Source organism: Taudactylus pleione, unplaced genomic scaffold, assembly GCF_031769625.1.
Source record: "Taudactylus pleione unplaced genomic scaffold, aTauple2 ptg000642l, whole genome shotgun sequence".
NCBI classification, from domain to species: Eukaryota; Metazoa; Chordata; class Amphibia; order Anura; family Myobatrachidae; genus Taudactylus; species Taudactylus pleione.
The window spans coordinates 2724267-2868445 of record NW_028285044.1 but is presented as its reverse complement, the minus strand read 5'-3'; the positions used below and the strand labels follow the sequence as shown (position 1 = coordinate 2868445).

Genomic DNA, 144179 nt, shown 5'->3' with positions numbered 1-144179 from the left:
ATAAAATGTTTAAGAATGTATGAGCCAGGAAAAGCAGGTCCTGAGCTGCAGTGCTGCAGCATGTAAAGCCTGATGCTGTGCACAGGCACTGTGTATATAAGTATGTCCACCTTTAACGAAATTGGTTTAAATGTGTTTTAAGTGTATAATTAAAATTGCACTTACCTTTGTTTCCAGGGAAGTCTCATGGGATCCAAGGCTCTGTGGTGGTTGCCCTCCCATGCAGCCTCATGCCTGAAAGTGGTATGAGGAGGTGCATGGGGAGCTGGCCAATGCAGCCTGATAATTATTTTCAGGGAGCTCCAAAGAGCTTCCTCTCCGTGGCCAAGAAACCTTGCCTGGGGACCTTGGTTGCCCATCTCTGGAGCTCGGATTCAGAATAGAGGTAGCAGGCTTGGTCCCTTAGCAAATTTTTGGAAGTTCATTTTAGAGGGAAGATTACAACAACTGCATTTGAATCCTGCAACAACCGAATTGCGCCAAACGCTATTCTGTTCTCCGGCTGTTCTGGATTGAGCCCAGTGTGTCCAAGCGCAAGCCCTCTGTCAGCTTCCATACAAAGCCTGGTCATTGCAAAGGTTCAGTGGGTATCGTCCGACACCAGTCTGGTGTCTACGCATTTGCAGCAGAGGCAGAAAGACTACGCAAGACATTGGTTCAGTGGGCCGACTTCTGGTTTGCCATATATGATGAGGTCCATAATACGCAGAAATTAATTCTTCATGATTACTGCTGGCCCACAGGATGTGAAGCAGTTTGCTCCAAATCTGCTCAGCTTAAAGTTTCCAGGCAATCTCCTGCAGGACAACATCTTGGGCTGCCAATTCTCCAAGTACCCCATGGACCAATATCTGAATGGTTTTCGTGACCAATCTACCTGCTTTCAACAAGTTTGCAGCCATCTGGGATGCCCACTTTGTCCCTTTTCACGGTTTTCCGTCAGCTCCAGTATTGACCCAACTATTCAACTCTATGGGTGCCCAGTCGAGATAGTGTCCAACTGTGGAGTCAAGTTCATGGCCAATTTCTTGTGCTCCCTCTGTAAAACACTCCAAGATAAGCTTTTCTGCATAGCGGCATACCATCCGCAGTCCAATGGCCAGATCGAGTGAGTTAATCAGGACTTGGAAACTTTCCTATGGTTATACATCTCATGTTCTCAGGATGACTGGTTAGACATGCTTCCAGCCGTCCGTCGGGGAGAGAGGAGAGAGCCCCGGACTGGGAATACACATGGGCCCCCTAATCTCTTAATACGCCTCTTCCCACCGGACTTCACCAGGATTCCCCACAAGAGGATATGGACTTTACTCAGTGAGTACCCAGGCCACGACCCGGTGCAGCTGGTTCCCACCGTGAAAGCAACAGAGTACTTAGCTGGTATGAGGACTCTGCCTGGATACACTGCCGATGAAAATGCAGGTATGTACGTTCTGCTTCCGAGGAGACCAAACACCAGAGTTGAAGCAACACTGGAAGCAAACTATACAGGAAAGTATAGTTTTGAAGTAGGAGCATCTATGAAAACACAATTGATACTCAGGCACTCGACAAATGCACTGAGCAGGCTTTTATAGTGATTTGGCTGATAGGTGATTCTCTGCAGGAGTCATCAGTGCTGGAGGTTAGTGGTAACACTAGAGCAGGGGTAGCCAACCTCAGTCCTTGAGAGCTACTAACAGTTCACATTTTCCAGACCACCTAGCTTGTGATTCATTACTCACTAACACATTTGAAAAGATCCACAGGTGGAGCTAATTATTACACTTGTGAGGAGACCTGGAAAACATGCACTGTTAGCAGCTCTCGAGGACCAGGGTTGGCTACCCCTGCACTAGAGAGAGGTATCATGTTAGTTATAGCCTGAAACTGAGCCAAGCTGGGTTCTGTTGAGGATTCTGATTGGGAAGGCCAGCAATCAGTGACCTGCTGAGTGTTTTGAAGCAGGTCAATCATATCCATGTATTTGCTTCTTGAGCACTCTGCCTTAGGGCCTGATTCAGAGGCGCTCGCTGTTTGCGTGCGCTCGCTCTGAATCAGGGTGTTTTTTTTTTTATTTCCGCCTCCAGGTCAATCGCATAGCTGTGGGTGACCACCCACAGCTTGTGCGAGCGGCCTGGCGATGGTCGTGATTATCGCGACCATTGGGCTTGCGACGAGACCCTGTGGTAGGGCCTCGGCTCTCAAAACCCCGTGTGGACTTCCTGCTCCAACAGAGCAGGAAGTCCACTACTGATATCACGAGTGATGTCAGTAGGGCAGTCCACAAACGCCAGGCGTTCCTAAGGGAACGCCTGCGTTTGAGCAGCCGACCCCCCCTCCTGCCTACAAAACGGGGTGAGCTGTCACTCACCATCGAGGCGGCGCATTTGCAGGGGCCAAACATCGACCCGCTTGCGAGAGGGTCTGAATCAGGCCCTTAGTGCGTTCCAGAACACCTGCTCTAGTAGTTGTTTCACAGCTTTCACCTACTGTGCTATACAGAAAACCTGTAACAACAATGCTTCTCAGCATTCTGTTCAAAGCTATCCCTGCGTATTGCGTCACAACATATTTCATTGCAGCCTCCTACTGTGCACAGAACTCAGCTCCAACATCACTTGCAGCCGGATTCCAATTGTGCAAAGTAATCAGTTCCAGCATCACCTGCAGCCTACTTCCGGCGCTTAGAGCAATAATTCCTGGAGAGGTGGGTATCCTCTCAATCTTCCTCTTGAAAAAGACGATTTAACCCAGAAAAAAGCATAAACATGAAAACCTCACATAGGGTAATATTGGTTAGGAAATGGATCAACTTTAGGGTAAGTTTATATTCCTACCAGAATGGTCTATTTTTGGAGTAGACATGGGTGCGTTTGGAGGTATTTGAGCCTGCCAATCTCAGATTGCAACGTGTGGTTCTTCCTCTGCTATCCAATGTAACTCTGCACATATAAATGGAAAGGAAACTCCATATAGTGTAATACAGTATTTATTATTAAAACATAAATCCACATTAAAAATAAAAGGAAATATCTTGGCCTCTCACCAGATCTTATAGTTCACTTAACCAAAAGCAAACATACGGGCATTAGTAGTAGTCCATCAGGCGTCCCTGGATACCACTTCCAATGTTCTTGGTTAGACAGCCAGCTTCTTCCCTTAAAATCCTCTGAGCCAACACGTTTCGATATAGTATTTATCTTTGTCAAGGCATAGTGATTTGGTGATATGTTCTTTTATGTGTTTGTTGTAAGCATTGTTTAAGGTGACACAACCAGCATCATAGGATCTCTGGGCTGCTATACTGCGCACCAGTCCCTGTCCAAAAATTTTTTGTGCTGATTGCAGCCTACTTCCATTTATGCACAGCAGCTAGTTCTAACATCGTCACCAGAAGCCTGCCTGCGCTATGCTACAGCATCTAAGTCCAGCAATCCTACAGCCTGACTTAGTCGAACACCCAACTCCAATGTATATTTAGGGCCTGATTCATTAGCAATTGCAACTGCGATTATGCACACAATCGTCCGATTGTAGCGTAATGCACATGCATCGCAGTGCGTGTGCCCGAGTCGGCCACTGTGATCGGGACTGCAGTGTCCATGCAGACCCATCGCAGAGTGATTGACAGCAAGTGCCATTTGTGGGTGGTCACGGGGGTGGTCGGAGAAATGCAGGCGTGCCAGTGCGTTTGAATGCTGTTGCAGGGGCGTGCATAAATTAACCACTGTGATGCCCTACACAGCCTGAAGACTCATAGCATGCAATGAAGTTAGCAATTTCTGAGTATGGTCAGGGCTTGTGCAAGTGGGCGTGAGGCTGTGATGGTACGCAGTTGTACCGATGGTTTCGCAGTCTTGCTAAACATTACAGATGTGTATAAGGCAAAGTGGGTGTCTTTATGTAGTGCATCGGCAGCATAGCGATCGTAATGGATTAGCATACTGTCGCAGTTGAACTGCGTGCGTAATCGCTTTTGCATTCGCAGTTGTGATCGGTAGTGAATCAGGCCCTTAGTTCATTCCAAATTCCCTATTGCTATCTCAGGATATTCTGATACCTGCATCAATCCTGTATTCAGTTGCCTTAAGTTTCTACCTATAGCAGTGGTCTGTATAAGGAGAAGCATTATCAGGGCATTTAGCTTTGTTTACTCTCCTGCAGTTGCAGCTAGGGCAGCGTTTTTCAACCACTGTGCCATGGCACACTAGTGTGCCGCGAGCGGTTGTCAAGTGTGCCGCGAGGACAGCAAAGTCAGAGCTGACTTTACTTGTATTGCTGGCCCGGGCAGTTCTGGGGTCTTCTGGGAGGCTCGGGCACGCCCAGGCCATGACCTATGGAGATGCAATGGCATGACATAGGTCACGCATGCTGCATTGCATGCCCACCTGTACACTGCTCCCAGCTCTGCGTGCTCCATCACTGAGTGTGACTGAGCAACCCCAGCTGATGACGGACAGGACAGGGATGACAGTGACCGTTCTCAGCTGGTTATTTAATTTTTTTATGTGGGGGCAAATGTAATTGTTTTTTTCTGTGAGGGCCAATGTGTGTGTTTGTTTTTCTTTCTTTCTGTGGGAACCATTTTGTTTTATATTTTTTTCTGTGGGGCCCAATGAGTTTGTTTTTGTTCTGTGGGGGGCCATTGTATTTTATTTTTTTCTGTAGGGGGCAATGTGAGTGTTTGTTTTTCTGGCCGGCGGTTCAAATCCCAACAGCGGCAACCCGACGGGTGAAAATCCCGATCGTCGGAAGGTAAGTATTGACTAACCTATTCTACCCCCTAACCCTCTGTCGAAGCTGGATAATTGGCTGAGACAGAATCAGTTTAAAATTAGATTGGAACGATGCCATCTTGCGAATGGCCACAAGACACCATCTTAGAAAATGAGATCTGCACGACGCCATTTTGCGAATGGCCGCCCAGCGCCATTTTAGGGAAACTCACACTTAAGTACATATGGCGATGCTATTATTAGCATCATGCAATTGCATATTTCACTATACCCCATACACACCTTAAAAATACGCACATTAGCGAATGCATAATACCCTGCGTACGAACGCTGTTTATTAGCTTACTGCGTACGCATCTTCCCTAAGTTAAAAGTCCTCGCTACATAAATCTAACTAGCGTCTTTTCCCAAAACCCATACACTTACACACTGCACACTCACATAAAAGGTTCCATAGCTTCAAAGTGTAATATTCAAGGTTTATTCATTTCTTACTAATGTTGTGAAATAAAGACTATTTTGATATCTAAGGTTTAGTACATGATAAGCAAACTGTGTTTGGTGTTGTACTGATCTACTCTGTCTCAACAGCTTTCCGATGTCATCGGTGAGAAGATCGCAACATGCATTCACAACTTATGGACTGTATAGAGTTAAAACACTAAAATGTACTGTGTAATGTTAGCAGCTTAGATTTGCATGCGGCGGGAAAAAGGAGACAAAAGGCTGTTGGAGGCTGACCTGTGTCCATTTGAATCGACCTGTTAAATGCCCTGTAACAGAAGCACTGTGACGGAGAACCAATGGAATCATGCCACATTTGCCTATTGTATTGCTTATCCCTGTAAGGGTGTAAATGTGTGTACAGACTCCAATCTGGAGTCTTCTTGCTGATGCTGTTGATGAAGGTTTCTTGTAGATGCCGGTAACTGGTCCCAGAGCACGTGCATATGTATAACTGTATCTTGGGTCTGTATGATTTCTTTGCGCTAAATTGTCTTTAGATCACAGCGTGTAACCTACTGTTTTTATGTTGAATAATAACCTTTGTGCGTTGGAAACACATTTCAAGGTCTGAAGGCATTTATTTACTGTATGACTGCGTACGCAAATAGCGACAATTCTAGAAGGTATAGGCTGGATTTAGAAGGTATAGGCAGGAGCGTATAGAGGTTTAAATTAAGTATCGTTAACTCCCTTAGGCATGCCTAACCCTAACCTCCCCCTCAAGTGCCTAACCCTAATCCCCCAAGTGCCTAAAGCTAACCCCCCCCTTCCCCGCAGCCTAAACCTAAGTCCCCAGGGGGGCTGCCTAACCCTAACCTTCCCCCAGGGGTGCCTAACCCCCCCTTCCCCTAGCCTAACCTTAACCTCCCAGGGGGGTGCCTCACCCTCAGTCCCCCCCTGGAACCCCAACCTTACCCTCCCCCCCTGGGTGTCAGGCTTCCGGCGTAGGTCTAATGATAGGCATCGGGAATTCGACGCCTGTCATTAGACACTTGCCGGGATTAGACAGTCGGGAAGCCGGCGGTCGGGATTACGTCCGTCGGCTTCCCGACTGCTTCCATTTTTTCTGTGGGGGCCAATGTCTGTTCTTTTTCGTGTGTGGTGCCAATTTGTGAGTGTTTTTTCCCATTTGGGACTGATGGTGTGCCTTAGCAATTTTACAATCTTGTTCGGTGTGCCGCAGACTTAATAAGGTTGAAAATCACTGTCCTAGGGGTTCCAAACCGAATCTACAAAAAAACCACAGTAATATGCCAGAGCGCTGCAAATAAAATTGGTGATCAAACAAAAAATAATTTAGTTAAAATAAAGTGAATTTCTGATAAATTTAAATCATGCTGCTCCCACAAAATTCCATCATAATTTCGTAGGTAGAGCTCTACCACCCTAATCTCATTCTCATGGGGTATATTTGCATGTCAAAAATTTACAGATGATAATTCAGTTAGCTCCGATTACTTAACGGGGGTGAAAAAGGGAGGTAGACTCCTATTCAATTAAGCTCCCTTTTTCACTCTATACCTTTGTCAACACCTATTAAATTGATATGTAATTGGGCGTTAACACGGGATAACGGACATTAACACACAGAATCTGTGAAAAGATTTGTGCGTTAACAGGCACCCGTTCGTTAACCACTTAATTATCGGGGATCAATTAGCCCGTGGTAAATTACCACAGCTAATTGAATTCCCCTCATAGTGGGGTAACCATTTAATCATAGACATCGAATGTAAATAATTGGTAGTGTCTTTAAAAAGCGATTTCAGGGAGTCAGCGTGAGGTTGTAAAAGATTGGCTGTGAGACTCAACACCTGAACTTATGGATGATAATGGATGATGCAGTGTTTTGTGAATCTTAAGAAGGTAATAGTAGCACCATCCACTGGCTCGTGACAGTATGTGTGGGAACAAAAATCTAATTCCTTCTTTGAAATCATTCTGACTACTATTTGATGACTATGTCCACCATGAATATTTAATATTGCCTATTGTGCTATTTGTAATTATTGGAGGTTATTTGGCTGTTGTGCAATTAATGGACTGCAGTTCAGTTTTTATTTATTGATATAATTTTATATATTGATATATTTTAATAAATTGTTACACTAACAGTCTTGGTGTTTTTTTGTGTTAATACAAGCGCAGACATCTATTACTCTTTTTACTTTGACCCTTGTAGGGACAAAGGAAATAAGCGCACTAATTTGTCTTTTTGGGTTGAATATAAGCACACCAATTTGTCTTTTTGGGTATTCTCATTTCTCATTTGTTTGCATTCCTTGTGTTTTAGTCTTGTGTATCTGACATTCTGATACTGAACAAATGTGTCCCTGACTGATTATTTGCTTGTGACACTGAGCCCAGTCTGTTAAATGGTTTTGAATTTGTTCTGATGTTTTGATCTTGAGCAGTAATATTGACCAAGATTTCTGTTTTATTTCTGCTATGTAGTTAGCTGCAGGGCCGGATTTATCATTGGGGCAGCCCAGGCGCCCGCCTAGGGCCCACCGGGCCCTAAGGGGCCCGTGGCTGGGCCCCACGCCCCGCCCAGCCCCCCTGGTTCCTGCCCAGGAGATAACCTGCTGCTCTGTGCACTGGCCGAGGAGAGATCACATCACAAAGGCAGCAGCAGCATGTAACTCCGCCTCCGACCATGCTGCTGCCTTTGTGATGAGCTCACTCCTCGGCCAGTGCACAGAGCAGCAGGTTACTGCAGCGTGTACCCTCCGGTCAACACTGAGATGTGCCGTGTGAGGCTGCTGCTGTCACACGACTGACTTCAACGTGGGGGTAGGGGGCAGAGGAGAACTTACTGTTCTCCTCTGCCCCCTACCCCCCATGTTGAAGTCAGCCCACACTCCAAACTCTCTCCCCGCAGCCTGCATTGCCCCCTACTCTCCGCAGAGTAGCTAGCCCCCTCTCTGCAGCATGAGCTGATCTAGTCAGCTGATTCTAATCAACCCCCCCATGCCTACGCAGTCACAGTGAGTGCTGCGAATCCCCTCCATTGCAGCGCCTCTCTCCTCCCCCCGCGGTGTAGTCAGTCTCCTCTAACAACCCCCTCCCGACAGTGTGCTTTCACTCCCCCAACTAATACCACAACTCCGGCTGAGGTCAATGGATCAGACTGGACTTCTGCTTTATGACATGAGATGGCAGTCTGAGTAAGTCAAACTGAAATAAAAAAATTATCTTACTGTTAAATAACGCTCTCTCTACCTATATGTATGTAACTATATATATATATATATATATACATATATATATACATATATATATATATATATATACATATATATATATATATATATATATTGTACACACACACATTGGTCACCTTAAAATATATATGTATTTGCAGAGTCCCTAGCTATTGTGTAGGTGTTTATTTTCATTTTTGTTTTCCCATCTTCTCTCGTCTTCCTCTGTATGTCCCCTTTTCCTCCCGTCTCCCTCTGTATGTTGCCCATTCCTCCCGTCTCCCTCTGTATGTCTCCCATTACTCCCGTCTCTCTCTGTATGTCCCCTTTTCCTCTCGTCTCTCTGTATTTCCCCCTTTCCTCCCGTCTCTCTCTGTATGTCCCCCATTCCTCCTGTCTCCCTCTGTATGTCCCCTTTTCCTCCTGTCTCTCTCTGTATGTCCCCTTTTCCTCCCGTCTCCCTCTGTATGTCCCCTTTTCCTCCCGTCTCCCTCTATGTCCCCCATTCCTCCCGTCTCCCTCTGTATGTCCCCCATTCCTCCCGTCTCTCTCTGTATGTCCCCCATTCCTCCCGTCTCCCTCTGTATGTCCCCCATTCCTCCCGTCTCCCTCTGTATGTCCCCTTTTCCTCCCGTCTCCCTCTGTATGTCCCCCATTCCTCCCGTCTCCCTCTGTATGTCCCCTATTCCTCCCGTCTCCCTCTGTATGTCCCCCATTCCTCCCGTCTCCCTCTGTATGTCCCCCATTCCTCCCGTCTCTCTCTGTATGTCCCCCATTCCTCCCGTCTCCCTCTGTATGTCCCCTTTTCCTCCCGTCTCCCTCTGTAGGTCCCCCTTTCCTCCCGTCTCCCTCTGTATGTCCCCCTTACCTCCCGTCTCCCTCTGTACCTCCCCTTTTCCTACTGTCCACCTCTGTTTGTTCGTCCCCCTTTCCTCCTTTCTCACCTATTATATATATATATAATATACACACACGCACATCTTATATATACACATACATAAACACTTCGTTCATACAGCACATATGTGTACACACACATATATATATATATATATATATATATATATTATTACAGAATTTTATATATATATATATACATATATAGGTGATCTAGTAACACTACTAACTACATATATTGGAGAAGGTGTCACTGGAGCAAGATACACACATCACACACACATATATATATATACAGTATATATAATGTGTGTGCGTGTATATATACACACACGTATATATTTATATAAATATATATATTATGACGCCTCTATATAACATGATTTGTGTAGCTTGATCCAGCGACACCAACTGTAATATATGCACAGGATTGTTTGAGGTAGGGGGGCCCCAAACTGGTATCTTGCCTAGGGCCCCATGAGATCTAAATCCGGCTCTGGTTAGCTGCAATTTAGTAATAGGCTATTTTGGAGGTCATCTCTCCCTTGCAGGTGACCTGGTGAAAATTGGGGTACCTATTAGACTTGCAGCTTAATGGGTAGATACACTGAACCCACACGAAATTACATATATATTTAATACAAAAGATATATATATATATATATACACACACACTGTACGTATGCAAAGTAGTCAATTCTATAAACATATAGTCAGGTGCATAAATATTGGGACATTGACAGAATTTTCATATTTTGGCCTCTATTCACCACCACAATGGCTTTGAAATTAAACAAACAAGATGTGCTTTAACTGCAGACTTTCAGATTTAATTTGAGGGTAATTACATCCAAATCAGGTCAACGGTGTAGGAATTACAATGGTTTCTATATGTGCCTCCCACTTTTTAAGGGGCCAAAAGTAATGGGACAAACTAAACAATCTTTCTCTTTTTAATACTTTGTTGCAAATCCTTTGCAGGCAATTACAGCCTGAAGTCTGGAATGCATAGACATCACCAGACGCTGGGTTTCATCCCTGGTGATGCTCTGCCAGGCCTCTACTGCAAATGTCTTCAGTTCCTGCTTGCTCTTGGGGCATTTTCCCTTCAGCTTTGTCTTCATCAAGTGAAATGCATGCTCAATCGGATTCAGGTCAGGGGATTGACTTGGCCATTGCATAACATTCCACTTTTTAGCCTTAAAAAACTCTTTGGTTGCTTTTGCAGTATCCTTCGGGTCATTGTCCATCTGCACTGTGAAGCGCTGTCCAATGAGTTCTGAAGCATTTGACTGAATATGAGCATATAATATTGCCCGAAACACTTCAGAATTCATTCTGCTGCTTTTGTCAGCAGTCACATCATCAATAAATACAAGGGGACCAGTTCCATTGGCAGCCATACATGCCCACGCCATGACACTACCATCACCATGCTTCACTGATGAGGTGGTATGTTTTGGATCATGAGCAGTTCCTTTCCTTCTCCATACTCTTCTCTTCCCATTACTCTGGTACAAGTTGATCTTTGTCTCATCTGTCCATAGGATGCTGTTCCAGAACTGTAATGGCTTTTTTAGATGTTGTTTGGCAAACTCTAATCTGGTCTTTCTGTTTTTGAGGCTCACCAATGGTTTACATCTTGTGGTAAACCCTCTATATTCATGCTTGTGAAGTCTTCTCTTGATTGTTGACTTTGAGACATATACAACTACCTCCTGGAGAGTGTTCTTGATTTGGCCAACTGTTGTGAAGGGGTTTTCTTCACCAGGGAAATAATTCTTCTGTCATCCACCACAGTTGTTTTCCGTGGTCTTCCGGGTCTTTTGGTGTTGCTGAGCTCTCCGGTGCATTCTTTCTTTTTAAGAATGTTCCATACAGTTGATTTGGCCACACCTAATGTTTTTGCTATCTCTCTGATGGGTTTGTTTTGATTTTTCAGCCTAATGTTGGCTTGCTTCACTGATAGTGACAGCTCTTTGGATCTCATATTGAGAGTCGACAGCAACTGATTCCAAATGCAAATGTCACACCTAGAATCAACTCCAGACCTTTTATCTGCTTAATTGATAATTAAATAACGAGGGAATAGCCCACACCTGTCCATGTTGAGCTTTTGAGTTGATTGTCCCATTACTTTTGGCCCCTTAAAAAGTGGGAGGCACTTATAGAAACCGTTGTAATTCCTACACCGTTCACCTGATTTGGATGTAATTACCCTCAAATTAAATTTGAAAGTCTGCAGTTAAAGCACATCTTGTTTGTTTCATTTCAAAGCCATTGTGGTGGTGAATAGAGGCCACAATATGACAATTCTGTCAATGTCCCAATATTTATGCACCTGACTGCAAATGTACAATATAACTCATAATGGACATGTTACTAAAAAAATCCCTACCACTATTATAGACAATAAGAGAAACTATCTACAAAGACAGTTAATATAGAAAGTAAATTCAATGGGGTTTGGGTTTTCGGGTGGATTAAGCATGTGGGTAATGTTCTAGGTGACTATAAATTGTTTCTAATGTGCTTCATAAAAGCATTGCTAAACTGGATATCCAAATAAATTTCACAATTAATTTTAATAAACAAACAGAAAATACCTTGCATTTCACCCTCTATGAGGCTTTAAAGCACCCTAGATTGTGAAATGTGTAAGAAGCACAGACTGAACCTGATCAGCAGTCTGTCTACATCCCGGAAGTCAAAGGAAAATTAAGAGTTTAAAACAGGTTCCGCTAACACAAAACCGCATGCTACAAGAGAGCCCCAGCCTCCACATGGTGTCTTGCCTGCACAAGATTACACAACCCAAGCTTTGGCCAGTTTGGCTCTGCATATTCCCTTTCTCACAGTTGGGTCTCCCTGTTCCCCACACGCCAGAGCTCTCCATGATCTGCTAGCCTGTCAACCTGGAAGTTCTCTACTCCCTAAATTAAGCTTTTCTCAGCCCCTGGATCTCAAAGGTGGTCTCTCAATCCCATGCTCAGCTGCACTGGACCTTCAGCTCCTTAAAAGGATCTTGCATGACCCGCCTCCCATTGAGTCCAGGGGATGTCCGATCTCATGGTCCTCCTATGCAGATTTCTTCCATCCACTATCTGAGAATTAATGGGGAGACCCCATCTGTTTTGCTTCAGCTGATGCTCCTTCACCTGCATCTGCCCTTGAATCGTTCAGGAAGTCCCATTCACCTGTAATATTTGAATCTGGCACACCTTGTTGGCGATCTCTTAGAATCATGTGAGTACCAAATGACCTTTCCCTCTTATTCCATTGTTCCCAGGAGAAACATAATAGAATACCTTGCATATTTGAAGCATCTGTCCTCATCCATAGCCTCACATATTTAAGGTAGGTGGATACAGGCTGAGGTCAAGCAAGCTACTCAGGTTCAAAATCAGAATCCAAGGTCAGATCATGTAGTACAGATGTAAAATAGAATAACAAGGCAGAAGAACAAAAACTTAAGGTCTGGTCACATTAATCAGAAGAAGGTAAAGGAGTTTTCCAGGAGTGGCAAGGCCAGGGACCAACTGGCTAGGGCAGTCGACCGACTCAGTTTCCTGACCTCGCAAGCCGGCCAGCCTGAGTAAGCTGAGGCTTACTCAGCTGGCCCGTGGCCCAGTGCCATCCACCATCGCAACCATCAACCACCGATGATCGTGATGGTAATCCCAGCTGGCGACCTCGGTCGCAGTGCTAGGATTGCAAATACAGCAGGGGGTGTCATATACCTCCTGCAGCATTTGCATATTTACAATGACGAAATTGCAAAGCTGCCTGCGTGCAGCTTTGCAATTCCATTCCAACCTAAATCAGCCCAATAATAAACATACTTATCTGTTTAGTGGATATGACGAACCTGTGTAACTAACCAGTAAAACTTTTTTATAGTGATATATTTTAGAGAAAATGAATATCGCTGCATCTGGATTGCATCACATAAGATTTTTTTTTTTTTTTTGCTGTGTCTCTACAATTGCTCATCAGAGCACAACTGTTAATTACAGGATTAGGAGCTGATGCAGAGTTGCAAGTAAAATGGTAAATTAGATAAAAATACTCAAAACAAACATGCTCAGATAAATAGCTAATTTCTTTACTTATGCAGAGCTGTACATATCTTGAGATGCATACTTTATAATTATTATTATCCTTTATTTATATGGTGCCACAAGGGGACCGCGGCGCCTTACAAAGAACAAAAACATAAACAGTATGAACAAAAACACAAATTAAAGTGACATACAATACAGAACATTGCAGAACATGGAATTTGTTTATAAACATTGCTGCATCAGCATCATCATAATACTCAAATAAGCAGCAGGTCGGCAGAACCCAAGAGTTGGGTGTCGTTGTAGGCCGTGGTCAGGAGATGATGGTATAAGTAAGGGACAGAAATGCAGATGAGGGAAGAGAACCTTGCTTGTGAGAGCTTACAGTCTAAAGGGGAGGGGCAGACAGACAAGGGTGACACAGAGGGGAGAGACAGTGAGCAAGAAGCATGGAGCAGTGGGTTAGGATTAGAGCTTTTTACTTACCGGCCCTTGCCGGGATCTCCACCATCGGGATACTGCTGACAGTCTTCTGACTGCCGGCATCTCGTCCACCAGTATATCATACCGATTCCCATTCATTACATCAGCGCCTAAAGCAAAGTATAGTCAGAGCCAGCCCTAGGCATAGGCATCCTAAGCAAATGCCTAGGGCGACTGGGATGCCTAGGGGCATTCTACGGTTCTGCACAGTGCAGGTCAGAGACTCAGAATGAGCTTCTGCATAGAAGCTCATTCTGGCGTCTACAGGAGGACTCAGAAACAAGGAAGATGGCCACGGGAGGGCATACTGTGCACGCCTAGCCGCGGCCATTCCTCCCATGGTCCTTTACGGAGCAGAGCTGTGAGGGACAAATCACGGCTCCACCTCAGCCTCCACATTAGTCACCGTCGGTCGTCGCCGAGCCCAGCGCCCATCGGACCACCAGGCATCTGCAGCAGCATCAAGCAGGCACTGACTGCAGACTGTCCCGGTGACTCCCACTGAGTCCAACCTCTAGGTAAGTCAACTAGCTCAGGCTGGAAGACAGGAGGTGAGGGGCGGCGGGGTGGGCACCCGCACTGGGCAGATAGAGGTGCTGATCCATGCTGCTGCTGAGTCTGACTCAGTGGAGTTGGGGCTGTGTGTATAATATATCTATCTATATATCTATATATGGTCTTAAACTCAAATAAATATATATAAAATAATGTATATATCATATATACAGTGCATCCGGAAAGTATTCACAACGCTTCACTTTTTCCACATATTGTTATGTTACAGCCTTATTCCAAAATGGAATAAATTCATTTTTGTCCTCAAAATTCTACACACAATACCCCATAATGACAGCGTGTAAAAAGTTTTTTTGAGATTTTTGCAAATTTAATTAAAAAAACAAAACTAAGAAATCACATGTACATAAGTATTCACAATCTTTGCTCAATACTTTGTTGATGCACCTTTGGCAGCAATTACAGCCTCAAGTCTTTTTGAATATGATGCCACAAGCTTTGCACACCTATCTTTGGGCAGTTTCGCCCATTCCTCTTTGCTGCACCTCTCAAGCTCCATCAGGTTGGATGGGAAGCATCGGTGCACAGCCATTTTCAGATCTCTCCAGAGATGTTCAATTGGATTCAAGTCTGGGCTCCTGCTGGGCCACTCAAAGACATTCACAGAGTTGTCCTGAAGCCATACCTTTGATATCTTGGCTGTGTGCTTAGGGTCATTGTCCTGCTGAAAGATGAACCATCGCCCCAGTCTGAGGTCAAGAGCGCTCTGGAGCAGGTTTTCATCCAGGATGTCTCTGTACATTGCTGCATTCATCTTTCCCGCTGTACTGACTAGTCTCCCAGTTCCTGCCGCTGAAAAACATCCCCACAGCATGATGCCGCCACCACCATGCTTCACTGTAGGGATGGTATTGGCCTGGTGGTGAGCGGTGCCTGGTGTCCTCCAAACATAACGCCTGGCATTCACGACAAAGAGTTTAATCTTTGTCTCTCATGGTCTGAGAGTCCTTCAGGTGCTTTTTACTAAAGAGTGGCTTCTGTCTGGCCACTCTACCATACAGGCCTGGTTAGTGGATTGCTGCAGATATGGTTGTCCTTCTGGAAGGTTCTCCTCTCTACCCCGATCGCTCAGTTTAGAAGGCCGGCCAACTCTAGGAAGAGTCCTGGTGGTTCCGAACTTCTTCCATTTACAGATGATGGAGGCCACTATGCTCATTGGGACCTTCAAAGCAGCAGATATTTTTCTGTACCCTTCCCAAGATTTGTGCCTCGAGACATTCCCGTCTCAGAGACCTACAGACAGTTCCTTGGACTTCATGTTTGGTTTGTGCTCTGACATGCACTGTCATGTGTGGGACCTTATATAGACAGGTGTATGCCTTTCAAAATCATGTCCAATTAACTGAATTTACCACAGGTGGACTCAAATTAAGCTGTAGGAACTTCTCAATGATGATCAGTGGAAACAGGATGCACCTGAGCTAAATTTTGAGCTTCATGGCAAAGGCCACGAATACTTATGTACATGTGATTTCTTAGTGGGGTTTTTTTAAATTAAATTTGCAAAAATCTCAAAAAAACTTTTTACACGTTGTCATTATGGGGTATTGCGTTTAGAATTTTGAGGACAAAAATGAATTTATTCAATCTTGGAATAAGGCTGTAACATAACAAAATGTGGAAAAAGTGAAGCGCTGTGAATACTTTCCGGATGCACTGTAATGTAAATATATATATATATATATATATATATAAAACAATAACATTAGTAAGGGGTACTCCACAATCCAAAGAAAACGGAAGTGTATATACTTTACGTAAGCCTATGCCCTCCATAAGCCACTTTAATATGTGATGCTGTATGCAGAGATTCCATGATGGCGACACTCTGATTAAATACACAGGCAGGCTGGATTAACAACGTTTCAATGCTTTATGTGTCGCATTTTCACCAAGGAAAATGCAACACATAAAGCATTGATTTGTTGGTAATCCAGCCTGCCTGTGTATTTATTCAGAGTGTTGCCATCATGGAATCTCTCTCTCTTTCTCTCTATACACACAGTAGGGGGCACCAGCCAAAATTTTGCCTAGGGCACTGAATTGGCTAGGGCCGGCTCTGAGTAAAGTGATATAATAATTTTAATCTTTTGTTTAGACACTGCCTGCAAGTATACCAGACCCTTGGACTATGCTTAGACCACGCTTATACTACTCTCTTGTGGGCTCATTGCATGCCTGCTGGTACATGCTGCTTGTTTATACCTCTGATCTCTATATTAAACATTGTCTGCAGGAATATCTATGGTCTATGCTATTGCTTATGTGGGGGTAGGGGCACTTTGGACATCACAATCTATTTCTTTTTTTTTTTTTTACGCATTAAATTTTTCAAATTATATAAAAAGGTACATTAAATAGAAAAAGGGGGAAAACTCAAAAAGTAGAGATGTGTGTACAAATGTATACAGGACTAAAATCCTATACACAACATATACAGTATTACAATTTAATACAGCATAAAATGGAGTTTATAATAGGAATAAAATAAGACTAAATGGAATAATAAGTGATCAGCAGTGAGACTGCTGGCCACACCTGGCACTTAATTAAATGAAGGTAAATGTTGCAGTAATTTGCAGCAAGTATTTGAGGGTTTAGTTAGAACCATGGAGACCGCAGTCTCTATATAGTGAAACAGAAAAAATTATACTGCGCAAAACACTGTATTTTATAAATGAATTCACAATTTAGATATTTAAATATAAATTGGTTTGCTATCTGATTGAACAGGAGGCTTGATATAAATAAAACTATTTTAATATATATACCACATATAAACAATAAACACACAACAAATAACATATAACATTTGATAGTCAAGTGTAACCACTATAATGTAAAAATCTCTATCAAGGGGTCTAATAGCAATGATGCATGCTACTGTTTGTAACTAGACCCCAGTTGGATTTATATTAGACAGTAAAGAACCAAAAGGATAAAAACACAGTTAATAAATTCACAGTTGCAAATTCCCACTCCCAAGTGGAGAAAATCTGTGTTCCTAACTCCTTGGATGCTGGTTGTTACAGGTGAATATAGATGTATCTTTGAACTAGTAATTGAAAGCAAATGTATTGCGATAGTAGTGTTCTCATACAGACAGCCTAAAAAAAATATGCACTCCGCAGTGGTGAGTAATGTACTGGCGTCCCAGTAATAATCACAGTATCTTGCGGTTCGAATAAAAGTAATATGTTACCTCGATCCAAATGGGCAGGTGTATTTCCAATTAATGGAAAGCCCCAAATCACTGCAGTGAATTTCGGCCCCACATAGATGTCCAAATCCGGGTACCTTCCTCTGTGTAAGGTAGGAGGTCTCAATAGACCGTGCTGGAGGTTGTATATGGTTTGAGAGCCACTGCCGCTGGTGTTCCCAGTGACCAGATAATGGCGTCCACACGGGGACAGGTGGCCGCCAAAATGAAGTGTACAGTGGATGCGGCAATAGTGTACAGCCGCTGCTGCTGGTGTTCCTGTAGATTGTATGTCTATACAGGAACAGATGACTGGCAGCAGTAGTCAGGAGCGGTGAAAAGAGAAGCCCTTGCTGCTGATAATCCTACGGTGTCAGGTAGCCGGCAGCAGTGAAGGGAGTGGTGGATTCTGCAGTGGTGGTGATATCCTGTGGGTCAGGAGCAGGATCGGGTAGCTGGCAATAGGCTTGTCTGGAGTACGAGCGTGGTAGAAGGGTGTAGGTCAACGCGTTTCGTCCCGTATAACACAGGGACTTTCTCAAGACTAAGTACAGTAGCATTTGGTACTTCCTTAAATCCTTCCAGGCATCATGATATTTACATAGTAAATTGGTAACACCCAAATGACTTCATAATAGAATCTCTTATCTTAATTTATTACAATCTCCTTAGAGCTTTTGTTTCTTTAGTCAATCAATTTCAACAATTCAAGTAGTATTCACTTACTCTGTATTCATGTAAAAAATTCTAAATACATTATATAGTGGTATATATCAAATAAATATAAAAATATATACTTTCAATATTCCAGAAAACATATAAATTATTAATGACCATAATAGACATAAATGAATTATAAAAATCAATTATAGAAAATAAATACAATAGATCATAACATATAAATATAATTAATATAATTAGTATAATTAATGTACACATGTATCTTGGCATATCTGCATACATATATGTCATAGCCTCCCGTCTAAAAAACAATTGTTCTAATGACACTATAGTTTCATAACAATCAGATTTATATATCATATCCCTATAACAAATATTTTAAAATGAATCATTATTGTAGCATATATACAGAATATTTATTAGTATAACATGTATGTATATAATAAATAGGTGGTTAAGAGGAGATAAGAAAGGGAGAGGGGGGGAGGTTTTGAGGATTTTTAATGTTATATAAGATATTTTAAAAGAGCCTAATCTATTTATTCCTACAAACTGAATTGTGTATCCTTGTTTCCACCATTTGTTGGTGTACGTTTTCTATGGGTATATAAATACACACACTCACATGTGTGCACATGCACTCACCTATGTATATCTACACCATATAGAAACATGTCTGTATCTGTACATACACATGCCTATAAATTCCACAAACCCACAACAGTTCTGCAGGAGAGATGATAGTGCATATAGATATACCCACAGTGATCTATAATAATGCATCTACTATATGCTTGTGAATGAGGTTTCCAAGAATAAGTGTATATATGTATACAACATACATATCCATACATACTTACATAACATACACAAAAACATACATACATGTGTGCATACACACATCCTATTGGACACTGATATAATGATCCATTTCTGACTCAGATTCAGGAGTCAGAAATGGATCATTATATCAGTGTCCATCAGGATGTGTGTATGCACACATGCACACGTGTATGTATGTTTTTGTGTATGTTATGTATGTATGACAACCTCCAGCACGGTCTATTGAGACCTCCTACCTTACACAAAGGGAGGTACCCGGATTTGGACATCTATGTGGGGCCGAAATTCACTGCAGTGATTTGGGGCTTTCCATTAATTGGAAATACACCTGCCCATTTGGATCGAGGTAACATATTACTTTTATTCGAACCGCAAGATACTGTGATTTTAACTGGGACGCCAGTACATTACTCACCACTGCGGAGTGCATATATTTTTTAGGATGTTTGTATGAGATCACTACTATCGCAATACATTTGCTTCCAATTACTAGTTCAAAGATACATCTATATTCACCTGTAAAAACCAGCATCTAAGGAGTTAGGAACACAGATTTTCTCCACTTGGGAGTGGGAATTTGCAACTGTGAATATATTAACTGTGTTTTTATCCTTTTGGTTCTTTACTGTCTAATATAAATCCAACTGGGGTCTTGTTACAAACAGTAACATGCATCATTGCTATTAGTCCCCTTGATAGAGATTTTTACATTATAGTGGTTACACTTGACTATCAAATGTTATATGTTATTTGTTGTGTGTTTATTGTTTATATGTGGTATATATATTAAAATATTTTTATTCACAATAAGACTAAATGTCAGAAGTAGGGGATTGACGGATAATAAAGTCAATATCAATATTCCTGCTCTGGAAGGAGGAGCGACCCTGCTCTTCCCTATACTCATTCCACTTGATCCACTTCATATGACATAGGCAAACGCAGGGGGGGTTTCCGTCTGCCTGGAAGCCCCTCTCCCTGGCCCACACCATTACCACAATATAAATATAATAGAATTTTACTAGTGCTGCATGTTCTTGGAATGGTGCCCACATCTAAAATAAAAATATTCAGCTCAGGCAGGATGGACCTACTGCCGCCCTAATAGCTTACTGTGACCACTGGTCCTGTATCTGCTGGAATTATTACACACAATACACTTTGTATGATGCGTATTAAAGCTGGTTAAGTGCTAATTATGGCCTCTTCATGGACTGGCCACACTCACTCTAAAACCAGGCATTTGGAAACCCCCCTCTAGAAATCCTGCGTTTGCCACTGTATGAGGAGACGAAGCAGAAGTGGAATATTTTCAATCCGCAGTCTCAAAATCACAGTGCTTTTGAACCTTATGCTCAATAGCAGACAGACTAGGTACTGTGGCAGATCTCCAAAGGATGTGACCCATAACATATCTATCTCCCAGTGCTTTCCAATATCAAAGTGACAATCTAGCCCACTTTGCAAAAAAAGGATTTTAGAATGTTTTAACCCATATGCAATTCATTTTATGCTATTTTAATTTTTATTAAAACTTGTGTACCATTTTATATAGTTTTCACCCTCTTCCTTCCAAACATTTGCATGGTACACCACCTGCAACAACCATTACATAATTATATATTAGGACAATTTTTAAACGGATCCTTAGTACTTCACAGTGCTCAATAATATTGAAAACCCGACGGGTGTTATTTAGTGCCTGGCGACCCATGACAAACCCTACCTGATCTGGATTAATTAGAGAAGGTAGTAATGGACAGAGCCTAAGGGCAATTAATTTAGCAAAAAGCTTGACGTCCATATTCAGCAAAGCAATAGGCTGGTCATTTTGTACCTCAGTAGGGGATTTGCCTGGTTTGGAAAGGGCAACAATCTGTGCCACCAACATTTCTTTAGGAAATAGCCCCCTCTCAGTAGCTTTGCTAAATACCGACGCCAAGACTGGAGCAAGATCAGCTTTGAAAGTTTTATAAAAGTTGGATGGGTAGACATCAGGCCCAGGAGCCTTGTCTATAGGCATAGCATCAATAGCTTTTTCAGCCTCTTCAACTGACCATGGAGCTCCCAGGGCCAGACAAGTATCTGAGTCCAGGGAAGGCAAATTAATATCCTTCAATAATCCTTCAATACTCTCAACTGTAGGCTGAGAAGTGTGTGGGTCTGCCCCCAGGTTATACAGTCTTGAATAATAACTCGTATTAGCTATATCATATGGGTCTGAAGTTTTAATCCTTCTGGTGTTATAAACATTCTATACCTGATCCTGTGCCCTCCACCATCGCAATTTCTGAGCTAATAATCTAGAAGCACAATTCCCAAAAATGTAAAACTTTTGATTAAGGCGGGCTAAATTTCTCTGGACTTCCTGCAGAGAGAGTGTATTTACTTTTTCACAAGCTAAAAGTAGTTCTTTAAATAGAGCTTTATTATTTGGATCAGATTTGTGAGCTGTTTCTAATTTTTTTCGCAGCATCTTCTAATTCTGCCCACCGTAGTCTATATGCCCCTTTAAGTCTAGCAGCCACCTATATAGCTGATCCACGGATCACCGCTTTCAGAGAGCACCAGAAATTAAATACAGAAGTATTTTCAGCTTTATTACCATTTAAAAAACCTGTGATAGACTGCTGAATATGCTGCCAAGCCTCCAGCTGAGAAAACATGTATTGTCTGAGTCTCCAGGGGCCAGGAGCAACCCGCCTATCTGCCATATTCCATGTAACGAAAATAGGGAAGTGATCAGACCAAGACATGGGCAGAATATCGATTTTACTTATGGACGATAAAGTGAACTTATCAGATAAAGCTAAATCGATTCTAGAATATGAGTTATGCAGGTGTGAGAAGAAGGAATAATCTCTTTCATTTGGATGTTTAACTCTCCAGATGTCATATAATTTGTATTCTGCGAGTAGTTGGCGAAAGCCCTTAGCGAACTCAGCAGGTTGACGCAAATGAGGAGGGGCAACTCGAGACCTCTCTAGTAATGGGTCGGGGACCAAATTGAAATCGCCCAGAATCATCACAGCACCCTTTTTGTGTTTCTGGAGAGATTAACAAAATTTCCTACAAAATAACAGCTGTCGGGAATTGGGGGCGTATAGAGAAACTATAGTTACTTCAACCCCTTCTAAACGACCTACTAATATCAAGTACCTGCCACTGGCATCAGAATGTTGCTCTGAAAGTACAAAGGGGCACTGTCTAGATAAAAGAATAGCAACTCCAGCTTTTTTAATGGGTCCACTGGCAGTATAACAATGAGGGAATATATCATTAGAAAAGGCAGGGGAGGTGGAATGTTGAAAGTGCTTTTCCTGAACTGTAACAATGTGGGCCTCTAAGCTATGAAAATAATTCAAAGTGTTTCCTCTTCTGGGGGGGTTAAGACCCTTGGCATTAATGGAGGCTATATTTACCATATTAATATAAAATAAATATGCATTCCCCGACACTGAATATGCTGCACAACATATACAAAAAGTAAATGACTATAGTAATATATGTTCGACACCCAAATATCGAAAAAGAAAAAGGTCAAAAAGAAATAAACACAGAGGAGAACTGAAATGACCTCACTTGAGGCCAGAAGGGGCTGCCTAGCCATGGCAGCACAATGTGGGGACACGGAATGGAGGGACATTTCCTACCGCCCTCAAACTATGGCCTAAAAAGGGACCAGACTGTCAGTCCATCTGACTCATAGACATAATGACATTCCTAAGCATTAGGCATTAACAACTCCACCTTCCAAAAAAAAAACGAACCTTATAAAAAAGAAAGGAACGATGACATACCTGTAAACTAGTTTGTTAATCATTCCTGAACTATTAGCATTAGTGCTCGTATATTATAAAAATATCTGGTAATAATGAAAGGAACAATAAAGACACATGTGAGCTAGCTCTATAGACAGACCAGAAGACAGTCAAAATGATAGAACAAATAATTACTATCCAATCGTGGATCAGTCCTGCTAAATTCTACGATCAGGGGAAGATCTCGGAGAAGTCCCGATAACATTCCACTCAGAGAGGATCTTCTCACTCTCATCCAGATTGGAGAGATAGTAACCATGGAGCCGTGATATAAGTAATTTTGTGGGGAAACCCCAACGGTATAAAATGTTAGCTTTCCTCAATGCAGAAGTGGAGAGAATGCTGGGCTGTACGTTGGAGAGAACGCCTTTTCGCTAAGGTAGCTTGAGATAGGTCTTCAAATAGTTGAAGTGAACCTAATATCTCTGCTGACTCTTCGTTTGGACGAGCAGCTTTTAACAGAGCTTCCTTTATATGAATATAATGCATCCTCATTAACACATCTCTAGGTACGCACTCTGGAGCCCTCTTAGCTTTGGGAAGCCTGTGAATACGATCAATGAGAATGTCCGAAGACTGTGCTGAAGGAAGGAGTTTCTTAAAAAGAGTCACCGCAAAGGCATTGAGACTTAGATTGTTTCTGCGGGATCTATCCTCCAAATCGCTGATTTTATCCCTAAGAGCTGACACCTCACTCTGCAGAGTATCATGCATAGTTATAAGGTCATTATGTGAACTCACCACCTCGCCCATTTTAGTCTCCAGATGATCAGTTCGACCCCCTAGGTCGTCTATAGATTGCTGATAAACCTGAAGTGTAACGTGGAACTCAGCTGCAACTTCTTCCTTGAATTGAGATAAAAGCATTTTCATGGTGCCTACCATCAAAGCTTCATTGTCTTTAACAAGCTGCCGTGAGGATCCAGTAGAGGGGGATGGAGCATCTGTCGTAGTTGGAGATACAAAGGAACTCTTCTCGGTGATGGCTACTTCCGTGCTCTTGACAGCCTGCAGTGACGGATTAAAAAAAGTGACATGGGAAATAGATTTAGCTATTTTCCCGCTTTTTAGGCGCCATAAACAAAATGAAGGAATATTTTAAAGCTAAGGTAGCAGAAAGGTCACACAATAAACACGCAAGGGCTTCAAATTTCTTCCAATGAATTAGGCCATTAAATGGGCGGCAAGAGGCATAAATGTAGCAATCAGCTACATGTCACAAAACTGGTAGTGACACTAAATAAAGTTAACACTTGAGCACTGGAGAAGTCACTTAGTAAAGGAACTCTTCTTTAAGGCCCCTCCAGGGTAGTGCACTCCCAAGATGGCCGCCGCTGCAGCATACAGCCCAGCAGTTTAGCAGCTAAAGAATCCCAGCTCCTCTCCTCTCACTCCACTCTGTCCACGGTGGCCCTGCACCTACTTCTCTGATGTTAATCAGGCAGGGGCTCCCTTCTGGGGATGCACAGGCTTGCTGTTCCCGCCTGGCACCATCCACCTAATCCAGATTGCGGCTTCAAACAGCGGGCTAGGCCCCGGCTGCGATCACCTGATGCCGGCTACCGCTAGGCTCACAAGGGGACTCGGAGGCTGTATTATGGTGTCCCTACCTTTTGGGACGTACTTATTAGGGCCAGCTGGGCTGGCAGAAAGACACGCCTTCCCGGGAAATCCTCAGAGCTCACACAGGACCAGCTGTACTAAGCTCTGAAAAGGCATAAACAGGAGAGTGAGAGTTTTCATGGCTGAAAACCCCACAACCACTTTCTTTTTATTGGATACCGTGGGTATCGGGAGCGCACATACCCGCGGTATTCCAAAATTGGGCGCAAGGTATTTTACCTTACTAAACCTCGCGCACAATTGAATATGTCCCATAATGAGACTTGTTACCATGCTGAGACTTGTAGTGCCACACTGAAAAGAGGAAAATGCTGGTTCACACTCTAAGCACTAAGAATACTGATAATCAAAACAATTATAATAAACTCTTCAATTTAACATGGAATACAAATTAGGTTCTTAGCACGTTTGGCCAAAAATGCAAGCTCACCTACCATATCACTGTGACCTCATCAGGTAAGTCCCTACCATTCCTAAGGTTCAAGTCCAGAACATGGACACCCTGGGCCACATTTTTGGCCAAATATGTGCTAAGAACCTCATTTGTACTCCATGTTAAATTGAAGAGTTTATTATAATTGTTTTGATTATCAGTATTCTTAGTGCTTAGAGTGTGAACCTGCATATTACTTTTTCCTATGCTATTTGCTTGCAAGTACACTTGTTGGCTTTAACTCCACCTATGACTATTCTTTCAAGCGCATCAGCAACATGTGTTACTCCCTAAATACATAGGTAACTTATCTAACATATTAACATGATAAAATAACCTATCCACAGGGTATGCAGTCACTATGTATTTCAACATAATATCCGTGCTAACATGGTCAATGAACATGTCCACTGTCAACATTCCAACAATGTTGACATTCTTATGAATATTGACTTTGTGACTATCGAACATACGTCCTGAACACATCCAATGTGTACTACGATGGGGCTTCAGCTCAATCTACTGAGGCAGCTCTGGTTCAAGCTGTTCATACGCTCTAGGACAGTGGTTCCCAAACTGTGTGCCATGGCACCCTGGGGTGCCTCGGGACACTTGCAGGGGTACCTCAGGTTGGTGGTCCAGCACCAAATCAAATTAGTTATGGTCAATGTAATGTAAATATGTGAACAAACAGAATTGCAAACCAGTCCACTACCACATAACTGAACCTGAGGATGACAGGTAAGCACAAAATGACTGCACTTTACTATATTACTACATGTTTGAATTTCTCAATAACAAACTTAAACTTAGGGGTGCCGAGAAAACAAAGCTGATACTCTACGGCGCCGTGATTCAAAAAAGTTTGGGAACCACTGCGCTAGGACCTGCTTTACCTGCTATCAAGAACTCTGGGCCTGATTCAGACCCGTTCACAAGGCTGCGTTCGCACACAGCTGTCCGCATCCAAAGTATGCATATCCCACGATCGCTAGCAAGACATTAGCTAGCCCACTATGTTTTTGCGGTGCAATCGCGGTTTGTATATAGATGCCCACCAGCCTAACACAAGATGCCCACTTTCCCTTAGTAACATACGTCATATCCAGGAAGAGTATTAAACAATTGGTAACACTAGGCAGCCAGGACACCGCGTCTTCCCGGCCTCAAGGGCAGAAGGTCCTGCTGGTTACTGGCCAATCAGGAGACGCCTACGGCTGCGGGGTATTGTGGTCCCACCCGAGTATGCATGCAGCTCGTCAGCTGCACAAATTAATTAATCTAGGGGGCTGGATCTCTGGTTGCCTGAAATAGGTGTAGGGTATTAATAAAAGGCAGCCAGCCCTGCACACCATGCCAGTTATAGCTTATGCTCCTGTGAGGGCTGTATCCTGTGTCCTGGAGTTTCTCATGCGTGTGCTTTGCCTGGTCTGGAGACCCCCAGTCTGATAAGAAGCTGAATCTTGTCTCTACAAACCGTGAGCCATTACATATTAAGAGCCACAGCACTCTTTAGTGAAAGTTACCATCTGCAAGCTGTTATATCCTGCTCCTGCTTCAAGTGTTGTATATGTTTACAAGCTGCATCTGCTATTCACAGTGATTGTATCTCTGCTGTTGTATATATTTGCAAGCTGCATCTGCCATTCACTGTGATTGTTCACCTCTGCTATTTAACTAATTGCATACAATATATAACCAGCCCTGCTCTGTGGTTACCCTATAGGTGCTTTCATCACTTGTTTCTTGTTGTGCCTGAATTTTGCCTTGGTACTACTATTCCAGTCAAATATCCTGTGATCACCAGAGTATTGTATAAGTTCCTATTGTACTGAGTTTTAAGACATGTCGGCATCCTAAGTACTGGTGAGTGTCCTGTACTCTAAGGGAACAACGGGCGGCTGTTATAGACAGAAGACCTCTGTATTGTGGCTCTAGGGGTCTTATACAAATACTCTGGTGTTTTCATAACACTCCCAAGTCCCGGCTCGTGCCTGCTGCATTTCTGCTGGTCCTTTGTGCCCAACTCCACTCATGCAAGCAGGGTTCCCCCATTTAAAGTCTGGTGGGTGAGTCCCTGTCTTGAGACTCCACCAGACTTACATAGGCTGGGCTTTTGGGAAGGTGCCACAATGTCCTTGCTGGAGGGGGTAATAGGCAGAGTCATTGGCATGGGAAATGAGTGCCATAAACATAATATAAATATATTTGGCATAACAAAATGAGGTATAACTGCAGTAAATGTCTTCAGAAGGGTTAACCCAGGTTTGGGTACTAAGTGTAATAAAGGACAGTATAGATATTCACAACAGAAAACAATCAACATACATTGAACTTTTTTAGTACTATTCACCTATATACACAAGTAGGGCAAGTGGCACTCTAACACATATGGTACTCCCAGGTTCTGGGGTACCACAAATCTTGATCTTTCTTGGTTGTCTAAGCATAGCTTTCATATACTGGTAAATATATATCATACTGTCTTCAGTTTTGTTTAAATTGAATGATTTGTGTTGCTTCTATTTTTCCTCAAAGAATACCCTTATGCCAGTGTTTCCCAAACTGAATGCTGTGACACCCTGAGGTGCCACAGCACATTTGCAGGAGTAATGCGAGCTGATGGTCTACTCTAGTCCCAACTCAAATTATTTGGACTGGCAAAAGTTTAGACCGTGCAGTGCACTGCCAGTAACATAGCAGTGTGCGCCCATTTACCCAGTTAGAGACTGCAAGTGGCCATCTACACAGTCACAGGCTGCATGCTGCCTGTGACTCTCCAGGCTCTAACCCCTTCATTCTTCAACACCACATAATTGAACTGAAGAAGTTTTACTGAATATCTCAATTGGAAATTTTAGGGAGAGATTCAATTAAGTGTCAGTTATGGCTGTATACATAGCAGGTTACTGTAAGCCTCACCTGACAGAACCTTGCCACTAATTGAAGAAGATGCCTGGAGATGTTGCATCATATGGGAGTGTCACAGACATGGCGCTGAAAACAGATGTGCACAGAGATGCTCAACCACTCACATAGGAGATCAGACTCAGATAGAAAAAACAGCTGCCATAGGGCGGGTGCAAGGCTATATGGTGTGACCGATGGTGCTTCTTAAGTGGTATTTCAGCATCTACAGATACTGACAGTAGGCATCTCAGTTCTTACACATTCGGATGCAAGGATATATACCAGGCAGGGTTGTAGCGTGTAGCCATGGTGCCCGAAGCATGTGTGTGCTACCGTGCCCCCACCACCCCAAGTGTGCCAGGTGCCAGATAGGGGGCATGTCCGGCATGTGCCTCCTCACAAAGATCTCCCCTCCTCTCACATATCCCCCACAGCTCTTCCCTCTCACTCAGCTCTCCTCCCCTCAAAAACACACTATGCTCCCCCTCACTCAGACCCCCCCCACAGCATTCCCCCTCACTCAGATCATCTCCCCCACACTTGGAACCCCCCGTCACAGCTCTCCCCCTCCCTCAGCTCCCCTCCCCTCACACAGCTGTCATCCCTCACTAAGCCTCCCCTCACACACACAGCTCCTCCCTCAGCTCTTCTCCCTTCACACAGCTATCACCCCTCAATCTTCTGCGCCACACAGCTTTCCCCACTCACTCAGCCACCCCCTCACACACAGCTTTTCCCACTCACTCAGCCACCCCCTCACACACACAGCTTTTCACACTCACTCAGCAACCCCCTCACACACACAGCTATTCACACTCACTCAGCCACCCACCTCACACACACAGCTATTCACACTCACTCAGCCACCCCCTCACACACACAGCTATTCACACTCACTCAGCCACCCCATCACACACACAGCTTTCCCCACTCACTCAGCCACCCCCTAATACACGCAGCTTTTCCCACTCAGCTAGCCCCTCACACACACAGCTTTCAACCACTCACTCAGCCACCCCCTCACACACACAACTTTCCCCACTCACTCAGCCACCCCTTCACACACACAGCTTTCCCCACTCACTCAGCCACCCCCTCACACACACAGCTTTTCACACTCACCCAGCCACCCCTTCACACACACAGCTTTCCCCACTCACTCAGCCACCCCCTCACACACACAGCTTTTCACACTCACTCAGCCACCCCCTCACACACAGCTTTCCCCACACACACAGCTTTCCCCACTCACTCAGCCACCCCCTCACACACACAGCTTTCCCCACTCACTCAGCCACCCTCTCACACACACAGCTTTCCCCACTCACTCAGCCACCCCCTCACACACACAGCTTTTCACACTCACTCAGCCACCCCTTCACACACACAGCTTTCCCTACTCACTCAGCCACCCCCTCACACACACAGCTTTCCACACTCACTCAGCCACCCCCTCACACACACAGCTTTCCCCACTCACTCAGCCACCCCCTCACACACACAGCTTTCCACACTCACTCAGCCACCCCCTCACACACACATCTTTCCCCACTCACTCAGCCACCCCCTCACACACACAGCTTTCCCCACTCACTCAGCCACCCCCTCACACACACAGCTTTTCACACTCACTCAGCCACCCCCTCACACACACAGCTTTTCTCACTCAGCTACCCCCTCGCTCACACAGCTTTTCCCACTCACTCAGCCACCCCCTCACACACACAGCTTTCCCCACTCACTCAGATCCCTCCACACAGCTCCCTTCCCTCTCACTCAGATCCCCCCTACACACAAACAGATCTCCGCCTCACAAAGATCTACCCTCCTCACACACTCATACACACGCAGCTCTTCCCCTTAACATAGCTCCCGACCCCTCCCTTCACACACACAGATATCCCACCTTACTGAGATCTCCTCCCCCTCTCACTGTTGCAGAGCGCCGGAGATCAGCCATCTGACAGGGGGCGGATCACCTGCTGCTGAGCTGAGCCTGAAGCACATAAAGAGATCAGTGCCTCCATACTGGGGGTGTGGTGTGGGCGGAGCCACAAGCGCCGCTGTGATCAACACAATCTTCTTCTTTATACTTATAATAAAGTTGTAATAGTTGGGTCTGTACATAGAATTAGAATGTGCTACTTGGCACTGTGTATGAACTATGGAGATAAAAAAAAATCTGAATTTTTGTTTGTCTGTCAGTTCATTTCAGCATCACGCAAAAACTACGGGATGAATTTGGATTGTATTTTCAATATTGTATAGCTTAGTCACCTAGAAAGAAACTGAGGTATGTTTATCTCAATGTGAAATCAGGGAGAAGAGCAATAAAGGAAAAACTAAATACTTGACACTCGGTGCGTTCAGTGTGCAGGCTCCTCCAGTCAAACATGACTAGATGTATAAAAATATATTTTTATGTGGACAAATATACTTTTAGGGACTGATTATGAACTATGGAGACAAAGAAATTTTTTATCGCACAGGCTCCTCAAGTCCAAAATTAATATATATATATATATATACACAATATATACATGTATTGCACTCTCCGAAAGTAATCAGTTATGTATGTATACATAGATGTATATATATATCTCAAGAACGTTTTCGCAGAAAAATCCACCTATATTTTAAGCACTGATCAGGCAGCTTATCTTGACTCATGAAGTTGCAGTATAAATGTCAATCCAGTAGATGGCACACCAAGACAAATACTACATAACATAGAGCCGCTGCTCATGTTACTTGCAACCTTTTAGTGTTACTGTAGGTTAAGCGATTTGCTCACGAGTTAGTAGCCCCAAGCATGTTTTGTGTTAATCCCTGTTGTTAAAACTGCAACTATTGTTTGCAAACACATTTTGTGATCAATGTCTACAATATAAAATATACATCACAACATTAGATGCCACTACTGTCTTAAAATTCGTTCAGCTGAGCAATAGCAGACATCCACGCGAGTGAAGCTGCAGGCAAATGCTAGTTATTATTATTATCTTTTATTTATAGGAAAGATTTTGCACAAATCTAAAAGCAAGACAATTTAGAAATATACAGAGGATAATTAGAAATGTTGTATTATTCACCTTTCTTATGCTCCAATAGGAGCAGCTAAAAGGGTGGGATTTTCTGCCCCTGACTACAGAAGTCTGAACAAAAACACTGTTATGAATAAGTATCCTACCTACATTGTTACATTAATTTGTAGAATTTAAAGAGAAACTATTAGTATAAAAAAAAGATTAAATCATTATTAGCCAACTTACTGTGATTTCAACTGGAGGACATTGAGACAAGCTGGTACTGAATATTTCAGACACATGCTTACAGTATATGATGTCCTTGTTTACTTTCTAATAAAGCGCTATACAAAATGCAAGCTGCTCTATCAATTTATTAGCTTTCAACAGGGAGGTGTAAATCTAGACAAAAAAAGTCAAACAGTATTTCCCCCAGCACAATGCAATAAGCCAGCAAAAAAGACCTGCACTGTACAAGAGAATAAAATGCAGAAGACTCAGGGCCTGATTCAGATATGTACGCAATGCCGATATTTACGCAGTTGAGAAATTATTGGCCAGCAAACAGGGCTTTTCACTACTTCATGAATAGAACCTAGGGACTCACCTACCAGACGAGCCTTCATGTTAGCAGGTTAGTCATACTTACCAACTGTCCCATAACTGTCCCATAATGTCCAAGAGAGTCCTGAGTTTCAGGGGGGCTCTCCCAGACTCCCGACAATGTTAAATAATGAAAATGTGAAACTCTCTTCACAAGCCCCCCTGCCCACCAGCTTTTCCTACACATGCTCTCCTGACTGCATCTTTCCTCATATGTCCCTTTTCCCACTAACTCATCCTTTCATGCACATCTGTCCACCAGCTTTTCTATACTATATCCCCTGTTGCCATTCAGCATTTATCTCACATGCCCCATGCTGCCCACTAGACTTTTTCTCACATGCGTCTCTGCCAAAAGCTTTTGCCTCATGTATGCCTTTGCCAACCAGCTTTACCACCACATACTATCATGCTTAGCAGCTTTTACCTTAGATGCCTCTCTGCCCACCAAATTTCTCCCACATGCCCCTCTGCCAACAGTTTTCCCTAACATGCTCTTCTGCCACCAGTTTTCCCTAACATGCCCTCCTGCCCACCAGCTTTTCCTCAACATGCCCTCCAGACCACCATCTTTTCCCTAACATGCCCCCCTGCTTACCAGATTATCCCTCACATGCCACCCCATGCTCACTTATGTACCCAAAATTGTTCTTCTACTTACCCCCACCATAGCTGTACAGGATCCATCTGCCTGCACACTGTGTGATGTACTGCTATCTTCTGTTGTGGCTGCTGTCTCATGATATCAATGAGTGAGTCCAAGACAGAGCAAAAGGAAGGACCGTCCCTGTTGCCCGGTCATCATCATTGTTGCTCTGTGATGGTAATTGTAAACATAGGCATGCACAGGGCCAAGAAAAGGGATTTGAGAAACCCCCCAACCCACAAACAGCCTAACTCAGCCGAGTATCAACCATGAAATAGGGTTAGTCTCTAACTCTCCCTACCCCCTGAGACATAGGCTAAAGAGCAACCAACCTGTCCTCCCACACCCCGGGGCATAAACTGACCTGCCCTACTACCCCCCCCTCCCTTCATGGTGCATACACTACCGACTCCCACTCTCAGAACATACCCCCCCCTTCACGGTACATACACTACCAACCTCCACTCCCATGACATAGACCAACTTGCCCCAACACACACGCCGGGGCATAGACAGACTTGCCCTTCTCCCCCCCATCCTTCACGGGACATACACTACCGACCCTATCTGGCCCCTGGGCCATACACTACCCATCCTACAAAAATCTCTGTGACATACATTAGCACCACTGAACTTGTTCAGTCTCCTCCACACTGTTGTCAGCTCCCAGGAAGTAGGCAGCCTCATTTTCGATTCAAAATGGCTGATGTGAAATAGCTCTATTCGGATACAGCAGTTTCACATCGGCAGTCTTGGATTCAAAAAGAGGCTGTATCTTCCCTGGGAACCAGCTGAGGTGCCTGGAGGAGATGCTTTAGGTCAGGGTTGAGGCTGTCTATGACTGTTAAGCTGGCCATACACCAGACCAACTTTCCTCCAACCATCCAACTAGTTCGCTGGTTGGAATGAAAATCCGGTAATGGATTGGAACAAATAACAATTAGCCATTGGCTCCCAAAAAGAGGAAAACAGACAAAAAATTGTTGTTCAGACAAGTTAGTTACATGCTTGCTATATACTGTATTTGTTATATATATGTATATATATATATATATATATGGACAAAGTGTAAATTGACAATAGAGCGACCAGTTTGCTATTAAAAAATAAATAAACGTGACTGTAGTGTGATAAGATACTCATACATGGACATAACTTGTATCCAGTGAATACCACATATTAATGCATCAGCTTAATCAAAAAAGATTTTACGCAAAAACCAATACTTATTCAAAATAGTGCAATCCTTATTAAGCAAGTGCTAAATATAGGTTGAGACCAAAAAGTGCTAATGCAATAAATAACAATGTAAAGAATAAATATATATAAAAATATCAATTTATTGTGAACAATTATAGGATTTCCTGAGAAAATCCCTTAAAATACATATAATGATAAAAAAGTGAGAACAAAATTTTTTTTAAAAAATTTAGAAAATAGCAGCTTATCTGAATGAGAAAGAGAAGTAGTAGTCCAAAGTGCATGAAGTAGCAAACACCCCCAACGCGTTTTGTCTATGACTTCATCAAGGGGATGGTGTGTATGTGTAAAGGTTCGCTTTTTATAGCCCGCTATGGGTTCAAAAGGTCAAGAGTCTGCGTCACATCCTGTGTGGTCCAGGATCCCTATATCAAATAAATTTCATATTTATATTGGTTCATCAGTTCCTAAAAGGTAAGTTCAGTCGTATCTTAAAGAATACATTAATAACAAGATGTTCTTTAGTGTTCTATCGTTGCGGCAAACCTTTGCCCTTACTATCCTTACTTCCGCCCTTACTCTGGCGCGACACATCAATGGTGAAAGAACCTGTCTATCAGAGGTGCGCGGCGTCCTTGCGTCCACGTCATCTCCGTTGGTATGCACGTGTTCCGTGACGAATCACGTCTCCTCCGCATCGCCATGCGTTGACGCCTGCTTCTTCCTAAACCTCCGATCATGGCTGCTCACATCTTGGGCTGGATATTACTTCCGCCCTGACTATGCATGTGACAATGCATGTGACCGCATTATTTTTGGTACATCATTTCCGCCCTTCTGTTATACATGGTGGGGATAACTTCCGCCAATCTTTATAGCGCAGTATAGAATTGGAAAAGTCTCCAGTTTTTTCTAAAATAGAAAATTGACATTAGAGTTGGTATCAAAGATGTATATTTAAGATTAGAAATATATTAAATGGCTCATTTTAATTGCTTTGACAAAGATATGACGCCATTGGAGAAAAATAAATAAAGAATGTGTATAAAAACAGCTCGCTAATGCATATTGGGGCAAGAATAAGGTGTAAAATAAGATTTTACCTCCGAGACCTCAAATTGTCTATAGAAAATCAAGGAATTTGAAAGACATATTAGCACCAAGTATGCTAAGGGATAAGGATAAACGAACCACGAACACTTTGCAATGTAAGGGAAGCTATAAGTGCGGCCGTTGCAATATTTACAAATACCTCCAACCCAAAAGAAAAACCTTTACTAATTCAGATGGATCTAAAGAATACACTATAAAGAATTTTATGAATTGCAACTCGACATCAATAATTTATCTGTTAGAATGTACATGCGGACTTAAATATGTGGGCAAAACCAAAGGATCCAGGAGCACATCCGGAATATTAAAAACCAAGTAGAGGGACATGCAGTCTCCAAACATTTTCTAACAGAACATAATTCTAATGCTGAGGAGATCACTTTTAAAACTATTGAGCATGTGACGTTAGGAGAGAGAGGAGGCGATCTGGGCAACCTATTATCAAGAAGAGAGATGTTCTGGCTGTTTGAATTGGACACACTGGCACCAAAAGGCTTCAACGAGTACTACGAAATTGCTCCCTTTTTATGATACATTCAATTCTCACCTACTATTATACCTCCCCATTATATGGATGGGTCTGACCAGTACCTCTAGGGATGAACCTATTGGGAATATCAGGTATAGTAGGAATAATTTGGTAGTATTTACACCTCCCACTTCCCCCCCTTTTTTGCAGATTATATTTGCTGCCATACCATCATGTATGAGCCCAATCTCGTCTGATCTTGGAAGCAAAGCATGATTGGGCCAGGTCAGTACTAAGAAGGGCAACCTCTTAGGAATACCCGTTGCTGCAAATATAGGAGGAACCTGCAAAGAACATAAGGTGTACAGGTGCACAACTCCAAATTAACTAATTATATATAAATAAATACATTTTGCAGTAAATACAATAGAGGTATTTGGCATAATCTTGGCCAAGCTTATGGGCCTGCCCACCATATCCGGGTAACCTCTTGTCGGGCAGGTCCCTAACATACTAAGGCTCAAATCCAGAGCGCAGGACACCCCCAAACTAGCCCAGCCAATCCACCCCAAAGCACCGCTCTAATAGGAAAAGTGAAGTGTTAAGAGCAGCCGCTGGCCGCATATAAAGCATAAAAATAAAAAAGTGAAATACATATATATAAAGGAAACAGACAGTGAAGTATTAAAATGTGTTAAAGGAAAATGTGTTATACTGCGGTGCCCTGAAGCAGATCAGCAAAGCAATCTAGGGGGACCCACACCCCAAAAATGAACCAAAGCTGCACTACACAGTATAAATATTAGCAGGACTTACCTATATTGTGCCTTGACTGGTGTGCATATTTACTTCACTGTCTGTTTCCTTTATATATATGTATTTCACTTTTTTATTTTTATGCTTTATATGCGGCCAGCGGCTGCTCTTAACACTTCACTTTTCCTATTAGAGCGGTGCTTTGGGGTGGATTGGCTGGGCTAGTTTGGGGGTGTCCTGCGCTCTGGATTTGAGCCTTAGTATGTTAGGGACCTGCCCGACAAGAGGTTACCCGGATATGGTGGGCAGGCCCATAAGCTTGGCCAAGATTATGCCAAATACCTCTATTGTATTTACTGCAAAATGTATTTATTTATATATAATTAGTTAATTTGGAGTTGTGCACCTGTATTTCTTCTTTGTGTATATATCAATGGTCTCCACAGGTAGCACCTCCAATTATATATATATATGTCCAGAATGTGCAGTCTGAGATCTATTTTCTTTGTAAAGAACATAAGGTGGCATGACCTAAAAGGGAATTTGAATGTACACACATCGGTTTGAAATCCATATACAACTATACCAATTCACATAAGCTCCAATCCTGGATTCGGGAGCTTGGTATCATTGGGCCTGATTAGTACTAAGATTAGTGACATCTTAGGAATTCCAGGTGTTGTATGGCTCTACATGTTAAGAAAAAGAAGAACCAGTGTCCAAGGAATATCAAAGAAAATTAGGAGCACCATCAAAGAAATAATTTTGACCCTATGGACTTTATCAAGAACTATGGCTATTTTTGAATCTATGGACTTAATTATTAATTTTGAACTATGGTTAACATCTAGAATATTATATATACAAATTTATCTCTCTTGATTTTGTAGCAACGGACCCTATATATATATATATATATATATATATATATATATATATATATTTTATATATTTTTTATATTTTTTATTTATTTTTTATATATATAATTAAACATCCTCTTATTTTACACCTTATTCTTGCCCCAATAAGCATTAGCGAGCTGTTTTTATACACATTCTTTATTTATTTTTCTCCAATGGCGTCATATCTTTGTCAAAGCAATTAAAATGAGCCATTTAATATATTTCTAATCTTAAATATACATCTTTGATACCAACTCTAATGTCAATTTTCTATTTTAGAAAAAACTGGAGACTTTTCCAATTCTATACTGCGCTATAAAGATGGGCGGAAGTTATCCCCACCATGTATAACAGAAGGGCGGAAATGATGTACCAAAAATAATGCGGTCACATGCATTGTCACATGCATAGTCAGGGCGGAAGTAATACCCAGCCCAAGATGTGAGCAGCCATGATCGGAGGTTTAGGAAGAAGCAGGCGTCAACGCATGGCGATGCGGAGGAGACGTTATTCGTCACGGAACACGTGCATACCAATGGAGATGACGTGGACGCAAGGACGCCGCGCACCTCTGATAGACAGGTTCTTTCACCATTGATGTGTCGCGCCAGAGTAAGGGCGGAAGTAAGGATAGTAAGGGCAAAGGTTGGCCGCAACGATAGAACACTAAAGAACATCTCGTTATTAATGTATTCTTTAAGATACAACTGGAACTTACCTTTTAGGAACTGATGAACCAATATAAATATGAAATTTATTTGATATAGGGATCCGGGACCACACAGGATGTGACGCAGACTCTTGACCTTTTGAACCCATAGCGGGCTATAAAAAGCGAACCTTTACACATACACACCATCCCCTTGATGAAGTCATAGACAAAACGCGTTGAGAGTGTTTGCTACTTCATGCACTTTGGACTACTACTTCTCTTTCTCATTCAGATAAGCTGCTATTTTCTAAATTTTTTAAAAAAAAATTTGTTCTTCACTTTTTTATCATTATATGTATTTTAAGGGATTTTCTCAGGAAATCCTATAATTGTTCGCAATAAATTGTTATTTTTATATATATTCATTCTTTACATTGTTATTTATTGCATTAGCACTTTTTGGTCTCAACCTATATTTAGCACTTGCTTAATAAGGATTGCACTATTTTGAATAAGTATTGGTTTTTGCGTAAAATCTTTTTTGATTAAGCTGATGCATTAATATGTGGTATTCACTGGATACAAGTTATGTCCATATATGAGTATCTTATCACACTACAGTCACGTTTATTTATTTTTTAATAGCAAACTGGTCGCTCTATTGTCAATTTACACTTTGTCCATGGTTTCTCAAATACTCACACTAGTATTATATTATTGACTCAGAGCTGACGCCTACAAATCGGAGGCTTAGTTGCTATATTTATACACCACACACAATTCTTCTTTTGTCCTAACTTATTTACTTACAAGTTCTGGCGCTTTATCTACCATTTTTCTCCATATATATATATATATATATATATATATATATATATATATATATATGCAACAACTGCTTGGCACTCTTCCTCTTATGTATAAATGGGTGCCCTCTGCAGATAACCACAAACAGTGGCAGAGGCAAAAAACAGGCACCAAAGAAAAAGAAATAATTTATAACCTCTCCAGTAGGACTTTGAGTACAGATGAAATGAGTGTACTACAAAAAGGATTAAGTTTTGTTCCCACAGTACTACATGATGAACTGACAAGTAAAATTGATCTACATAGGCTGAACAGACAACTTCGTTTAAAAGAGTTCTATGATGACAAAATTGATACAACAGTGAATCCCTCTAGGTTCCAACCTAGCAAATCCAGTTCCACCTTTGAACCAGCATCCACCAATATAGCTATCAAGGGTTTTACTAATTTGATGGAATCCAGCATCACTGAATACAGCAAAAGGGACAATAAGATACATCACAATTTATCCAAAAATGAATTGACAGCCCTTAAACAACTTGGTAGTGACAAAAGTATTACTATCCGCCCCGCTGATAAAGGGGGCGGGATTGTAATACAAGATATCTCCAGCTACCGTAATGAAGCTCTTAAACAATTAAGTGATGCCAAAGTTTACTGCACATTGGCAGGAGACCCAACTGCCAAATATCAGCAGGAACTTCAGGAGATACTAGAATTGGCTGTGGAAGAACACAATATAAATAAAACCACCAAGGACATGCTTCTACCCACGGCACCAAAGATACCAGTCTTCTACACATTACCTAAGCTTCACAAGGATCCCCTTAATCCACCGGGGAGGCCTATTATATCGGCCAGGGACTCACTATATTACGAAACTTCAAGATTTATTGATTACCATCTACAGCCGGTGATACAAGCTGAAAAATCATATTTAAGGGACACGACTGCTTTTTTATGCAAACTTACCACGTTGCGGGATTTACCACAAGACTGTTGGCTCTGTACTATAGATGTAATAAGCCTTTATACGAGCATACCTAATGCTAGAGGCCTGATTGCCATAGAACATTTACTTACCAACAACACCAATTATGATGGTCCAGCTTTACCCTTCTTTATTGAATTATTACGCCTTACTCTTACCAGAAATTACTTTTTGTTTGATGGTAATTTTTACCTACAGACCCACGGTTGCGCCATGGGTTCATGTGCAGCTCCGGCGTATGCCAATGGCTTTATGTACCGTGTGGAACAGGACCTATTCTTCAGCAACACCATCTATGCTGAAAGGATAAGGTTCTTCACACGGTACATAGATGATATATTCATAATTTGGCTTGGCAGTAAGGAAGATTTTATACAAATGATGACAAACATCAATACACTAGACAGTGATATTAAGTTTACATACGACATACATGCCAATGAGGTTCATTTCCTGGATGTTTTAGTCAGACTTAAGGACGGGGCACTCCAGACGACTATCTATAGAAAACCTACTGACAGGAATACCTTGTTATTATCCACAAGTTTTCATCCAGGTAACCTCAAAAAGGGACTGCCTTATTCGCAGTTTTTGAGGATACATAGGATATGCAGTGACCCTGATGATGAGTCAAGGGAACTTGACATCATGACTAAGAAATTTGAGGATAGGGGTTACTCCAGACAATTGTTAACTAAAGCCAGAACAAGAGCGTTGGCTACTCCAAAGGAGATTTTGCCTAATGTTCAAAAGAATGGTAGCGATCACAAATTGGTGTGGGTTAACAGCTTTAATACGGCAAGTGAACATATAATCAGTACAGCGAAACGGTTCTGGCCAATGATCAACAAAGACCAGAATCTTAAAAGTTTGAAAAACACTTCGTTGTTGCCCTGCTATAAAAGGGGTAAAAGCATTCGTGACTGGTTGGTACACAATGACATCACCAGTTTCGGTGATACCCCCGTTACACATTTCTTGACCAAAAAACCGGGCAATTATAAATGTCTGGGCTGCACGACCTGTGGATACCTGGAAACTGGAAACAGTTTTGTCCATCCACACACGGGACATAGATACAAGATTAATAATGTACTGACTTGTACTAGCCAGTATGTAGTCTACTTTGTTCGTTGTCCCTGCGGCTTATTATACATCGGCAAAACAACTAGACAGTTCCGTGAGAGAATGGCCCTTCATAGGTCTGCCATTAGACTAGCCCTCAGTGGTAAGGACAATGATCAGCCGGTGGCTCGCCACTTTCGTCTGTACAGACACAATCTATCTACGTTAAGATATAAAATGATTGACCAGGTCCCTGACAATCATAGAGGAGGTAACAGGGCCCGTAAGCTTTTGCAAAGAGAAGCATTCTGGATACATCGTCTCAATACCATACAGCCGAATGGTTTGAATGAGACCTTATCCTTATCTTGCTTTAATTAACCATGTTCTCTGTTACCCACTCGGATACTCATATTCGTTTATTTCCCTTATAGTATTATACGCTGCACATACAGTCTCTATTAGACAGCTTTTTGTTGCCTCTTCTTCTTTTTTATTCTTGGAATTATACCCAGTCTTTATCAGTTAGGTCACTGTTATTGTTTTCTGATTCCCTTAAGTTATACTGCTGCTATGATCTTATGTTGTTATTGGTGCCGGTATCGTTATGTCACAATTGTTGTCTTGGTTTCCTTGGTAACGGGTTTGCTGACGCCGCGCTAGCTGCGTAGTGCTATGCGATGACGTCAGATGCCCCCAGTGGACGGATGGAACCAGCCGCACTCGTGGTGTTTTCTTAGATGTTATTTAGGTAAGTGTCTTATTGTTTAGTATTGTCTTCCTGATGAAAATCATTATTGTGATTGAAACGTTGAAGAAGTAAATTAGGTTCTTTGTAACCAGTCTTATATTCTTTACTGAGGAGTGCCGCTGCCACTGCTGCCTATATATATATATATATATATATATAGTGACACAGTAGGGATAGGGGTCTTTACACACAGCAGCCGTACAAACAGGAGACAAGTCTGGGAATCTCGTACAAACTGGTCGGCGCCAGTCTTCATTGTACCACGTACAAAAATATAAGTAAAAGCATAAACATAAGTCCTAGCCCGGCTGGGCACTAACTACACAGCAGATTCCCTTGCTAGAACAATGGTAGAGTCTATTGCCCTTACCATCAACAAAACATGTGCACAGTACTTACAGGGTTTTAACCAAGTGTCTCTGAACAGGCTAGACTGCCAGCTCCCCCAGGTATGAGACACTCAGCCACAAACAAACCCTGCTTAAATCAGCCAGTTCCAGATGGAAGCCCTAATGAGCCTGCTACCAGGCTGAAAGGCCCAAAACCTGGAGTGGCCTGTGGATGGAGCCCTCCCTCTCCTCACATCCACACCCCCAGGACCCATTCCAGTTTTTCACAGAAGCTGACACTACTAGTCTGCTTTTCTAACAGACTTCTCCTGGGGGTTTTAAAAGACATAAGACAGGAATCTGGGACAAATATAGAAGCCATTCCACACTTCTCCAGTGCTTCTATCACATATCCCCCCCTTTGTTTCGACCAGTGGGGCGGAACAACTGCAGCCCCCAGACAATGGACACGTGACAAAGTGTCTGCATTGGCCAGTGGCTTCCTGGCCTATGTTCTACCATCTACTTAAAGGTCTGTAATGCCAAGAACCACCTCGTTATTCTTGCATTACTGTCTTTGTTCTCTGACATCCACTTCAAAGGGGCATGGTCAGTGATCAATCTGAACTTCCTTCCCACCAAATAGTACCTGAGAGTTTCTAAAGGTCCATTTTATGGCCAAAGCTTTCTTCTCAACTGTAGCGTGGTTTCTCTCATGTACATTTAATTTCCTGCTTAGGTAAAAAATAGGGTGTTCCTCACCGTCCTTGCTCTGGGCAGGACCGCTCCTATACCTACTTGTGATGCATCAGTTTGCACCACAAACTTCCTGTCAAAATTAGGAGTCACCAGAATGGGTTGGGTACACAACGCTGCTTTTAAGGCCTGAAAAGCCTTCTCTGCTTCAGGACTCCATTCCACCATGACTTTCTGTTTGCCCTTGGTAAGGTCAGTCAGTGGGACTGCCATGGTGGCAAAATTGGGTATAAACCTCCTATAATACCCAGTAATCCCTAAGAAGGCTCTCACCTGCTTCTTATTCTAGGGTCTTGGCCAGTTTTGTATTGCTTCAACTTTATTAAGCTGTGGCTTTATCAAACCCCTGCCAATGGAGCACCCAAGATACTTTACTTCTTCCATCAATAGACAACACTTTTTTGGGTTGGCTGTCAAACTTGCCCTATAAATGGAGTCCAACACTGCTTGTACTCTAGGCAAGTGAGCCTGCTAATCAGGGCTATGAATGACTACATCATCCAGATAAGCAGCAGCATACTGTCTATGGGGCCTTAGAATCCTATCCATCATTCTTTGAAAGGTCGCAGGGGCCCCATGTAACCCAAAGGGAAACATCTTGTATTGAAACAACCCTTCTGGTGCTGAAAAAGCTGTATTTTCTTTGGAATTCTCAGTTAACAGGACTTGCCAATGCCCTTTGGTTAAGTCAAGTGTGGTTAAATATCTGGCTGTTCCTAGCCTTTCAATTAATTCATCCACCCTAGGCATTGGGTAGGCGTCGAATTTTGACACACTGTTCAATTTCCGGAAGTCATTGCAGAAATGCACACTCCCATCGGGTGTAGGTATAAGCACAATGGGGCTTGACCACTCACTATGCGATTCTTCAATGACACCCAATTCTAAAAATTTTTAAATTTCTTTAGACACTGACTCCCTTTGGGCTTCTAGTAACCTATAGGGCTATAGGTTAACCTTGACCCCTGGGTCAGTTATTATATCATGTTTAATGACCGTGGTTTTCCCTGGTATGTCTGAAAACAAGACCCTATTTCTAATAAGAAATTCTTTAACTTCCTGCTGTTGAATGGCTGACAGGGTTTTTGCTACTGTCACTTTGGGAACCAAGGGCCCTGGGTTTACTGGAGGGGCTCGGACGGCTGACAGAGCTGCTCTATCCTTCCAGGGTTTTATAAGATTTACATGGTATATCTGTTCTGGCTTTCTTTTCCCAGGCTGGTAAACTTTGTAATTAACTTCCCCCACTTTTTCTAGAATTTCAAAGGATCCTTGCCACTTAGCTAAAAGTTTACTTTCTACTGTGGGAACAATACCAACACTCTGTCCCCAGGAGTAAAGTTGCATAAGCGAGCATTGCGGTTGTACACCCTCTGCTGTGCCTGTTGGACCTGTTCCAAGTGCTCTCTTACTATCGGCCCCACAGCAGCAATTCTTTCTTGCATTTGGGAAACATGCTCAATAACTTTTATACGGACTGGACTGCCTCTCCCGTGTCTCTTTGGCAATGTCCAGTAATCTCCTTGCATGTCTCCCGTACAATAAATCAAAAGGGAAAACCCTGTGGAGGATTGGGGAACCTCTCTTATGGCCAACAGCAAATAAGGTAACAAGTAATCCCAATCTCTACCATCTTTTTCCACTACATTTCTTAGCATGTGCTTTAAAGTTTTATTAAACCTCTCCACTAACTCATCGGTCTGGGGATGGTACACAGAGGTTCTTAATTGATCAAGTTTAAACAGGCAGCACAACTCTTTCAATATTTTTGACATAAATGGGGTACCTTGGTCAGTCAGGATTTCCTTAGGTATCCCCACCTGCTAAAGACATGGACTAATTTCCTAGCAGTGGTCTTTGTTGACGTATTGCGCAATGGCATCACTTCCGGGTATCGGGTAGCGTAATCCATTATCACTAGAATATGTTGATGGCCCCGGGCAGACTTCATTAATGGTCCAACCAAGTCCATAGCTATTCTTTCGAAGGGAACCTCAATAATAGGCAACGGGACAAGTGGACTTTTAAAATGCGGTCTCGGAACATGATATTGACATTCAGGACAGGACGCACAATAGTCAGACACCTCTTTATGGACCCCGGGCCAGAAAAACCTCTGCAAGATCCGCTCAGTGGTTTTTCTACCCCTAGGTGACTTGCCGTTATATGACTATGAGCCAGGTCTAACACTGTTCTTCTGTATGCCTTGGGAACTATTAATTGTTCCACAATGTCTTCCCCTTTTTTAGTCACTTGTTACAAAAAATCCTGGCACACCGCCATGTGAGGATACGACAACGGGCTATCAGGGTCTATGGGTTTGCCATCAATTACGTTTACATTTTCCCTGGCTTTTACTAGAGTAGGGCCATTCAACTGCTCCACGGCAAAGACCTCTCTCCTGATCTCAAGATCAGGCAGGCGATCCACGGGCTCAACAACACTCCCCATCTCAGTGGGAGGCACACCGCCTGGTGAGCCACCATCACTCTCAGGTTCGCCAACCATGTTAGAAAAAGGGAACATCACAGACTCTGAAGAAACTCCCCCTTCTACTGCATCAGTAACCCTCTCAAATGGGTCTGGGTTGTTTACTTCTGGAGCAAATTGGCTTTCCCACAACTTCCAGAAGTGAGCAAAGTCTCTCCCCAATATCGCATCATACATTAAGCCATGTACCAAACCCACAGAGACTATCGTGGAACCACATGGTGTCTCGATGTTCACTTCTGCAGTAATATAATACCTAGTATCCCCATGTATGCAGGTCACACCAACAGTTTTCCCCTTACGCTTCAAGGGGTTCACCAGTTCAGCTTTCATAAGTGTAACCAGGCTACCAGAATCTAACAGAGCCTCTACTCGGTTGCCTTCTACAGTGAGCACACACATGTGCTTATCTGTCTCAGCCTGCCGGTCAGCAGTACAGGCTGGCTGTGCAAAGAAAGACATCCTGCGGCTAATATGAGCAGTATCACATTGCAGAGGTAAGTGAACAATTAGCCGCAATATGGCTGAAGCCATCACATCAGAAACACTGAATCACGTTATAATCTAGTCTTTTACGGGGTAGGAACCTTCCTGGCCTGGTTGGCCTGTCTCCAGGTTCCTCACCCTCAGTCTTAGTTACATTCCATCGCCCAGCACCCTTCTCCCCTGGAACAGTCTTACCAGTCTCGATGGGAGTTCGCCGCTACGTCATTGGGGCTCGGTGGGGCAGACTCAACAGCTCCTCAGCCCCCACGTACCAGTTTGACTAACTGGTTTGCGGATTTAGGGTCTGCATGGCTCACCCACTTGCGCAGAGATGCAGGTAGCGATCGTAGATACTGGTCCATCACAACTCTTTCCACAATCTGTGGTCCTGTTAGCGTCTCGGGCTGCAGCCATTTTGTGGTAAGATGGACAAGATCATGCATCTGTGAGCGTGGAGGCTTTTCCATTTTGGAGGCTTTTCCATTTGTACTCGGTGGGCGCGAACAAATAGGGTGACTCCTAAACGAGTTAGGATCTCTCGTTTCAATTTCTCATAGACTTTGGCATCAGCTAGGCATAAGTCATAGTAGGCCTTTTGTGGCTCTCCAGACAGGAAAGGTGCCACCAGACTTGCCCATTGTTCCTTGGGCCAACTCTCCCTCTCTGCTGTTTTTCAAATGCGGTGAGATATGCTTCCACATCATCACCCGAAGTCATCTTCTGTAGGAATGACTAGCATGTATGGAGCGAGCGTTGGTGGGAGAACCAGTGGTAGCATCACCAGACTGGGCTACTAGGTGTTGTACCATCTCCTTTAAGGCCTGGCTGTTTTCCGCTAAGGCCTGGCGGGTTTCCTCAATGGTAACCTGTTGCTGCCTCTGGGCCACCTCCAAGGCCAACAGTTGCACCTGGGTGGATTCCTGTTGAGCTCTGGTAGCTTCCTGCTGAGCCGCCGTAGCTTGGAGCAAGGCTATTACAACGTCCTCCATGCTGCTTCAACATTATATCCACCATAAAAAATGGGTGTCTGTCACTTTAAATTTTAAACTAAGAAATTTTGTCCTGGCTATAACTTCAGTGTGTTTGCCTGCATTCTCCACCAAATGTGACACAGTAGGGATAGGGGTCCCTCTCCGGGGGTAGATGAACTCCCTCTTTACACACAGCAGCCGTACAAACAGGAGACAAGTCTGGGAATCTCATACAAACTGGTCGGCGCCAGTCTTTATTGTGCCACACACAAAAATATAAACAAAAGCATAAACATAAGTCCTAGCCCAGCTGGGCACTAACTACACAGCAGATTCCCTTGCTACAACAATGGTAGAGCCTATTGCCCTTACCATCAACAAAACACGTGCACAGTACTTACAGGGTTTTAACCAAGTGTCTCTGAACAGGCTAGACTGCCCGCTCCCCCAGGTATGAGACACTCAGCCACAAACGAACCAGGCTTAAATCAGCCAGTTCCAGGTGGAAGCCCTAATGAGCCTTCTACCAGGCTGAAAGGCCCAAAACCTAGAGTGGCCTCTGGATGGAGCCCTCCCTCTCCTCACATCCACACCCCCAGGATCCATTCCGGCTTTTCACAGAAGCTGACACTACTAGTCTGCTTTTCTAACAGACTTCTCCTGGGGGTTTTAAAATACATAAGACAGGAATCTGGGACAAATATAGAAGCCATTCCACACTTCTCCAGTGCTTCTATCACTATATATATATATATATATATAAAAAATAATAATAAAGACGCGCCATTATTGTGTATTATTTCAAACAACTGAACTTGTGCCCAAAAGGTAAATAATTGTGCGTACCAAAAAATAAATAAATGAGAGCTTATCTGATGTCCAGGTATCACTGCGGAAGCACATACGACAATGAATTCAGGAATTTTCAAGGACACAACTGATGAACAGACCTTAAAATTGTGCTCAAATCAGGCCCATAGAAAATAATAAAGTGTAGTACTTCATGCAAATGTTTTTAACAGTAGACAAACAAACATATATCTGCATACCAGACAATGCATATAGTAATGCATATAGGGGTATCACTCTTCCGTGTTCCTGATGGTAAAAAAACAAACGTCCGGCTTCATGCACCACAAATGGTAGACCGGTCCGTGTTGCCATCCTCCTGGCTGAGCCACTGCTGTGCTCTGGGCTGTGTCAGCGCTGTGCTCTCGCCGTGTCTGTGAGAGTAGGAGTGGGAGGAGAGACGGCGGAGAGAAGGGTGTTGAGCGGCGGCTGTCACCATGACATCACCCCTGGCCGGAGGAACCCAAGGTAACCTTTAAGCAACTGAGGGCTTTTCTCACACTAGCTAATGTTAATGTTCATGAGTCCACCATCAGGGGGACAGTGAACAATTATAGTGTGCTTGGCAGGATTGCAAGGAGAAATCACTGCTCTCCAAAAAAAACATTGTTGTCCATCTGCAGTTTGCTAAAGATCACCTGGACAAGCCAGATGTTTTGTGGACAGATGAGTCCAAAATAGAGCTTTTTGGTTTAAATGAGAAGCGTTATGTTTGGAGAAAGAACACTACATTCCAGCATAAAAAGTAAACCTCATACCATCTGTGAAACATGGTGGTGGCGGTATCATGGTTTGGGCCTGTCTAGCTGCATTTGGCCAAGCACGACTTGCCATCATTGATGAGGCAATGAATTCTGAATTATACCAGAATATTTTAAAGGAAAATGTCAGGACATCTGTTACTGAGCAGGCAAGTCATTCGACCAAAGAATGGTTAAAGAAGAATAAATTTAAAGTTTTGGAATGGCCAAGTCAAAGTCCTGACCTTAATCCAATCGAAATGTTATGGAAGGACCTGAAGCAAGCAGTTCATGGGAGGAAACCCTCTAACATAACAGAGTTGAAGCTGTTTTGTATGGAGGAATGGGGTAAAATTTCTCCAAGCCGATGTTCCGGACTAATCAACAATTAACGGAAATGTTTATAAGCAGTTATTGCTGCACAAGGGGGTCATACCGGATGCTGAAAACAAAGGTTCACATACTTTTGCCACTCACAGATATATGCTATTGGATAATTTTCCTCAATAAAAAAATGAGCACGTCTAATTTTTTGTCTCAGTCGTTTGATTTGGTTCTCTCTATCTACTTTTCGGACTTGTGTGAAAATCTGATGTAGTTTTAGGCCAAATTTCAGAATATAGAAAATTCTGAATGGTTCAAAAACTTTCAAGCACCACTAATTTTATATGTATATATATATATATATATATATATATATATATATAGTATATGGACAAAGGTATTTGTCCACACCTGTTAATTATTGAATTGAGGTGTTTCAATCAGGTCCATTGCCACAGGTGTGTAAAATCAAGCACCTAGCCATGCAGTCTCCATTTGCAAACATTAGTGAATAAAAATGGGTTCTTCTGAAGAGCTCAGTGACTTCAAGCGTAGTACTGTGATAGGATGCCACCTTTGCAATAAGACGGTTAGTGAAGTTTCATCCCTGCAGGATATTCCATGATCAACTGTGAAAGTATTAAAAAGTTGAAGCGTTTAGGAACAGCAACTCTGCCTCGAAGCGGAAGACCACGTAAAATCACAGAGCGGGGTCAACGACTGCTAATTTGCATGGTGCGTAAAATATATATTTTAGAAACCCCCCAATCCCCCCCAGAAAATCCTGCGTTTGCCCCTGCCCTTGTTCAATAATAAAAAAAATTCCCTTTGGAGTCGGCGTGCGTGACTTCATGATGCCACGCCGCTAGAAGGAAGAGGACAGAGGAGCCGCGGTGCGTGAGGAGCAGCGCCAGCCAGTCCTGGAGGAGTAGAAGCCAGAAGAAAGGAGCATTCTTCAAGGCGATAAGTTAAGTCATGATTTATGAGACTTAGTGGTAGCGGGGGAAGGAGGAGCGGGGGTCCCTGCATATTTTGTCAGTCCCAGGCCCCACAATTTCTTATTGCAGCCCTGCAAACAAACATCATGCAGAGTTCGATGCTTCTTTGCATTATCCATATGCAATTTCGGTTGCATCTTACACTAACATCTCCCAAGCTTAGAGAGGCAGAATAGGGGAGGGAAGAGGCGTGCAAATGTAGGCCAAGCAGAGTGAGGGAATGGTCTTGTAAATGTGTCTGAGACAGACATGAACGCAGAACCATATACTTCTGTCAGCAGGCATATTACTTACGGGTGGTGCAAAATACACACTGATGAGAATGAGGATCAGCAGCAGTAGCAGACTCTTCTCATTGGCTGCCTTACAATTAGCTAATTATGGATTACTTTTACCAAACAATTGTACTATATTATATTTATTGGTTCTAATTTTTTACACTTGTAAACCTCACAGCGATTGTGTCAAGGAAGCAAAACATTCTCAATGCAGTCAAACGTGGTAAGACGACAGCTGTGGGGAATGTCTAATTAATCACGCTGATTGCTAGAGTCCAATAGCTACATTTTATTAGTAACACTGCAAGCACACACTGTAATGGAGCATACACACGGTCACATTTTTTTTCAGATCTGAACGATAACAATTTAAAAAATCGTTCAATCGTTCATATCTGAAGGAAAATCTGACATATCTGACAAATCTGTCAGATCTGTCAGATGAACGATTTGAACGATGCGCATTCCCGATGGTCAGATAACTATATCTGACATCTGATGTGTTTGCAGTCAGACTTGGACGATTCCATTAATTTTAATGCAGTCAAAAATCGTTCAAATCGTTCAAATCGTTCATCTGACAGATCTGACAAATCTGACCGTGTGTATGCTCCATTAGAAATATAATTTGTTAAAGCTATACCCCAGAAATTACAGCAAGGGGAACACCATTGTGGGTTTCCTGGGTACTGTAATAGCCATGTGTAATTAGTAACAGCGCAAGCACACAACTGTATCTAGCACTCATCACATATGCAGAAGTGGACGCAGTCATGTTTAATGCATATGCGACTACTACAGATCTGGAGACATTTTGAGATGTGTGTGACTCACCTTGCACCCGTAACTGTGTCTTTTTTTCAGATACATTTGTAAGTAGGGCAACCCAGGCAGTGTAAAGGGGCCTATCCATTACCAGACTTCGTGAATAATCTGACCAAAACCAGGAGGTTTTGGTAATGGATTGATGGCAAGGACCAGCGATTCACGTGCACGCTGGGTCTTTGCTGTCCCCGACTGTCTACTGAACATGCCCGTCAACCTGGTGACGCTCGCCAGCTTCAGCATGTTCAGGGATAGAAGGGCGAGCTCTTTCACTGAATGACGTTCAGTGAACGCCGTTCAGTGAGGGCACCGCACCTCGGCAGCCTAAAGGTCTGAATGCTAGACGTTCAGACTTTCAGGTCACCTAATGGATAGGCACCTTAATGGTCAGCATTACTGCACACAGCACTGAGGTCGTGGGTTCATTTCCCACTACGGCCCTAACTGTGTGGAGTTTGTATATTCTCCCTGTGCTTGTGTGGGTTTCCTCCGGGTACTCCGGTTTCCTCCCACACTCCAAAAATATATTGATAGGTTAATTGATTCCCAACAAAATTAACCTTAGTGTGTAAGTATGTACATGTACATGAGGTAGGGAATATAGACTGTAAGCTCCAGTGGGGCAGGGACTGATGTGAATGGACAAATATTCTCTGTAAAACGCTGCGGAATATGTGTGCGCTATATAAATAACTGGTAATAAATAAATAATAAATAAGTCTATTTTTTAATCTTTTTACTTCAACATGAGACATTTTTGAACTATATAAAAAACAAAATTACAACCAGTCTCTGTATCCTATTTGTTACCTTTCTGACAAAATTATGTATTCAATCAATAATTTGTTTCATATCAGTATTGTGTGCTAACAATTAAAAGCTATAAAAGCACAAGCATACCTCCCAACTTTCATATTTGTTGTTATGGGACGTTGCCTGCGCCGTGCACATCTGAAAAGGGGGAGGGGCCTTGTGGAAAGGGGTCAGAGCTTCAGGAACATGGGGCGGAGGCAAACGGCACCCCCGTTTATGTCACTGTGGGGTGTGCCCAGCACTCTCCAAGATGCTGACTGCCCACAGGCTCCCTGTACACTGTGAATAGATGCCGTGCGCATGCGCACAGCATCTATTCTCCCTCCAAAGCGGGACACTGTGGCCTGCAGGTGGGACGGTGGAACAGTTCTAGAAAAGCTGAACTGTCCCGCTGAATGTGGGACAATTGGGAGGTATGCACAAGCCCTCTAGTAATTAGGTGGGCTCCGCATGGTGTGTAGAGCTTTACAATTACGCTTACTAGATGATTCAGGAGCCTAGATCAATGTAAATTCCAAACATAAACTGACATAAAGGTGATGAGAACAATATAAACTGCCTAAAAGTGTAAGATCTCTACTGAACTTATCTGAAATAACTTTCTCTGGCTTGAATTTTAGATTGTTGTGAATGAAGGGCAACTCCCCTCTGAAAAAAATCCTTATTCTAAAGCAGAATATCCTCTCACAACTAAACATCAAAATAAATTAGCTTGACACATTGTTTCAGCGACTACATACCAAATTGCTGCTGACTGGCAGCAAACCTCACCCTTGTCCTTGTAAGCCGACTGCCACAGAGTCTGCCTGGCATGTTTGTCATTAAGAGTATCTCTCATATAACTCTTCAAAATCCATTAACAAGGTGTGAGAGCCTTGGAACTTGCTCTTCCACAATCGTTCACCATTAGCTCTGTAGGTTATTAGCACAACTCTTGGTTTTCTCTCTCTCCTCTTCCATACATCCAATTTCTTTCCACTTCATATCATACAGTCAGGTGCATAAATATAGGGACATTGACAGAATGTTCATATTTTTCCCTCTATTCACCACCACAATGGCTTTGAAATGAAACAAACAAGATGTGCTTTAACTGCAGACTTTCAGATTTAATTTGAGGGTAATTACATCCAAATCAGGTGAACGGTGTAGGAATTACAACGGTTTCTATATCTGCCTCCCACTTTTTAAGGGGCCAAAAGTAATGGGACAAACTAAACAATCCTAAATCTAACTTTCATTTTTTAATACTTTGTTGCAAATCCTTTGCAGGCAATTACAGCCTGAAGTCTGGAACGCATAGACATCACCAGACGCTGGGTTTCATCCCTGGTGATGCTCTGCCAGGCCTCTACTGCAAATGTCTTCAGTTCCTGCTTGTTCTTGGGGCATTTTCCTTTCAGTTTTGTCTGCATAAAGTGAAATGCATGCTCAATCGGATTCACGTCAGGGGATTGACTTGGCCATTGCATAACATTCCACTTTTTAGCCTTAAAAAACTCTTTGGTTGCTTTTGCAGTATGCATTGTCCATCTGCACTGTGAAGTGCCGTCCAATGAGTTCTGAAGCATTTGACTGAATATGAGCATATAATATTGCCTGAAACACTTCAGAATTCATTCTGCTGCTTTTGTCAGCAGTCACATCATCAATAAATACAAGGGAACCAGTTCCATTGGCAGCCATACATACCCACGCCATGACACTACCACCACCATGCTTCGCTGATGAGGTGGTATGTTTTGGATCATGAGCAGTTCCTTTCCTTCTCCATACTCTTCTCTTCCCATCACTCTGGTACAAGTTGATCTTTGTCTCATCTGTCCATAGGATTTGTAATGGATTTTTTAGATGTTGTTTGGCAAACTTTAATTTGGTCTTCCTGTTTTTGTGGCTCACCAATGGTTTACATCTTGTGGTGAACCCTCTATATTCACTCTTGTGAAGTCTTCTCTTGATTGTTGACTTTGACACATATACACCTACCTCCTGGAGAGTGTTCTTGATTTGGCCAACTGTTGTGAAGGGGTTTTTCTTCACCAGGGAAATAATTCTTCTGTCATCCACCACAGTTGTTTTCCGTGGTCTTCTGGGTCTTTTGGTGTTGCTGAGCTCTCCGGTGCGTTCTTTCTTTTTAAGAATGTTCCAAACAGTTGATTTGGCCACACCTAATGTTTTTGCTATCTCTCTGATGGGTTTGTTTTGATTTTTCAGCCTAATGATGGCTTGCTTCACTGATAGTGACAGCTCTTTGGATCTCATATTGAGAGTCGACAGCAACTGATTCCAAATGCAAATGTCACACCTAGAATCAACTCCAGACCTCTTACCTGCTTAATTGATAAGGAAATAACGAGGGAATAGCCCACACCTGTCCATGAAATAGCTTTTGAGTTGATTGTCCCATTACTTTTGGCCCCTTAAAAAGTGGGAGGCACATATAGAAACCGTTGTAATTCCTACACCGTTCACCTGATTTGGATGTAATTACCCTCAAATTAAATCTGAAAGTCTGCAGTTAAAGCACATCTTGTTTGTTTCATTTCAAAGCCATTGTGGTGGTGAATAGAGACCAAAATATGAAAATTCTGTCAATATCCCAAAATATTTATGCACCTGACTGTATTTCCTAATGACTGGCCTCTATTTTCTTTTTACTCTCTTTCACTATCTTACTTAACAAAAATGTTTAGGTCACTATATATGGTGAAGATGATTTTCTTCCTTATTAATCTGTGACTCTAGATGAAATGGAAAAACAGTCAGTTTTTCTGATTAATTTATTTTGTACCCATATTTATTTCACCCTGGCAAATTTCCTAGTCTTGTATCATGCTGATCATCACATAAAGGCATACTTCCGGTGGTTGCCAGGTCAGTGCAGCAGGGGGTGGCCTAAGTGGGCGGTACAGGGGCGTGCTGGGGCGGTCGCGGCCCTGCCCCCCGCTTTGCAATGACGATATTACCGGCATTATAATATGTTGACGCAATTCAGCGCAAATTGCGTAATTTGCCCCTCGGATGGCCCACTTTTCCTGCTAAGTGGATGTGGGCGTGGGGTCAGCGGTGGCGGTGGCCATCCTAGACACTTGCCTACTCTTATGGGGGGCTCCCAGCCGTCCCAGGAGAGTAGGCTAGTATGCATAAAGGGGGAGATATATCAAAGTTTGGAGAGAGATAAAGTGGAGAGAAATAAAGTACTAAGCAATCAACTCCTGTAATTTTCCAAACACAACCTGTACAATAGCAGTTAGATGCTGATTGGTTTGTACTTTATTTCTCTCCATTTTATTTCTCTCCATGTTTGATACATCTCCACCAAAGTATTTTAAAAATGTAACCCCTGGGATGCTGCAGCTAGACCTAAGCACCCAGGGACTACTAATAACCTTTACCTGAGTAAAAAGAAAGATGGACATGTCTTTTACCAGCCCAGGAAAAGTAACTACATATCCCAGAAGGTTACTGTGAAAAAAAGAGGGCGGAGCCTAACTGATTTCTTTGTTTGCAGACTGGGAAACCATTGAAGAGAGAGGGCAGCAGACAGGGGAGCTTCCTATGATAGAGTGCGCTGTGTGAGAAGCTCAGACAAGGTGACCCTAAGAAGAAGGGCACTGAGCACAGAGAGCTGACAGTCCTGTGGGCATTGCACACCATCCATCTCAATTCCATCCATCTCAAATGCAGCAGGAGGTGTCTGTAGGACATCTGCGATCCCAGCTCTGCGAGCCTGGGATCACCATCGCGACTGATGGTTGCGATTGTTGTTCCTTTGGCCAGGCAGCGGTAGCTGAACCTCACCGCAGCCTGGCCGGATGCTGAAAGCTGCAAGGCCAGGAAATCTGCATCCATCAGTGCAGACCTTGACCTCGTCCCCCCTGGAAAATGGGGGTGACACCCCCTGTTTTTGGGAACAGTGGCCAGCCACGACCCCTCTCCTCTCCCTCTCCTCTCATGTCAATCATGCTGCGGCTTGGGGGGTGGTCTGCAAGCGAGATTGCAGGACCCGTTCTGCACATGCCAAGAACAGGTCCTGAACATTGTATGTTAACCACTGGGTTAGCATACATCTCTGAATCAGGCTGAGAACCTGATTGGGAAGTCGCAGATTAGATCTGAGTGGAGGTTTGCATGCACCTGTTTTTTGCAAGTCAGCCATGTTGGAGGAGAAATCAAGTTCAGGTCCTGGGACACGGGCTGGTGCACATAAGTAACTGGTTAATTTACCTATCTTTCATGTTCAAGTGGAGTATGGACTATATCTTGCCACAAGGGTCGAAGAGTCAGGGATAGATGGGTTGGTAGGTACTGTGAATGTGCACCAAGTGTTTGTTTAACCAGTATTTGAGCCTATACCACGTTGAGCTCCATCTGGTGGGAAAAAAAAGTTGCGGAACTAGAAGCCCCAAGATACAATTAAGCAAAGATACAAGCTGAGGATTTTACTATTTGTTGCTACAGGAATGCTGTGACTGTTTTACCTAACTGTAAAGTGATTGATAGACCCTTGAGAAGCTGTAAACTGGACATATGGTGCTTCCATTCCATGCTGACATCCATACATAAGGGACCCAACTTGCAGAGCACTGCTTCATCTGTGAGGTATGTCTGAGTGCTGCCGATGTGTGTGGCTGGTGGTATATTGTAGAGATATAAATAAATATATATGCATTCCTCCCTTGAGATTATTCTCATCATCAGGAACCAGAAAGATTAGCATCCAATATATTGTTTTGGTGTATAAGGGTGTGATAATCGCTGTCATATGCTGTTGCTATTATTGATTTATTGAGAGTTATTATGTTAACCTATTGTTTATATTATACAGTAAGTCAAGGAGCTGCCTCACTACTTTCATCTATGCTGCCTATCTCCCCTAGTGTATTTTGAGAACATTCCCCAGAATAGGAAGCAGTGATTTGATTGGAGGCACTGAAAACCAAGTAAAAAGGCAAGAATCACCTTCATCATTACGCATACTACAGAAGGGGGTGTTACAAAAAAAATGTATAAAAGCATTTATCCAGGTCAATACACAGAACAAATAATTGTTGCCAGTAACCACTAATACTGAGAGCAGGTCATACAGAAGCACTCCTACTAAAGGAAATTCATTTTGGGTTGGAGATATGGGGGGGGGGGGGCACCCGCGCACGCAGGGGGGGTTTCCGAGTCCCTGGAAACCTCCCCTGTTCGACTCGGCGAGCAGCGCTGCTTAAAACATTTTTTTTTTTTTTCAGGAAGACTGTGACACTGCCTGGGCTGGCTGTAGGGGGAGCTGCAGCGCGCAAGCCCCTCCCAGCCAGTTCCCAGGCAGGCACCGTGACTCCACTCAACTGTGGACTGTTTGCCGCGCCTCCGTACCTGCAGAGTTCGGCGCCGGGCGGCGGCCGTAAGATGTAAGTGGCCCGGCCGCCGAATTGTTGATCCTGCGGCCAGTATGTGTCGGGGGAGCGCCGGGGATCTTGCGGGCGGGCCGGCAATGGGGGCTGGGAGTCCGAGTATTAATCGGACTCCCAGCCCCCGCCGCCCGCCCGCTCCCCCCCCCTGGCACTGCCATATAATTCCACTGCCAGACTGTCTGCTATACTGCTGCTGTGGGGGTTGGGCTGGGAGTCCCAGTATTTTTTATTTTTTTTTGTGACTGCAGCCGCTGCCAGGTGCCATCTATTGCTGGGGGGGGTAGGGTAGGGTAGGCACTGCCATATTCCACTGCCGGTCTGCTATACTGCTGCTGGTGGGGGGTGGGGGGCGGGCTGGGAGTCCCAGTATTTTTTTTTTTTTGTGACTGCAGCCAGGTGCCATCTATTGCTGGGGGGGGCTAGGGTAGGCACTGCCATATTCCACTGACGGTCTGCTATACTGCTGCTGTGGGGGGGTGGGGGGCGGTCTGGGAGTCCCAGTATTCTATTTTTTTTGTGACTGCAGCCAGGTGCCATATTATTCTACTGCTGGGGGGGTAGGTAGGGTGATGGGGGCTGGGAGTCCCAGTATTTTTTTTTTTTTAATGCAGCCAGGTGCCATATTATTCTACTGCTGGGGGGGGGTAGGTAGGATGACGGGGGCTGGGAGTCCCAGTATTTATTTATTTTTAATGCAGCCAGGTGCCATATTATTCTACTGCTGGGGGGGGGGGTAGGGTAGGGTAGGCACTGCCATATTCCACTGCCGGTCTGCTATACTGCTGCTGGTGGGGGGCGGGCTGGGAGTCCCAGTATTTTTTTTTTTTTGTGACTGCAGCCAGGTGCCATCTATTGCTGGGGGGGGGGTAGGGTAGGCTCTGCCATATTCCACTGACGGTCTGCTATACTGCTGCTGTGGGGGGGTGGGGGGCGGTCTGGGAGTCCCAGTATTCTATTTTTTTTGTGACTGCAGCCAGGGGCCATATTATTCTACTGCTGGGGGGGTAGGTAGGGTGATGGGGGCTGGGAGTCCCAGTATTTATTTATTTTTAATGCAGCCAGGTGCCATATTATTCTACTGCTGGGGGGGGGGGGTAGGTAGGGTGACGGGGGCTGGGACTCCCAGTATTTTTTTTTTTTTTAATGCAGCCAGGTGCCATATTATTCTACTGCTGGGGGGGGGGGGCGGGCAGGCGATTATTTGGAAACCCCCCTTTCAAAATCCTGCGTTTGCCACTGGGGGGGGGAATTTATCAAATCTTAGGGATCTATGTACTAAGCCTTTGATGGAGATAAAGTGAATTGAGATAAAGTCCCAACCAATCAGCTCCTAACTGTCATTTTTCATATACAGCCTGTGACATGGCAGTTAGGAGCTGATTGGTTGGGACTTTATCTCCGTTCACTTTATCTCCATGCAAGCCTTAGTAAATATTAACCCCAAAGTACCAACAACCAGCTTCTAACTGTCATTTTATCCAATTGGTTGGTACTTTATGTCTCTGCAAGTTTTGATAAATCCTTTCCCCGGAGAGATGGAGATAAAAATGGAATCATAACATTTATTCCACTTACTGTACAAGTCAACGTTTTTTGAGCTACAGGAAGATATACAGTCTGGCTCAATGCCAGTCCAATAGACTGTGAAACTTGAGTCCCCAGGGCTCTAAGTCTACATAAAATACAATATTAAAAAAAAACCCACAATAATCATTGTAACGATTAATAAAAATCTGTATCTAATGGCGCATATCCACTACACGAGAAAAACAAGCGATTGAACAATTACGACATCCTTAGCATTCAATCGTGCATTAATTGTGCAGTGAATATGCCAGCAACGACCAGCGATACACGCTCCTACTGGTCGTTGGCGGCATTTGTCATCGCCTAGACATGCAGGCCAACCTGTCAATATCGACAGGTTGTGCATGTTCGGGGATTAGGGAGGGTGCCTGGACTGAACGACATATCGTTCAGTGTGGGCACAGTATCCACTGCACAGGATGATGAACGATTACATTGTTGTAATCCTACAGTCGTTCCACTCTCGTGTAGTGGATACACACCTTAAGAGTAAAGTTTTACTTGGGTCAAAAACCCAACCACATTAGAAGCATTATCAACAAGAAAATGAGCAATACACTTGTCAATGAAGGCACGGAGTAGTTAAGCTCAATTCTCCCAGACGTTATAACTCCATTTTAGTAGCCACTAGGCCTAAAACAGTTTATTAAAGCCTGTTAAGGTCACATAATCCTAAATAGTTCTAACCAAGATAAGCCTCTTATGTATTTAGTTATAGTGCAAACAAAGGGGAAAACAAAGGTATCCAATAAGTAGTAAATTAAAATGTATAATTGAAATAATCTCTATGTGCATTTCACTTTTCAGAACCAATAAATATAGAGGGATACAGTAGGTACTGTAGGTAGACAAATCTAAACTCAAATATAAATCTAAAGGCTAACATTATATAAAACAATTAGATATGTGCACAATAGTTTGCAAATAAATCCAGATCACTTACATATTTGGAGTGTCTCAGGGTCTCTCACTACTCCATATTCAGAGCTCTTGTGGAGGGGGCTTAATAGGTGAGTGGGAGGATAGAGAGTAAGTGGAGCACTGGCAGGGAAGAGCATATATATATATATATATATATATATATATATAGTCTCCTTACTGGTCTTCCCAATAACAGCCTATCGCCATTACAATCCATTATGAATGCAGCTTATCTTCCTTGCCAAACGTTCATCGTCTGCTGCCCCGCTCTATCAGTCCCTCCATTGGTTGCCGGTCTTCTACCGTATTCAATATAAAATACTTTTACTTACACATAAGGCCATTAACCAAACCACACCAACAAACATCTCTTAACTCATCTCAAAAGATCTCCCAACCCGACCTCTCCGCTCAGATCTGCGTCTCTCATCCCCACGCATTACTTGCTCCCATTCACGGTTACAGGACTTTCTTCAGGCAGCACCCATTCTATGGAATGCCTTACCATGCACAATAAGACTTACATCTAGTCTCCAATCCTTCAAGCGTTCCCTGAAAACTCACCTCTTCAGGCAAGCTTATCAGATTCCAGACCCGCCCACATAACCTTCATAGCTTCCATGTCTAATTACATCCCCTTTCACAGTCCACATATAACCTCACACACTGTCTTTCTTTCACATCATCCTGACATTTGGCTGACATTCCTGTGTGACTGGATCATGCAGCCCACCAAGAAACTCTGCTGTCTGGCTGGACCAAATTGCAATATATAGCACCTATCCTTGTGTATCAATGCCTATTTCCCTATAGATTGTAAGCTTGCGAGAAGGGCCTTCCTACCTATATATGTGTCTGTTATTACCCAGTCTTGTTCTATCAATGTTCCAATTGTAAAGCACAACGGAATATGCTGCACTATATAAGAAACTGTTAATAAATAAATAATAAATAAAATAAATATTGTCCTGCAGATTGGTTGCCTTACTTCAGCTGAAGAATACTTAACCCGATGGAGGATACTCATCCGAGCTCATCGAAATCCTTCCGGAAGGCTGCTAGGAAACTAGCACTGTTATATACCAGAGGATATCTTTCCCTGTCCGGGGCAACAGTGAGATAACATAAGCCACCTTCGTCCTCTCGGAGGGAAAATTTGCAGCCTAGACCTCAAACTGAATGGAACATTGATTCAGAAATCCTCAACAGCCTTTGGGATCCCCATCATACTTCGAGAGATTTGGAATTCGTAATGGTGCAGACGGTGGTGCTGGTTGTACTGGAGGTGACGGAGCATCACCGACTCGTTGCATAAGTGTTTGCTGGCACTGCATAATCTGGGCCTAGTCTTATTCTTACTTCTCAACTCTGGCAAGGAGGTTCACTATAAGATCTCGCGGTGAAAGATTACCAGTGGCATCCATGTGTGGCCAGAGTATTCTGTCACAACTCATGGATAGATAGTGGATGCTGACCCGTCTTGACGAGACCTAGTATTGAGACGCAGAGTCTAACGTGCTGGCGGTATTCACCAGGAACCCACGCAAGGAGGTTTGGACAGCTGCATCCGACATGCAGGTCGCGGTCCTCAGACTAAAAGTTCCCTATTACAGGTGCTGGTGTTTTCTGAACAGGAGTAGAGTACAATGAAGATGTACAGCGTAGTCGACAAGCCGGGTCAGAATCAAACGAACAAGATGGTACCAGGGAGCAGACGTATGCAGGTCACGGAGGATAGCCAAGGGTCAAACTGGAATACCAAGTGCAGTACCAAGGAGAAGACGAAGTCGGGTCACGAACAAAGCAAAGGTCAGGACGAGCAGTTGAATCACAGACAGGGATGCTGGAGTCAGGTTTGGGAGCCTATACTCTGGCACAGGAGTGCTCCCAGGAACTTCGTTAAATAAACTGGGTTTGAATTTGGTGCCTCCAATGACGTCACCTGATGGTGTGTTTGGCACTTTAAATTTCTCACAGGTGGGCGCATGCACCCCCAGGGGAGCCACGGCCGCCTGCATACTGATGCTGGATGCCGAAGGAGGAAGCCGGATGATAGAACAGCGGGCGCCAGGGACTCTCCGCCCACTGCCCTACTGCTGACCAGTGCTGCCAGACCCGATCAGTGCATGCCGGTGTCTGGCACACTGTGACACAGACATTCAAATGGATTGACAGCTGGGTGGCTTGGTAAAAAATGTTGGGTGGTGCGTCCGCTAAAAAGGCCTTAGGAAGAACACTGACTTTCAGTGGCGTAACTAGGGCAGGGCGAGCGGGGTGCGTGCTCTGGGCGCCGTTGGACCGGTACCGGCCTGTCCGCACTAGTTAGCCAGTGTAGCGCCGACCGCAATGAGTGCGGTCAGCGCTACACATTTACACAGGACCGGCGCTAGGCTTCCAGCGCCGGTCCTGTGCTTCACACCTGAGCCCGTTCCCTCCCCCTGAGCGCTTGCCCAATAGCGCTAGGAGGCGGGCTCAGGCTGTGCATAACACATGCATCGCCGCCAGCGCTGGCGGCGATGCGTGTGTTAAACAGCAGCCAATGAGAGTCAGATAGACTCTCATTGACTGCTGCAGCACCCACTGCAAGAGCCAGACTTCCGTCCGGCTCCTGCAGTGGGTAATGAGACTGACGTCATGACGTCTGTCCCATAATGCTGAGCGCGCCAGCCCGTGCGGACTGGCGGGCAGGAGTGGCATCGCGGACAGGAGCGGGAGTAAGAACAGGGATTCAGGTAAGTATATTTTTATATATATATATATATTTTTTTTTTTTTAACCTATCTGCACAACGGGGGAGGGGGGTGGCTACTACTGGGGGGACCTCTACTGGGGGAGGGGTGGCTACTACTGGGGCACCATTGGGAGGACCTCTACTGGGGGGGGCTACTACTGGGGGCACTTAATCGGGAGGGGGAACCTCTACTGGGGACTACTACTTGGGGGGGAACTACCACTGGGGGCATTATAAAAGGGGCTTACTACTAGAGGCACTGCACTCGGAGGAACCACTACGGGGGGCAATAATAGGAAGGGCCACCACAGGGGGCACTGGATACGGGGGATCACTACAGGGTGCCTGCATAAGGGGACCACTACTGGGAAAACTGCATGGGGGGGACTACTGCTGGGGGCACTATATAAAGGGCACTGCATAGGGGGGGACTACTACTGGGGGCACCATATAAAGGGCACTGCATAAGGGGATAGCGCTACTGGGTGCACTGCATTGTGGGGACTGCTACTGGGGGCACTGCTTAAGGGGGAACACTACGTGGGGCACTGCATTCGGGGGGGCCACTACTGGGGGTACTGAGTAAGGGGAACTAATTGGGGGCTGTATAAGGGGGACCACTACTGGGGATACTGTATAAGGGGCACTACTATGGGCCTGCATAAGAGGGACCACAACTGCATACTGGGGGTACTGTATAAGGGGTACTACTGGGGTTAAGGTGCGTATGGATAGGAATGTTCAGTTTGAAAATAAAGGGGTGTGTCATGTTGACACGCCCCATTTTTAAGTGACCACGCCCATTTTTTGCCGCGCGCGCCTTTGGCACACGCACATCGGGAGGGGGGGGCTCCCTTTTCAAATTTGCCCTCGGCTCCAAATACCCTAGTTACACCACTGCTGACTTTGATGCTCTCTATACCAGTGGTCGCCAACCTTAATTGAGGTGTGAGCTACTTGACAAAAATGAAACCTGAAGAGCTACTAAAACTGTAGAAAAAAATAATCTGACTAATAACCAAACAATTGAAGGTCATTTAATGAAAATTAAAAAAATGTTTCATAGAAAACAACAATGCATTTAATTATTACAGTGATATCGTTGAAATTTGTAAATAAAGTTTAAGAATATGGACATTTCACTGTTATCTACCGGACCCAAGCAGGTGCGTGCAGTAGAGGAGCAAAAGATATAGGCAGGGCTGCTGTGTGATTTTCCGGCAGGGCTGGGCGAGAGTCACTCACTCCACCGTAGCGTAGACGCCGTAGGTGGAACCACGGGGTAGGACTGGCTGCGTCAATCACCTGAAGTGCTTGCCTGTGGTTCCACTCATGGCGTCGACGTCATGGGGGCCGAGGGGTGACACCAAGGTGCAGGCTTCCCCTCAGTGACAGGAGCCGGGTGCTGCACTGTAGAATTAAGTGCAACACTGTCACAGTGAGAGAGCCTGCAGTGCCCGCACCTCCGTCACCCCCCCACCACTCCATAGAGATACACAGGGTGGGGACCAGATTCGGGCCGCGAAGCTACTCCTCCTTTTTAAAGCCACACCCCTTTTTGGGGTGCGCGCGGCTTTGCAGCGCGCAAGGCATCCCTCCCTGCACCAGGTGTCACCGCAGGGGGGGATGCCACTGCATGGGGGAGCGAGTGTCAGAAGTCACTTCCTCCTAGTTGACTCTGCAGTGCTGCAGCGAGGTGAGCTACCAAAATTAAAACCGCGAGCTACCAGTAGCTTGCAAGCTACGGGTTGGAGAGCACTGCTGCTCTATACTGTATTGCAATCATTGTGATGCACTCCGTACTGTATGGTGGTCACTGGATGCTCTCTGTATTGTATGGATAGTCACTAGAATTGTCTCTGTATTGAATGGAGGTTACTAAGATACTCTGCATTTTCTCTGTATTGTGGTCCGTGTAATGCTCCCTGTATTGTATGGCAAACCCAGGCTCCCAGTCTTTGATGGGTCTGTTCTACCATCCTTTGATCTTTACACTTACCGGAGGAAAAAAAGGGTCTATCTATTTACTTGCTTTACTAGTGGCAAAGAGAGGGGGTTGTCACACCCCCTATTAGACAGTCACACCCCCAATATCCCAATACTGGATCTGAGTTATGGGTACTGCCTTAATTATATTTGATATTTGTATATATAGATAGCATCAAAGGGCCATTTATTCTGTGCTAGCAGATCTTCGAGTTATGTGCGGGGTAAGGCAGCAGGAGCCTGTACAGCAGGGGTATTCAACATGCGGCTGGCTGAGCATGCTAGAATGTGTAGTTCCACAGCAGCTGAAGGGCCGCATGATGAAATATTCCTGCTCTACAGTATCAGTATCACGTACTGAAGTCACTGCTGATGTAGCAATGTTACTGTTACTTCCTTTCGGCAAGCAGCAGAGGGCGCTATGGCGCCTGGAAGAAGCGTCTGATGCCATCTCTGTGCTAGTGATTGGCCGCAATGTGTGACACGTGTTTCTGTCGGCAAACATTCCTTAACCACTTCATTACCAGTTCTACGTAGACCTTGTTCCACCATATGGTCACTCCAGCAATGTCAGCTGTGGAGGTCAGGTCAGGCCTACATGCAGTGTGTACAGTATATGTAAGTGCCTATTGTGAAATTCAGACACTGACCTGTATGGCCAATGCTGCTATAAGTTACATTACGCCCATAAACAGCATTGTGAGCTATAAAGAAGATAAGTCATGACCTGTCATCCTCTGCATTCAATTAACTTTAACATCACAATTATGTGAAATATGTTTGTTTAAAATCGTGAAAATGAATGCCCTGTGATCGTCACCCTCCATGTGGGCATAATATGCTAAACTGATTTGATGAGTACATTTTCTTTTGTGAACGACTTTATCACAATATAATGCATCACTAGTGCTGTGTAACATAATAGAACTTCTAATAAAGTGAGGTGTCTACAGCAAGGGGAGGGAGGGGGGAGTATTTGGGGTCTAGAAAAAAAAATTGTGAATTCTAAAGAGCATGGATTGCTGAGTAATTGGGTATTAATTGCAGTATCAAAAAAATAAAACAAATTGGGCGTCAACTGTATGTGTATGTGCATTGTCCTAGACTGGAGCTGCTGACATTGTGCGCCACGAAGGGGTTAAGTACAGTGACGCCGGAGCTGTGAAATAGGAAAGAACTGGCTGCAGGAAGGTATAACCAGCACTGACAGGGTGGTCACATGTTCCGGGCCCTGATTGGCTGCTGCGGTGCACACCTCCTGTACACATGGTGCTGTTCTCGGTCTCGCCGCAGTGGAGCTACTAATACATTACAGCAGTCGCAATAGCGTTGGTGGCAGCCGGTGCTATGTGGAGTAGAATTAGTTTACGTGGGCCCCTGAGGCCTGGCCGGGCACAATCCACCGTTGCCCACTTCAGAGGTATTTTGGAGGGAGAGCTGGGAAGTATCAAGGAGGCAGGGACCTGGAAGGGGGAAAGGATCATCACCTCTAAACAAGGACCCCACATCACAGTGGAAGGAAAAAATACAGGTATTGGCATCTTACATTGAGGATATAAAAGCAGTTATAGCTTCGTTTATTGCATATCAGAATGGTTTTATATTTGCTAGATTTTATGAAACTTTATCATAAAACCCAGCAATATACTGAGGAACATAAATACATTGAGTTTCTTCATCCATGTGACCACTCCATACACTGTGTATAATAGTAATAACCATTGTTGGCTAGTTTTTTTAGTAACTTGTTCACGTGAAGTTATAATGCACACAATTGTCACGTTACATAGAGAAAATAATACAGCTGCCAAGTAATAATGATGACACAAATATTTTCTTAATATTAAGCAATAATAGTAGCACTTAAATTCAATAACGTGATTCTGTGATGACTGAATGAACACACCTGGCAGACTAGCATCATAAATATAAAAAAATCTAATAAATTATATTGGTAACTCCAGCAAAAACAATTGTGATACATCACCAGTGATTTATGTCTTTACAACATATACCAGGGGGTAAATTTTACTAAAGTTAGAGTTTTTAGATGTGAGTTTTAGAAGAGATGTTGCCCATAGTAACCAATCAGATTCTAGCTATTATCTTCTAGAAGGTGCTAGTTAAATGTTAAGTAGAATCTGATTTGTTGCTATGGGCAACATCTCTTCTAAAACTCACTTCTAAAAACTCTCACTTTAGTAAATTTACCCCCAGGTCTCCTTAATTTTTGGTGAGTTGCATTTACCTATCTGTTCACTCATGCACGGGAGCTAATCCCAAAAATGTATTCTATTAAAATCTGTTTTGAGATCTTTACATAACAGACCCAAGAACTATAGCTACACATATAATAACAATGCTAACAAGAGTGGTTCCAAAACTTTCAGAGCACCGTAATGGTGCGTACACACTGTACAATTAAAATGGACGATCTCAACGATATTGATCATATCGTTATCATTCATATCATGCATTTTTTGGTGCCCAACAACATGCGATGCGCTGGCACGTATGGACGATAAAGCCCATCGCCCGTGCATGCAGGCCAACTTGGTCGATATCAACCAGGTTACTATAGGGACCTGCCATCGTTGATCGCGAGTCGTTGGCCATCGTTGGTGGGTTCGAGGTGTGCTGGAAGATCAATAGCGATCATCCAGCACACTCGGGAGATCGTTCAACTATATCGTTATTGTTGACAATCGTCCCGTGTGTATGCACCATTACTAAGATGTTGTTTTCCCTCTTTCTCCTTGCTGGTCTGGTGCTACAAATAATAATAGGTCCCCTCTGGGAACAATGGATCATCTAAACCTAAAACAAAGTGGTTACACCTTCTTGATTAAGAGAACCTTCCCTGTGGGATTGTAAAAGAGAGTGTGACGTTCCATCTGACAGGTAACAATGTCCTTTCCAGAGTCTGAATGATGCATCTTTAGGGCCTGTCACTGTGGTGACTAGCCGAACACATTAGGTAGGATATGTGTTTACAGTACATTACCGAATAGTAAGAGTCTAAGGGGCCTATGTATCAAGCTGTTTTTTTTAAATAAAATCAGAGGTGTAGCATGTGGCTAGGGTACTGGGAGCACGAGCAGGCAAGGTCACACATACATGCATGCATACATTCATGCATACACGCATACAGGCAGGGTTACATATACATACATACAGGCAGGCAGGGTCATACATTCATACATACACACATATATACATAGACAGGGTCACATACATACAGGCAGGCAAGGTCACACACATGCATACATTCATACAAACACACATAGAGGCAGGGTCACACATACATACAGGCAGGCAGGGTCACATACATACATTCATACATACACACATATATACATACAGACAGGGTCACATACATACACATGAAGGCAGACACACACACACACGGTCATACATACATACATACATACATGGAGGGAGGGTGATAGACATAACGGGTATAACCTCTCTTACCTTAATGTGAACCCCGCAGCTTCTTCCTTGTCGATATGCTGCTGTAGCCCCGCCCCCTGCAGGGGTCAGATGAACATGTGTTGAGCTCCACCAATCAGGGCTCAGCACAAGCTCTTCTCTGACCATGGAGTCTCACTAGAGCAGGAAGGCAGGACAGGACGCTGCTGCTGACCCGGCAGGCTGTCAGCTACTTGACAGCTGCTCCGGAGTCCGAATTCAGGGCGCCCTCTGGTAAGTAAGGCGCCTGGAGCTTGCGCTCCAGTGGAACCGCCCTCCCTACGCCCATAAAATTATGTAGAAGCTGCAGTCTCTATCTGACCCCTATGTACCAAACTCCAAAAGGCAAAGCTTGTATGAGTTTGGCCCCGCTAGTTTACACCATATTCAGATGACATAAACTGCTTTACGCCTATGGAAGCCTCTCGCAGCCTCCAGCTGACTCCGGAAGCTGACACTGTGTGCATGGGTAGTGTCGGCTTCCACAGGAGAAGTCTTTCACAAACTTGAAAGACTTCTACAATTTGCCGTCGGATATAACTCATGCCAAAATTATTCCGTATTTTGGAATGTTCCGTATTTCGGAATATTTGGATATGGGAGACTCGACCTGTACAGGACTCAATAAATGTAAAATGCAATGTCAACATTACGCATATGACAATAGATAATACCAGTTAGTATGATTTATAAATCAACTAAGCTTCGACTAATCTGAGGATGGTCACTGGGCACCTGCTGCTGCCACTAAAACAGTTTCCTGTTTAATTTAAATCTGCCAACTAAAGCTGGCCATACACGCTACAATTATCGGTGCGATCCGCCCGATATCCGCGGATCACCCCAATAATTGTAGCGTGTGTGCCGGCGACCGAGGGTTAAATTGCTCGGTTGGGCATGCTGGATTGTCCAGCATGCCCATCCGATGAAATATTTGAGGTAAACTGTTGGCCTCATCGGACAGTATATGCCCAGCCGCGGCCGACAGACATTTCCTGCGTTCCTTCCCATGGAAGGAACAGGAAAATGTCTCCCCTCCCCAGTGCATGCCGTGGACATCTGCGGCTGGTAGGTTGCCAGATAAAATGTCTTTCGGTCTGACAGGCATTTTATCTGGACGTGTATGCCCAGCTTTAGATGGAGAACCTTTTCTGGTTGCTAATTAATAATGGCCTTGCAATAGGGTATGTGGGCAGCCAAAATCTTCAGACTTCAAGATTGCAGCATCTGATTGGTCCTTCCACTTGCAATACACCCTATCTTGTCTCATAGTCTGTAAGACAAACCAGACTTGGGACTTCATAGAGTGGCTTTAAAAAGCTTGCAAATCCATTCCATTCTAAAATACTGTGACCGCTCCATTTGTTGTATTTAACAGGATCCCAGTGCTCACATATATGGGCAGTTTGACAGTTAAAATGTCGACATCATGGGGACAATGTGAGCACGAACCTGGAATGCCAACAGTGACGTGCAGTGAGGTCAATGGCTGGGGAGGCACACATGGAGATGGGTCTGAGTCCTGGGAACCTGTCTCACCCCCTACTCACTGTAACTCCCCTCACTACACTAAGCTTCGGTGTCCATTGATTCTCATACCTGCATCATTGTGTCTTCTCTTGCTCCTACTGACTGAGCTCCATCTCTAAACACTGCAATGCACTTCCTGGTTACATGACGCATCCAAGTTGTCATCAGTGCTCAAGGCATGCCCCCATATTCAGAGGCAAACCTCTATTAGCTCTTTCTGTGCAGCTTGCTGCCCGTGGTGGGGCCCCGCCCCCATTTCTGCAAGCAGTGTCTGACTATACAGAAGCGAGGCTGAGCTGTTGCTGCCTCATCTCTTGTCTCCCTGCAGTCCCAGGGAGCTCCACAAAGCTGGTAAGTGTTAACTATAAAAATGATTACAATAAACAAAGATGTTTATAAGTTATAAATATCTTCTGTGTATTATTGTAACAATTTTTATATCAAATCTGAGGAGTATGAGAGTGGAGGCTCTGCCTCCTCTGCTTACCCTGACTGCATGTCCCTGAATGCCAATATGTTAATAATGCTATTTAAAGCATTTTAACAGTGTCTGCTTTACCACTTCAAACACGAGCACTCCAGTAATTGAGCAGTTACTATAATTCCAATTTGTAGAAAGTTTAAGTACATAAATAAATATTGTTCAAAACAGCCTATTCTAAAACAAATGTTTGCTAACTATAAAGAATATTGATATGTTATAAAGGAAGAGACACCTGTAGAGGATAAGGGCGATTCAATTGTTCAGCCCCCTGCAATTTTTTTAAGGCGCCCACCGAAGCAATTCAATTGTTGCTCTGTCTGAGCGCGATAGCCGCCGTCGCAGGAATTTCTGCTCGCACCCTCAGGAGGGTGCAAGCAAAATGTGCGAGAAACCTGTGGTTAGGGTGCACTAACCAAAACTTTAGATGGGTTTAGCTGTTTTACACGGCTAAACCCGGTCTAATAAGGCGTGAGGAAGGGCTATAATTAATGAGTGCCCAGAACAATTGAATTGTAAAACTGGGCGCTCATTAATTATCACCACCCACGCAACAATTGAATCACCCCAGTGAGACTGAGACCTCCTGTCAGAACAAAAAGGGAAAAGACATCCATGTTTTGTAGGTAAGTGCTAGTAATGTAAAGTATATCTCTGTCTGATAGCCCACAGATAAGTGCTCCCATAGAGAGAGGCATTCTTACCAGTTATCAAAAAATCATTTTCACTGAAAGTACCGTAATAAATTGAACGCTGCGTTGTCAGGGGAGTGTACTGCTCCACCCAAAGAGCGCCACCCTTGAGGTATCATTGGTGAATCCTCTAGTATGAGTGTTTTTGATTTTTTTTCTAATTATAAAAACAATTTATTAAGGATAATTACAGACTAAATACGATACAAAATCAATATAAAACACAACAGAGCCCTGTAATGTCCTCATACTAATTCTGTAGCAGAGCGGTCAGTGACAGACCCCTATTCCAGGAAACTGTATGGAACCTATGGGCCTGATACAGAGGTGGACGCAGTGGCGATGTTGGATGGAAACGGATGATATTTTCAGTCTGCGCATGCGTCCGCATTGCACTGTGCATGTGTCACGATGGTTACCGCTCAAAGACGCAGATCACATTGCACGTACAGAGATGCAGTTTTGGTGAGGGTTTCTGGGAGGTAACGGGGTGGCTAGCCAGACGTGGCGGTGTTGCGGTCAGTTGCATTGGTACAGGCTTCATGTTCAGGTGTAGAATCTGTGCCTCCATAGGGCTGGTGCAACTGATGATGCGTCATAATATGCACAGCCGGTAGGCTTCTCAGGAAGGCAATCGGCTGTGGCATTTGTTTAAAGACGCAACCACTGCTGCAACTGCATCCACACATGGGCAATGCGACTCGGACACCAGCACAGACTTGGAACACGAGCCACTTACTGTACGTCCGACATCGCCACAGCGTGTACCTATGAGTCAGGCGGTGTATTATGTCACTGCAGGAAATGCGTAATTACAGTAGATATTTTTTAGGTGCAACCAAGTTTCATGAAAAATGACATTAGTGAATCACCCGCATTCAGGTGGATTATTTTGAATCCATTCTATTACATGCACTTTATTACACAACCGTATATACATTGTAACAATGCAACTTCCATACATGTGAAATGATGGGATTTGCTGTATGTAACAGATGTGACATGGCAATATACACAGTATTCGGCAACACTGTCAGATAGCAATAGCCTGACAGATAGAGGAGACTATTGTAGACCCCCAGGGATTCAACCGATGTACAGTAGGTTACAAGATGTAATTTGTTATAAGACAAGGTTCCCCAGATGCAGCCTAAACCCTGCCTTGTTCTTATACAAACAGAGGTGGGAAATCTCTAATGGCGCTACCAAAGGAGCTTAATAAAGCCGCTGTTCTATAGGAGGGTGTCAGCCGCTGCACTTGAGAGTATATATACAAAATAAAAAAGAGATGGGGAGCAGTGCTGGTTCAAAATGTACACATCTAAACTATTCTACACTCTGAAGTCTTTATTGTGGAAAAAGTGTGAACCCTTGCATTTAATGGTATGCTTACCAGCATGTTTACAGTTGTTATAAGACCCGGGCGGTTAAAATGCTCTAAGCAGGATTAGACTCGTGTATGGACCAAGGCATCGGCATTGTTGTGTCAACTGTGTGGATATAGGGCCTCATTCAGACCTGCTCGCAAGCACTGAGCGCTCGCAAGCGGGTCGATGTTGAGGGTCTGCGCACACGCAGCGACTGCACATGCGCAAGCCCCGGAGCAAGAGAGAAATTCTCTCGCTCCAGGGCTCACTACAAAAGGGGCGGCTGCGATGGTGATCGACAGCTCGCACCGTTTTGTAGGCGGGGTGGCTGGCCAAACGGAGGCGTTCCCGAAGGAAAGCCTGCCGTTTGGGGGCGGCTCCACTGACATCACTCGTGATGTCAGTGGTGAGCTTCCTGCTCTATTAGAGCCAAAAGCTCACTGGGGCTTGCGGCAGACGAGACCCTACCACACGGGTCTTGTCGCAAGCCGTGATGGTCTTGACCATCGCGACCATCAACCCGGCCGCTCGCTAAAGCTGTGGGTGGTCACCCACAGCTTAGCGAGCGGCCAGGAGGCCGGCACTTTACAGAGAAGCTGCTGTCCTCATTCAGAGCGAGCTCTCGCATTTTGCGAGCGGCTCTGAATGAGGTCCATAGTCAGATCGACATATTGTATCCAGGGAGAGCCTACCTTGTCATTAATGATTCAAATAACACAAAGAAGATGCTTTTGACACAGAATGTGTGTCATAAGTATCTGCTTAATATTCTAATTATTTTACAGGGTAAAATGTGTTTAGGAAGCGCCGAGAGCGTTACCGCCTTCTGAGTATAGTAAACATAGGAAGCGGGGGCAGGGCCAAGCCGCAGGCAGTAAGGGCCCACTGAAAAATAGCAGAAGATGCGGCCCCTGCCGCATCTCCTGCTATAAATGCTTCAGTGACAGGGATGTACTTTCAGCCCACATCAAAACATGCCCCTGTCACTGAAGCAGATGTGATTGGGCACTGGGCAGCATCAGATCCAGCACTAGCGGAGGTGATGACGGTAGTGGGCATTGGGGCGGCGAGGGCGGCAGTGGCCGGCAAAACTGATGCTGCCCGTTAACACTGGCGGTGGCATCGGAATTGGGCAAAGTCGGCCGGTAGCAGGGCATTGGCAGCTTCGTTGCGATCATTGGCGGTAGCGGGCGGCGGCGCTGCGGTAATGGGACATCGGCAGCAGTGATCATTAGCGGCAGACTTTGCTTAGATTGTGGTTGCAGACCTGGATCCTGGAGGATCCAGTGCCTGTCAGCCATTACTTATTTAAAAAAGTAGAAGCCAGAAGCCAGCGTGAGGCAGCGGCTGGCTGTCCGTCGGCGGGGAAGGAGCATGCAAGAGCTCCTGATGATAGAAGACGCCAGAGGCCCTGGGGAGACGGCGGCCATGTAAAAGAGCCTAAAGACCGCCGCCCCCCAGGTGAAGTCACTGTATAATAAACTTTTATTAAATAATCAAGTCTCTTGTAATTTTTTTTTTTTTTTTATATTTTCTTTACAGGCGGACTACAGGTGCTGCCCGGCCCTTAATGTCCGGGCATGTAGGCACTTGTGGATTTTTAAGTGCTGGCATGCTGAGGCAGGCTTGCTGGGACCTGTAGGCCGCCTATAAAGAACAATATTATACAATGAACCTCGCACCCACCACCACCAGGGGCATAGCCATATTGCTCGGAAGGTGGGAACCCAATTTAAATTATTTTGGTATACCCAATTTTTGAAGGAATTTCAGCACTAGGCTGACTAGCTTGGGGGTGGGTAATGTAATGGCAGGGGAACCCCACACTGAGTGTACCCCCTGCTGTGGCATTATCCTCCTGGTTGGTTTAGCCTGGTCTTGGTTACTGTTAAATGTAATCAGTATGTTTACTGGGTTCAAATCCCCACGCTGATAGCCCGATGGAAGAGATCCCAACACCGGAGGTAAGTTTACTATTCCTAACCCTCTCTTTCTCCCCCTCCCTAACCCTAACCCACCTTTAGGGGTGCCTAACCCTAACCTCCCCCCTTAGTGCCTAACCCAAACCTCCCCTCGTTAGTGCTTAAACCTAACCCCTTGCCCCCCACCCCGCACCATAAACCTAACCCTCACCCTCCCCGGGGGGGGGGGTGCCTAACCCTAAGTCCCCCCGGGGGGTCCCTAAATCTAACCCCCCCCCATCCCCGGCTACGTGGATACTTACTCGCGGCGTTGGGCTATCGGTCCGGCATCCTGTTGGAGTTCCGGCATCGGGATTAACATAGACGTCGGTATTTTGACGCCTATGTTAAATCCCTTGCCGGGATTACACTGTCTGTATTGAGACCGGCGGCCATGCGTCTGCCGGTCTCATAACTACATACCCTGTTAAATAAGGGGAACCCTACGTGTATATATACAAAAATATGCCCTTCTTTGCGCTAACAGTATGCTGCACCACACCGTGAGTCCTCTGTTAGAACGAACCCCAGATTAACCTATAATAAAAAATATCAGGGTGCGCAATGAATAACTTGTAGGAGTCCTTTTGACAGTTCGTAAATAATAATTCAGAAAGTCTTTAGTGGACTTGCAGTCAAGGTGAATCTTGACCCAATAGACTGGTTGGAGCCGTTAACTCTTAGATGTATTCTTTCAACCAAAAGGACTTGATGATAACTTCTTAGGTAATCCAAATGACAATCCAAGCGAATCTGGATGAAACCCTTCACCAAATGTACACCCAAAAAACGGCCATATAGGCCAAACATTAATGAAAGGCCAATTGTCTTATCATAAATTTATTTTAAAATGATTTGCAATTAAAAGATATTGTTTACAGTAAGAAACTGATCGATTCAAGATAGGACCTTGCCAACACCTCTTGGTGTTCAATCAATGGCGGGTCAATGCCTTTATAATACCACATACATGCAAACAAACCGGCACTCTGCTCCTCCAAACGTGATGATAGCCTGGGTGCCTTCCCTCCTGGCAGCAACAACAGCCACAACCTGAATATACAGTGATTGATCGTGGGTGGCACTCACAGGTCTTTTGTAGAAAGTAATTTATAAATAAGGAGACACTACTCCAAGCGTTTGATTAACGTTTCAGTTGTTACACTTTCGTCAGAATCAATCTTTACATTACAAATGCGCTTATATAGATACATACCCATCACCATGCTGTGTTGATTTCGGTCTGGGTCAGGGCGATGGACGATGATGTCACCAGCTGGCGACGCACGCTCCCTGGCACCTCCTGCTCCCGGGAGGTTGCCTGGCAACCAAGAACAACAATCAGCCGTGTGAACTATGCAGTCATGTTGGACCACGTCCAGACTGCAATTATAACTGGCGTGACATGACTCGTATAAGGACAAATCTGCAGCATAGCAACATGGGTATTATTTCTATGTTGCAGATTTAACCTTTTCATTACTCTTGGGGGTGTGCCTGGCACTGACGACAAGCCGGGCTGCCCCCAAGCGCTGCTGTCTGTGTGAATACAGTTTCCCCACCTGCGGGACACTGTGACCCACGGGTGGGGCGCTACTAAGGAGGACAGGGTGCTTTCTGCCCTTTAGAAATAGGGCAGGGTGCAGCGCCCCACTAAAACAGCCAAGCGGGAACGCTATGTTTATGATGTAACAAGTCACATGGTCAGTATAATTTGGTGAAAAATCACCTGCTGCATGCATTTTGGAGTTACTATCTATTTATAATCTATCTACAGGTTGAGTCTCCCATATCCAAATATTCCCAAATACTGAATTTTAGCATGACTGACAGTAAAACCTTTGCTTTTTGATGGTTCAGTGTACACAAACTTTGTTTAAGGCACAAAATTATTAAAAATATTGTATAAAATTACATTCAGGCTCTGTGTATAAGGTGTATATGAAACATGCATGAATTTCATGTATGTACACAAACTTTTTGTTTGAACCACAAAATGACTGACAATATTATATAAAATTACCTGCAGGCTGTGTATATGTAAGGTGTATATAAAACATAAATGCATTCTGTTTAGATTTGGGTCACATTCCCAAGATATTTCATTATGGTATGCAAATATTCCAAACAACGGAATATTCCGATATCTAAAATACCCCTGGTCCCAAGCATTTTGGATATGGAAGACTCAACCAATATTATTTAGGTTAAAATAAGTTTATACTACAAGATCTGTAGACATATTAACAGATACAGTTGATAACTGACAGTACTATAGCAAGTCACATGATCAGCCTATTAAGGTTATAAATCACATCCTACCTGCATATCTATCTACCTATCATTATTTTAATATATAACATTTAGGTTAAAGTAAGTATACCTTACGTTGGGAGATGTCATATCGCCAGATACAGTTGATAACTGACAGTTCGCTACAAAATGGTGACCTTCCTACCAAAGCTGAGTGACCTCACAAAGGCTGTTTATGATGTAACTAACAAGTCACATGGTCAGTAAACTGAAGTGAAAAATCACCTCCTGCATGCATTTTGCCATTGCTATCTATTTATAATCTATATATCATTTAAGCTACAATAAGATTATATTACAAGGTCAGTAGACATTTTAACTGATACAGTTGATAACTGACAGTTCTATAGCAAGTCACACGATCAGCCTATTAGGATTATACATCACATCATACTTTCAATTCACCATATATATCTATTCATTATTTTCGTTTATAACATTTATGTTAAAGTAATTATACCTTACATTGTGAGATGTCATATCAGCAGATACAGTTGATAACTGACAGTTCTGTACGAAATGGTCAGGGCCAGATTAACAATGGGGCAGATGGAGCCACAGCTCCAGGCCTCCACATAAAAATGGGCCCATCATCAGCATGATGATGACTAGCAGCCTAGCTGGTTACAGTCAACCATTAAATATAAATATTAAAATAGTTTTTCTAGGTTTCTCACAAAATTATAAATTTTTATATATTTAGGGAGACAGTGGGGGGTGATAGTGTATGGAGTGTAAACCCAACACTTGGCTCTGGTCAACACCCACACAGCTCCTCACCTTCTCAGTATAGGCCCTTAAACATTTTCAGCCCCAGGTTAATGTGGCCCTGTAGGGGGGGAGGGGAACCTCTACACATTGTTTTTTATTTATTTAGGTCTTTAACAATGCCCTCAGTCTAATGGTGATAAATAACTACACATACCATTCATATCACTAATAAACATCACAAGTTGGAGAGAAGTTGGCTGGTCTGCTGAAAAAGTTGGCTGGTTGTAAGGTCTGATGAAAGTTGGTTAGGTGTACGGAGCACCATTTTAGTTGGACAGACTGGGTGGATGGATAAAAGTTGGTCTGATGTATGTACAGCTTAAAGTTGGCCACACAGTTATTGATTATCTTTCCAACAATCCAACTAGTTGTCTAAATCCAGTTGATTTTACCAACTTCACTGAACAATCGTTTTTCTTCCGTGTTTTTTTTTAACGTTTGGAACAAAAATAAGGAAGCAAATTACATTGCTCTCAACCAGCCAGCTTGTTGGCTGGTCGGCCAACAATACTCTTGATGGCAGTTATATTTTTTAGAAGTCATTAGCCTGGAGTTCACATACATCTTCCAACCTAGACTTTAAATACTAAAAAAGTATTCAAAGTATTGACAATTGAAAGTACTGTTATTTGTTAGTTTAAGCAGAGTGAGTTTGTCTATTCTTGTGTTTTAGAAGAAGATTAGATCACCTTTTATGACCAATTTATGCAGAAATCCAAGTAATTCCAAAGGGGTCACATACTTTTTCTTGCCACTGTATCTATATGTCCTTACCAGTATTGTTCTTTTACTTTGATATGTATGAACATAGGGCCTGATTTTGAGATTCCTGATCGCAGTTGCTAAAATATGCTGACTACCTCTCACTCGCTTTGCAGGTGAATCATCTGTGCAAGCGTGATTGTAATACAATCGCTGTGCGTGCGCAGTGTGGAATTCAGCATGCGCAATGGCTGACAATCGCTTGATCTGTATAAATATCGGCATTGTGTCAATCTCTGAATCGGGCCCATAGTTCGAATCCTGGAGCCTAAAGGTGCGTACACACCAGACTATGTTTTACACGATTGCCCGATTTTGACGCATCGGAACGACAAATCGTGTAAAATATGTCCAAATCGTGAGTGTCCACTCACGATGCGCGTACCTGCTAGTCGTACATCACATCTTCAGATCTTGCCTGCTGCAGGTAAGATTTGCTAATCTCATACATGATTTTGTGCTATAGATAGATATTGTGCACGATGGATCTCAAGTAAGATTGGACACTTGTTAGCACCATATCATGTCTTGGAGTTCCGGGTAGCTCCCGTGGAGAGTTCAAGGGAAATAGCTCATGATATCGCATTGTGAGCACATCGTTTAGTGTGTATGCACCTTAACAATACACCACTATGTAAGTATATGATTTTCTACATAACCAGGACTGATCACATGACCAGACCACAAATTAAATCTAATAGTTGTTATAGAAAGCCGATAAGCTTGTTATGCACTAGTGTCCAAACGTGACCATGCTCTCTAAACAATGGATTTGTGCTTCATACAAGTTTTATATAAAAGATACAGAATAATTTGCCAAGCTTGGCAGAGTATGATCACGTGATCAGTGATTTAGGATTGCCTCTTTAATTGAGTTATTAAGGAAGATTAAATTTTCCCTGACACCAAGGGCCCGATTCAGATATGTACGAAACTATCGGGTGTATGTACATATCAGATGGTGGGGCGTGTGCAGAACGGGATCTGTGATGTCGCTCGCAGAGAGTATTTAGATGCAAAGAGTTGGTTAGGAAAACGTGGGCGTCGCAACCATTTTATAGGCGTGCCGTACCAGTGATTGCGTCCCTGTATGCAGTTTCGCTAGTGCCGGCACCTTAGTTCCCTCTTCCATTCTGAGTAGCCATAGGGTCACTCAGAAAGCTGATGATCGACTGATCTGCAACCAATGTTGCAACATTTTACGCAGATACTGCAACTTTTTACACTGTGACATTTGCATATTTCTACTGCAGGGTCCATAGGGTATCCACAGGATACCTTGGGGTATAGGTGGTCGGGCACCACAGAGTTAGTTTTTCATCCTCCTAGGATGCACTTGGGTCCCTCTCCTATACCCCGCCCCGAGCCTCAGGCACTCAGTTTCGTCGGTGCTCAGAGTCGGAGCACCTCTAACAGAGGGGGGCTGTTTTGGCCCCTGAAGTTGTGGGGCAGCTGTGGCTGCACATCTAAGTGTACACCATGGACTGTCAGTATTGACGTCCATGTTGTCACTCCTCCACCCCGCTGGTACCAGAACGCCGGTACCGATCTGGGGATCCTGGTAGGTAACTGGGGTCACAGCTAGCGGTGACCCCGGTTACCTGGACTGTGGCCTGATTTACGGGGGACAAGGTAAGCGGCGGGGTCCCGCAGTGGGTCCCCGCTGGGATACACAGTCCTAAGTCCCCAGGCAGGGGGCTCCCTGGGGACTGGCCGCAGTGTGGAGCCAGGTACTATCCTGCGCATCCACTTAGCCCTTGGGACAGCGGGCTGCGGCGGTGTCCAGGATCACGTCCGGCGTCCTGGGGGTTAATTGCAGGCCAGAGGAGCACGCCTTCCCTGCACAGCAGCCGGCGCATCCCCTGCTGCACACTGCCTCTGCACAGCGGTCTGAGCCATGGCCTTGATTCAGAGCCGGACTCTCTGACCAGAGCGCTCGCTCTGAATCAGGGCCCACCTCCATAATTATGGAGCGTCCTCCTGGACGCTCGTATAGCTGTGGGTCACCACCCACAGCATATACGAGCGTGCAGGTTGATGGTCGCGACCTTCGCCACTGCGAGCTGAAGCCTGCGGTTAAGGACAGCCGCTCGCGAGTGGGTCTGAATCAGGCCCAATGTGTGCAGCTGCTCCTTCCCCGGACCCGCCTCCTCTCTGCTCCTTGTCGGCCATATTTCTTTGCAAAGTGTGGCAGATGCCGCTGAACGCTGACATCGTGGTCCGGGTCCCCCCTGCATACCTCTCCTCCGCAGTGCAAGGTCATAGTATGTAGCGCTGTTTCCTACCAGACTGTGTCTGTGTAGTTGAGCTCAGCGCTGATAGTGCAGGGTTTATTCTGCATAGTATGTGACTTCATGCTAGCTCTGCTGCCTGTACTTTTATTTCTGTCAGCCATTTTACCTATCCCTCTTCTTCTCTGCTAAAGCCCTTGTGGTGCGGTGTTGCAGGGTGTTTATTACCTCACTATACATTTATTGTCTGTGAGGTGTGTCACATACAGCTCTGTGCCATTCATCATGTCTGACAGTGAACGTGATTTTCCCAGGCATCCAAAATGTACCATATGTCATGTACAATTGGTGGAGGGTGATGGGCACTCTGAGGGGTTATGTAAGGCGTGTTTTCTGCTCGCACACCCTATTGCTGTCTCTGCGCCTGTGCAGGAACCTCCCTGGGCTTGTTTTGCTAAGACACTGACAACCCTGGTGGGCTAGTTAGCGACGCCCCCTGCGTTTCCCCAGATGGGGTTTTCACAGCAGTCAATGATGTCGTCTCCTATACATGGGTTCCCCAAACAGTTAGTGGTGCCCCAGACTCTCCCCCTTTCGCCCCTTCAGGTCACACAAGAGCCTGCGTGGGTTAGTTCCCTGTCCACTACGGTGCAACACCTGTCGGACCTGTTACAGGGGGAGTCGTCATTGCGGCCGCATAAGCGAGTCTCAGGCTAATCAGTATGATCAGGATGACGCATCGTCTGATGACTGTGAAATTTTTGACCATTCTGATCAGGAGCCTTTCCGTACTAAGGAGACGGAGTCTAAGTGTAAGGTCTATATAGCTTGGAGGTGTCTCTGTCTGGACACGGACTCGTCTCCTGACCAGGTGGAGTTGGTGGGTAATCTCAGGGATTCAGCCACCTACATTAATGAGGCAGCTTTGGATATAGGTCTCCTTGCTTCCAGGATCTCCTTGGCAGTAGTGGCAGCTCGCCGCACTTTGTAGTTGCGTTCTTGGAAAGTGGATGCAGATTCCAAGAAAGGTTTGGAAGGATTGCCCTTTAATGGACAAGTCCTATTTGGCCCTGATCTTGACAAAATTGTGGCTACTGTGGCGGCAGCCAAGTCTGCGTGTCTGCCGCCTACGGTCCCATCAGGGTCAGGTTCTTCGTCCTTTCGGCCCTATAGAACCCATGGTAAGTCCAGGGTACAGTCCTTTCCGAGGCGGGCAGGTGCCAAGAAACCTACAAAGCCAAAGAAGCAGGCTTGGAGTACCCGACGTCCTGCTCTCAAGCCTGACGACAATCCTTCAGCCTGACGGGACGGGCCTCTCTTTGGGGGACGCCAAAGTGGGAGGCCGACTTCTTCAATTCACCCAGTGTTGGTGTCTGACCACCTCAGAAACTTGGGTAAGAGAAGTAGTTTCTCAGGGGTACGCCCTCTCCTTCCGGCGGAGGCCTCCCAGCCGGTTTTTCACCATGGTCTTCTGTCCAATCAGGACAAGGCCCTGGAGTTCAAAAAGGTATTGCACTCTATGCTCCAGGCTGGGGTCATAGTGCCGGTTCCTTTGTCTCAGACGGGATTGGGGTATTACTCCAATCTTTTTCTGGTACAGAAACCCAATGGGTCCTACCGGCCAATACTCAATCTCAAATCCCTCAACAAATTTTTGAGGGTTCCTCGGTTCAGGATGTTGCGTACCATCATTTTAGTGATGGAGCCTGGGGATTTCATGGTGTCGCTGGATATTCAGGATGCTTACCTGCATATCCCTAATGTCGCAGCGCACCAGCATTTCCTCAGGTTTGCAGTGGTCGACAACCACTTCCAATTTCAAGCACTGCCCTTTGGTCTGGCCACAGCGCCTCGAGTGTTTACCAAAGTTATGGCAGCTCACCTGCAGATGCAGGGGGTTCGCTTGTTTCCCTATCTGGATGACCTCCTGTTGTTGGCGGAGTCTCCAGAGAAACTTCAGCACCATATGCAACTGACAGTCTATGTTACAGAATCACGGTTGGCTGATAAATTGAAAGGTCCTCCCTGGTGCCATCACGGAGGATGATCCATCTAGGAGCTCTGTTGGACTCCCAACATCAGAGGATCTTTGTGACAGAGGAAAAGATCTCTGCATTACAGACAAAGGTTTGCATTTGCCTGCAGAGTCGCTGGGTGTCTATTCACTCGGCAATGAGGTTACTGAGCTCCATGGTGTCGATGTTCGACATGGTGGAGTTCGCCCAGTTCCACTCAAGACCTCTGCAGAAGTTGATCCTCTCCAGATAGAATGGGTTGCCCCATCGAATAAAGACAGACAATGGTGCTTTCCCCGGAGGTACGTCTGTCTCTGGCCTGGTGGCTGCAGACTGCTCATCTGAACAGGGGGCGCCCCTTTTGGATTGCGGACTGGGTCCTGCTGACAACGGACGCCAGTCTCCAAGGCTGGGGAGCAGTGACGGGTCCACACTTCTAGGGAAGGTGGACACCAGCGGAATCTGCTCTTTCGATAAACCTATTGGAACTTTGGGCAGTATTCAGCAAGCAAGACGGGTCCTGCATGGAAGACCCGTTCTGGTACAGTCAGACAATGCCACCACAGTGGCTTACTTAAACCACCAAGGAGGGACTCGCAGTAAGGCGGCTCTGACAGAGGTGTCCCTCATTCTAGCTTGGGCAGAAGGCAATCTCCCTGCCATATCAGCAGTGTTCATACCAGGAGTCCTCAACTGGGAAGCAGACTTTCTCAGCTGTCAAGCCTTGCATCCAGGAGAGTGGTCTCTTCACCCAGGAGGTATTTCAGCTGCCTGTGAACAGGTGGGGCCTTCCAGAAATAGATCTCATGGTCTCCCGACACAACAACAAACTGCCGGTGTTTGGGTCAAGAACAAGAGACGCAAAGGCTTTTCTAGTGGACGCCCTGTCGGTCAGGTGGACCTACCAGTATGTATACCTCTTCCCTCCGTTCTCCCTTTTTCCTCGAGTGATTCACAAATTCAAGCAAGAAGGTGGCACGCTCCTGCTAATAGCGCCAGCGTGGCACTGGTACTCAAATCTTCGGAGTTTCTCAGTAGACACTCCAATGCTGTTGCCTCAACATCCGGACCTGTTATCTCCGGGTCCTTTGTTATCATCCGGACCTGAGTCGGCTGTCTTTGACGGCGTGGCTATTGAGACTGCCCTCTTAAGGTCTAGAGGTTTTTGCCCATCTCTGTAGTTAACACCATGCTATGAGCTTGGAAGTCTTCATCTGCCAGTATATACCATCGGGTATGGCGTACTTTCTTTCAGTGGTGTCGCCCTAGAGGCTATGCCCCTCTGGTGTTCCGGTTATCCAGGGTGTTAGCTTTCCTTCAGGCAGGCTTGGATCACGATATTCGCCTTGCTTCTCTTAAGGTGCAGGTGTCTGCCCTGTCAGTATGGTTCCATCGTAGGATTGCTATGCTTCCTGATGTCCGCACCTTTATGCAAGTGTCCTACGTATTCAGTTTCCCTTTGTTCCACCTGTGGCGCCTTGGGATCTGGCTGTAGTCCTAAGGGCTCTTCAAGGACCGCCATTTGAACCACTGGGCTCATTGGATTTGAAATGGCTTACATTTAGACTGTATTCCTTCTGGCCATTGCTTCAGCCAGAAGGGTCTCAGAATTGGGGGCTCTCTCATGTCGACCTCCATTTCTCATTTTTCATAGAAACATGGCTGTGCTTCGCACTCGTCCTGGGTTTCTTCTGAAGGTGGTATCTAGTTTCCACATCAACAAGGAAATTATTGTGCCGGCCTTTAATTCACCAGACCTTTCGGTTGGGGAGGCCACTTTGGATGTGGTGCGGGCTTTAAAAATTTGTTAGCCGCACCGCTTTTTTTTAGGAAGTCGGACTCGTTGTTTGTCCTTTTTATGGCTTCCGGAAGAAGGGTTGGCCTGCCACTAAGCAAACGTTGGCAGGATGGATTCGCCTGGCTACTTCTGAAGCTTATGTTCATGAAGGCCTTCCTGTTCCAACTTCTGCTAGGGCTCATTCCACTAGGTCTGTGGGTCCTTCGTGGGCGGCTCGACGTGGCACCTCAGCGGTTCAGCTTTGCAAGTCAGCCACATGGTCATCTGTCCATACTTTCGTACGGTATTATGCATTTGATACCTAAGCCTCTCAGGATGCTTCCTTCGGGTGACTGATTCTCCTTTCAACACAGGAGCGTCCCCACCCTTAAAGGATACTGCTTTGGGACATCCCAAAGGTATCCTGTGGATACCCTATGGACCCTGCAGTAGAAAATAAGAGATATGGTAAGAACTTACCCTTGTTATCTCTATTTCTACGAAGTCCATAGGGTTCCACAGGACTCCCACCTTGTATCACCTGTACTTCAGATGGGTTTTTCTGTCTCCTTCTGGTGTGAATGTGATTTCTTGTGTGTTCCAGATTTTCTTCTCTCTTTTTCTCCTCCTCCGGCCTATGGCTTGTGACGTAGCTGAGTGCCTGAGGCTCGGGAGCGGGGTATAGGAGAGGGACCCCAGTGCATCCTGGGAGGATGAAAAACTTTAACTCTGTGGTGCCCGATGCTGCGTAAAAAGTTGCAGTCGTGATGGGCTTGGCATACAACTCAGAATCAGGCCCATAGTCCATGTTATTGAATTCACTTGCTATGTGCAGATTTTTCTCGGTATGTGCGTTGTTTTTATAACTTAGGGGCCCATTTATCCACGAGTTTTATCATATGCAACAAGTGATGAGACTCATTAGCTGGAGCACAATTTATCATGTGCAATCAGCTCCCAACTGTCATTGTTCAAACAGATGACAAGTTTTATCACATGTTTTAACACATGTCGTGTATGATAAGACTCGTTGATAAAAGAGCCCCTTAGTGTTTTATCTGCTATTTAATCTCTTTGCATCCATCTTGATACTTAGGGCTCTATTTACTACAATCCGCATACTGAACGCAGATTGTAGTGTGATATTACCGACTGAATTTGCATTGCAAATTCAGGCAATATCACAGGGATTTACTACAAATCCCTTGCAGGGACAGAGCTTGTGATAAAGCTCTGTCCCTGCGAATCCCCTCCGCACACTAGTCACGGTATTTTCGCCAAAAATACAGTGATTAAGTGCCCGCGCATGCACCGACCGGTCGCTGCTGCTACCCCCCGGCGCTAAGCCCTGCGATCGCGGACCCCCCGCGACCCCCCTCTCCCTTAGTTACACTTGCCTGTATGCTTCGGGACTCCGGTGATGTTCTCCATTCCTCCGGTCAGGTGATCTCCCATACTGCACTGGGGCCCGATCACCTGATGACCGGGCAGCAGTGCACTATGGGAGACCAGCTGACCGGAGGGGAGTCATCTCGGAGGCCCGATCACAGGTCCCTGTAGTCAGGTAAGTCAATTTTTTTTTGTTTTACACGTTATTATCACAGGGCTTTCCCCAATATTTTTTCACATTTTATTTTTAGTGACTCTGGTCGGATCACATTTCCCATTACAGTTATGGGAAATGCGATCTGATTACTAAAAATAAGTGATACTTAGGGGTTGGAGTAGAATTTTACGAATTCTACTCCATATGCCCTGTAATAACTATAGCAGATACTAAAATAATGTGAAAAGGGTGTGGAAACACCCTTTTTCACTTTATTTTAGTCAAAATAATGTTAATAAATAGAGCCCTTAGTCTGCACTAATAATTTTATTTAGGTGTGTACATTTTGCAGCAGCCCTGCGCCCACATCTCAGAATGAGGGAGCTTTTTACCTACCCAATCGGAAGGCCGTGAGATCTCACCAAAAATATGCCAGCCTTCCGGATATGACAGTAACTGTAGAAATTCTGAGTTGGAGCTATGGATTCGCTGCTGTAACATCTGTGCTGGATGTGTGAGAGAAAATTGCGTTTTGCAACTGTTCAGATTATCGCAATATTTACCATGTATTAAAGTTTTGTGCAGGAGGAAATTGGCGAAATAGTGCTCCTAACTGTAACAAATATTGTGTTCACTCTTCTCCTTTGTACAAAGCACCCAAGTATTTTGGAGCTTTTCTGGTCATGGATGCCTTACCCACCATAGCTGGAGCAGGGGAAGGTCATCAGTATCAGACAGGGTCACAGATTAGCACCCAATGTGTGGCATTGGCCTGTGTTGTCACATGTGAAACTGAGATTTAGTGCAGTGCACCCAGCCAGAGCAACAGCCTTCGGGCAGCTTCTTTGACAATATCCAAGTATTTGGAGACCCTAAGGGCACAAAGTGTTCTTGGTCACCATCAGGGCCGGTGCTAGGCTTTCCACCGTCGTCCGTCCGTGCTGCTCTGCTGCGCCCCTTCCCTGACCCCTGAGCGTTTATCCAAGAACGCCAGTGGCAACCTGGGGGGGGCGGGGTTTTCCTGTGTTGGTGCGTTCAAGCAGGACTGCGCTCCGGGCGACGGTCCTGCTAGCCCGTGCCTAGAACCGCCACTGGTCACCATGTGTTTTTTGTGAGGGTTCCACGAGAGCGGTCAGCCTCTTTTTACCCAGAAGGGGGAAAAGGCTGGTCAGAGAGGGTATTTTAGTGTTTGCCAACAGTTGTTACAAGTTTGTCTTGTGTCACTAGGTTTGTTACTTGTGACTCAGGAGTGTAATCCTAAAGGGGAAGCCGGATATGTGAAATGTCATGTGTTTCACGTGCCATGTATTTCCTTGCTCATGTGATATGCCAAATGTTTGTGTTTTTGCAGATATGCCCATGGGTAATTGGTAGCTTCTGAGTCAGATGTGCATGCTTGTATGTATGAGGCTGTGTAGTTGAGCATAGTGGAGATGCCTTGTGATGCCTCAGGGTTGGTTTGGGTAAGAACAGGCGTAGGAGGCTGAAGGGGAGATAGAGAGATGGCAGTGGATGATGGCCCGAAGGCGAGGACAGAAATAGAATGTTTTTATTAAACAGCAGGTTGGAATGAGAGCTGGAGATAATACTGAATGAATGAGCAGAATCGGTTTGGGACCGATGATGCTGGATCGGTTTGAGACTGATGTTGATGATTTGAAGAACTTAATGGGCTTGAATCTGATGTTGAAAAATTTATGAACTTGATCGGTTTGAGACCAATGTTGAATCGTATTAATAATCGTGGAATTGCCATATATTTAATTTTTAATGAACATATCCCCGCTATGTACTAAAGGAAACTCGCAGGGACAGCGGTTGCAGTAACCCAGACAGAGGGACTTTCGGGTTTATCACCCAGAAGTCCCTCTGGCGTCCTTCTGCACACGTGCAGAAGGACTTAAGCCGCGGGGGGTGATGGGAGGGATCCGATCGGGTCCCTCTCATAGGCTTCTATTTGGTAACGTCACCTGAAGGTGGTTACCCACCAGGACGAAGCATTCATGTGCTTAGTACATATGGAAAATGCGGTAAAACCCCCGTTTTTGGGGTTTTACCGCATATTCAGCTTTAGTACATCCCGTCCAATATTAGAAAATACAGTGCTTAATGGATATAAAAATTAAAATGACATACAGTAATCTTATGCAAAATTAGTGTTTGCTCCATATTTCATTACAACCTTCTTTAAAATCCGCTTCCTAGTCTGATATGCTTCACGAGGGCATATTTCTCTGATGCCCTACGTATAAAATATTACATTCAAACAGACCATTAGCTCCTTGATCTTTATATGCCAAGCATGACTAGTAAATATTATATTTTAGAAAATATGACCTCTTCCAGGGTCTTGGTTGGTTTGTATTTCAATGTTAGTCTAACTTCTGTTTCTTTGCAAAACATTTTCTAATTACAATATTCAAAAATATTTTAAAAGCTCTGATTTTGGTATTTAAAATGTTATATTTATATAAGATTTGTGCAGAGCCATAACTAGACTTTTTGGTGCCCTGTGCCAGAAAGATCACTGGCGGCCCCCTCATTTTTCAAATAGGGAAATAAGACCCGAAAAAAGGCCTAGGCCTCATGGGGAAGGGCCAGGGAAGAGATGGGGCGGCCAGGAGATGCTGGGGATGAAAGAAGAGGAAGCTACAAGTGAGAATGAACAGAAAACTGACAGGCCCAAACAGCGCCCCCTGCCCTGCGATGCCCTGTGCGATGGCACTGGTCGCACCACCCTAGTTACGGCCCTGGATTTGAGCATTTATGACCCTGCCAACTGTTAGCATGCAACTGGCTGACTAGGACACCGTGACTCTAAAGCTGGGTACACACTAAACTATGTGTGTACCCAGCAATGTCGCTGATGGGCCGACATATTGGGCGGTCCGTACACACTGGGCGATCTGGTCCCCGACCGTCTGATATGCCGCCCTTCCCCCCGCACATATCGCTGCATGGGATCTTCAGCCGCATCACCTGATCTTACATGCTGCACGTAAGATCAGGCGAGGAGGATGAAGACCCCACGGGAGCGCGTACTACACGATGTAGTACATACACCCTACACATATTTAACGATTTGTCGTTCTGATGTGTCAGAATTGGCAAAATCGTTAAAGATATTGTGTAGTCTGTAGGGGCCATAAGGCCATCATCTCCCGTCCTTGCCAAGCTTCTGACGAAGTTGTAGGTTTATTCCATCACAAATCACGTTAAGCAGATGTATTAAACACTTTGAGACTACCCCTATCTTATATCTGTACCCACTTTTCCTATGGATGTCTTCCTTCAGCCAGTATACAAAGTCAGCCATATACCATTGTGTGAGATCCTCTTGCTAGTCAACCACTGCAGGGACTATGGGTCTCATTCAGACCGGGTTGCAAGCGCTGAGCGCTCGCAACTGGGTCGATGTTGACCCACTAGGCATGCGCACGTCCGGGACGGCTCCGACGTGCGCATGCGCGAGACCCGGCTAGCGACGGGCACTCTGTTGCTACGGGTCGCGCACCAAAGGGGGTAAGCTGTCGATGTTGAATGACAGCTCACCCCATTTGAGAGGCGGGCAGGGGTGGCGGCCGGCCAAACGGAGGCGTTCCAGACGGAAAGCTTGCTGTTTGGGGGCGGTCAGCAATTATGTCAGTGGGGAGCTTCCTGCTCGATCAGAGCAGGAAGCTCCTTGGGGATTGCGCTTGCCGAGACACAACCTTAGGGTCTCGTCTCAAGCCCCGATGGTCGCTATGGTCTCGACCATCGCGACCATCACCCTGGTCGGTCGCTAAGCTGTGGGTGGTAACCCACAGCTTAGCTAGCGACCAGGAGGCCACACTTCAAGATGCAAGCGGCCGCCCTCATTCAGAGCGACCGCTTGCATCTTAAGACCGACTCTGAATGAGGGCCTATGTGCGCACCTCTGTATCAGGCCCAATGTAAAAGTCAGACACAGTGGAGCGTTTTGTTTTCTTTGCCACTACGCATGCACCAAGGCCGCATTGCGCACGTGCAGTGAATGATCAGCGATGGCGGACGCAGAGAGGATGTATTCGACCAATAGTCAGCACTTGAGGGAGGTAACAGGGGCAGTCTACAAAACCTCAGATGTGTTGGGACCATATGCTGGGTGTGCCCTAGTTGGCCTCTGCAAATCAGTTCGTAGCTGGAGAGGCCCCGGCGTCTTAGGAGAGCCGCTCTGTCTGAGACAGCATAGGGCTGCTCAGTGGTCTGATGGTCCAACTTATGTATGTGAGTGGCGGATGTGAGACGCCGGCGATGGAAGTCTCTGTTTACATGACGGCGGCTGAGTCATTACCATATTTTCTCAAATTCACTGAGAACGAAACTGCACATGCATATGCACCCCTGATTCCGGCCCGATATCATCTCAACAAGCTGCTAACACTCATCCTATTTGCTAAGTAATATCTGGGTTACCATTCTCAATGTGCATATAATCAGTGGTGTCACTAGGGGGGTGCGGACTGCTCCGGTTGGCACCAAAATAGAGCTGCTCTGCTTTTTTGGTGTCACCCCCCCCTTGGATGGTGTCATTGAACATCTCTGCAGCGGTGATGGATGACGCAACATGTATTCATAGTCAACATTTTGACTCTGTCTACATGTTAACTGTCGACATTTCGACAGTCGACATTTTGGTTGTCTAAGAATTGACGTGTACATTTTCTGCAGTCAAAAGAGAGCCACTCATTGCCTTAGCAGAGCATCACACATGTTATTGCTATGGCCACATATACTGTGTGATGCTGATACAGCGCTTATAAATGTATTGTATGTCCACTTGAAAACCGTTTCTTTGATCCCAATTTCTTTTTCTTTTCTTTTTTTTCTTTTTGAAGGAATGTTAAATTTTTGTGCCAATAACTACCTTGGCCTGTCTAGTCACCCTGATGTCATTCGAGCTGGTCACGAGACCCTGGAAGAATTTGGGGCTGGGTTGAGCTCTGTAAGATTTATCTGTGGAACACAGGTGAGTACCCTGAAAAACCTAGAGGTGCTCTTATTATTGGTTTGTTGCATTTTGCAACAAGGGTTACTGCAGAGGTTACCTTTGCATGAGTGTTTTCCAATAGAATACCGTTACTGGCTCACTGCAGAGGTAATCCCTGCATGAGTGGTTTCCAGTAGCAATGCAATGACTAGGTTACTGCAGAGATAATCCCTGCATGAGTGGTTTCCAATAGCAATACCATGACTAGGTTACTGCAGAGATAATCCCTGCATGAGTGGTTTCCAGTAGCAATACAATGACTAGGTTACTGCAGAGGTAATCCCTGCATGAGTGGTTTCCAGCAGCAATACCATGACTGGGTTACTGCAGAGATGATCCCTGCATGAGTGGTTTCCAGTAGCAATACAATGACTAGGTTACTGCAGAGGTAATCCCTGCATGAGTGGTTTCCAGTGGCAATACAATGACTAGGTTACTGCAGAGGTAATCCCTGCATGAGTGGTTTCCAGTAGCAATACAATGAGTAGGTTACTGCAGAGAGGTGATCCCTGCATGAGTGGTTTCCAGTAGCAATACCATGACTGGGTTACTGCAGAGGTAATCCCTGCATGAGTGGTTTCCAGTAGCAATACAATGACTAGGTTACTGCAGAGGTAATCCCTGCATGAGTGGTTTCCAGTAGCAATACAATGAGTAGGTTACTGCAGAGAGGTGATCCCTGCATGAGTGGTTTCCAGTAGCAATACCATGACTGGGTTACTGCAGAGGTAATCCCTGCATGAGTGGTTTCCAGTAGCAATACCATTACTGTCTTAAATACTGCATTTGACCTATGCTCACTGGGGTTCAGTTAGTACATATTAACTTTTTATTCTTGTCATTTTTTTTATGGAATCAGCGTTACCCTTTTCTTTTATTTATAAGGTGCCACAAGGCGTCTGCAGTGCCGTACATAGGGGATGACTGTACTTATTTACATAATTAAAAAATGAGTACACAATACAGTTATACTAAGAATAACTACTATGAGTTAAGAGTATGTAATAAATCATGCAGGTAAAGACGTTCATGAGACAAGTGAGCCTACATGGATGCAGATAAGCAGAATCGCAAATGCATGGATAAAATTTGTACAGCAAACAATTCTGCATGAGAAATAAATGAGGAGGACAGACATGAGACATATGGTAGAGGACCCTGTCTGTGATGGTATAGCAGTGGTTCTCAAGCGCTGTCCGCAAGGTACAATAAAGCTGGGTACACACCTATACAATCATCGGGTCGTTCTTTCAAATTCTGACCTGTTCATGGGATATCTTCGTCGTGTGTACGCACCTTCGATCTCCTTTTATTGGAAGAAAACTGGTTGCATGGAAACATCAGGTTTTATGTGCAGTTTAATTTTCATCCGGTTCTGTGGTAAAAGATCGGACGAAAAATGAAGTGAGTAACGCACTTCCGATCGTTCTGTCCAATGCTTCTGCTCATACTCCTCCAGCAGCAGCGCAGCCTTTCTTTTCAGCAGATATTTTGGACAGATGAGTTTCCTGGATCACAAGTTAGATTTGTAAAAGTGTGTACGCATGAATCAGCACTTTCATTGGGACTTCTGAAAGTGTGTACCTAGCTGTCCAGGTTTTAAAGATTTGCATGGTATAATCAAACTGTCTGAGGTACTACTTAAACATCTGTGCTCCTTCTAATTCCTAATTTATCCTTCCGATCCTGGGCTGTGCATGGCATTTCTCAAATAAAGGATATTTGGACAGGAGGCTCCCTGGCTTCATATTCTCACATTCAGTCACAATTCCAGTTATCCCACAAGGATTTTTATAAATATCTTCAGTTAAGACCTTGGATAAGCTGTAACATACAAAATACCCAAGATATTCGACCACTCCCCAAGTATATAAGACAAATTATTTAAACTAGGTAGTAGAGGTAATATCACATGGTGGTATTCATCACTAATTCAACCTCCAAACCCTGATACGATTCCCTTCACTGGTTAAATGGGAAAGGGATCTCTCTTGCTCAGCCTCAGATATCCCATGGAATACGATTTACTCAAGTTGTTTCCGACTATCTAGATGTATATCTCATAGTGAACAGTATTACAAACTCCTACACAGATTATATCTTACCCCAGCGCTTTTGCATGTTATACAACCTACTACATCCAACCTATGTTGGCGAGAGTGTGGACATGTCGAAACACTTTTGCACATCTTCTGGTTTTGTCCCAAGATTATAAGCTTATGGAGGTCGGTCTTTACGTTAATGGCACAAATCTCCCAATCGCATATTACATTTTGCCCAATCCTAGCATTTATTCCATTTTTCTGTAGGAAATGAAATAATATTTAGTGAATCGTATATAATTGGACTTATTCTTATATCCACTAAACTTCTTCTTGCCCACCATTGGCGCTCCCCAATTGTCCCAACCATTGATGCAGTTGAGAAAAGTGTACAATCCCATTACGAAATGGAAGTAGTAGGAGTAACGTACCCCTCGTCAGCCTCCAATTTACATACTAAATGGTTTAGTTGGAATGAATATTGGGTAACAAAACCCCATTAATCAATTAGTGCATGAGGTGATACTCCCGATTGCAGTCTAAAATGGGTTAAGAATATATATGGATATTGGTCAGTGTACTGTTTATATCTGTTGCAAAACTTCAATACTATTGTATTCAATATCACAATGTTTTTATGGTGTACCGTTTGAAATTGATGTATTTCCAGCTCTTTGACACATTAATTTGATGTGTGTAACAACTTGTGCCTCTCCCTCTTAAACCTTTTTTTTTCCCCTTCCCCATTTTTATTCCTGTATACCTCCCCTTTTGTCATTCTAATTCTGTATAACTATATGTATACTCTTTCAATAAAAATGTAATCTTGAAAAAAAACAAAAAAAAAAACATCTGTACTCAAGTATGTATATCTTTAAAACATGTAATATAATGGTACGCTGAGGACAGAGTTGAGAGTCACTGTTCTGTAGGGGTAGGCTGATGAGAGCCAATAGGAGCTAAAGGTACATAGTATAGGTCAGTGTTGGCTAACCTTGACACTCCAGCTGTTATGGAACTACATAACCCAGCATGCACTGCTACAGTTTTGCTATTAGGGCATGCTAAAACTGTGGCAGGGCATGCTGGGATATATAGTTCCACAACAGCTGGAGTGTCAAGGTTAGCCAACACTGGTATAGGTGGACGGAGACAGGGCCTGCTCGAGGGCCATTCAAGCTGAGCGGCTTTACAGGGGTGGCCAAAGTGTCGATCGTGGACACTGGACCAGTAGATCGTGGTGGACGTCTAATAGCAGCCAATAAAAATCAGGCTGATTATTATTGAATTGCTGCGCTGAAACAGCGACTGTTTGAAGCCGCGACTGTCCCTGTCTGCTGTGCCGTGTGACTGCAATAGCCAATAAGAATGAGGCAGATTCTTATTGGCTGTGATGTAACTCTGCCCTGCCGTCTCTGGCTGTCTGGTCAGGAGAGTCCCCTCGCAGGCTCTGCTCAGCTGTGTCCAGCTGTGAAGGAGGGATGGAGCCACAGCAGAGAGAGGACCGGTCACTGGGGCCACAGCAGAGCGAGGACCAGTCACTGGAGCCACAGCAGGTGAGACAATCACATGGGAATTGGGGGCTCTGGGCATGGTAACATCCCGGCTGCAGCAGCTGATATTTTGTTGTGCCTCTTCTCTATACCAGAGGATATGTATGTGCAGCCCTCCTTTATACTGGTGACTAATCACATATACTCTCTCTATACAACATGGTATGCACATGCAATGCTACCAGGAGACCCACCGCTGCCCTTATATCACAATGAGTTTATTCGCAAAAGCCTTGTCCTGTAATAGATGGGGGCATCCTGACTGTCTCTCATCGTGTGCTGCTGGGATGAATGACAGACCTTCCAGTGCTTCTTAGGGAAGATTTGGGAGCTGCTGCAGGGCCTGGTAGCAATCATCTGTGTAACCAGCCTTGGTGTATGTGCTCTGTGTGTTATTGTCTGACTCTGTTGTTTCATTGGCTCAGAGCCCTTTAAAAGCAGGTCTCCCAACAGTTCCGATTTTTGGCGGGACAGTCCCCATCCCCCTTGCAGTGAAGCCACACCCCCTTTTCAGTTGCTCCTGCTGCGTGCAAAAATGTCTATAATTAGTAGATCGCAAAATATTTTCGACCTTTAGACTACGTCACCAAGTCCAAAAGTCTGGCCACCCCTGCCATAGGGCGCACTGTGCGTCCGCCGCTGGGTCCAGTGACTGGTTCTGACTGCAGGCAGCACCAGAGCAGGATTAAAAAAAGCACTGCCTGAATCCAAGTATGTGGGGAGGATATATTAATGCTATATGTGGGTGGGGTGGTGGTTTAATAAAGTTATATGGGGGTGGGGGTGTGTTAATGTTATTTGAGAGGTTTGTGGTGTATTATTACGGTATATAAGTATATGTGGGGTGGTAATGTTATCTGAGGGGTGGAGGTGTATTATTACTGTTTGAGCAGTGTGGGATGTACTAATATTATCTGAGGGCTTGGGGTGTATTAGTGTGTGTGGGCTGGCGGTTTATTAATGTTTGTGGTTTGTTTTATAATGTAGGTTGGGGATGTATTAATGTGAGGGGTGGGTTGTATTATGTGAGGGTGTTTAACAATGTCACCTGAGGGGTGGGGAGTGCATTAATGTCATCTGAGGGGTGTAATATTATGCATACCTCCCAACTTTTAAGATTCATCAGGAGGGATAATTTGCGCGCGTCCAAAAAGGGACAGGGCTTCGTGTGAAGGGGACGAAGCCTGGTGAAAACGGGGAGGAGTATGGTGAAAACAGGGCGTAGCCTCGAGGCACCCCTGTTTACGTCACTGTGGGAGCATGCCCAGCACTCATCGAGATGCTGGGCAGCCCCCAGGCTCTCCCTACACTAGTGAATAGATGCCATGCGCGTGCGCATTCCATCTGTTCTACCTCTGCTTGCCTGCTGCTCTGCTAAGCAGGGCGGTATGTATTATGTGGTATGAGGGTGTATTTAAGTTATCTTGGGGGGAATTGTACAGTGGTGGTTTAGTAATACTATGTAGCAGCTTATCTATGGACATAATAATGAGTGCCTAGTAGTTTTAAAACGATGAATTATTTTCTTTATCACTTGCAGGTATATCAGAGGTAATAGAAGCTGGTATATAGTTTAACAAGCCTGTATGAAGTCAGCGCCAATCTTTGTGTGTGTGTGTAAGGTCCTGCACTCTAAATAAAATGAAGTAAAGCTTAGGTGCCCTCTGGTAGTGGATGATAGAGGATAAAGAACTCGGAGGCACTCAAGTATTTTCAAACAAATACAAGATTTTATTTGTTTGAAAAGACTTTGGAGTGCTGCCTAGTTCTTTATCCTCTATCCATCCACTATTGGAGGGCACCTAAGCTGTACTTCATTTTATTTAGAGTGCAGCATCTCTCTCTATTTCCATATGTGTATATATAAGAATACAAAATGTCCTATGTATGGGAAGCATTCACTCTGATGGGGTCAATGTGTGTTTTATGGTGTAAACAGTGTGCTAGTAGACCTGGGACTGGCCCTGGACGGAGGGTGGGCTGAAGCGTTGAGATGGTCAAAGTATGTAGGGGCAGTGACGAGAATAGGATTAGAGGGAGAAAAGGAAGATGGAGCAGAATGGAATGACCAGTAGAGCAGTCAGTGTAGAGGTAATTGGTATTAAGAACATGGTAACACCAGATGAATAACAGAGTGAACATCCTGACAAGCCAAGGACCAGGTTTGCAAGTGATTTATAATTCATCAGTGATCTTATCCAAGCTAACCATTCAGTAGGGAGTATACAAAGCAGGTGCTTGAGGTGGATAGTAACACAGCTCACTGGTGAGTGATTGATTTTATCCTCCTGTTGTGATATCTGGTATTCTCATCCTGTTTAACCCAAGTATAACTCTGAATTATGCTATATTAATTTTACAACACTTTGAACAGACACAATTCATATATTTAGAAGAAAGAACATAGCACTTCATTCAGTCCATAGTCTGCTGATGGCAGTATATGAAATAGTGTGGGCCAGTATTTGTCAGGGAATTGTCCCATGTTGAATGGTCTTCTGACCCCTGCTTTCAATTAATTGTCCAATAATAGGTAATCGGTCAGGGTACATCCACATTATAATTGCTAATATATATTCGTATTCATACTGGAAGCCTGATGACACTTGTAAAGCAAACCTATTACACGTACAGAACACAATTTCAGAATAAATTAAAACTCTGCAAGAGGTCAGAAAATGCTAATTGAATATATCACTTTAATGGGATATAATAGTATTTTTCGATTTCACAGAACCCTCCCCAAAATAATGTTTTTCACTATTTTCCCTCAGTCTATACACAAGAGTCTTGAGGAGAAGATTGCCAGGTTCCATCAAAGGGAAGATGCCATCTTGTACATGAGCTGCTTTGATGCCAATGCTGGAATATTTGAGGTTGGTTTTTACTTTGTTCCCTATAGTGTTAGTTATTATGTGTTTCTTAGTCTGCACTGTAAATGGCAGTCTATTAATTTAGTGTCCGGCGATGTGATTTCACTGTACATTCTCTGCAAGGTAAGTGCAATACTGCAAACATAATTGCTGGTGTTGAGTAAAATCGACGAACCTTAATTAAAAAGGTGAACAGGTTTCCTAATGTAGATGTTGTTATAGCCCAGTTAGGCAGAGTATTCTACACTGATAATAATGCTGTACAACCATTTGATGGGATCCTGGAGCTGGTTTGATGGTACAAGCCTTAACTATGCTGTTCATGCAGATGGTTGCCTAGAAGCAGTCTGCAGACATGGAATTTGCTAAAAAATAGGACCAGCCCAAGGATGCAGCAGCATCAGTATAAAAGGACATATTCAGCGACTTCTATAGACGGGCAAGTGACTTTCACCAAAACAAAGCTAATATTTTGCACCTGAAATTGATCCCAGATTGCTGTGGAATTGTGGCCACACAGGTATTTTACTTTATTCTACATCTGGTGGTTCTGCCTGGTGTATTCTGAATTTTATGATGGAAGCTCTGATTACAAATGAGCCTCAGATCTTTCCCCTTTATTATTCTCTCAAAATCTTAAATACTCTAAAATGCCAGTCTCTCATATTGGCAGCCACTAAGGGTGCTGTACCAGGGATTAGAACCCTCTTCCTCCCTTCTGGCATGAAATTAAAAGCTATACCCATCAAGTGAAAAATAACATTCTATCTATATCGCCAAAGTATATAATAGAAAATATTCTCTTTCTCTTTCTCTTGGACCCCATAGATCCAAACCACTCTCTAAAGGCGCCCACACTCTGAGCAATATAGTGGCCGATCCAACAGTTTTGAACAATATCGCCACTATATCGTTCCATGTGTGGGCATGATATCGCCCCCTCGGCGCTCCCAGCTCCTCCAGATCTTTCTGCATGTTCAGTTGATCTGGGGGATCGACGAACGATCCCATGCAGTGGGTGGAGGAGGGGGGTGCCGGCATATCGGGCGGTCGGCCAGTGGATCGCTCCATGTGTGGGGACCACCCGATATGTCGGCAGTCACATCGCAAGGTGCATATCGCACAGTGTGTGTGGCCCTTAAAGTGTCTATCCCCAGATTGTGGGGATAGACTGACCAAACATAACTTGGCTTCTCCCCTTCAAAAAGTTATTCCTTTATTATTATAATAATGTACAACATGTGGCCCTTCCATTTATACAACTAAAATAAAGATGAACATTGCTTTTGTCTGAAGCTTAGTATGCCTGTAAACCCTCTCCCCAATCTCTTCTTGTCTTAATTCCCGGAGCTATAATTTCCAACTATACCGTATTTATCCAATTGAATCCAGAATGTATTGATAATGACAGTGCCATGTGACTGACGTAGAATAATCACACTAGTCTGGCATGCTTCTGTGGCTTAATGCATGTGATTTCAAAACTTTTGCAAATGTGGAAACCTATCTTGCAATTCTATTTAGTATTCTATGCAGCTAATAACTACAAAACTGCCAATTAATTTCAGTGTTACATATAATAAAAGAAAATCAAAATTGGATCACACAAATAAAGATGTGTCCTTTCTCATCTAGCCTCAATACGCCGTGCAACGCAATTTGCCTAGCGTGAGTGAGCCACCTGGTCCCTTGAGATTCTGCTAGCATCGGGCATCTTTTTTGTGTATTTTTTTTTTGCTGAAAACTAGTAATAAGGGCCCCAAACATCTGCAACAGATTGCCGCAATTCCCCATTCTGCCGACGTCTGGGCTGAAGGATCATGGATACGTAGCAATCTCGATTTCTCTGATCCTGACGCGAAAATGGTCGGAATCAGCGAGTCAGGGATTTTTGACATGCTGAAATTCCTCGATCGCCGACAGATCACCAATCATCGACGTCCGTGGATCAACGGTCAGGACGGCGACGACAGAATGGGGAATCGTGGCTCATGTGTATGGGGCCCTTTATTTTCAGGTTTACATTTTTCTCTATAATATTCTGATGAGAATTTGAAATCCTGCACCATAATATTTATTAATCCATGTCCCAGAGCAAAGTGATCTGATATTGCACTCTTTCAGTAAAGGACAATTACCAGTCTCTGGATTTATTAACTTTGCATTACTTCATTTAATAGACAATACTGACTCCTGAGGATGCCGTGCTATCGGACGAACTGAACCACGCCTCCATTATTGATGGTATCCGGCTCTGCAAGGCCAACAAGTACCGTTATAAACACATGGACTTACAGGATTTAGAGGCCAATCTGAAAGATGCACAGGTGCGGTAAGAAGATACTTGTATGGCAACTGAGCACATGTTATTGTTGGAGGATGAATGTGGATTAGACAGTTTGTGTTCAAATATGTTTGTGTTGGTATGTAGTTATGAGACCGGCGGACGCATGGCCACCGGTCTCATTACCGACAGTGTAAACCCGGTAAGGGATCTAACATAGGCGTCGAAATACTGACGCCTATGTTAATCCCGATGCTGGACCGATCGTCCAACGCCAGGGGTAAGTATCCACATAGCCGGGGATGGGGGAGTTAGGTTTAGGGACCCCCCGGGTGAACTTGGAGTTAGGAACCCCTCCCAGGGAGGGTTAGGGTAAGGCTAGGGGAAGGGGGGGTTAGGGTTAAGCACCCACCCCGGGAGGGTTAGGTTTAGGGTGCGGGGAGTGGGGGGTTAAGTTTAGGCACTAAGGGTGGAGATTAGGTGGGGAGGTTTAGTAATAGTAAACTTACCTCCGCTGTCGGGGTCTCCTCCATCGGGCTGTCGGTGTCTGGATTTGAACCACCGGGCTCACGTCCGGCAGTCAAACATACTGATTCAGTTTGTTTAATTGTCTGTAATATGTTAACATGATTTTATAAATAAAAACTATTTATTGCATCATACCTACCTACTCTACTGCTACTGTGAATTTGCGTGTAGTCCCCTGGGGCCCTAGAACAGTAGGTGGACTTCGCAGACACCAAAGGTACACGTGCGGTAGGAGCTTAACTGGCCCCAGGAGCCATTTGTGTGCTGGTCTCACCAGCCCCTCCATTGGATTACTAGCGGGTGTCTCTGACATTGGTCATATCAGTGCTGGGCTACCGGTGGGAGCAGGATGCCATTAAGAGGGCCTCACCATAATGCATTCACTTCCACGCTCAGAGTGCACAGTGTCTTCAGGCACCTCATATTTGTGGTATCCGATCGGGATCCAACTCAGGAGGCCAGTTCACATCACACTCTGTGCTAATCTATTTTTCTGATTCTCCACATTAAGTATCAGCATATGGTGAGGGGAATATATATACATCCTCTTAAGTGTTTTATGGATATATAGATAATTATTTATTCACACATGAAATATTTAATGTTGGTCGAATATATAACTTCCAATTTGTTTACTGTACTAGCAGTGGATTTACGCGTAAATTCGGCTCTGGTGCTCTTGCTAATTACATGTATTCATGGCAACATATAAAATGAAACTAAAAACAAACCTATCATAACCAATAACCATTCAAAACTCCCTCAAGTTGTGTAGGGTAAATAATTGAGTGATAATAGACCCTCAAATATTTTCAAAAAGAAATCCACAGTACCCATAGGTATTCTCCTTACAATATAGAACCTAGTTGTCTGCACATCAATAATTACACTTGAGTCAGGAACAATTAACCTTCTCCACATTATTCAAAATAGAATCCTATAAACAGGAACTCAAGTATAAGTATAAGTAAATTGGTAAAAGTGAATAGAGATTATTAAGAGCAGAGTGTCTCCATCTAGACACCAGAATTTTTATAGAAAAGAATTTAATGCACAACCAATTAAGAACACGGATGTGTCTAGTGGCAATAACATCTCTACTAGTGATCAAGAAAGCACTGCATCAACATCTAGCCAGAAACCTCCTTTAGCGGTGACTATCCGCGCTACTCGCGGGTCAAGAAGAGGCGGTATACGAGATGTGGAGGCCAAAACGAGAGGAAAAAGATCTTGCAAGAAGAGGAAGAGAATCTAGTGGTAAACCTCTCGTCACATCTCACTCCAGCTGAAACTGAACTACTAAATCGTGGACTTTCATTTGTCCCCACCAATCGGTTTGACACCTTTTAACTGGAAAGTTGGCTTATGGAGGTTCAATAGAAATCTCAAAATCAATGAGTTTTTTGGGTAAACGCCCAATGACTCAATATACACTGGGATAGGTCCAACTAAATCGAAGTCCTCCTTTGAACCCAACTCTTCCAGTGCCTCCATTAAATGTTTTTCTCGTATTGTAGACCATGAAGTCAATCTTGGTGCTACCAATCCTTACGACACCATTCCGAAATTAACAAGCAGTCAACAGTTTGCCCTGAAAACCCTCAGTGAGGATAAGTCTATTGTAATCCGGCCCACCGATAAAGGCGGGGCCATCTTCCTACAGAGTACGGAAATATATAGGCAACTTAATGATAAGGACATTTATCAATTGTTACAAACTGATCCCACCATGTAATTCAAACAAGAGTTAGACACCATCTTAACATCAGCACTTCACTCAAAGTTCATCACTAAAAAAATCAAATGTGATCTCACTTCTGAACATCCTGTGACTACTAAAATTCATAAAAATCTTGCCTCCCCCCCGGGTAGATTAATAATCTCTGCTCGTGAATCCATTTATCAACCTATGTCCAAATTTCTAGATTGTTACTTGCAACCTCTGATTCTAGAAGAACAATTTTTCCTAAAAGACACCACCTCATTTCTTGTGAAATTACAAGAATTAACAGATCTACCAGCCACCACCTCTCTATGTACTATTGACGTCGTCAACTTATATACAAGTATCCCACATAATGAAGGTCTAACTACCATGTCTGAATATTTACATGCTAACTCAAAGTACTCTGGACCTAACATCGATTTTTTTTCCTGGATCTTCTGAAACTTGCATTGTGCAGAAATTATTTTTATTTTGATGGAAAACATTTTTTACAACTCCAAGCCTGCAGCATGGGATCGAATGTCTCTCCCTCATTGGCAAATATATTTGTTTAAACAAGAAAAACAACTTTTTTTGGATGAACCTGATTTTTCCAAACACTTATTATTTTTTATAAGCTACATCGACGATGTATTTGTCCTTTTGGTCTGGTACTGCTGAAAATTTTGATAACGTCATGAATAAAATCAACACTCGTCACCAAACTATTAAATTCACGTGGGAACATAATGCACATCAAATTGACTATCTTGACGTGACTGTACATTGGACAGGAAGTACCCTGGAGACTAACTTATACACCACAACAACGGATAAAAACACTCTTCTTCATACCGCTAGCCATCATCCAGTAGCCCTCAAAAGGGGATTACCTTATGCCCAGCAATGAATTGGAAGTGGTGAAACATATGCAAATAATGTTAAATAGATTTCATCAAAAAGGTTATCGATTTAAAAGACCTTAACAGGACTATGTCTAAAGAATAAAAGGTAGGAGCACTGACCACATAAAAATCTAAATATTGTTTTAGTAAAAGAAAATAAATAGACTGGATTGTAAATCAATCCCATAGGTAACCAGGTCTAAAGCCCTGTCTTTATCCAGAGACTATTGTCTCACTGTCATGAATCATAAGGATAATAAATCCAAAAGGATGTTTTTTGTCAACACCTTCTCCACCATGAGTTCCCAAATTAATACTACAGTAAAAAAACACTGGCCTTTGATTTCCACAGATATGAGTTTACCAGCTTTAAGAAATTACAAAATTATGTCCTGCTACCGCAGGGGTCCTAATTTGAAAGATCGCCTTGTACAAAATGACATAACAGGATTCAATAAGCCCCCAGTACCTAAGAACACCTTTCTGTACAAAAAAAACAGGCTGCTACACCTGCCTTGGCTGTACAACATGCTGATGCATGGAAACTGGAAATTACATATCACATCCATATTCGGGCAAGAAGATCTTTATTAAACACCTCCTCACTTGTACCAGCATGTTTGTCATTTACGCCATCCGTTGTCCCTGTGGCTTAATCTACATTGGCCAAACAGTGTGTCAATTTCATGAACATATGGCCCTACACCGTTCAGCCATCAGATTGGTCGCTTTCTCTCCCATTGAGAGCCAATCTGTCGCTCAACATTTAAAAAAAAAAAAAAAGAAAACATTCACTAGCTACCCTTTGTTATAAAATTGTGGACCATATTCCGCCATCGTTGAGGGGCGGCAACAGAGAGAGACTACTACAACGGGAGGCCAAATGGATTGACTGCATGAACTGTGTCGCTCCATATGGATTAAACAAAAATCTTTCTCTATCCTGTTTTCTATAACTGAAGGCGTTTCTAGATCCTTCGGATGTTCTTGTTTTTGCTTTTTTTTTTTTTTTTTCTCTCATACCTTTTTGTAACTCTTTTTACCACCATATATTTGGGTATTCATGCTTGCTACAATGTAGTTACATTGAGCTTTAATATGTACCTTTCTCTTAGGTTGATATAATGCTGTTATTATGTATCCTTAATGTGGTACATGTGATTTAGTTCTGGCTCGCTTTTCTATAATTGTGCTCTGACACAGCCGCGATCGGCCATTACATTTATTCATATTTATGAGCCAGCCTGCACTTTTTTATCTTTTATGTCATTTGTATTTGGGTTTTACTGCCGTTTTTGGCAGTTTGTTTAATTTTACTATCACCAGTGTTACCTAACACTCGGTCCGGATCTTTGGGCTGTGCATCAGGTGGACGCCGCATGATGACGTTACCTCTGCCCGCCCGGTAATCCACGCTGAATGCAGTATGCACAACACATGGGTGAGTGTTTGTCTTGTATGTATAAATTTGTTGTATGTGTTCATTATCTCATTGATCCCTGAGGAAAATCTCGTATTAAAGAGATTGAAACGTTGGATGTAATACCGCTGTAAAAGGTGTTTTTTCTACAAGTCCTACTGCCCTGCCCCAGGCCTAGTGCCTGCCTATCAATGGGGCCAAAGCAATACTAGATTTTGCCTAATTCCCACAGAGCCTTGGACCTGGTGCCCACCTAAGCAATGGTGCCTTTACACCACCTCTATAGGGCCTAATACCCTCTGTGACCTCGAACCTACTGCCAGCCTAACGGGCCAGTTACAATACACTAGATGGGCCTAATGCCCACAGTGCCTTGGCAATTTGCCGCCTACCTTGGGGGAAAATACAATAAACTATAGGCTCTAATGCCCTCCGGGCTTAGTGCCCACCTATGATGCAACAAACCTAATTCCTGGACATGCCCCTGGGCCTGGTGTCCAAACCCTGGTTGTCTAGGGGGTACAGTAATGCAAAATGGACTTACCAGTAGTCTTCGGCTAAACCAAGTTGGTTCAACCAGTGGTCTGTCCTGCCCCTGAGCCTCCACTGTGCCTCGTGACTTCTGGGACTCTTCACCTGTGGTGCGGCATCCTCTGCATCCCAAGGGCTTCCAATGCCCTCTGCTCCAATCTTCATCTGGTGTGCAGTGGTCTACTTAAGCTCTTTTGCAGTGGCCACTGCTACACCAAGATTTCCATTGCCTTCACCAAACCCTTTGCTATGAGTTGGCTCCTTTTGTCTTCACCTGGTGGGCGGCTGCCTCTTTATAGATCTTTGTAATAGCCATTTCCCTCCATGACTTCCGGTATCTTCGTCGTCTTCTTATTGCTTCAGTCTTCAGGAGCTCTTCTCTGCTCCTTCCCAGCTGACAGACTAACTCCCGCCACCTCGCACTGTCTAATATATGCCAGTGCCAGGGGGCAGAGCGATGAGGCGGCCCGCCACAGCCATCTTGGATGTGCACTGCACTCCATGATAGGTTTGTTTGCGGCGCCATATTTGAAATGGGCGGAAACCAGCCTCTGACCCCACGCCCGCCACTGTACCCTTCTGAAATGGTAGACTGGGCAGGAGCCTCTGTGATCCAGGTCGGCTGCCATACCCGTGGTCCCCACGAGTACTGCCATACTTGGGACATGCACAAGAAACCTGTGGTATTGGAGTCACAGGTTCAAAACTCTCTTTAGCTATGATTGTACGGTCTCCATAACACATGTAGCCCTCAGATAATTAGTTTCACAATACTTCAACTTGGTGATCAAAGCTTCTTCAAATAGTAAGGTTGTAGAGCATAGGTACTCAAACTCTGTCCTCAGGACCCCAAACGGTGCATGTTTTCCAGGTCTTCTCACAGAATCGCAAGTGAAATAATTAGTTCCACTTGTGGATCTTTTAAAATGTGTCAGTGAGTAATGATTACACCTGTGCACATACTGGGTGACACGCAAAACGTGACCTGTGTGAAGTCCTGAGGACCGAGTTTGAGAACCACTGATCTAGAGCATATAGGGTCATTCCACGTCAAGTGGACCAGGAGTCACTATCTGACCATCTCCAATTTTGGTAAAAATTTTCATAAAGGCTGGCATATGTCAGACTAACTTTGGGAAAAATTAATTCACAATATGCAATGGTGTCAAAACGACGGTCTTCAAAGTGGGGGTGGGGGCAACTGTCACCAACTCTGCAGTGCACAATCAGCACGTGGGGACAATCTTCAAAATTGGTCCACTTGACATGGAATGACCTATGTAAAATAGATCCTTGTTTCTCAAACTAGTCGGGACCTCAAACAGTTCATGTTTACCAGATCAGCCGTGGATCTTTAAAATGTAACAGTTGGTGATACACATGTGCACCTGCTAGTGGTCTGGAAAATGTGATCTGTTGGGGCCCCGAGGACCGAGTTTGAGAACCACTGAAATAGACTATTAAAAGAAATTATTTACTAAAAGGAGTAAAATGCTTGGTTACAAAAAGGTAATAATAATAATAGTTGTACAATAACAATAGGCAATACATGATTTGCAATTCAAATAAGAAGGATAACTTACAGGGAATATAACATGCAGCTCCCTCCTGACTCGGTTCCATGCTAAGACAGCTCTTCTAGTTCCTACCTTAAAAGCCAGTAAAATATTTAATTTCCCTTATTGTAGGAGGCACTTGGAAGTATGCACACGTTACTTCTCATAATTTAATAGGCAAAATGATATCAAACGTTACTGTAATGGCGAGTACTTACAGTGCATACACATTCCGCATCTCCCGCCTGGTGCGATGGATTCATCATTTGAACACCTACAGTATGTTTACTATACAGTTCTATGATGTTAGAGATTTCTAGATAAAGTAGTAATAATTATTTTCATCTAAAAACAGATTAAATATTGAGATTACTTTTTGTTCTCTGCATATGGCTAGTCACACATATTGGCCCAGACCCCTGGTTGTCGGTATCCTGCTGTGCCTTAAGACAGACAGCCTATTGAAGTGCAGGCTAAATGTCTCTGGGCCTGATTCATTACAGATTGCAATAGCGATTACGCATGCAGTCTCACTGCGATAGTATGCTAATCCACTGCGATCGCTATGCCATCGCAGCACAACATAAGGACACCACTTTACCTTACACACATCGGTAATCCTTTGCAAGACTGCAAAATCATTGGTAACATTGAGTATCATCGCTACTTCACTTGCACAAGCTCTGACCTTACTCAGAAATTGCTAACCTTGTCGCACGCAGTGAGTACACAAGCTGCATACGGCATCACAGTGGATGATTTATGCACGCCCATGCAACGGCGTTGAAACACACTTGTGACGATATTGGATCAGAACCTCTATACACACCTTCCTATACTTTCTAATATCCTGCCTATACCTTCTAAGGATGACGCTAATTTGCATACGCAGTCATACGGTAAATAAAGACTTGGACCTCATCATTCCTCACTCAGTTTCAGACTGCAATGCAAATGTGTTACCTCCAGCTGTGATGCTGGGGCCATTCTGTCTGGGTGTGGGGCTAAAACCTGTTTAGGATTCAGACACATTCAATTGTGTAGATCAATGCCTGGGTTATATTACAATTGCCACAACTATACTTATCTGCATACAGGGATTCCCAATTTGTAAGTAAAGCACTCAGTTTCTGGTGCATTGTCTATTCTATTTACTTTTTCTCAAGAGGCTGTTCTTCTAGTTGCCCTTGGTAGTATATCAAAAACATTGCCATCTGTTCTTAGCTCATGAGTTGTAACTTAAAGTGACTCTGGTCGCAAAATGGTGTCTTGCAGATTCTTGTTTCTAAAATGGAGTCTAGCTGCCATTCGCAAGATGGCGTCGTGCACGATTCAATTTTAAACTGATCTTGTCTCAGCCAATTATCCAGCTTTTACACTTGACATGCCTGCGTTTCACCGCCACCCTCAGTCACCTCCCCTAAATAATCACTCTGCGATGGGTCTGCGTAGTCACTGTGATTGCAGTGGCTGGTTCATGCACTGCGATGGATGCAGAACACAACAATTGGCCGATTGCTTGCGTAATTGCAGTTGCGATCTTTGCATAGAGGGCCTGATTCAGCAATCACCCAGCACAAATGGAGGCAGGAAGTGGATGCTTAGATTTCCCTTGTACAGTGCATCTGGAAAGTAATCACAACGCTTCACTTTTTCCACATTTTGTTATGTTACAGCCTTATTCCAAAATGGAATAAATTCATTTTTGTCCTCAAAATTCTACACACCATACCCCATAATGACATCGTGTAAATGTGACTAGGACGCACCAGCAGTCTGTGCTGCTTAATTTAATATGCAACACACACTGGAGCGACCGGCACTCTGTACGATGTACAGCACAATTTGCCTTCACCCTGGACATCGCATGATTGCTGGTACACACTACCCAATTTAATGAACGACGGAACAATCACTCGTTCCAGCCTTCATTAATATGTATGGAGCTGCATGCAATGTCATGTAATTGGACGTGCAGGACGACCAACCACACGATATCGCATGCGACTGCGGGAGCGTGCAAATTGGGCATACACACTGAGCGATATGCCCGATTTGTCCTTCCTGTTTGGCCAAATCAGGCAGATATCACTCCAGTGTGTACCCAGCTTTAGTCTGAGACCCATATGTACTAAGCCTTGGAGAGAGAGAGAGAAAGTGGATGGAGATAAAATACCAACCAATCTGCTCCCAACTGTCCTTTTTCAAACACAGCCTGTAAAGTGACAGGAGCTGATTGGTTGGTATTTTATCTCCATCCATTTTATCTCCCTGCAAGGCTTAGTACATAGACCCCCTGAATCAGTATAGAAAGTGCTACAATGTAGCGGCCACTTCTCTTTTTTTTTTTTTTCATTCCAAGTTCCATGGTAGTTCATATACAGACACCAGTGCACACAAATATACAAGTGTCACGCGACTTAGACACATTTTCTGCGAAAAATGAAGCAAAAAAGACGCCCGTACTAGCAGAGTCTCTGTATGACTGCACTACCGTCATACAGTAAGCTACCAGGAACATCTACTCTACATACATCTCTGCATTATTTCATGAAGAGGCATAGACATATGTATATATAGTGTGTGTGTGTGTGTGTGTGTGTGTGTGTGTATATATATATATATATATATATATATGTGTGTGTGTGTATATATATGTTTATATATGTATGTATATATATATAATTAATTTTTCTGAGACAGCAAATCTTGTTCCCCCTGAAGTTATGACATGAACTGCTAAATTAGAATATAATACAGCCACATTGACTGTCTAGCATTACCAACAATGGGATATACCACAGAAAATTAAGACTCAAATGTACACTGCTGGCTGAGAGTGCTCACACCTAAACCAACACTAAATATATAACCCTGCCTGCATAATCTGGTTACCTAAAGTGCAGACGATCTGTGTAGCCTTAGGAATAGGCTGAAGAGACTATGGGCCTGATTCATTACAGATTGCAACAGCGTACGCAGATCGGCTGATGGTGTGTACAGCATATGCATCGCAGTGTGTGCGTCAGTTAGCATTGCGATTGCACTGTAATAATCTATGCAGATTGGAATCCATCGCAGAGCGAGTGACAAGCTGTGAGCGTTCGGGGGGTGGTGACTGGGAAGTGGTTGGAGAAACTCAGGCGCGCCTGTCCATTTCAACCATTGCGACGGTTTACGCAGCTTGAGTATTTACTGCGTGCGACGAGGTTAGCAATTTCTGAGTAAGGTCAGACCAGTTGCGTGAGGGGCCGATGTTCTTGATGTATACGCAGTACTGCAAGGTATTATAGATGTGAGATGGCAGTACTGGGCGTCTCTATTTTGGCTGTGCGACGACATTGCAATAGCATTCATTAGCATATTTTCGCAGTAGAACTGTGATCCGTAGTGAATCAGGCCCTATATAAACTGCTAAAACTATTACCACAGTTGGCAATTAAAATTGTAGGATTATAACACGCTCTGAGATGTGAGGAAGTTAACTTCTATTACAAATTGGTATCAAATGGCAATCCCAAGTGAGCATTATACGACAACCTGAGGACAGGACCCTGCGCGGTCCAGAAACGTTGCTGCTATTGCTGCTAATATGTTTTGATATTTGAATACACTTTTGGAACCAACTGCAGTGCCGCGCAAGGTGTCATTTTCTGCATACACCTACCAGGACATTTATTTCTATAGCACGAGCACGCAGTGTGTTGTCATTGATGCAGGAGAGTGCCGGATTATTTTGGAAATATTTGCAATCCCAAGATATCTATCTATGCATTTATATTCCAAAATGTTCACCTTAACCGAGACTATAGACAATGGAGGAATACTTTGAAAACTATACAATTCTATACAGAACTGGAGCCACAACTGCTATCAGAACTGTTGCAATTGAAAGGCTTATTTACGGAATTCACTGTTCTAATCACTAGGGAAATATGCTATAAACTTAATCGTTGCTGGTATATGTTATGTAAATAGAGTTGGTATAAAAGTGAAACAGGAGTAAATCTATTTTACAGAGTTGTTAGTAGTGAAGGTTAAGTGATAAAATCAGTGAGTAATGAATACACCTGTGCACCTGCTAGTTGACCTGGAAAAGGTGAACTGAGGGCAGAGTTTGAGAACCACTGATATCCATAAGTCTCCCTTTCCAAGGGTCTGAGGACCTAATATCCAACTCACAGCACAGTACTCTTTCATAAAGCCATAGCAATGTCTCAACAGGTCTGCTAGCCTGCTACCCAGGAAGTGAGAGACTGTCCATCCCTTTTATCAGCCTCTCACAGGTGGTCTGGCAATCAAGGCTGCTCATTACTTACCTGGATAATTACCACTCCGAAGTTAAGAACATGGGACATTTAGAACACTATCAACAACTTCCCCAGTGCTTTTGGAACTATATACAGTGTGTGTGTGTGTGTGATTTAATGTGTGTGTATATATATATATATATACAAGTCCAGATCACCGGCATTCACGGGTTCCACAATGTCCTGGGCCAGGTGCCCTCCACAGTCAGTCACTGCCAAACAGGACGAACTGAACATAATCTCCACAAGGCGGCACTCCATGTAAAAAACGACCAAATGTGACAAGATGCTGTCTGCAACGTTTCAGCGCCTTTTATTAGCGCTTTTTTCGAGCATAAAATACATACAAACATGTTACACTTACCAAACATATATAGAGCAGTTAGATAACATGCTGCACCGCGACATCACTTCCTGGCTCCAACCTGGAAGTCCACAGAGCCAGTAATGACGTCACATCCTCCCATTCAACGGTTACCATGGTAACCACCATGGTTACCAAATAACACAAATACAATGTGACCAAAAACACATGACATATAATTAAAAACAGTCTATCGTGCTCACTGGCCTCTAGATCAAACTAATCAGCGTAATAAACACAATGTGTAGCGAACAGATAGAATGTAATAATACGGCTGTGGACAATATAATATGAGTTTTAGCTATTACGAACATCGTGAACAGATAAATAACTGAACATACAAATTTCAACTCAAATAAGCACAAATCTATTATGCACGACCATAAAATGTCGCAATCACTATACTGCACACACCACAACGTGCTAAACGCTATAATGGTCATAACATATCAGACAGATACATGAATATTACATAAATTGCTGTTTAAATTAGATGTTTTTCATCCAACATCTTTCTCTTCAGAAACACCGGTTGCGCCTCATAGCTACAGATGGCGTCTTCTCTATGGATGGAGATATTGCCCCTCTTCGTGAGATTTGTGACCTGGCAAAGCGGTACAACGCACTGGTTTTTATAGATGAATGTCATGCAACTGGCTTTATGGGACCAAATGGACGGTGAGGAACTTAGGAGCCTATTTATCATTAAGTGTCTTCTAATATTGCCGCTTTTCCAACGTTACTTCTTTTAGTAATATTTCATCTATCAAAGAGGTTTTGCACTAAATCACCTTTCTGGCGATGTGACTTACTTAGTCCTGCATCAGCGTTATGTTTATGCAATCTTTTCATGTGTTCCTGTGTCCACATTGCGCATGTGCTAGTCAGAAAGAGAGAGGGAAGGAGTGAGACCAGCAGCCACCAGCAGAGTGGGAAGATAATCTTCCCCACTGATCCTTCTCTCCAGTAGCAGGTAAGCTGTGTACACACTGAGTGATGTATACCCAGCCGATTTGTCAGGCTAACATATTGGATCCTGGGTACACATCAGAACGAGGTAATGAATGGTATCTTGTTCCGTCCTTCATTACCTGCAATGGGGCCGCATGCGATATCGTCCGGTTGGAAATGCATCACGGCCGACTGGAAGATGTCTCATCTCGCCGCGGGAGCGCGCATATTGGCCGTACACACTCAGCGATGCAGCCGGAAATGACATATCGTGCCTACATTGTCTCAGTGTGTACCCAGCTGAAGACTGCATAACCTCATCCTTAAATGGCGTCAAGCGAGTCAGACAAGCAACAAAAAGCTGAGCATTTCTTCATTTCATTGCCCACATTACCTCCATAGTAGAACCAAAGTATACTAGAAAAGTATATATCAGGCGCCCACTACATAAATCTTGTAAAACTGCTATATAGCAGCTCTCAAAAGGGGTGTTTGGGAGCGCCCCACAAAACAAGGAATGAACAAATAAATATAGAAAAATAGAGAGCGCTTATGAATAGAAATTGTAAATATTTTAATAAAACATGAATTTTTTTTGTATTTTCTAGTACTTTTTAATGTGCTTTATTGGCCATCTTCATTGTAAGCTGTCATATGATTGATTGATATTAAAATTGGCATTTCATGTTTTATTAAAATATTTACAATTTCTATTCATAAACTCTATTTTTCTATATTTTTTTGTTACCTCCATAGTAGGCTATGGAGGTGGTATTCCTGTACGAAACCTAAGGCGCTGGTTGAAAAATTAGAGGTTTCTCCAAGAAATGCCTTTGATAACATAGAGAAATAGAAACTGGTCCTTTTTCTTGTGAAAACCCATGAAAAAAGACTTCTCTGTTGGATAAATAGATCCCTTATTTTATCAACAAATAATTGACTAAATGCATCAATATGACATGTAAAGCTTTTTTTGCACTTAATAGTAATGTACAGCTACAGCCCTCACCCCAAAGAAGAGCAATGTAGGTACACATACAGTCAGGTGCGTAAATATTGGGACATTGACAGAATTTTCATATTTTGGCCTCTATTCACCACCACAATGGCTTTGAAATAAAACAAACAAGATTTGCTTTAACTGCAGACTTTCAGATTTAATTTGAGGGTAATTACATCCAAATCAGGTGAACAGTGTAGGAATTACAATAGTTTTTATATGTGCCTCCCACTTTTTAAGGGGCCAAAAGTAATGGGACAAACTAAACAATCCTGAATCTAACTTTCACTTTTTAATACTTTGTTGCAAATCCATTGCAGGCAATTACAGCCTGAAGTCTGGAACGCATAGACATCACCAGACGCTGGGTTTCATCCCTGGTGATGCTCTGCCAGGCCTCTACTGCAAATGTCTTCAGTTCCTGCTTGTTCTTGGGGCATTTTCCCTTCAGTTTTGTCTTCATCAAGTGAAATGCATGCTCAATCGGATTCAGGTCAGGGGATTGACTTGGCCATTGCATAACATTCCACTTTTTAGCCTTAAAAACTCTTTGGTTGCTTTTGCAGTATGCTTCGGGTCATTGTCCATCTGCACTGTGAAGCGCCGTCCAATGAGTTCTGAAGCATTTGACTGAATATGAGCATATAATATTGCCTGAAACACTTCAGAATTAATTCTGCTGCTTTTGTCAGCAGTCACATCATCAATAAATACAAGGGAACCAGTTCCATTGGCAGCCATACATGCCCCCTCCATGAAGCTAAGACCACCATGCTTCACTGATGTTTTGGATCATGAGCAGTTCCTTTCCTTCTCTTCTCTTCCCATCACTCTGGTACAAGTTGATCTTTGTCTCATCTGTCCATAGGATGTTGTTCCAGAACTGTAATGGCTTTTTTAGATGTTGTTTGGCAAACTCTAATCTGGTCTTCCTGTTTTTGTGGCTCACCAATGGTTTGCATCTTGTGGTGAACCCTCTATATTCACTCTTGTGAAGTCTTCTCTTGATTGTTGACTTTGACACATATACACCTACCTCCTGGAGAGTGTTCTTGATTTGGCCAACTGTTGTGAAGGGGTTTTTCTTCACCAGGGAAATAATTCTTCTGTCATCCACCACAGTTGTTTTCCGGGGTCTTCCGGGTCTTTTGGTGTTACTGAGCTCTCCGGTGCGTTCTTTCTTTTTAAGAATGTTCCAAACAGTTGATTTGGCCACACCTAATGTTTTTGCTATCTCTGATGGGTTTGTTTTGATTTTTCAGCCTAATGATGGCTTGCTTCACGGATAGTAACAGCTCTTTGGATCTCATATTGAGAGTCGACAGCAACTGATTCCAAATGCAAATGTCACACCTAGAATTCAGACCTTTTACTTGCTTAATTGATAATGAGATAATGAGGCAATAGCCCACACCTGTCCATGAAATAGCTTTTGAGTTGATAGTCCCATTACTTTTGGCCCCTTAAAAAGTGGGAGGCACATATAGAAACCGTTGCAATTCCTACACTGTTCACCTGATTTGGATGTAATTACCCTCAAATTAAATCTGAAAGTCTGCAGTTAAAGCACATCCTGTCGGTTTCATTTCAAAGCCATTGTGGTGGTGAATAGAGGCCAAAATATGAAAATTCTGTCAATGTCCCAATATTTATGCACCTGACTGTACTGTTGATATAATATCATTACTACTGCAGTGTGAACATTTCCCTGAACTAGGGGCATGGTAGTTCATGCTGGGCCTTTTTCTGAAAATGTAAGAAACTGAAAAATTGTATAATTTTGTGAGAAAACCAGAAATATAATTTTAATACGTATGATTTATGGCGATTGTGTAGGCAGCTGGTCATTACCATGCTGCTATGATGATGGGCCTAATTTTAGGTGGAGGCCTAGGGCTGTAGCTCCATCCGCCTCCAGATGTACAAACAGAGGAATTTATTATGTCTCAAGAAGGACCAATTACAGACCTGCCCCCCCCCCCCCCACCACACATACATGCACAACTTCAAATTTACACTGAACCATTTTTCATGTGTAAGGAGGGTTGAACAAACTAATCAGTTATCTATCACTTTTTTTTTTTTTTTTTAAAGGGGCACAGATGAGCTGGCGGGGGTCATGGACCAGGTGACAATTGTGAATTCCACTCTTGGCAAAGCGTTGGGTGGAGCTGCAGGTCAGTGATAACTATACTGGGGTAACAAAGACAATTTTAAAGTGGACGTTTCCTTTCCACATAAAGGGACTGATTCTGAGTTGGACGTAAAGCAAAAACAAGCAAGTAACTTTGTACTTGTGTAAAATTATGTTGCACTGCAGGTGGGGCAGATTTAAAATTTGCAGATATTTACATGTTATAGGAGTGTCTCCAAATCACATCTAAATTGCAGTGTAAAAATAAAGCTGTTCAGCATTTGTGAGCTACATATATATAATTGTTCATTTTGTATGTATGTTTTTGATAAACTCGAACTACTGAACTGATTTTGATCAGGTTTTCACTGAAATATTCCTTGAGACCCGCCGAGTAACATAGGCTATAAACAGACACACCAATCCTTTCTTCTCAATGATGGAGGTAATTTACTGGGCTTCTTCCAGCAGCAGCTCCTCGTGTTTGTGGGGGTGGGAGGGGAAGGGGGGGGGCTTGTAGGTAATATAATAATGTGATTACTAATCTGACATAACTCAGACTGCACCTCCCGGCTCAGGATTGGGCAATAGGGCATTGTCCTCCTTCCACAGCAAGGGATTGGACACAGGGCGAATTCAGCTCCACCCCCAGTGATGGGATTGGAGGAGGTGTGTGCCTCCTTGTCTGCTGGTTCTAGTATGTATTGTCCTGTACTGTGTAGTACCCATGTATTTTCTCTGCGTGTTCTATGTTTTCTGTACTGTGTGTGCAGCAGGTGTGTTCAGTGTGTGCTCCATGTATAAAGTGAGATTCAGGAGCCCAAGAGAGGAAAGCATATTATGACTCCTGGGGTGTTACCTTGATAAATGAGTGACACACGTTACATGGCTTCAGCAATTATGACTTGTGCGTGTGAACTAATTGTGGAGCACCTATATAACGTGGTTTACTGACTATTTTATTATTACTAATGTTTATTATACAGGCCTAGCACATTACACAGTGCTCCACATACAGATGGGGACAAAAAGCTTGAGAAATGTCCCTATATGGGCACCCTGACACCACTCAGTCATTATGTCCCCCGATGCCATGACTGTGAGATGAAATTGCTTTAGTGGTGGGTGCGATCATTTCCCTCCTCGTACCCAGTGAGCCCAGATGGGAGCAACCTGCCTCCACAGCTCAACATGTCATGTGATCCCTTTCTCTCCACGTGCCAGTGAGCCAAAATAGAAGCAATCTCCCTGTCATTTAATTCAATTAATAATCACTCAGCAACGACGGGTAGGCACTGCTAGTATATATACAATCGTTTGTATGTATGTTTGCGGTAAACTCGAACTGCTGAACCGACTTTTAGTGGGTTTTCTTCCAGCAGCAGCTCCTTGTGTAATCTGAGGAGGGGGGGGTGGAGCTTGTGACTGACAGGCTCCAGAGGACCCCAGTGCAGGAGTGGAATGAAGGAGAGGGAAGGGGAGGCCACCACACTGCCTACACGGCTCTAAGCAGGCAGACTGATCTCACTGACAACAAGGTGAGAGAGTCCCCACCCACCATAATACTTTAATCGTTGATTCAGTATCATTGAATAAAATTAATAATCACTTGGCAACGACAGGTAGGCACTGCTAGTAAAAAATGTACTTGCAGCTATAATATTGCAAGATGGTTTTTCCAGATACAAAGGGCCTGATTCAGAGCCGGACGCTCTTTCAGAGCGCTCACTCTGAATCATTGCCCGCCTATTGTTTTTTTAGAGCGGGCTCCTGGCCGCTCGCATAGCTGTGGGTGACCACCCACAGCTATAGCGAGTGGCCGGGAAGATGGTCGTGATGGTCAAGACCATCGCGACCATCGGACTTGCGACGAGACCCTTGTGGTAGGGTCTCGTTGCCGCAAGTCCCAGTGGACTTCTTGCTCTTACAGAGAAAGAAGTCGTCCCACTGACATCACTTGTGATGTCAGTGGGGCCGGCCCCAGACGGTAGGCGTTCCCACGTCCCCGGCCCGCCCACCAAAGGGGGCGTGCTGTCACTCAACATCGACAGCATGCCCCCTTTGGTACGAGACCCGTAGTGACGGTTTGCCTGTCGCTATCCGGGTCTCGCGCATGTGCACGACTGAGCCGCCTCCGTCGTGCGCATGCGCACTGGGCCAACATCGACCCGCTTGCGAGCGCTCAGCACTCGCGAGCAGGTCTGAATCAGGCCCAAAGTTACTTGCTTTTTTGCTTTGCTTCCAACTCAGAATCAGACCCACAATTCTATAGGTTTGTTTAAAACGAAATATTTGGATTTGGCTAGTTACAATTGCTTCTTTGCTATTTATTTTTAATCCTTAATGGATGCACATAAACCAGTCCTGTTAGTTTCTCTGTAAGGAAGGAATAGGCTGTCAGAATGGTTAAAATAAAGTAAAAAAATAAAAATGGAATAAAACAAGCATGATAAATTAGTAGTGTTACATAAATATTTGATGTTCTCTTGAATCAGAAAATCCCATTATTTGATCACACCAATATGAAGTGGATTTCTTGTCTTCATATTGGTAGCCTGGTAATCCCCCTCTAATATTATGGTTACGCGTTGCGGACCATTACTTTTCTGTAATATGCAAAACTTGCTGTATTTGTACTGTATGTGTGCTATGGTCACTTCCGCCTTGGTTTATTCCGAGCTACTGTATATCCATTTCCTGTCTACAGGCAAGATTGTGAACAGAAAAGTAATTTACATCTATTTGTGCACTTGGTTTTAAACATTGAGACCATCCCTGAAAAGGTTGTGGATTGCTAGACAGTCAATAGATAGACACCAGAAGGTAGACAGGCAATAGGTTGACAGGTAAATGGTCGACATGGGCTTAGGTCGACCGGGTCAAAAATTCACTATAATCAAATGGTCGACACTTTTTTTTTTTTTTTAACCCAAAAGCTGGGTACACACTTACTAATGTATGTACCCAGCGATGCGACGGCCGACATATTGGGCAGTCAGTACACATTACACGATCCCGTGCCTGACCGCCTGATATGTCGGGCACCAGCTCCATTCGCCTGCCTGACGTCATTCATTAAATTGACAGATTGAGCAGCATGTACAGCGGATCTGTTGATGCGATTATATACGACTCTGCGGGAGCACACATGGACCAACACACTGGCCGATGTCGATAAAATGTCAGCCTGATCCCCCGGATCGGGCAACATATCCTCTAAATTGGACCCACCTTTACCCTTCTGCTAGTGCAGTGATTTTCAACCTTTTTCAACTCTAGGCATACTAGGCAAGATTTTAAAATTGCCAAGGCACACCATCCGGCGATGCGGTGTGCACGACCTATGCAAAAACATACACATTGGCTCTCACATAAAAAAACACACATTGGCCTTCACAGGAATAAAACACACATACAATGGCCCCAAAGATATAACACACACATACATTGGCCCCCACATAAAAAAATAACATGGGCCCCCACAGAAAAAAAATAACATAGGCAACCACAGAAAAAAAAAATAACAAGGACCCCCACAGAAACAAACAAAAAAACAACAACACATTGCTCTCCACAAAATCAAATCATACTGGCTACCACATCAAAAATAAATGTACATTTTTTTAGACTTACCTGTCTGTCATCGGCTGCAGGTTCCCATGGTGCAGAGCTGTCAGCAGTGGCTGGCTGGTCGCGGGCGGCTAGGAGGAAAGGGCTTCCTGGCCGCTGGAGGGAGAGATGTACTGGCTGGCCACGGGCGGGTGGGAGAGAAGGGGTGGCTGGTCGCGGGCGGGTAGTACTGGCTGGCCGCAGGCAGGAGTTAGTGAAGGGGTGGCTAACCGCTGGCGAAGGTGGGAATACTGCCTGGTCGCAGGCGGGAAGAAGAGAAGGACTGGCTGGCCGCGAGCGGGAGGAAAGGACTGGCTGAGACTCTGTTGGGGCGGGCAGGCAGGCAACGCGGCATGCGTGACCTGTGATGTCACGCTGCCACGTTCAGGCAGGTCACGGCCCGGGCGTGCCCCAGAGCCTCCCAGAGGAGCTCTTTAATGTGACCTGCGGCTCTAGCGCTGCAGCACACCTCACAACCGCCCGCGGCACAGCGGTTGAAAACCTCTGCGCTAGTGCCTAACCCTAATCCTAAACCTAAAAATTCTGGATAAATTTAGTTTCGGCCTTATGCACGGTCTACCTTCTGGTGTCTATCTATTAACTGTCTGTCTAGTTACATATCCCCTGAAAAAAACATCCTATTACAACCATTTTATTAATTTAAAATGTTCTACTAAAATTCTTCTGTATTAACGTCATGAGTAATCATATGTGAAGTTACCATTTATTTCATGTCATTTTTTTTATGCGTGTGTGTTTGACTGAATGAATTGGTCAAAAATGTGCTTTTTCCATGTTAAGGGCCTAATGCAGAGATGGACGCAGACACGGTTTTGCCTCTTGCCACAGTCTTATCTGCGTCTTTGTTAATACCGTACCCAATTTTTGAACAACTTAGACGCCCAATTGCAGCATCTTAAGAAAGTAAATTTCCGTCAATGTGCATATATAGACCATACCATTGGCGCATCATCGAAACTTGCACCAGCTCTATGGCAGGGGCAGTTTCACCGTCTGAGCTTGGCCTACTGTGTGACCGGCTGTGCGTCTTTCAACACCATAAAACAAAACAAAAAAACTGATCTGGAATTGGAACAATAGTAGGAAAAAAATAATAAATACTATACTCGTTGAATCAATGGCACTATACAAAGAGGTGATGATAAAGAATGTGCTGCCTGTGTGACACAAAGGTAGCTTCAACAGGAGTGGGGATGGTCCTCCCCAACATCTGATACAGTCCAGAGATGGACTTCTAGTTCCTGCCAAAGGCACAATTTTATTGTACTTGCAGCATGTTGTCCACACACAGGGTTCACACATAATGGACTCTAAATAAGAAAGGTCATACTCTACTTTTTCCCAACCATTACCTTTTCCACATTATTTTATTGTGAGTTGTTTGTTTTTTGTTATACTGCTGTGTATTGTTTGTAAAGGTTCATTTTTAACTGTTTTATACAATGGGATTTCCTATAAACTTAGATCTTTCAATACAATCCCCAGACTATTGTTTTACAAGCAAGTGTAAATATAGAGTGGAGAGCTCTGCATGACATGTAGGTAATTAATAATAATTTAAAGGATAATTGTTGCCCATGTGGTATGCTTTTATTTCAGCAAGCTATAAAAGTCCACCCCGTACTGTCACATCACGCCCAAAACTGTCTTCTCAAACTCTCCCTTCCTGCAACCTAACCCTTACCCTCCTCCTAATGCCTAACCCTCACCTTGTGCCTAACCCTAATTGTCATCACCGGAATGTTTCGGGATTCTGCCTGTCGTCGATGCCGCTGTTGGTATTCTGACCATTGGCATCCTGACAGTCTGGATCCCGTACCCAACCCTTGTCCAAAATGCTACCATGTGGTTGCCTAATATATTATAAGACTTTCACCTATTATCTGCTACTCTTAAACAGAATACGTGTCCCATATCCTTGTAGGTGGATACACAACAGGCCCAAAGCCTTTGATTGATCTGCTGCGGCAACGCTCCCGACCTTACCTGTTCTCCAACGCGCTTCCGCCAGCTGTGGTTGGCAGCTCCTCCAAAGCTCTTGACCTCTTGTTGGAAAGCAATAAAATTGCACAGTCGATGGCTGCTAAGACGTCACGGTGAGAATTTGGTACTTGGTAAATCATGACTAGAAAATCCTCCAATTAATAATAATGCTGATTCTCAGGTGTTGTAGAGAAGCTGAGTAAGAAGCCAGTCACCCCTTACACTTCTGCAGTGAACATTCTCCTCACTAGTGCCAATGCTGGTTTTTGCTAAGTTGGAGTTTGAAAAAGAAAAATCCGTTACAATTGTTACAAAAGAATATCAGTTCAATAGATATACATGGAATATGCTGATATTGGTGAAGAATACACTATCTGAAATTGATCAGGACAATGGAGTTGAAACATTGTGTATCAATTTGTATTTGAAGTACAAGAAGTTGTTACAATAACATCTTACAACTGCACATTGAGTAAAATCAGCTGAATCCTCTGTTGAAATCTAATAACAAGGACACAATTGCAGATATTTATTTATTTCATGTCCACTGTGGTAACATCAATTGTATGCTTTTGAGATTCAAGTAGTTTTTAGGATGTCTCTTTTAATACGTGGTACGTATTTATTGTTTGAGGTAAATTGTGTATCATTAAATAATATATTGCTGGCTGACATTGGGTTGATGTTAAAATATTAATTGTTTTATATTTTTTTAGCAGGGGTTATTTAATATCATTACATTTATATTTAAATCACTTTGCTGTTATCAGCGCTCTCTTTCTTTACTTTATTTCTATGTACTAGATCAGGAGGTTGTGAGTAGATCTCCTATACAGAGAGCTGCAGATTTAGCACATATTGTTTTTTTCAATTGTGGTTTTTATTAAGATTAGCGCCAGGTTATTCTGTTTTTGTTTTTCTACTTTTGTATAAAAGCACTTTTTGTACATGCTCAGCACTCGCCTTTTGTTTGTTCACAGAACAAATACCCATTCAGTTTACATAAGGGGGTCACATATATAACACAGGGGTAAAAGGCCATTTGTTAGGTTCTTTATTCTTGGAAAGGCGGAAAGTGGAACAAAGATGTACAGTAATGGTGTGTTTGCATTATTTCAAATTGAGGCAGACCCACACAGGGCCATAACTAGGGGTGTGTGAGCAGTGCCGTAGCTCAGGGCCCTGGGGACGGCACCATCACTGCCTCACGGCTCCTGCATGTGGCTCGCAGGGCGCTCCAGGCAGGCACTTGCACCTTGTGGAGATGCCCTGAGCATCCTTAGTTGGAGACACCGCCCCCTAGGTATGACGTCATGACATCATGGATATAGAAGGCAGGGCCGGGACTCGCATAGAAACACCAATATTCCTATCCTATCAGTAGCCTGTATCAATGGAGTGTATTGGAAGGTTGGTATAAATACACACTGATAATGATGGTAGCTGCAGCTTCTGGTTGCCTGATTGCGGTTTCATCTCCAAAGCTGTCTTGATTGAATGTACCTATATCATATGATTACTTTCAAACCTTTTTTTTTTTTTTTCTTTCATTTATACATGAGAAGAAAGATTACACTTGCTTTATTAAAACAGCAAATGCGTTTTTGCCTCTCAAAACATATGGTAAATATTTTTTGTGTATCTGGGTGTAAGTACGCTTGACATATGCCAATGGTGCAGTGCTGGATGCACCTTCAGATTCTTCTATGTGGGCATTAATACAGTGTTTCTTTACACAACATCTTAGAGTTTATTCTTCTGCATATTCACCCAGCTCAGCATGAGCCCCTTTGTGATTATTTATATATTCAGCAGTACACTATTATTTCTGCATGTAATGGCAAGTAACTGATGTTGTCAGGTTTCGCAAAAAGATGGCAGCTGCAGGCTTCACCATTGGCGGGAATGATCACCCAATCTGTCCTGTGATGCTTGGAGATGCCCGACTGGCTACAACAATGGCAGAGGATATGTTGGAGAGGGGTATGTACTATTGGAAGGATGTTATAAAAATAAGACCATGGATAAGTATGTACTGATGCCTTTATGTTGTATTTTTGTTTGTTTTTTCTCTCCTTTGCAATACTTTCTATTTATTTCTTCCACCTCCAAGAGCGAAATCATTTTGAGAAGCTTTTGTATAAAATGTTACACTTGTAAGTAGTGCCAAAGTTCCACATCCACCAGATTGCTTCCCCTGAAGGGTAGGGAAAGGGACACATTGCATCAGTCCCCGCCAGCTGACCTAGACAGAGCATGTGTGATGCGTGCCATTGTATTAGTGTGAGCGTAGGCCTGGAAAGAAGTCAGTAGTAGAGGAGAAATGTGAGTGGTGTAGGCAAGAGAAACAGATGTTTGAGGTCCTATGTAGCCACTAGCACTACTACAGAGCCACCTACAGCGCCCATAGAATGCTGCAGGCAGTACTATACTTACCGGCGCCATTGGCGGTGTAAGTAGCCCTGTTGTCTAGCAAGTGGCCTCGCCTCTGAGGTATGATGGAATGTCATCACGGGTGTAAGGGGCAGGGTTGGCACAGGGTGCAGTGCTGGCTTATTACGGCTCGGAGCTGTAGACCCACTCGGTAGTTGTGCCTGTAAAGTATGTGGTGGTTGTTTTGTTTTTGTAGAAGACAAATTTTAAAGTCTCATATCATCTTCCGAAGAGATTTAAAGAAACAAGGTGGGATATGAGTAGGCAAAGCCTGTAATAAAAAAAGAATCTTGGGCAGAGTTCATTTTCATTATGCTATTACTACTTAGACACAATATTCTCATATAGGGTAGTCACTATAAGTCAGACTCTATTTCATTCAAAATTTAGTTTAACAAAATGCTAATTATCGTGAGTAAGACATATATGCCAGACAAATGGAAAGGCACAGTGCAACCCATTTTAGTGTGCAGTGAGGCGTTCATATTCAGTGCTATAGACTTGGCATAATTGATTTTAAAGTGGGACAGTTGCAAATCTCTAAAATGTAGCATAAAGACAGGGAAGGAATCTAGTAGCATTGGTCATTTATAGATGGGCTGTATGTGGATGATTTCCTAACTTATGTTCGGATGATCCAACCCATACCCCACCAATATCTGGGTTCTTCTTACCCTAGTGTGGATCTCCATACAAAGTATAAAGAACAGATGGGACAATCCTGTGCAGTGCCATTGGAAATTGTACACTGCAGTCGTACCAAACAGCCCAGCGCACCAGGTCCCGTGCGACACTGCTTGTGCCGAGCGTGTTTTTTGCTCGAACATGCATTTTAGTTGCAATTGGAGGTGACAACCCGCTTCACGAGACTGCACTGATTTATTTAATCATCCGATTGCCACTAAGATGCATTTTCAGGTGAAAAAGTCGCTTGCCACAAACTGTCTCCGTTTATACTGTTCTTGATGATCAATGATAGCAGAAAACCAGTTGATCACCAAAGGTTTGAGAAGGGACACATGGAATATAGAGCATAGAAGGAAGTTATGACCTGAAAGCTACAGGATTGATAGTTTGCAGGATTTGGAATGGACCAATGATCTTGGCAAAACCGCTTTTAATCGAAAATGTAATTTGTAGAGCCAAACTTTTTTAGACTTTAAAATAGAAACTTTTCTTATCACTGAAGAACTTGTAGCAAAATGAGGCTTTCAGTGAATTATTTTTAGCCTTGTTCCAAATATTAAACAATTTTTGACTGCATCATGAATAGCCAGGAGATGTATGGATGTACAGGTGGGGAAACTCAGGTAGGACAGAATGAAACTCCTACTGTAGAAAGAAAGGAGAAAATACCAGAGTATTAGTGGAAGAGATTATTATGGATAAACTCAGACCAGGGAAACTAGGCTACACAATCATCTTTGTTGGCAGATGCATATATTCTAAAGAATTTTTCTAAATCCTAATTTCTTCTTCAGGGTCCATAGGGTCCACAGAATCTACCTTGGGGTATGTAGTGGAAACGATCCATTGCACCGAACAGCTCTAGCTTTGTAGTTCCCAGCGCGCGCATCAGTCCTCCTCCCTCTATACCCCGCCCCCACTCACAGGCATTATTTTTTTGTTTGGTGCGCGGCAAGTATCCAGACGCACCTTTTACACAACGGGACTGCCTAGGCAGTCCCAGGCTTTTTTATTTTATGATTTACTTTTTGAACTACCGAGTTTAGCAGTACCAGGTGCCGGTAAAGACTCGGGTACTGCGACTCCTACTACCTCTGGAAGGTACTATACCTGATGCTACCAGAGAACAGCAGTCAGATGCGAGAAGCAGCTGTGTATATGGGGGGAAGCGGTCATTGACGCAGGTATTTTGGCTTCGAGAGTCTCGGCAACTTCGGTTACAGCCCGAAGATCACTTTGGCTAAAGACCTTGAAGGCGGATGCAGGATCCAAGAAGGCTCTTGAATCTTTGCCCTTTTGCGGGGAAGGTACTGTTTGGACCAGAGTTAAATGACGTAATGAATTCTCTGGCAACACTGAAGTCAGCTGAATTGCCATCCACGATTACCCCTAAATTTAGGCAGTCGGCAGCTCGGTCTTTTTGTCCACAGAGTAGGGCGAAGGGTCAGTCCTCCTGTAGACAGTCATGCCCGCAGGATATGTCGGCCAAAGAGATCTTGGTCAAGCAAACGTCATGCCTCCAAGCCAGATAGTAAGTCTACTGGATGATCTGATGGGACGGGCCTCCCCCTGGGGGGGTCTCAGGGTTGGAGGCCAACTTTTACAGTTCTCCTAGGCCTGGTATCGGACAACTGTAGATGCCTGGGTTCGAGAGCTGGTCTCTCTGGGTTATGCCATCACGTTCCTGAGGCATCCCCATCAGAGGTTTGTGGATGCAAAACTTCCTCTAGACCCGGTCAGGGCTTCGGCCTACCTGGAGTCTATTGGGCCCCTCCTGAAGTCAGGAGTCAGTCTCCCCGTTCCTGTGACGCAACAGGGAAGGGGTCATTTATTCAAATGTATTTTTTATTCAAAAGCCAAATGGGTCACATTGCCCTATCCTGAATCTGAAGTCTCTCAACAGGTTCATCCATGTGCCAAAATTCCGTATGGAAACCCTACAGTCAATTATGTTGGTGATGAAGCCTGGGGATTTCATGTCTCCCTGGACATACAGGATGCATATCTGCATGTTCCAAGTGCACGATCCCACCAAAGATTTTTGAGATTGGCGATAGATCAGCAACATTACCGATTTCAGGCTCTACCCTTCGGGCTGGCCACAGCTCCTCGGGTATTTACGAAGATAATGGCAGTCATGACGGCCCATCTTGGACAACAAGGAGTCTGGATACTGACGTATTTGGACGACCTGATATTAGCACAATCTCAGGAGATGTTACAATGTCATCTCCATTGTCTGCTTAAAAGAGCACGGCTTGTTAATAAATTGGAAAAAGTCCCCTTTCTCCAACCCAGCAGATGGTGCACTTGGGGGCGCTGCTGGATTCTCTGGGGCAGAGGATTCTTCTACCAGAGGACAAGATTGTGGCACTACAGTCTTGTGTGCGCAGTCTTCTCTGCAAGCAAAGAGTGTCGGTACACTTCACAATGCAGGTGCTGGGCTCCATGGTATCCACATTCGACATGGTAGCTTATGCCGAGTTCCACTCCAGGTCCCTCCAGAATTGGATTCTGGCTCATTGGGATGGTCAGGATCATCAGATTAAGGCTCAGATGATCTGCATCTTGCCAGAAGTTCGGCTCTCCCTCGCTTGGTGGCTGGAGATGACTCATTTAAACATGGGTCGACCGTTATGGGTGGCGGAAATTCTGCTATGGGCAGAATGTCATCTTCCGGCAATATTCATCCCAGGTGTTCTCAACTGGGAAGCGGACTTCCTAAGTTGCCAGGACATACACTCCGGAGAATGGGCTTGTCATCCGGATGTCTTTCAACTCCTGGTAGACAAGTGGGGAGTACCGGACGTAGACCTCATGGCATCACGTCACAATCACAAAGTCCCCAGGTACGGGTCCATAATAAGGGACCCCTCAGCTGCCTTTGTGCACGCTCTGACGATGAGATGGGACTTCAGGTTGGCATACCTGTTTCCTACAGTCTCCCTCCTCCCAAGGGTCGTCAGAAAGTTCAAGCCGGAAGGCAGCAGGATAATACGAATAGCCTCTGCCTGGCCTAGGAGGCATTGGTTCTCCAACCTGACTTGTCTATCCATATATAGTCCACTGCCTCTACGGCCGGATCGGCTGGTGCAGGGTCTCTGCCTATATGAGGATTTACCTCGATTGGCTGTTGAGTCTGCCATCCTCAAGGCCAAAGGTTTTTCGGCCTCTCTGATTCAGACGATGCTGAGGGCAAGGAAGCCTTCCTCCGCCCGCATCTATCACAGGATTTGGCATTCATTTTGTCTTTGGTATGCTCACAGAAAATATGACCCTAAGATTTTCAAGGTTGCAAGAATACTTGGTTTTCTTCAGGTGGGATTAGACTTAAGTCTTCGCCTGGCTACCTTGAGAGTTCAGGTTTCTGCATTGTCACTTTTGTTCCAATACAGAATTGTCCCTCTGCCGGATGTTGGAACATTCTTGCAGGGGGTTCTCCGGCTGCAACCTGCATTTGTCCCTCTGGTAGCACCTTGGGATTTGACTTTGATTCTCAGGGAATTGCAGATGGCTCCCTTTGAACCTCTGGATACAGTGGACGTTCGATTGGTTGCAGCGAAGACACTTTTTCTCCTCGCTGTCGCCTCGGCTTGTAGAGGTTTTGACTTGGGAGCTCTGTCATGTTTCCTCTTCATATTTGATTTTTCATCAAAATAGAGCTATCCTCCATACTAAGGCGGGTTACCTTCCAAAGGTGGTTTCCCCTTTCCATATGAATGAGGAGACTGTAGTTCTGGCCTTTCAGTCTTCAGACCGGTCTACAGGTGAAGCTTCCTTTGGATGTGTTTCAAGCACTTCGTATCTATGTGGATCGTACCAGCTCCAATCAGGAAATCGGATTCGCTCTTTGTGTTTTATATGGGTTTCACAAATGAGGCTGGCCAGCAAACAAGCAGACTTTGGCTCGCTGGCTGTGTACGACTATTTCTCATGTTTATACACAGGTTGGTCTCCCTGTCACAACCAAGGTGACAGCACATTCTACTCGATCTGTGGGACCATCATGCGTGGTTAGACATGGCGCCTCGGCTGAACAGCTTTGTAAGGCAGCCACTTGGTCTTCTGTCAATACTTTTATCAAATTCTATGCATTTGATACTTTTGCCTCCCAGGATGCTTCCTTTGGGCGGTGGATTCTCCTCTCTGCGCAGGAGCCTCCCCACCCTTAAGGGAACTGTTTTAGGAAGTCCCCAAGGTAGATTCTGTGGACCCTATGCACCCTGAAAAAGAAAATCAGAGTTATGGTGTAACATACCTTTTAGATAACTCCTTTTTTTTTTTAGGTCCATAGGGTCCACAGAGCACCCTCCGTGACGCACCTGGCCTCAGTTCGGATCTGTTCTTTTGCTTTTTTTATATCACTGATTCCCTCTTCCTATAATGAGTGTTTTTGGTGTGTGATGTACTTCCTTCTCCACTTTCAGTCTCTTGCCGTTAGGCTTGCTTACAAACTGAATGCCTGTGGCTATGGGCGGGTATATATGGAGGAGGACCGATTGCATGCTGGGAGCTACAAAGCTAGAGCTGTTTGGTGCAATGGATTGTTTCCACTACATACCCCAAGGTAGATTCTGTGGACCCTATGGACCTCGAAGAAAAGGAGTTATCTAAGGTATGTTATACCATAACTCTGATTTTAGCCATTCAGTTTGTTCATTACTGTGTATTTGTGGGGGTGGGTGGGAATGGTTTATTTTGAAACACTTTTTCACAGAGCTCTCAGAATTTACAGGTAAATTGTTGCTGAGCTCTTCGGTGCGTTCTTTCTTTTTAAGAATGTTCCAAACAGTTGATTTGGCCACATCTAATGTTTTTGCTATCTCTCTGATGGGCTTGTTTTGATTTTTCAGCCTAATGAGGGCTTGCTTCACTGATAGTGACAGCTCTTTGGATCTCATATTGAGAGTCGACAGCAACTGATTCCAAATGCAAATGTCACACCTAGAATCAACTCCAGACCTTTCACCTGCTTAATTGATAATGCAATAACGAGGGAATAGCCGACACCTGTCCATGAAATAGCTTTTGAGTTGATAGTACCATTACTTTTGGCCCCTTAAAAAGTGGGAGGCACATAGAAACCGTTGTAATTCCTACACCGTTCACCTGATTTGGATGTAATTACCCTCAAATTACATCTGAAAGTCGGCAGTTAAAGCACATCTTGTTTGTTTCATTTCAAAGCCATTGTGGTGGTGAATAGAGATCAAAATATGAAAATTCTGTCAATGCCCCAATATTTATGCACCTGACTGTGTGTGTGTGTGTATATATATATATATATATATATGTCAGTGTCATCACTTGGGGGGGTGCGGGCCGCACAAGGTGACATACCAGAGCTGCTCTGCTAATTTGTTTTCCCCCCATGGATGGTGTCACCGGTTGTGTGCCTCATTCATCCCCTTCCCCCCAGCCTGACATGCCCCCTAAATGGCACACATAAGGGGGCGTAGCCTCGTGGGCACAAGGCAGCACAAGAGAGGTTGGTAAGTGCCACACTGGGTATCAACACACCCGGGGGCGCCTCTGATATATGTAAATGTATTCACAGTTCACACTGCACTCCATTATTATAACTTATGCCCCTCACCTCCTTCTCTCCTGTTAGGTATCTATGTCATTGGATTTAGCTTCCCAGTGGTCCCTAAGGGCAAGGCTCGCATCCGTGTTCAGATTTCTGCAGCTCATAGTGATGAGAACATTGACCACTGTGTGGAGGCGTTTACAGAAGTGGGCCGTAAACATGGTGTGGTGCCTTGAGATGGAAGAAGGACCAGAGGACATGCTTGACCTTGGGAACACTAGAACCTAGCTGGTGCAATAGTGGAGTAGGGTTTCTCAAGAGCTTGAAATGACATTGAACAATGTACAAGGACAAACATTACTTGTAACAACCAAATATCTTCATAAGATAATACTACATAAAGGTTTTTTGATGCAGTGCACCTTTTATATTAAACATTTTATTGATGGCACTCTCTAATTGATGTGCTCCTGAATACTGCCTTTCTGTAGCACTATTGAATGAAAAATACACTGCAAGATACAGTGGGAGGAAAGACCATCATTTAGTATCTTTAAGACATGGTCAAAATCATGGGGGGGAAAAAAACAAAACCTAAGCATTCCGGATAATGGGGCAGATGATGGAGCTCTGGAAAGTTGTTAAAGTACCAGCCAATCAGCTCCCAAGTGTCATGTTACAGGCTGTGTTTGAAAAATGACAGTTGGGAGCTGATTGGTCGTTTATCACGCTTCACTTTATCACTTCTCAAGCCGCGTATACACTTGTAGATAGTGGAACGACCGTGCGATTACAACATCGTAATTGTACAGTCGTTAATCATCCCCTGTAGTTCCTACACTGAACGATATATCGTTCAGTGCAGGCACCCTTCTTCATCCCTGAACATGTCCAATCTGTGGTTATCGGCAGATTGACCTTCATGTTCATGCGATGATTGATGTCAGAAACGACCAGCGGGAGTGCGTAAGGGCTGGTAATTTCCGACATTAAACTGCCCGATTTATGCACAATTAAGGAGCGATTGAACGATTACGATGTTGTAATCGTTCAATCGCTCATTTATATCTACAAGTGGATACGCAGTTTCAGAGCTTCATACATCTGCCCCAATAGATCTGAAACCTAGTACTAGCAATTTGTGGTGGATATGCCTTATACTGATGTTTCTGTATTTCATGACTCATACAGCTCTCTACTCAATAAAAACATGCTCTTTTTAATACGCATACATGTCATATGATTTTGCACTTGTTAATATATTGTAATAAGATCGGGGTAGGAGTTCTCTCTCCTGGGGTAGTTGGACACCACCTAACACACAGCAGCCAGGAAAACCACACACCAGTCCAGGGTTTTCGTGCACGCTAACCAGAGCTAGTTTTTATTGTGCAGTAATAAACAAAATAATAAAATGAAATCCTAGCCCATCTCGGCACTAACTAGACAAACAAATTCTCTCCCTCAAAAATGGTAGGGCCTATTGCCTTACCATAAACAAAGGCATTTGCACAGTACTTAAAGGAAGTAGAACAGGGTCTCTGAACAAGCCTCCCTGCTTGCTCTCCCTAGGTGTGAGAACCTGAACCCACAGCCCTACACATCTTATGAGCCTCATCCATCTGCAGGTCCTAATTAGCCTGTTCTCAGGTAGAAGATTGGAAAAGCCGAACCGGCCTTGTGGATGGAACCCTCCCAGTCACTCTCACATCCACACCCCCCCAGGACCAATTATACAGCTTTTACTCAAATCCCAAATCTCCTTAAACTCCAGCACAGACATTTCCTGGGGGTTTAAAAGACACAGGTTAGGAACCTGGGACAAATCACTTCACCAGTGCTTCTATCAAAATACTTATACATGTGTTCTGTTCGTGCTTGATATTTCTGTATCTAAGCCAGAGTGAGTCCTCTCATGTATTGCATATGTGCACTCTTTTAATAAAATGGCTAAAATTCTACAGTGAATTGTGCATAGAGCTATTGAATATAGTTTTTCAGACTAACTGAAGCATCAATGCCTAATAATATAATATTAAGTCCCATTAAGGCTTCTTAGACATGATCTGAAATTTCACAAAACCTACTGAATTTGTTGTGCCACTCACACTAAAAAAAGCAATGAAATTACGATCATTAAGGCTGACTCCTTAATGGACGTGTTCCTTGCGCAATACAGATATGGTATGCCAGCACACCCTGTGGTTAACTGCAGATTCAGCACTCACAGAAGCTGACACTCACAAAATGGTGGAGCTGCTAATTCACAGAATTGTGTGCTCATTGGTACACACACATGCAGTCTATGCAACTGAGATTTGAGCAGTTATGTGGCTCCCACAATCCACTCAGAGCCCACAATCTTCCCATTCGATCACCACAACAATCTCACTGGCTTCCAAAATCCTTCTCACTCCATACATTTATCTAATTTAGAATATACATTCAGCTCCCTTAGTTTTAAAACTAATCATACCCTATCTATGCATATACACTTTCTTCCCCTGTATGCCTCCATGCTGCTATATATTCCCCAATCCCTACTGATGTCTGGTCTCCCAACTGTGCTAGTCTCTGTTCCCTCAACAGCACCAATCTGTTTTTCCCCAGCCGCACTGCTCTGCATCTGTGCTTTCTCGACACACATTGCTGTCTTTCTCTTATCTGTGGCACTGGTCCTCCCAACCGTGCAACTGTCTCCCCCCACCACCCACACCACTCTGTCTTCCTCCCCATCCACACCAATCTGTATTCCCCAATCCCTACTCATGTGTGTTCTCCCATTTGTGCTAGTCTGAATTCCCTTATCCGCACCAATCTGTCTTTACCCATCTGTACTGCTGTCTTCCCATGTTCATGCCACTCTCTACCCCATCCATGTCGCTGTCCCCCCAAACTGTGCCACTCTGTTTCCCCCCCATCCGCACCACTGTTTTCCACCCATCTGCATTACTTTGTTCCTCCAACCTATCAGCACCACTGTTTTTCACCCATCTGCATCACTGCCCCCATCTGTACTGCTTAATCTTCCCTCCTTTACACACCTTTTTGTCTCGCCTATCCACGATGCTGTCTCCTCCCCCCATCCAAACCACTTTTATCCCATCTGCACAACTCTATTTTCTGCTTAGACCTCAGTTGCATAGACTGCATGTGTGTATTCCAATGAGCGCACAATTCTGTGAATTAGCAGCTCCACCATTTTGTGAGTGACAGCAATCTCATTCTGTGAGAGTTCTGAATCTGCAGTTAACGACAGGATGTGATGGCATACCATATCTGTATTGATCACGGAACACGTCCATGAAGTCAATGGTGAGAACAGCTCATTGGCTGAGAGGCGGGAGGCTCGCCTCTCTCAGCCAATGAGCGCTCTGCACCAGGATTTCTGAACTGAAATCCCGGGCGGAGCTGTCATTCGGGTAGTAGTGTCCTTCGACACTACGCGGACCCTCGTACTAATGTACGAGGGTCCGCGTAATTGTGGGTTTTTTTGTTTGTTTTTTGCCAAGACCCTGGATTGCCTAAAGAGTACAGATCCGCATAGGAGGAGGCGAGTATGGAATTTTTATTACAGGTAATCCATAGGATTATCTACTTGGAGAAGAGGACAGATTGGCTTCATGGATACTAGGTGAGTATGTTAGAGTGTGTGCATGCGCGAGTACGTGTGTGTGTGTGTGTATGTTCTGTAGTTTTTTAATATTGCTTTTGCTATGGAACTACAGGCACCAGCAGGTCCGTAATGTGGTCCTCCAAGTACCAGCATGTGGGAGAGGCTTGCTGGGAACTGTTGTTCCACAGCAAAAGCCAATATTTTAAATAATTACTTGCACCACACTTTACACAATCAACCAGACACCCACCACTCCAGGGGTGCCGGGGATAGCCCGGGCCTGGGGTGCCCTGGAGAGGGGGACCCCAGCTCCCAAGGGCTCCCCGGCCGGGGCTGACTAGCGGTCAGGGGTGATGCTTCGGCTGGGGGGGCCCGATGAAAGGGCTCCCCTGGCTGTGGCACCACCCCCCCGCTAGAAAGAGTCCGGTGTTGGTAAATACAAGGAGACCCTACGCATCTTTTTTTTTTTTTCCCCTGTATTTCCAAAACCAGGACTAGCCCAGAGCTGGTTGTGCTTAATATGGAGGACCCCTATGTCATTTGTCCCCTGTATTTACCACAACCAGTACTGTGTCTCCAAAGCCCGTTGCTGGTTGTCTTTTGGGAGGCGGGGCCAGGCCATTTTTTTTTTCTTTTTTAAACACAGAAACAGGTGTCATGGATCTTCTAGATCCGAGCCTGCATTCTGTGTGCTGCTACCTCCCCCGGGTCCTAATGCCTGCCCCACTGCTACCGTCCCCGGGTTCTGGCCGCAGCTAACGCCCGCTACCCCCTGCGCCTTTACCCCGGGTCCTGCTACAGCTAATGGCCGCTTCTTTCCCCCAAGCCCACCACCACTAAAGCCACGACAGCCATCTTTGTGCACCCAAGTGAAGCCACAGTGAGTGGTGGAGGCTCCTACTGCGGCTGCGCAACAAGTTTACATTTCCTATCTATTCAATGGTGCATTTTTGAGGTAATAGTTTAAAACTGTAACTTTAATTTACCTGAACCCCAAAAGCACGTACCCTGGCACAATAGATACCTAATAAAACAAACCCCAAGTCTAAATTTGTCCCCTACCCTGAGTTATACCTTCCCAAAAATCTCCCATAGAGAACAGCAGAGAAGTGGTCCTAATTGAGAATGTCACAAAAAAGTGACAGTTGGAGCTTTAGATTACTCCCAAATCCTAATTTTTTATGTTTATGCCCTGAAGTTTGGCATGCAGCACCGAGCGACAGTTCTACCCGGCCATGCCAAATTTCAGCTCTGTATCTCCAATAGCTTTTGAGGTGTACCCCCTTAAACACCATGCCCCCCCCTCCAGAATTCTCTATGGACATTTTTTTTTTTAGATGCAGCCTTAATATAAGGGCACGACTGCGCCCTTATAATAATTCAAACTGACTGGCCACTACTATCATTAGCCATGCATGCAGGCCAACCTGGGCGATATCATCCAGGTTACATAGGGACCTGCGATCAACAATGCTGGGCCGTCGGTGGTGTGCTGCATGAACGATATCAACCATCCAGCACACCGGGAAGTGCAGGGAGATCAGTCAGCGATATTGTTATTGCCGACTGATCGTACCGTGTGCACGCACCATTAGAATAAACAGCAAAGGATATCCCCCAGCACTCTGAATGATATCAGCAAATAAGATTTCAAAAACTGTTGCATATATTTGCAAAAATATGGCTAAGCCTTCAGCCTACGTCACGGTTTCTCGAATTACTGGAGGTCCCTAATTCTTAGTCAAAGTCTGGGCTCGGAACCCCAAAAAGCCAGCAAAGGCCAGCCACCCCAGGGCAGCACATCTATGAGAGGCTAAGATGTTAGCTTTTGAGTTTTTATTATTAACACTATGTGTTAAAATGTGATACACAGGGGAACAGTGTAATTAAAATACTAAATAAAGTAGTATTGGTAGAAAAATAATTTGAAAGTGTTAAAGTGCTAAATAAAGAGTTATAGCCACCCCAAAGCATTCCAGCCACAGCAACCCAGGGGGCACTGCACCGCAAACTGATTGATTTCTAAAACTAATAATATCCAATCTAGGTCATATAATTGCCCAATATAAGGGCACATGATAATGGCACATAAAAAAGTATATCTAAAATGAGATCCAGCTCACCTTGGAATCAGCCCTAGGTCCTCAGGAACCAGTATGCCCTCCAAACGCTGGTCCCATCTATGCATCTCTGAACATTAGTACAATATAGCTGCTCAATCACCTTTAGTAATATCACTCAGATGCTTGAAAGGGAGGTGTTATTCTACAGAGAGGCGTAACTAGGATCTTTGGAGCCCAGGGCAAGTTGAAGAACTGCACCCCACCTCCACCCCACACACTTATTTATAAACAAATATGCGCGCATAAAAAAATGGGCGTGGTCATACACTGAAGGGTTGTGGTCAGTGAAATTGGGGTGTGCCAACATGACATGCCACCCATTTCTCGTCATTCCTTTCCATTCCATATGCACCTTACCTATACGGTGATTTCTCACAAAGTGGAACCTCTAAAGAAATGTATCCTCCATGGGAAGACGGCGTCTTCAGTCGGTAGTCACTACTCGTGTAAGTCACACCGCCTGGAACAAGGTCATCATCATACAACAGCGGTTCAACCAGACTCGTTCCCCCTGTGTAACTTCCTTCCCCCTGCATCTCTCAGCCACACCATCTCCCCCTGTGTCATCTCAGCACACCATCGCCTCCCCCCTGCATTGTCTCTCAGCCCACCATCACCTCCCCACCTGCGTCGTCTCTGCACACCATCACCCCCCTCCTTGCGTCGTCTCTCAGCAACACCATCACCTCCCCACCGTGTAGTCTCTCAGCTGCATCATCAGGACATGTGAGTGAGGGTTTTAAGTTTTACATTTTTGTGGGCTTGTCATATTTCCACATGTGTATTTGATGCACACAGACACAGATACACACTGTCACACACACACACACACACTGACAAAGCCTACATAGACACACACCTTTTACACAAATGCAGCCAGCCAAATAAATACAACGCTGCCCAACCCTCCGCTGCAGCAGTCCGCGCCCCCTTCCCTCTCCGCAAAAATAATACACACCTGCTCTGGAGCGGAGAGAGTATCGGGGAAGGAAGCATCATGTCACCTGGCTGCAGTTGTCAGGTTAGAGAATGGGAAGACAGCCTGGGAGGGGCTGCACGCTTCTGCTGTAGCTCCCCCTACAGTCAGCCCAGGCAGCACCAGCAGGCACACTTGCCTGCTCATTAGAAGAATGACATCAAAATGTTATGGCACAATGGTGGACAGGCAGTGCGGGTAACGCCACCCTCCATTGGCGCTGCCATGGTGCCCAGGGCACATGCTCCGCTCGACTTCCTCCACAGTTACGCCACTGAAAACAGCCCTTGTTGAAAGCATTGTGGCTCCTCCCAACATCCATTTCTTGTGGGTGTTGGGGTAACACTTGCCTGCTCATTAGAAGAATGACATCAAAATCTTATGGCGCAATGGTGGCCGTGGGGCGGGCGGTGCGGGTGCTATAACCTGGCCGGTGATGCCACCCTCTATTGGCCCTGCCATGGTGCCCAGGGCACGTGCTCCGCTCGACTCCCCTTGTTACGCAACTGAAAACAGCCCTTGTTGAAAGCATTGTGGCTCCTCCCAACATCCATTTCTTGTGGGTGTTGGGCTAACAAATTATTAATGTCAGAAATCAACATTTTTCGGTGGCACTAGTAGACTTAGCAAGCCATGGCACACAAAAACTGCTTGCGTATGCAGGCGCTTTTAGCACTACAGGTGCCTGCATACCCATGGCTGAAAAAGCATGCTGAAGATTGAAGAAATCATCCAGGACCTGCTGGGACTGGTAGTGCCACAGATAAAAAAACCACCTAAAAACTCCACAAAATTTGTGACAAAATGGTTGATTTTACCAAACACTTCCCCATACCTTGTTTAGCTTGGCCTAAACGTATGCAGAGAATCAGACCAGCAGTGTTGGAGTGATAACCGCAAGGTAAATGGTTTCAATTTTGTCATCCAGGTAGAAGTGGAACTTGCCAAATATACCCTGGGGTTATGTTAGGATAGATAGTTACTTTCCAGTGCTGGAATGTACACCTTTAATAAACTACTATACTTTAATTGTGGGTTTACAATTCAGCACCATAGTGTAATCCTCTTTCCTGCACGTACACGCCCCTTCCCTCCCGCATTCTGCATCTCCAGACTCAAGGATGCGATACACAAAGAATGTTAAATGGATGCTGGGATATGCATTTTTCATGTGCATGAGAGGTCTGAAAAAGCACATATACACTCTAAAAAAGGCCTTACATCCAACTCTAAACGACCCCCAAAGTGTATATTTAGCACAGTGGGCCTAATCTGTATAGTGGCCAAGCATAACAGGGATATATTGCATACTGATCAGGTTACACTAGGCTAAACTGAATATTTATCAATCATGAAGGTCTATCGTATAATGGGCATGATGGGTCCTCCACTGTATCTTCATCATGGCCAATTATATTCTATACTGTGAACAGAGACTATTGGGGAGATTCAATTAGCAGCAAGTTTCCATCAGAATATTGCACGCTGATGTAATGCTGGTCATTCTGCAGGAAAACATCGCTCGGCTTTGCTCACACCTATAGTGGTGCTGAAATAGCTAGCCTTGGCCTAGCTATTAATGTCATTTCAATATATATACATCTTAACAGTATACATTTTAATTTGTGTTTTTTATATTAATTCAATCCCTTGCTTGTTTTCTACCCAAGTAGCAGTATTGGGAAATGAAAATTGGACAGAAGCAGCAGGTTAATGAAATGAGAAAGAGCTGATTGATTGTATGCAGTAAAAGAGAACTTTGGCGAATAAGGAGATGGCAAAGGGACAGATGTGTAGTAAATGTCAGGTGTATTATGGGAAGCAGAGGTGATGGAGGAATATAAACATATCACACATCAGTAGTGATTATTTTGTGCACTTCTCATTTAAGGAATCTAGAACACGAGTGAGGTCATGCTGTGATGTCATAATGGTTACTCTTTGCTGTTACTATGTTGCTACCTCTCTCAACCACCCAGGACAGTGACATAGCATTATCATTGCTGTCCTTAATCTACTTCAAAAACATCTCTTGCACCCAGCCCACTGAGGAAAAGATATCCGCATGAGGTAAGTATCTCATCAAAGACCAGGGCTTCTCACTTGGATGTGCCTGTAGACTTGGAGCTTGACTACCCTAAAATATGACCTTGAGCTTGTTTATTTCTATAATTGAAGGTTCTAGCAGCACAGCACATCTATCGCAATGTAGTAGCCATTCAGGTAAACTTGGTGCTTCCCAAAAGGGGATGACTGTCCTCTTCAGCAAATTGCGCAGCTTTGTGAGGAATGTAAATTGGGTAATGTCAGGAGATGAGGACAGGAGCTATATTAATGACGTCAACCAATGTGATTTATTAATGTGGTGATATGTATACTGTACTTCAGTGTCCAGTGTTCATATTTTAAATAAATTTGGAAATATAATTCTGCATAGCCTCCTAGTGCCCAGAGGGACGGGCAGTCCTTCAAGCCATGGGTCCCCAGAGGTTTCCTCCACAGGGGTTTTTTCCTCTCCTCTTGTGAGTCATGAGGCTTCCAACATCTTGGTCCTTTTATAGGACAAGCTTGTAAGAGCCTCCGGCTAATCTTGGTAACTAATTTATTTTACAATGCAGAGTAAAAATAAAGTGTTGTTTTCCTTGTGCTAAACACTCATATTAAATATATTTTAAAATTGATTTTGCTTGATGTGGTGTTTTCATAATAGAGGATCTTAGAAGGTTAAGAGGCTGTGAGGTCTAGCAAAGTAAATGAGACCATAGTGGGTAAGTGAAAATAATGCAGTAGTTGGGAGGCTAAAAATATAAAAGCTATGCTATATACAGTATAGAGCATGGGAAAAGGTGTGAAATTTGATGATAATAAAAATGAGGATGTTTATGGAGAAATTAAGAAAATGGATGGATGCTTTTGATATATGATCAAGAACTGGTTGGAAACATTCTATTTGTATGTAAGAAAGGTAATAATAACATATGTAGGTGATAAACTCTTCTTAAATATTGTATATCTGCTACTACAGAATCAGGAATATGGTCTTACTCCGTTGTCAAAACTGGATTATTAGCTGAGACAAGATCAGTTTAAAATTGAAGCGTGCGTGACGCCATCTTGCAAATGGCAGCTAGACTCCATTTTAGAAACCAGAATCTGCAAGACCCCATTTTATGACCAACGTCATTTCAAGTTACAACTCAAGAGCTAAGAACAGATGGCAATGTTAATCTACCAAGGGCAACTGGAAAAACAAGCTTTCTGAGTAAAAGTAAATAGAAATAGACAATGGGTAGTTTTACATACAAATTGGGAATCCCTGGATGCAGATAAAGTAAAGTTGTGGCAATTGTAATATAATCCAGGCATTGATATACACAATTGGATTTGTCTGAATCCTAGACAGGATGGCCCCAAAATTCACAGCTTGAGGTGATAATACGTTTGCATTCCACACAAGAGTCTAGGAGAACAAAATAGGTTTTTCCCTTTGGACACAGGAAAGGTGGGAGGGCCTGCTGACAGGACATATAGAACTATCTGGCCCAGCATGCTAAAATGTTAGAGACAAATGCACTCATCTTCATACACACATTAAATATGTATTTATATCAAACCCTGAATACTCACACATTTCATATTCACACATAAGGTTCCATAAGCATCAAAATGTATGATTTAAGTTGGTTATTTTAGTTTAAATGCTGAGAAATAAAGGTTTTTGATAACTAAGGTATTATACATGATAAGCAAGTTGTGTTTGGTCTTGTTCTGATGCGTATGCCTTTTACAGCATTCCGGTATTATTGGTGGAGAAATCGCATCATGCAAACTCAAGTTACGGATCGTAGAACTTACAAGCAACAAAATGTTTAGCTGTTGGAATGTTACAGGAGGCGTTATTAGAAAGATTCCCCTGCTGTTAGAGGCAGGGGGAGTCTATTTGAACCAGCCTGTTAAATGTGCTGTAACATATGCTTCTCCTCTGGGAACCAATGACATCAGCAGGAAATTTCCCCTTTGTCCTGTTTTAGTCTGGGGGGATAAATACATGTGCCCGAATACTGTTTTTTTTAGTCCATGCTGAATGCTGTATGTACTGAGGGTCTCTAGTCTGAGGTCTATCTCTGGGTCCGGAGGTGCAGCGTATGTATACTGTACTTGGGTCTGTAATATTTCCTTTTACGCCTAAATTGTGTATGTATCAATTGCGTGTAACTGACTGTACTTTTACCTGAATAATACTTGTGCGTTGGAACCACAGATTCCACTCCTGTCTTTATTTGCGGTCAGACTGCGTACGAAAATTAGCGTTATTCTTAGAGGTTAATAGGAAGGATATTTAGAAGGTATAGGCACGGGTATATAAAGGTTCTGATCCAGTTTCGTTAGTTGGGGGCTAGTAAAGAAGTCACTTACCTGCTCACACAGTACATACGGTCATCGATATTTCAGCAAAGGGTGGAGTGGCCACATGCAGGGTTTGCCTGCAACCGCTTTGTGCTGAAAGATCGCTATCCGTCTGTGTGAATTAAGGAAGCTGACTAGAATCCAGGGACAAGAGAGGAAAAAGTTTGTTTTCCTCTGTTGATAGAACCTTGTGTTTAGAGGGGTGCCGCAGTATTGCGTACGCTGCTAAAACGCATTTTTGCGTATTCAGTTAAAAAGTCATTATACGGTTGTGTGGTAGTCGCATTAATGTGTATGCGGATGGTCGCACAGTAGTGTATACGCACTTCCGGTTCTGCTGCCACGTGTTTGAACAAAGCCATTGAGGTTTACATTTTTTTTTCTATTACCAATATCTGGGTTAAACGTGTATTTTTCTGCGCAAGAAAAAGGTGTGTAACAGTGAATACTTGTTGAACAAAGTTAAGGGTATCGTATGGTCCTTAAGGGCTAGGTGCAAGGGTTAGCCTACTCGCTCGGTAAGCAGCTTTACCGTTCTATACACAGTAGCAGGTGTACATGTTGTATAGAGGTGCGTGAGAGTAGCCGACATATAAACTCTCATAGGTTTGGAAGTTGCCTTACTAAAACTTATTCGGGTGTGGAAGTTGCCTGTTTCAAATCTTATCTAGGTGTGGAAGTGGCCTTACTAAATCTTATCCAGGTGTGTGGGCGCCGCCGACTTAAATCGTCCACAGGTAAGTGAAAGTATTTTGATTGTCTTTCACCAGTTTAAATTTTTATTGAAAAGCGTAGGAGTTGTCTCAGAATGGGAGCCACGCAAACAGTAGAGATGTTAGGCAATGATGTGCTGCTAATGGAGGCTCTGATTGGATCAGCCCGTCGTATTATGCATACTAAGTACGGTACTTAAGCAATAAGGTATTGTGATTTATGGTTTAATATGACGAGGAAGAGTGTTAGACCGTTTCCCAGAATTGGTAGTTTTGACAAAAATGTGTTAGACAATGTCCAGGATCACATCAGTATGGTGCGATCCCGAGAGAAAAAGATGAAGTATTTTGAATGTTTAAAACTATGGCAGCATGAAGGGGATGCCTGGCTTAAAAATGTGCAAACGACGCAAACTAGCGTTGCGAGCGCATTGCCAGAGAATACGTCCGCGACGCTGAGTTGCAATACGGGCGAGCCGCAAATTGGCGCGCATGTGCGGCAAGGTAGCGTCGTGGAGAGTATTGCCAGCAGTTCACGCTCACCTCCCCCACCTTACGTGGATGGAGGTGCAAGTACAGTTACCAAAAATACCCATAAAAATGTCACAAGTAATTTGTACCCCCTCTTAAGTAACCATAAAATGCTTATGATGTAGATGATGAGCCTATTGTAATGTCTGCCATTTCCTATGCTGTGCAAATGATAGATGCTGCATCACCACAATCACGGGTGGTGCCGCTATCTCCATCGGTAACAGCAAGGGAAGTGTTAACACACTCTGCACCCATTGAGGAAGTTGTTAATACCATACGTAGCAGCAGCAGATTAAACCCCCAGCCAGGTAACCAGGTCAGAGGTAGCAATGCTGCCGGTCTGCATCCCATTCGGACAATAACTGTTCCGAATGGAAATGCGGATACAAACGGTGTAGTGCCCATGAGGGAAGTAGTAATGCATTGTCTATGGACAAGGGCAGAACTAAATTCCATCATAAATGATTTCCCTGATCCAAAAAAGGAATTAGCCAAATGTCAAAGATTTTTGAGAAATTTGGGTAGTTCTCATGAGCCCACTAATAAAGATTGGCGTGTGGTGTTAAGGGCCTGTCTACCACGCAATACCGACTTGACAAAATTTATCACGGATTGTGTATTGGATGGTGACGTTCCCTTAACAGACCAAGTAAACCAAGGTAACATTTCCCGCATTGTGACTCAATTGGGTGTATATTTTCCAGTAGTAGTTAACTGGAACAAAATCTTCACAATCAAACAAAAGGAGAGTGAAACTGCTGAAGACTATTGCGACCGGGCTCTGCAGGCTATCACCCAGTACACTGGGATAGAAGATATTAAAGATAGCATTCACCACAGGGGAATGATAGTCACGATATTGATGGACGGTTTAAAAGATAATTTAAAAACTCGGGTTCAGACCTCACAGCCTGGCTGGAGGGGACTTACAATAGATAACCTCATAGAGTCTGCCATAGAACATGACATAAACATCTCAAAAAAGAGGGAGACCCAGAGCGAAAAATTAATGGCTGTCAGTATACAAGCTCTGGAGGGAATGACGGTAACATCACAGCCAACAGACACGCTTGCACTTGCACACACACTCATGTCAGAACAAGTTGCTCTCACTAACCCCACTCAACAACAAACACAACTCTATCCCACTAACCCAATGCAACCACAGGTCCCAGGATATCCAGCTACTTCTTACCCCCCACCATACCCTTACCCTCACTATCCTTACCCATATCCACCACCTTTACCCTCTGCTCAAACTTCACAACATCACATGCTTTCACCTGGATCATGGACATGTTTTAATTGCAAACAAACAGGACACTTAAGTAGAAACTGCACAGTAAAAAGAGTATGGACCCCACATCAAGGGAAACCTGGATACCCCCATAAGGGATATGCACAGAGACCAGCAAATGTTCAGCAAGCACCAGCTCCAATTGTAGCCGTAAATGCTTTATTGGAGAATGGTAGCCAACGCTAGGGGTCAGGTCATACCTGTAGTCTACAGATAGTCAGGTTAACGGGAAGTACTAGGGAAGAACCGGTCTTGATGGTTGATGTAGCTGGTACTGAATATCCTTTTCTTGTAGACACAGGGGCGACCAAGTCAGTGATGAACTCTCCCGTTAATTTACAGGTGACCAACGAGACAATACCAACAATGGGTGTGACAGGTAAAGTGGAACGTTATCCTTTAACAAAGTCCGCAGAAGTTAGTATTGGGCCGTTGCATACCAGACATTCTTTTCTCCTGGCTACCGCGGCTCCTACTAACCTGCTGGGCAGAGACTTGTTATGTAAAATGGGATGTGTCATATATTGCACCCCTGATGGTGTATATTTAGATATCCCGAGAGAATGGTATACGAGGTGCGGGATATGTTAGACACTCCTCAAAGGATAATGTATCACTCTACCGTTTTAAAAGAAAATCCATCACAAGTAGATGAAATGTTGTCCCAAATTCCAGATTCTCTTTGGACAAAAGATGGACAGGACACTGTATTAATGGCAAACGTAAACCCGGTAATGGTAAACTTAAAAAGCGGTAGGCAAGCTCCAAAAATTCCCCATTACCCACTAAAACAGGAAGTAAAACTAGGGGTGTTTCCAATAATTGAGTGATTATTGCAACAGGGAATTTTAGTTCGTACAGCTAGTATAGCCAACAGTCCCATCTTTCCAGTAAAGAAGAGTGGTGGGAGGGGTTATAGGCTGGTGCAAGAGACCTTAGATGTGTTAATAAGGTAGTAGAGAGCCAATTCCCTGTTGTGCCAAATTCAGCTGTCATCCTGATACAGATCCCACCAAATGCAACCCATTTCACTGTCATTGACCTCTGTTCTGCTTTCTTCTCTGTGCCTCTCCACCCTGACTGTCAGTACCTATTCGCATTCACATACAGAGGTGTGCAATATACATGGACATGATTGCCCCAAGGTTTCATAGACAGCCCCAGTATTTTCTCCCAGGCATTGCATGACTGTTTACAAGCTTTTCAACCTGCCAATGGATCTGTTCTAATTCAATATGTGGACGATTTATTGCTATGTTCTGACTCTTTTATGTCATGTGTGAATGATACTAAACTTTTATTACTTCATCTCTCGCATACAGGACACAAAGTGGCTAAGGACAAGTTACAGCCGTGCCAGCCCAGAGTAAAATATTTTGGACACTGCCTAACCCAGGGGTTACGACATCTCACAAATGATAGAATCCGGGCCATACAAAACATGACACTGCCGCAGAATCAACAGCAAATTCGTACCTTCTTGGGAATGTGTGGATATTGCCGAATGTGGATCCCAGGTTTTTCTATTTTGGCCTTGCCTTTACAGGAACTAGTCTCTTCCTCAAAGCCTGATCGTGTCATACACACTGAGGAATCAGAACAGGCTTTTCTTAATCTTAAGGATAGTCTGACAAAAGCTCCTGCATTGGGAATACCCGATTATGAAAAATCTTTTGATTTATATTGTACGGAAGCCGATGGTTGTGCTGCAGGTGTCCTTACACAAAAACATGGTGATGCCAGTAGGCCCATAGCATACTACAGTGCCCAATTGGACACTGTAGCAAGATCACTCCCCACCTGTTTGAGAAGTGTAGCAGCTACCGCTTTATTGGTGAGTAAAAGTGAGGACATAGTATTGGGCCATGATATAATTGTCTACACTCCCCATGCTGTATCTGCTCTGTTGAACTCAGCTCAAACCAGACACGTCTTCTCAGCTAGGTTCACCAAATGGGAACTAGCTCTAATCGCTCCTGCAAATATTACTGTCAAACGTTGCAGTACGCTGAATCCAGCAACATACCTACCATATGTACAACATGATGTACAAAGGGTGGAAGAGTAAGTTGCTGGCAGGAGGTGAGTTCGGCAGACATGATGATACCCATGATTGTATGACATATCTGAATCAGACCTTTACTGCTAGACCTGACATACATGACACACCTTTAGAGAATGTGGATGTAACTTTCTATATGGATGGGAGTTGTCATAGACAAACAGACACAGGTGAATTATGTACAGGTTATGCTGTTGTAGATGACACAGACATCATGGAAGCAAACCTCTTGGTCCTCCTCACTCAGCCCAGGTGGCAGAGTTAGTAGCACTGACTAGAGCATGTGAACTGGCAGCAGGCAAATCTGCTAACATTTACACCGACTCGAGGTACGCGTTTGGGGTGGTGCACGATTTTGGGGCTCTATGGCGTCTGAGAAATTTTATAACAGCAGCAGGCACACCAGTTGCACATTCCCGACATATAAAACATCTTTTAGAAGCAATCCAACTGCCCAAAGCAGTGGCAGTAATTAAATTCAAAGCCCACACATGTGAGGATGACCCGGTGTCACTGGGCAACAACAGAGCTGATGAAGCTGCAAAATGGGCAGCAGGGTTAAAAATGTCTTCCCCAATTGAAACAATTATGTCATTCCAAACCATTGATATGCTGAAATTAATTGAGATGCAAAGTTTGTGTTCAATTCAGGAAAAATCCATTTGGAAGTCCAAGGGATGT

The 144179-nt window shown here is 44.0% G+C and overlaps 1 protein-coding gene and 1 pseudogene across 2 annotated transcripts; both read left to right on the top strand.

Annotated features, from left to right (window-relative positions):
* Window positions 1–35230: 35230 nt before the first annotated feature.
* LOC148479005 (5S ribosomal RNA) lies at window positions 35231–35349 on the top strand (annotated as a pseudogene).
* Window positions 35350–64618: 29269 nt separating this feature from the next.
* Window positions 64619–128999, top strand: LOC148479004 (2-amino-3-ketobutyrate coenzyme A ligase, mitochondrial-like). 2 transcript variants are annotated; one of them, XM_088455111.1, is made up of 9 exons: window positions 64619–64957; window positions 89200–89330; window positions 95721–95822; window positions 98000–98146; window positions 109946–110100; window positions 113468–113550; window positions 119062–119233; window positions 120982–121103; window positions 127855–128999. In XM_088455111.1, exons 1-9 carry the CDS (start codon window positions 64774–64776, stop codon window positions 128004–128006), a joined length of 1248 nt encoding a protein of 415 aa, XP_088311237.1. In that variant the 5' UTR covers window positions 64619–64773; the 3' UTR covers window positions 128007–128999. The 2 variants fall into 2 exon arrangements, with proteins under 2 accessions (XP_088311237.1, XP_088311238.1); XM_088455112.1 differs by lacking the exon at window positions 64619–64957 and adding an exon at window positions 66239–66327.
* Window positions 129000–144179: the final 15180 nt, after the last annotated feature.

Coding starts and splice junctions, on each gene's coding strand:
- LOC148479004 (XM_088455111.1), top strand. CDS start 64,774: ATGTGGAGTAGAATTAGTTTACGTGGGCCCCTGAGGCCTGGCCGGGCA. Junction 64,958..89,199: donor AGTGGAAGGAAAAAATACAG/GTATTGGCATCT, acceptor TTCTTTTTGAAG/GAATGTTAAATTTTTGTGCC. Junction 89,331..95,720: donor GATTTATCTGTGGAACACAG/GTGAGTACCCTG, acceptor ATTTTCCCTCAG/TCTATACACAAGAGTCTTGA.